The sequence below is a fragment of the Aythya ferina genome (assembly GCF_964211825.1).
Source record: "Aythya ferina genome assembly, chromosome: 2".
Classification (NCBI taxonomy): Eukaryota; Metazoa; Chordata; class Aves; order Anseriformes; family Anatidae; genus Aythya; species Aythya ferina.
The window spans coordinates 142,692,263-142,836,054 of record NC_140297.1 but is presented as its reverse complement, the minus strand read 5'-3'; the positions used below and the strand labels follow the sequence as shown (position 1 = coordinate 142,836,054).

Genomic DNA, 143,792 nt, shown 5'->3' with positions numbered 1-143,792 from the left:
AGGTTTTCAGAAATTCACTGGTTTCAGATCTGCTCACAAGCAAAGACATAAACATGTAATAATACCAAAAGATGAGTGATGCAAAACAAGTGAAAAATCTCTCATACCAAGAGAGAAATATTTTCAAGGACTTTCTATTAGCAAAAAGAAATGGACTGTATTTTTGTCACATAAGCAGTGTAAGGGAAACAGCAGAGAGATTTGCTAAGAACTTAATCAGATTGCTATGCATGATGTCAAAGAAGACAACTGGCCACATAATATATACATATCCTCTTGGAATAAAAGTGTTTGAAGAGGTAATTCACCTGATGATAGTGTACTTCAAGATTATAAATGCTTCTAGCATTTATAATAGCTTGAAGCTATCTGCTTCAGAGCTAGTTGTTTCTCATGGAATTATGATACTAAATATATTCATTTTATGGAAGAATTAATAATTAGTTTGCTTTAAGACCTGCTAAATACATATAAAGCTGAGCAATAAATAAATATCATGTTGTGTCATTTGTGTATGCCATGGATTCAGAAAATGACAAAAGAGATTATTTTCCTTTCATTTGCATCTGTGAAGATTTTGATTATTTTCAATGAATGATGTAAAATTACATCAATTAAAAATTAGCATAATAAAGGAAATTTGACTCAGACTGCACTAACTATCCATCAGCAGACCTTAAGTGCCTCTGTTAAACATTATGCCTCTGGACAATGGGACAAATTCTTCACTTCTGTGTTCACAAAAACATTTCAAACTTAATTTTTTTAATCTTCAAGAGAAAAAAATAGTTTGGAAAATCATTTTGGAAATTAGTATCCATTTGCTTGGGTAGGTATTTTTTTTTTCTGGTTCTAAATAATATTTTGATATTGACTGAATGGCTATGGCACATGTGCTTGGGTGAGCTCCAACCGAGAATTATCAGAGCCCAGAAGTGTTATCCTTTCCTTGGCTATAGGACAACCCCTCAACTGAGATAAAGGATATCCTGGCTAAGGTGCTCAATCTTCTAAGCTATTGGCTACGTGTAAGGAGACAGAGGGAGGACAATCTATCCCCAGAGCCAATGATCTAGACCATAGGTTACAAAACAGTTCCAGACTTTGTTTAGCAGCACGCTATGGAAACTCAGGTCTATGGATGCTTTCTTACTGAAAATTTCAGAAAATCTGGGAGAGCCGGTAGCTGAGGGTCTAAGGAACTCAATTTTTGACTGTTTCTCACAAATAAGCAACCAGTTACCTAAGGCCATCTCCATAAACTTCAAAGTCATGCTAGTGTCTAAGAAGGTTTAAACCTGCAATTCCCAGACGGATTTGTAAAACATAGGCAAAGAAGCAACACACATCATATTTTTATAACAATGTGTCATTTTCCATATTGCTGCTGCCCTTCCATAAGCACAACAGTCAAAGTCCAGCCATCACCTCACACTAGAAACTGAAGTTTTTCTACAGTTCTGTAGAATACTAAGATTTGGAAGGTCACTTATAATTAAATCTCAGTAAGAATAAAGACTGACAATATTGTTCATGAGATTGACTTTGAGCATAAGTAGTAATAGTTAATTCAGGTTATGAGAGCTACAGTGGTACTATGGTGACTGGGTCACTCAAATAGTGCTACTTCAGTGAATTTATTTCAAAACTGATAGCCTGAAATCTGCTATTATACCATTAGATTCTGTAAAATTGAGAGTAGCACTGCATTTTTTTCTGACCTATATTTCTGCACTATTTTTGAATGGCATTAATGCAATTGCTTTGGATGCATATGTGGGATTTGGAAGCAAAGTGTAGTACTTCTCATTATTAAAAATGTATAAATAAATAAATAAAGAGCCCAATATTTAATGCTTGATATTAACGCGATAAGATTACTACAATCTCCATGTACCTGTTGGACACGATGGAAGTAATTACCTTGTACCTCGATATGGAAGCTTTTGCAAAGGAATAATAACTATTGAAGGAATTTTGCAGAGCTCTAGCTTAGCATGTTAATTGCCACTGGCCATAGTTTGTTCTCCATGTAGATTTAATTATTACAATTAGTTTTATCATCAAAAATCTCTAGCAGTATTCATAGGAAAAATGCCTTTTACCCAATGAGAATCATTGGCTCAGGTAGGTCAGGATCCCTGATGAAGTGCACAGAGGCAGGTATGTTGGGCAGCTCTTGGCAGGGCGAGATTCTTCTTGTTGAGCTCTTCAGTTCAAGAGCCTTTGCCCCGCTTCTTATGTTGGGGTTGTTGTTGCCAGACTGATCCCTTGAGACTTCCCTGTTTGTAATGCATCGGAAAATTTCATTTGTCACCCTAATGTCTGAATAAGTGAATCTTTTAGGGACTTTTTCTTTTCCTGTACAATTACAAAAGTGTTATTTCTCTAAAAGAACTTAAAAATTGCTGGCAAAGAGAAGGCAAATTGAAAAAAAGATTGACAATGAATCTTTTATTTCTTTCATATAGGAACAGCTTCTCTAACAGTAGAGATATACGTACATTATGAAAAATCTCTTACTTCCCATTGCTCATACAGCACAAGGAATATGATTTAATGTCAAACTAATGTGTCTGAAGACATTGGTGTGTGACTACAATTACTCTGAGTGGAGGATAGATTTAATGATTTTGAAAAATGTTCATTTTCTTGCATCAGCTTGAATTATCTTTGTATTTGTATATTCACATTTAGATATAAATGTATGAGTAATAATTTGTGTGCCTTTATGTAATAATATGTGTGCTGCTATGACTTTCTATTTCTATTAAGATCTGATAAGTTACACAAATCATTGAAGAATACAGGGAAACGGATATTTTTACTTCAGTTTCAGCATTTACTTTCAGCAATTTTTTCCAAATTTACTATATCTGTATCAAGACAAAATGACTCCAGTGCTACCAACAGAATGACAAAACTGTAATTACAATTTATGCATGGCTCGTTTCAAAAACTCTTTCTCAGAAACATCATCTATATGTCTTCTGATCTGCCCTTCTTCTCCCGTTCTCCCATTGCACATAAAGGCCTTTTTCCAAAGTAAATTCTGTGCTTTAGGAGCATTGTAAAGGACTGAAAGTCTTCTATTTACAAAAGTCAACAACTGATTTAATTTTCTGTGCTAGACAATTTGGAGACTTCAGTAGCTAGAAGCTACACAGAAAGTAGAGGTACAAGCACAGGATCCCCCTACCCACTCCAAAAATCATTGAGGGACCTCTCCACATGGATACTGACATGCAGCATCTTGTCACCCTGGTTGCCATTACCTCTTCCTGAAGTTGAACAGGGCCGGAGCAAATATAACCAGGCCATGGGGCAAATATAACCATCATCATATGGAGTCAGAAGGAAAGAGGCGACTGTGATCCCTGCTTACCTGACATTTAGGCAGTCTTGGAGGAAGGACTGAAATATTTCCTCCCAGCTGAATGGGCCAATGGCCTAATGTCAGATAAGACACTTGCACCCACTTTGTTTTGCTCTCCAGAAAGCTCATATCCCCTCAAAGGAAAAGGACGATCCATCTCAAACCAAATTACAGAGTGTGGGAGAGGATAGTGTTGGCATGTCCCAGTGGGTAAAACTGTGGGAAACAATTAATTTTATGTAAGTGTCTAGGTTTGGGCTCTATAAGTCACATCCACATAGGCCACAGGAAGATACCTACACCCTGATCAGAAGAGGGCTTGGAGGTCACACATACATGTAGGACACTACATAAGCCCTTCAATGTTTGTTGTTGGTGAGTCAAGCAGCTCTCTAGCACCTCTGTGCCCTATGCATCATGTAGCAGATCTGTGCATTTAGTCTGTGGAAAAGGAATAACACATCTAAAAATCAAGTGCTGTAATCAAGGGTGTTACTAAACTGAGTACCTACATGTGAAACAGCTGAAATCCATGGAACAGAAAGTGATAAAACTATTTGTTTCAAGTAGCATTGCAGTAATAATTTAACAAGATTTAATTTACTACTGTTACAGTACATTGTCAATATAAGCTCAAGAGAAATAAGCTATTGTAATACATCTACTCTTTTATGCTTAATTTAAGACTTTTGTAGTTATGCATCTGCATATATCTGGTTATACCACACCTTGCAATAACAGCTGATTTGCTCAGCTGATGGCTGAAATCGCTAAATGTCACTGAAGTCTCATTGCAGTAAACAAAATACTTCCCTTTTTCAAGTGTTATTCTGCAGACCAAGATTTTGAGGAAGTAGTATATCCTATAATCAAAGATAATTCTTTTGATATCAGGCCTAATGCTTTACATCTGACTTATTCTTACCATTATGAGAAAATGATTGTTAAAGGGCTTGAAAATGTCTTTGTTACAATTTGTCAATATTCCTAATGTCTAAGAGTGAAATTACTCACTTCTTCATATTCATTTAATCTTATATTTTGTATACATTCTTCAGTATAAATATCCTCACAAAACACCTTGAAGTTATGAAAAAACATTTAAATTGTACTTCTCTGATATGTTATTACAATGTGTAATTTGTCAGCATTTTCTTAAAACAGCCTGACCTTAAGCCTTGCCTTTCATTTCATGACATCCTAACACCCATTTGCACCAAGTTAAATGAAAGAGGAATAAAATTGCTGTGTTTTAGGAGTATAGGTGGAACTGGAGTCGGTGGTGGCTTGATTAGGAGGTGTTCTTGCTCTCTCTACTGTACATACTTGTAGAAATATTTCGTGTTAGGCATGAGACCGATTTTGGCAGCACCTGTGGTTTCTTCCATCACTCTTCTCCTTCCCAAACTGCAGCTGAAAGCCCCATGCCATGCAGGGGAAGCACTGTGGGTAGTGCCTGAAGCTATGGCCCCAGTGCTGGAGCACACAGGGTCGGGTGGGCTGGTCTGTACCCAGCACCAGACCTGTGGCCCCATGGCATCCTGCAGGTCGCTTTCCGTGTCTGCGTCTGAGCTTGTGAAAATGCAATTTTACAATTTCCTTTCCTGGGCACGACCTTATCAACAAGCCCATTAATAACAATTTATGGCAAATTTAACCCCTCTCTGATCCTATAAATTGTCTCAGGGTCGCTGGGAAAGAGGAGAATTATTTCACTTCTCTCCTCCTCTTTCCCACTTTGACTTTCCATTCAAAGTGAAGGTGTAGTCGGTCCTCCACCAACACATCTGGCACTTTCTAAGGCTGCGCTGCCGCCCTGGAGCCAGCCAGGAGAGGGTGCTGGAGAACAAAGTCTCCAGAAAGACTCCCTGGGTAGGTCCCTTCCTGGAAATGCAAACCAAAGCCAAAAAGTAATTCTGCAGCAGGGGCGGAAGGCAGGGACTGAGGATGGTTTCTTGAGTTCTTCCATCCTAGATGGATCCGTGCAATTGAAGAACACAAAGTGAAAAAGCAGTGACAAGAGAGGGGAGTGCTGCTGCTGACAGAGTTGTTCAGGGCAAGATGTGGGTTCCTGAGCGCTGCTGCAGAGGTGGTTTGGCCACACCAGCATGGAAAAAATAAAGGGAAAGTAGTGACGTGTCCCCACATCTAACTAGGTTATGGGACTCCCTTCTGCAGGTGGTGGTGTATGTTGAGAGATGGCTGCAGAACACAACTGGGCAAAGTCATGGAGCAAAAGTCCTGTTGGAATTTTTTATAATATGTTAATAACATATAATACATTATAAAGTAAAATTTAAAATACATAAAGCTTGCTACAGAAAGCCTTTGACCGACAAATTTCCAGAGGCTGAGAAAACATTTTGCAAACATGCTCACTGCATAATTAACCCTGCCCTTATATTTTTTCTCATGCACCCACTGTTGGCCAATGGCAGATGGATGCTGCATCACACAGGTCTTTAGCCTCATCTAGTATGGCCTATTGTAGGCTTTCATTAGCTTAGGTGTTTGCATGATAATAAATACAAATTTGAAAAATAAAAGGGAAAGAAATTTTAGTCACAAAATTTCAAAAATACGTTTGGCAGCGTGGCATCATTTTTACACATTTAATTTTGGGGGCCTTCTGTCAATATGGTGTTTTAGCTTGTACCTTTTTCCCTTATATTCAAAAAAAAAAAAAAAAGTATTCAGTTTTATCACTGTTTACTGCACTTCTCATGTAGAATGAGTACCTGCCAGAAGACATTCCTTCTAAAGATGGGATATTTTCTGATACAGAAAAAGGATTTCCATACAAAGAAATTAATTCCATAGAATGGTCCATTTAGGTGGACCATTCTATGAGAGGATATGCTATGAGAGGACCATCATATGAGAGGATATAATTTATAATACTGTACAGGGAGGCCACAGTTATGATTTTTTTTTGTCTGTTCAAATATTGTTATATTTACTAATGAATACCAGAACTAATTTTCTCTTTTAAGGGGTAAAATCAAGTATATAACTAATCAGAGTCTAATCAGAGCTTAATCAGAGTGATTTTGATGAGTTTATTATTGAGAAATAAATAAATAAAATCATTTATTCCTAGAGAAATACGATTATACATATATGTAAATGTATGCATACACATATAGATTAGTTTATGGTATTTGTTATCTTCAAGATGCCCACTTTCTGAATTAAGTGTATCAGAGGTTGTTTCAAAACGGGGGTGACATGAACATACATTTTAAGCTGTCACATGCTTTACTGAAAATAAACACCTCTGCCTAATTCAGTGGCAACTTGCTTGGAAGGACTGTCAGATAACAAGTTGTAATTGCAAGACAAACATATTAGCTTCATAAAAGTGAAAAAATATATATGTGTAATGCAATTAACAATGGACATTAGGAGTACTTTAATAACAGGAGAAAAACACAAACTGCCATTGTACCACTCTGTGGCAACAAATGATGCTGCTATGTTCCATTTCACTAGAAAGATCACTTGCCAATGAAGTGGTTGCCAATGGTGACAACCGTGAAAGGTCTCAGCTTTGCGAAGGGATGAAGGAGGTGAAGAGTGCATTGAAGGTGCACCTGAAAGAGCAGATGAAACATGCCAGGAAGCAGTCCCTGGCACCAAGGCTGACCTGCATAGGAGGACCACATCCCTCTCATTAAACTCCTGGGCAGCAACAATCCCTGCTGCAGCTTGAAGAGCAACTGGGCTGACTAGCCTGGAGAGGCAGATTTTGTCCTGACAGTATCCACTGATGTTCACCTGGGAGCCCCCTCAAGTCCTTACCTAGATTGTCTTTTTTTTTTTTTTTTTTTTTTTTTTTTTTTTTTTTTTACTATCTGTAAGCATCCAAAGAAACAACAGATGACTAACAGCCAAAATGAATTAGCTAAGAATAAATTATGTCAAGATGATATAAAGTCTTTTGTGACAGGCTGACAGATCTGATGGGTAAGAGAGAAACAGTTTAAGTCATGTATTTTGATTTTAGTCCTTCTCACACTGTACTGACAGTTCATCCTCAAAGCAAACTAGGGATACAATAGAGGTGAAAATATCATTGACTGCCTGCAAAACTGGCTACAAAATCATATCAGGAGAAATACTACCAATAGTTCAGTGTAAAAAAAATGGCAGCATATATTTTGGTAAGGCCCTCGGGGATCTGCCTTGGGTCTGGCAAGCAGATTCATGAATAGCCTGGATAATGAAATAAGGAGTATATTATTAATGGGAAGACAATTCCAAGCTGAATGGGGCTGTCAATACGCTGTACAATGCTTAGAATTCAAAAGAATCCTAACAAATAGCATCATCTTAGTATAATAGGATGCTTTTCTAAAAAGGATAGGTGAAAATTATTGAAGGATCAATGTGCTGCGCAGGATGAGGAAGAAATTGTTAGGAAGCAGTTCTGCAATGAAGGACTGGGATCACTGTGAAACACAAGCTGACTCCACTGTCATATGAACAGGAAAATATGCCAAATGGTTTCTGGAGACACTAAAGTGCAAAGTAATTCTTCCGCTTGTAGAGGCTCAAATGGAGGAGTGTGTCCAGGTTTCAATGCCATGCAGGGCTGGTTCAATCAAAGGCAATCTAGAAGGTTGTTATAGGTGTGATGGGGGGACTGCAAAATGGCCTTCAAGCAAAAGTTTGCAGAAAATACAAGTATTAGGCCTAAAAATGATGATAAACAGATGAGATAAGTAGAGGACAGTATTCAAGCACATAAAAAGCTGCCACAAAGAGGAAATGGATATTTGTTCTTCATGGCTGTGAAGGACCCAAGAAGAAATGAATTTAGCACTAGAACAGAAAGTTCAGACCTGGACAATGTAATTAAAAGCAGAGGAATTTTTTAGCTGGGGAGGTTGAGCAGAGGAATTTTTTAGCTGGGGAGGTTAAAAATCAATCTAATTTTTTTCAATTAGAAGAGCATTCCTATTATTTAGAAATCTAGAAGCAAAGGAGATAAATTGATGTCAATTCCCTCTAATACAGTTCTTCATCAGAAAGGGCTTTGATAAGGATAATGTATATATTCAGAGTAAAACTTTGCCAATTCCTAAAGGATTTAAAAAATTAAAAAAACAAACAAAAAAAAAAAGTGGAAATGCTGACATTCCATCAAGCCAGTGGTACAGCTAGCTGTGTGTCTTCACAGTAGCTAGTCAAATGCTTCAAAAGAAGGTGTGAAGGAGCCCATACAAGGAAGGTATGAATAATTCACCCCCTAAGAGGTATCTCCTTTTACTTTAACAATCAGGGTACCTTCACTCCAAAACAGGGAATTCCTCATCCTCTCCCCATAGCTTGAATTATTTACTCTTACTGCTAGAATAATTACCATTTGCAGAGAACACTTTATGTGTAGAAGCCAAACCTGATCTGTATTCATGATCCAGCATTATTATTTGATACATTCAACAAAGGAGAGAATCAAAACACACACACAATGTTAGGAAGGAACCTGACTTGTTAGCTACAGCAACAGAAAGTTGCTGCACCTGCAGATGACCTTCTGCCTGCACCTTTGCACAGCCCCATGGAAATCATGTGCACACTGCTACCCACAGGGTCAGGGGTTATTCGCTCTCCTCCAACGTCCTACTGTAAGCAACAGGATAAGATGCCATCTGTACCACAATTTCATGTATTTGTAATTATTACAAAAACAGTGATTTTCACCAAGAACCAGAGCATTCAAGAGGATGATAAAAAGTCCCATTATTAGAAATATTTAATCAACTCCCGTGCAAACTTCCTTCATTTATTTTCTGTGTTACATAGAACAAAATGAATTCAGGTTTCTTTAATAACACTATAATTTTAGATATCAAATGAGGTCAGACTCTTTACTCTAAAAGCATTTTGTGAACGGGAAAAAATCCAAGTATGACTTCATATTGTCCATATTTTTTCTAGCCCTATTAGGAACAGAGCATCTTCTGACAAGGAACTGGGGAAAGCTTATGAGGGCTTTAATGAAAGCGGAAATAAGTGATCATAAAGAAAAGATAGAAAAGGCATCACATTACCTGAGAACCGTGAAAAATTCAGGGAGTGTGAACAGCATCTGTGAAGTACTGGAGTAAGAACAGAGTGAGAGATGTAATAACTTTTTCTATGTCTACAGAACATGAGATCCTAATTGTAGAAATAAGAAATACCAACACCTCTGCTGATGCTATTCATTGCCTGTCACTGAAACTGGACCTTACAAGTGGATGTTTCCACCCTACAAGGTACCACTAGCTTCTCAAATTCCTAAATGTTCTTATCTTAGGTTAAAATGAATGTCAGATATTTGAATTAATGCTTCTTAGACTTTGAAGTAGAGAGAAGACAGAATTCTACCAACTGCAGGATACTGTTCACATTAGAAAAAATGCAAATACCTCCTAAAACAAAATGAAAAGCCTGTCATGGCATGAATTTGGAGCATCACACATATAACTAGCATAAGAAATGAGAAGTTAACTAATATTATTAGTCAAGCTAAACAACTAGAAATGTCCTTTTTCATGCAACAGTTCCTGTAGCTTTGGTTCTTACTGTTGGCTGATATTTTAACATTCCAAAATCTAAAAAATGTTGCAGTATGAAATACACTTCTCAATGACTTCTTATAACTTGTTGAATAAAGAATAGAATAGAATAGAATAGAATAGAATAGAATAGAATAGAATAGAATAGAATAGAATAGAATAGAATAGAATAGTTCAGTTGGAAGGGTCCTTTCTTCTGGACAAAGTGTCCATCATACAACTAGATAAAAACATAATACAATGGGTGGACAATTGGCTGATGCATTGTGCTCAGAGGGTTATAGTAAATGGGGTTACATAAGGCTGGTGGCCAGTCACTATTTCCCCAGCATCCGTTCTAGGGTCAGTTTTCTTTAATGTTTCTACAAATGAGTTGGATGTAGAACTACAGCCTGCTCAAAGTGATCCTGCTCAGCAAGGGGGGTGGACTAGATGATCTTCAGCCTTTACAACCTTGGTCATTCTGTGATTCTGTGGTTCTGTGACTAGAAGGTGTTTTAAGTGAATTTGCAAACGATACTACATTGAGAGGAGCTGTTGACTCTGTTGAGGGCAGAAAGCTCTTGCAGAGAGATCTTGACAAATTAGATAGCTAAGCAATCACCAACCACTTGAAGTTTAATAGGAGCGGGTCCCACATTCTGTACCTGGGAAGGGGCAGCCCTGTCTATACAGGCTGGGGAATGAGAGGCTGGAGAGCAGCCCCATGGAAACGGATCTGGGGGTTTGGTCGACAGCAAGTTGAGTATGAGTCAACAGCATGCCTGGGCAGCCAGGAGGGCCAACCATACCCTGGGGTGCATCAAGTACGGCATTGCTTGCTGATTGAGGAAAGGGATTGTCCTGCTCTGCTCTGCACTGATGAGGCCTCACCTTGAGTGCTGTGTGCAGATCTGGGCACCACAGTACGAAAAGGACATTAAACCATTGGAGAGCATCCAAAGGCAGGCTACGAAGATGGCAAAGGGTCTAGAGGGCAATATATGAGGTGGGTCTGAGGTCCCTTGTTTTGTTGAGCCCAGAGCAGAGCAGGCTGAGGTCTCATGGTGGCCTGCAGCTCCCTCACGAGGGGAGCGGAGGGGCAGGCGCTGAGCTCTGCTCTCTGGGGACAGCGACAGGACCCGAGGGAACGGCATGGAGCTGGGACAGGGGAGGTCACGCCTTCTGACCAGCTGGCTGTGCTGTGTTTAAGGCACCCAAAAATGCAGTTTGCCCTCTTGGCTGCAGGGCACACTGCTGCCTCATGTTGAGCTGGTTATCAGCCAGCACCCCCATATCCCTTTCTGCAGTGCTGCTCTCCAGCCACTCATCTCCCAGTCTGTACCTGTGTCCAGCATTACTGCATCCCAAGTGAAAGACCTGGCATTATTCTTTGTTGAACTTCATGCCATTGCCGATTGACCAGTGCTCTAATGTATCTAGATCTTTCTGCAAGGTCTCTCTTCCATACAGAGAGCTAACAACACCTCCCAGTTTACTCTTTAGTATTCTGATAAGCTTGAAAAAAAATTATGGAAGATTGCAACAGCTTTAACCTGGAAAAAAAAAAAAATCTCCACACTTTTCAAGAACTGTATGTCATTAACAGTTTCAGTACACTGCCTCCAAAGTCACAGGGAGCTGGAAGATAAAAATACTGTTAAAAATGTATAGTTGTACCGTGAAGTCATTAAAATGATTAGATCATTTTATGGTTTATGCCAAAGTACCCATAAAAACTAGTGTGGTTTACAAGGTTAACTGAGGTCATGAAACTGTGGTTAAGGCTACCTTTAGAAAGCAAATGAACCAATATATATAAATATATATAACTAAAATCAGTTTTCTCTTACAGCTTGAAAATAGGATCAGTGATAAAGTAACAAAATATTGTTGATTAAGGCATGACTACAAGCTTGAATTCTGCATAGCAGTTATTACTAATAATGATAACACAACCCACTTTAAAAGCTGGAACTTCACCTTGTATTCTTCATATACATGTTCCTGATTTACTATATGCCACAACAGTAAGAAATTCTGCATAAACTGGGAAAAGATAAAGAAGGGAGCCCTGAAAATGAACTGAATGATTTGCTAGGTGATGCAAAAAGTTACCCAAATCCCGTTAACTTTTGGTGGAATTAGACTGGATTGGCTAAGTGCCTTGTGTGTAATGTTAACTGATGATAGACTGTGAAGAACAAGTTTAGTGAGGTACAATGGAAAGATACATTCCAGTACACAATAGTGGGGGCTACATATAAACCAATACACACACTTTGGAAGAATATAGATATAAAACCCTTGAGATATTTGTACTGCTGTTGAAGCATTGCTAACATTGAATATTTGTGAAGATTGCCAGTTGGCAAAACAAATTGAATATTTGTGAAGATTGCCAGTTGGCAAAAACAAAGGGTTCTTTAAAGAAAAAGTCTAACTCAGCTCTGAAAGCAAAACTGTTGGTAGAGTGCTCTGACAAACAGTAAAGATAAAATCCCCCATGTTATCAGACTCTGTATCCTCCAGTCGTGGCCAGTTTCGTCTGCTGCAGTGGAGAAGGGAGTTTCTCGCAGGAGGTTGAGGTCAGGTTACGGAAAATGAATGTTTGAAAAAGCACTGGAATATCTGATGAGAAATTGCACCAAGGGCCCTGAGCCAGGAGGCTGTGATCCTAGATCAGTTGTCAGCCTCATTTTTCTTAGACAAGCCTACAAAGCTTAGTGCCTTTTGGCAAGAGAATATCAGGAGCTCCTGTTTTTGACACATGTACACCACAGCTGATGTTTCAAGTACATATTACCTCACCACTTCAGAGGTGTCCATAGAAATCCATTTACATTTATAAATGTTATAATGTACTTGGCATGAAGTAAGCATTAATCCCACTTTTTGATGCTTTGCTGCAAATAGAAGATGCATTACACCATAGCTTTTCTAAATGAAAAGTAGAAAATGTGCCTGTATCTTACACTGGATCAGAGGAGCCAAAGAAAATTTAAAACATAATGAAAATGAAATTCTGAAATAAAAGCAGGGTCTCTAAATATTACTAAGTAGGATTAGGAAGCATATTTGATATTCACTTCTATTTTTTCCTCATAAAAAAAACAAGCCCCTGAAACTGTATTGATTAGATATTTAGATATTTAGATCTACTGTGTGTATTAGATATTTGCAGAGTATGGTTTAATGTTTGGTGTGGTTTTTTTTTTAGACACATGATCACCAACTTTCTTCATGGATGTACCATTTAAAGACAATGGTGATAGGAATATGCAAGTCCTTTCTTCTTATTTGGGCTTACTTTTACAGAGAAACTAATATAATGGGTTGGCATAGTTTGTGGTATTTGCTTACAGTAGGTTTCAGCAGGCTGTATTTCATTTTGTCACAAGTTCTCTCTAGAGTTTAGTTTAGAAGTATGTTTCTTTTAACTCTACTGATACCATAAAAAATAACACTGGGTATTATTTGGGTATTGTTTATGCAGATTTTTTAAAGTCATCTTCCAGTAGTGATGTAATTTTAATTCTGGACTGAGGCCAGATCCTGCAGAGTTGCCAGTGCATAACTGCTGATGAACTTGATGGCGGTCCTTCTTGCATCAGCCTCACGGATTTATGGGCTCATGTGTTGACATGGGTTAAATGTACATATCTTGAGGAGACAAGACTAATGCATCCAGCGGGTTGAGTGGGTGCTTTTTACTGCTATAAGCTCTTAATTCAAGGCGACAGTAAGCAACAATTATAGTCTCTCATGCTGATTTATAAAATAGCAATATTAAATATAGCCAAGAAAATGACAAAGATTGACAGGCATAAGGAATAAGAAAAAAAGAATCTATCAGTTACTACACTTTAGTGCATTTAATACACTTTTACAAAGGAAAAATTGACAGTTTTGAAACTAAGAGGTTGACTCTGCACTGATTCTCCCCCAAACCAGTTAGAAGGCTCAGTGATTGAGGTCTAGATGAACATAGCAAACTACAAGAATATCAAGAAAACAAATGTAGAAAATAGGTAGCTTTAATAACAGATGCTATTACTAATGAGGATTTTAAAGCTTCTGATATTCATATCACCAATGGGTGCACAAAGATTGGATTTATGAGTTACTCCTAGGATCGAGAATTCCCCTCTAGATGATTTTCAAAGATTAGCCTGGCAGGCACTGAAGGGCAAGGCCTAACCTTTCAGCTGTTCTGGTCATTATGGATATATGGGGACCACAGGACTGAATCATATTTCGGACTTACTTGGCCTTACCCATTAGTCTTTCCTGAAGTGAGGCAGGCCTTGCACCTGCTCTGCACTGCAGCTGGAGATGCTGGAAGCCAGCTCTGCCAGCTGTGCCCAGGGGCACTGCACCCCAGGAGGGAGCCTATCCTGTCCCCATGGGAGTTCCCACAGGGAACAGGACATTAAATCAGCTCAGACAGGCTTCCTGTTTGTCCCCATCCCCTATACAGATCCCTTCCCTGCCACTTTGTGTAACAAACCTTACAAGGCAGCTTATTTTTTTTTGCAAGTGAAAGCAAAACGGGACCAGGATCTGCTTCCCACTGCTTGTTTTAATACAGGGTATTTAGGGCCTGTAATCCAAGGGGACTCTGAGGCAATCCCCAGTCCACTGGAGCTTGCTGGCTGTGTGCCTCCAGCGAGTTCGGAACAACACCGCATGAGCCAAGGCCTATCTCAGCAGGAGTTTTGCCATTGCACTGGGCTGTAGCCTGGGGCCTCGCCCAGAGCAGGGCAACATCTGTGAAGCAGCTGAGTGTGAGCAAAGAGGTGAGCAAGCCTGGTGCAATCTTTCAATATCACGCACAATATAAATTCATGGCTCAAACTGGATCAATTTCTTCAACTAAATAACCAGACCATAAATCAACAATGTATGTGACATGGTTGATCATTCACGATCAGTAGGAAATATTTTCTTGCTTATCTTCTCTGCTTTTAGAGAAAATGCAAGTATGATCACAAACTAATAACATAAAATGATCAAATTAAATGCTAAATGAAGATTAAAAATCTCATTTTCTCTTCTTGGTATTTCCAAACCACAGTAAGAGTCTGGCAGCCCTACAAACACACAGCTTTTCCTGGAAGTGGAGAGCTGTACTTCTTCCCTTTGCATATTTATTCAGGGTTCTCAGAAACTTTCTAAGCCTTTGTATCAAAGCAGTTTCACTGCTGTTTACTGACAGTTATGCAAAATATAGTACCATTAGTTCTATAGTACCATAGAAAGTGGATAACTAAATCAAAACATGGCATTTGCTTTAGAAGTGTCCCAGATAGCACAATTATTCTATTGACAGGAAGTGTGAGGATCGTAACAACCAAACTCATTCATATTGGGGATGTTATCAACCAGAAATGCATCTGGCAAGAACCATCCACCCAAACAAACCACAAACACTCTTCTCCAAAATCTTTTCTCCAGTGATTTAAAATCTGCCAATGACTACAACAATCTGCTTAATAGCTTGAAGAATTTACAGTCTCACAGATGGCCTCACAGCTATCTTTATTACGTTGAAGGCATTGAGCTTTATCATTTACTCCCATTAATACTATCATCTGTTGTTAATACTGAAGTAGTATTTCAAGGCCCTGCTCAAGACCACATGGCAGTAGCTACTGGAAAAATTAGACCAAAAGGCCTTGTCCGTGCTTGCAGGCATAGCTCAGACTCTAATCCCACTCTGAGAGTGCCTCTGAGCAGGTCAGTGTTGGGCAAGTATCTAGCCAAGAACACCAATAAAAACAGAGGAAGAAGCGCAGAATAACTATGGTACTGTAAACTTGTTGGAAGAAAGGTCAGGCTTAGAAGGATAAGACTAAGATATATCATCAGCTGAATAAAGAGCTCATCGTGTTTCTGGTTCCTCTTTGGTGCTATTGATGTTTTCATGAACATAAATATGCATACATAAATTTCTAGTTGTTCAACACAGGACCTCAGTACTTAACAAATTCATTTATATCCTTAATTTTATTATTAAAGTAACCCCAGAAGGACTAATCCAGTACTTAACATGATAGTTAGGATAAAAGAATTTGTAAGATTCTTACTTCTTAAAATTTGGAGAGGGGAAGTATTGTGCATGTTTTTGTCATTTAAAAGGACATTATCAAGATAAAAGGCCTCAGTTTTAACAATCTTTCATTACCGTTACATGTGAAATGTGGTACAAATCCAATTCAGTTATCCTGAGCTCAAATTGTATGCTCTGCTAACACGATTTCAGCTCTTTCCTTAAGTTTAACAGAAACAGACATTGATAGCTGTATACCATTTATGTTGTTTTTCCTTATGTCAGTGGCAGTTCAGATGGATTTGTACTCCATACAGTGAGCATGGGAAATCATATTATTTTGTCCAGCAATGTCTTGGATCACATCTGCACCCTAGATAGGCTTTTCTCCATTTCCTTCCAGGCTGCCCCGCAGGGACTTTGTGCTGATCGTTACCTCCTATATATGCTGATACCTTGGCTACAGCACGTGCAACACTCAGAGGAGCCTGTGGGGAACTCCTAGACCTCATCTCTTTCTCTGCCATGATGGCCTCTCATTTTGCCTTTTGATCATGTGCAAGCATTCTGATAAATTGATGAAATTTGTCCTAGCTCAAACATTACATTTTGCCAGAAGCATGTGGCAATTGGCAAGGCATTAAGTTTGATTCAAAGCAGAGAGCTCATACGAACCATATTAGATTCCAGGTCACTGAGAGCTTATCCTCTTAACCGTATTGAATGTCATCAACCAATTTCATGCTCACCTAAAGACCTTTCTCTGCAAGAGTGTGCTTCAGTTCCTGGGAAACTTTGATATGCAGGTATCACTGCATGCTTTGTCTTTCCCACAGCGAAGAGCACTTGAAATCAGACTCCTCTCTACCCACAGGATAAGGACAGAATAAAAGTAGCTCTGAAATGAATCTTCTACTCATCAAAATGGAGACACACAAATAGATGTGCAAGGTGAATGAGCAGACACTTCTCGGACACCCATTTTGGGGTCAAAAACATTCTTTCACAAATGTTGTATTCATCAAGAGACATTTGTTTCCAGGTAGAACTAAAAGTATCAACTGTTCCTCTCCAAGTCACGCTTCAGTCCAAATTCCCAACCAAATGCTTTTTCCATCCACTGTACACTGGAAATGCAATATTCTATGTAAACATACACAAGGTATGTTTACATAGACAATGGAGCAAGATGCTTCATTAATTTCTTGATAACCCCAGGAGATGCAGCATGCAGAAATAATTAACCACTGAATACCACTTCTACTTACTTTCTCACTGATTCTAACTTCATATTAAAAATGTCTGTGTCCGATCCAATGTACTTGTATCCTCCAGTTTAAAAGCTGGTTGGCTGATATCCACTGAGCCAACACAGTGCAGTGAAGAACACTTGCCCCAAAGCAAATAAAGCTTTTAAAAGTAGGTAGGAGTCACTGTGTATGTGGCCATCTCAGAACAATCCATCTTCTGTGAGAGTTTGTACTTCAGCACTATCACACCAAACCCTAAACCAGTCAGGGTTATTGATTAAACCAGGGCTCATCTAAACAAAATAGCCTCATACCATCAGCATTTTCAGGACCTCACCACAGCCTCATCACAAGCCTCACTGCAAATCAGTATAGAGGGTAAATTACATGAAAAAGCCATATGGTGTAGTAAGCTACAGATATTCAGCTCAGCTGGTTGAATTTCAGGCATCACAACAAGGCTGCTCCTAAACTTTGACACCGGATCAAACCGTATCTTCACAGAGGTTATCAAAATACACGTCCTGCTGTACACAACCATTCTATAAACTAGATAAATTCCTGAAACGGTGGTTTCTAGGAAGATTTTTTATGAAGTTTATACTGTATTTCAAGAGCAGATCCAAACTGCATTTCAGCCCATACTTCCTGAACTGTTTGGATGCAGAACTGAGTCCCAAGTTTTGGCAGAGCTCTGGGAGCCCCTGGGGAAGGAAGCTTAAGCTCAGGCAGCCACTGGGCACAGGTCCTTCCTCACACCTCCGTCTCCAAGCTCAGACATGGGTGTGCCTGCTTGCCATGACTTTGCCCCTGCCTATCTCAATTTAACACAGTAACTCCAGATGCCTGAAGTCAGACCAGTCAACTCCAATTCCTAGGCACATGGGCTGCTACACAAACATCTGAGGGTGTGCAGAGCTTTAGGTTGCTTTCTGGCTTGCGTTACACTGAGTAGTACTGACGCTGATCTACTCAGTGCAAACAGATCATCCAGTTCTTATCAAAAGTCAGATTAAATAGATGTCTTGCAGAAAATAACATCTCCCTTGAACTCTTCCCCACTGGAACTGAACACACTGTTCCAGCAGACGTCTCGCTGACGCTGTGTACACAGGCAAGGTAGCTCCCCCATCTCAGTTATATATTCCCCTCCTTGGGCATTTGTTCTTTTACCCACAGATGTGGTTGAGGAATTCACATTGATGCATTTAAGTATTATGACTCCAAAACATTTCTCTGGTAATTGTTTTCCAAAACAGTTTCCTACCCTGTTGGAGGAGCTTTTTTCTTTGTCACAGATGTTTTTCTTTGAATTTGTGTCTTTTTTTTTTTTTTTTTTATCATTACTATTCACTCTATATAACAATGTTTTCTGACAAGATATACTTCCCGCAAAGACATCCTGATACTTATTAGTCATATTTTTAATCTCTGATCTGTGTTGCCAGAGTCCCAAATTAATTATTCTCTTATTTTGCCCAATACTGACATGGAACTCTGGTTCCCTATTTGTCTTTTCTGTATAGCATAATGCTATTCATAGCCTTCTCATCTGTGTCTTATTTCCAGTATTTCTTAAAGAAGATGAAAATTTTTTTCAGGTAATTCCCAGAAGACCTCTAGGTGTAGACTACTGATATGAAAATGGTTAGCTCCAGCTGATGTTCTTCTTAGCATTTGGGAAACGTTTGAGCAAGATCCATGTGAATGGAAAATCAGGACCAACACATTTGATAAGCAAATTAGAGTGTGTTATTCAGCTTGGGGAATTTGAACTGGTTGGAACTAAGATCAGTCAGAATAGAGATTTCACATTTGTTTCTAAAGCAGAAAAAGCATCTGTTTACCACCACAGAACAAAATTTAAAAGTGTAAAAATAGCATTTGTAAATATTAAAAACAAACATACTCAATGAATATTTATTTGCTTAATCTTTTGTTTTCCTCTTTTTACACTTACCTGATTGTACTTTATACTGATTTACCACCTAGAATCCATGCAAAAGCACTGTGATTCTGATGTTTTAAATATAGATTCATTTGAGATCTTCTAACACTTCAGTTCTAATTTCTTCATCATTTCTTTCTGTCCTATCCCTTACTAATATATTGAAACACATGATAGGAAATGAACAATCTTGTACAGTTAGCAATGTTTTTAATTGTGCTTTCTCACCCACATATTAAACACTTGGTTAGAAAGTAAATGTTTAAACAAGATCACCAAGTCAATTAATTATTTTTACTATTTACAATCTGCTGTGTTTCCTTCATTTTCCCCAGCTTTCTGTGCTTTCACAGTCTTTCACAATCAGGAAACCTAATTTCAGCATCATCCTCTTCTTTTGGGTGGGAAAAAAATAAAGGTCAAAATATCACAGGCCTCAGCTGGCAAAATTAAGATGCTCTGTAGGTCACAGACAGAAGCACTATCACCTATCTGCCTGCGTTAATGAAATTGTTCAGTATTGGGATTGTAGAGCCCAGCTCTGCCCTCTGCCCTATCTCCTTTGACCTCATAGGGGGATGTAATTCAAGAAAAAAATCTGGCTTGTGGACCTAAAGCAGTATAAGAAATGTCTGCATTTTGTTAACCTCTGAAAGCCCTAAACCTGAAGGAGAAATTCAACCACATGAAACTGAACTTAAACAAATTTAGACATGAAAACTTTCCAAATCAGTGATGCAAAATAATTTTGCAAGAAAGCCACCTAACCCCAGAGAACCTAATATCTCAAAGTGTTTGTTTTTTCATCATGAATGTCCACAAGTGCTGTCAGTTGTATAAAAACTTGAAACTGCCCTGGTCAGAGCAACAACACAGCACGGTATGGACCAGCTTCCTCGAAGTGATAAACTGAGGGCAGAAGCATGCCACTTCCTCACAAGGTCAAATTTTGCAAGTAGACGCAATGCAGCCAAATAATCAGAGCATAAAACACAGCAGTGATGCATGGGGATGAGTGCTTAGTGAGCAAACACGTAAGGCAGGAACCGTTGTTTAGCTTGCTAATTATTACACCAAAATAAATAAATAAATAAATAAATAAAACAGAAAGTACAGGTTCCACTCCTTTTGCCACTTGGGGAGACTATAGCCTCTGTTTTCTTAGGAGACCTGCTTTCTTCCACTGCACAAGGAACTGGCCAAAGGTAAAATAAATTAGGAGTGGAAACCTCCTTGCTGAAGCTGAACTCCTGTATAGAAAAGAAGGAAAATGCATGGCATCAGAGCAGCAGTGTATACAGCTGTGCCACAGGGATGGACTCAGTTGAGACCTGATCTCTGCTGGCAGCATGAATAAACCTCCTGTGCTGAAGGGTGTAAAGGGACCTTGTATGCACTGCTGAGCTCTACACGATCCTCTCCCGGCTACAGTATTTTTGTCTTGCTCTTCTGAAGTGCCTGATTCTGAGAAAAGGAGCCCTTCACTGGACTTACTTGTCTGCTGCTGCTATTCTGAAACCTCAAGAGCGAAAAAAATACATTACAAGAAGTCAAACTGGAAAACATAATTTGAGGATGTCTAGAGTCAACGTACCATCAGATAGAATAATCTCACAAAAAAAAAAAAAAAAAAAAAAAAAAAATTCACACAAAGCATTGTAAAAACATCAGGTGAAGCTTTTTTCTTCATAGTCGAGATGTGGAAGTAGCAACACACCCAGTTCCTTGTCTGTGTGCTAAGGGACACACGGAATTGCTGGCTAATAAAATCATGCTGAATTAGGAGCACATTCCCCCTTCCACTGCGATGGCTCAGAGAGCAAAGCAGCTGAAGGGGGACAGCAAACCGCCCTTGGTCTTCTTCCTGCAGAGCACCTCATCTGAGTGGAGATACTAGTAGCAAAGCCTGGAACAAAAGCTGCTTCACGTACCTTGCTCCCCGGCAGGAAAGCATAAGGTCTAACCAAAAGGCCTGGCCCAGTGCCCAGTTTTCCCTGGCAACTCCTCCTGCCCAGGCACTTCTGCTGAATTTGCAGCCTGCTGCAGCTTCCTGTGGGGCTGGTACTTGTCAGGAGGAGGTAGAGCAAGAAAAAGCCTGTGAAGATACCGTTCAGTGGGGTTTGTGATGCCCTCATGTTTTTTGTAATGTTTTTCCTTTCCACAGAAAATACAGTTTGGTTCAGAGTTACATATAAATTACAGAAATTGGTCTAATAGGTAATGCTGTAGTACTGGAAGTTTGTAAAAGACATCAAGAGAAGACTAAGAGCGGTACTATATGTCAGGTGTGTGTTCCTCCCAGTACTGCTGGTTTCCTAGTGCACAGCAATGATATTTTAATAAGCTGAAAAGTGTCGTAACTCCTCCATATTCATTAGATATACATGGACCATTATGGGAAAGAAAAAAAAAAAAAAGTTTGCTTGAAAGTTAATGATTGTTTTATGGTTTATGATAAAGGTAGAAATCTCTGTGCAAAAAGGACAGGAGATCAAAGGGAATCACATCCCATTATGACTCCTGAGACAGCTCGAAGACTTCACTTTTTGTGTCTTTCTCAGCAAGGCAAAAATTTGAGCTCCAAATGGAAGAAAGTAGAGCAGGATCCGACAATCGAATCATCATCAACTCTCTAGCAGAGTTACTATGGCAATGGCAGTGCTGCTGCACAGCATCTTCTGCTCTTCCCACCGATACAACAGCTTTCTAAACGGACAGGGGAAATTTCCACCGCACACGTGCCACGTGTGGCTCGCAGAAGGCTGCATGCTCAGGTGCCCTGTTTTCTACTGCATGAAACGGCAAATTTGGGGGATTAAAATACGTGATTTCCAATTTTCCATGGAAACGGTCTTGGAGTATTAGGGGAAGGTCCAGAATACATCCCCTCTTTTGAGCCTCAGGGAGGTGTATTCCAGTGTTTAGAAGGTATTTTGTAAGCACACAGCCTTTTTAACACGGGAATTTTAAGCATTTTTGCAAATATAACTATCTCACTCCTTTGAATTATAGATGTCTTGACAGTGCCAAGGGAAGGTGGTATCATTTTTTTGGCAGAGCATAGCTTGGAGCTCTACATAAGTAATGGATCTAATCCTAGCACCGGGTTAATAAATTAGTAATTGTAACTCGTTGTGTGTGTAACAATCAGTGTGACAGTGCTCACCAGTGTCCTCTTTCCTTTTGAGGGCTAGATGAATATGCATCACCTTTCCTATTATTGATGGCACATGCTCTGCACTGCACAAAAAGGACACATTTGCTCTTCATTATTTTTGAGACAGCATTTAATATGTACGCTCTAATAGCAACCAGAAGTTCCCTACAGGAATTGGGGCCCTTCATACAAAGCACACATGCAAAGGAAGTCTTTGCCCCAAAACACTCCTGATGAAAGTATTTTTGGCAGGTTCGCTAAATGCTTTAGGGAGATGTGTATATGGAACCTCGGGCGAACTCCACATTGAAAACTTCACCCTCCTTTTTTGTGGCCACGAGGTCCTAAACATGAGCTGACTGTGTTTGAACATGAGCCAGCAGTGTGCCCAGCTGTCCAAGAAGGCCAACGGCATCCTGGATTGTTTCAGGGCTAGTGTAGGCACCAGGACCAGGGAGGTGATCGTCCCCCTGTACTCGGCTCTGGTGAGGTCGCACCTCGAGTACTGTGTTCAGTTTTGGGCCCCTCCCTACAAGAAGGACATTGAGGTCCTGAAACCTGCCCAGAGAAGGGCTACGAAGCTGGTGAAGGGCCTGGAGCACAACTCCTATGAGGAGCGGCTGAGGGTACTGGGGTTGTTTAGTCTGGTGAAGGGGAGGCTCAGGGGAGACCTTATTGCTCTCTACAACTACCTGAAAGGAAGGTGTGGGGAGCTGGGGGTCGGCCTCTTCTCGCAGATAACTAGTGATAGGACTAGAGGGAATGGCCTCAAGTTGTGCTAGGGGAGGTTCAGGTAGGAAATGAGGAGACATTTCTTCTCAGAAAGAGCAGTCAGGCACTGGGATGGGTTGCCCAGGGAGGTGGTGGAGTCACCGTCCCTGGGGGTGCTCAAATAGAGGTTGGACCTGGTGCTCAGGGACATGGTTTAGTGGGTGACTGGTGGTAGGGTGATGGTTGGACCAGATGATCTTGGAGGTCTTTTCCAACCGTAATGATTGTGTGATTCCTTTCGGGCTATGCAGATGACACACACCCCTTGCATCCATTCCCAGCACTTTTTGGGGAGCAGATGCATGGAGTTCACACCTGCACACCGAGGGGCAGCAGGCTCAACCGCTGCCCTGCTGCCAGGCACGGAGGCAACACCCTCACACAGCAGCCACCTGCCCCGCCGCCTCAGCGCCTCCCCACGGCCCGCGGCCACCCAGCGCAGCCGCCCCGAGGGGCAGTCCCCGGCCCCAGCCCCACACCTGCCGCGGGTGCTCGGGGGGCTCGGCGGCGGCCTCGGGTCTTCCCCGAGCCCGGACCCGCCGTCCTCAGCCCCCCTGTGCGGCGGTGGCGGCGGCGGCACCACGTGTCGGGGCGGGGAGCGGCGGGGCCGGGCCGGGCTCCGCCACCCGCAGCGCAGCAGCGGCCGCGGGAGGAGCGGAGGCGGCGGCGGCGGCGGCTGAGCGCGTCCCTCTCGCCCATGCCAGGTGCCTTTCCCCGGCTGCGCGGTGACTGAAGGCGCCATGGGGCCCCTGCGGGAGAGCGGCAAGGTGAGAGCCGGGCGGGACGGGGCTGGGGCACGGGGAGGGGAAGGGGGTGAAGGAGAAGGTGGAGGGGGGGGGTAACGGGGCTGAGGGGCAGGGGGCGCCGCGGTCCTTGCCGGGGGGGAGCCGGGCTGCCCCCGCCGGGCTGCTCCCGCCGGGCTCCCCCCACCCCCGGGGGCGGAGGCCGCTGGCTGCCCGCCTCCGCGGGCGGCGGAGGGCCCTGACGGCCGGGGGGGGCTCTTCCTTGCCGAGAAAGGAGCAGAAGGCGCAGCCCGAGAAGGAGGCGTCCCGCAGCCGCATCCCCCGCCTCGTCCTCCGGCCGCAGTACCAGCAGCAGCACCAGCACCAGAAGGTGTCCCCCGCCTCCGAGTCGCCCTTCTCGGAGGAGGAGAGCCGGGAGTTCAACCCGCCCAGCTCCTCCGGAGGCTCCGCCAGGACCGTCAGCAGCAACAGCTTCTGCTCAGGTACCGGGGCTCCCGCTGCTGGTAGGGGGGAGCCGCCGCCCCCCCATTCCCTGCAGAAACCCGGTGGCTGTGCCTCGAGTACGCGAAGTGCCCGCAGAGGCACCAGGTGTAGCCCACCCGGGGTCTGAGGGCTCTGTTGTCCACTGCCAGTGGGTCTGCTGCCGCAGGGTGGTTGCCTAAAGAGGAAGATTTGCCTTAAAACCTGCAGCGGCTGGCTGAGGAATCCTGAAAAGCCCATAAACCAGAGAGCCTCCGCCTGTGAGATGGGGCTGCTGCTGGTAAAGGTATCAGGCGTGGGTCAGATGCTGTAACTCGGCGTGTTTTGGGACGCCGAGCTCCCAGCGTGGACACGGTGTGTCGGCGAGGTTTCCATCTGGAAGTTAACTTGGAGGATTGGGATCATTCAGGCTGCTCCTGGCCAGCGTGCAGCCAGCCGTGAGCTGGGCACGGTGCCCCCTCTGAGCAGGGGGCAGTGGCCGGGTGATGTATCAGGAGGAAGCTAGGGCTCCCTGGCTGTACACCACAAAAGTGTCATTTGCTGTCCCAAATGAGTGTCATTTGCTCTTCAAAATCCCTGTATGGCAGGGACTGTTTGATGTTCCACATTTGTCGTGTGTGGAGTTGAGCACAATTGAAGTCCCTCATCCAGCAGGGAGTGACTCAGATGCTTACTAGCCGTGAGTAATCTTTCAGCTCAGTGAAACGCTTCACCCTGTGTGAGGTTATGCACGTGGATAATGGCTTGGAGGGTCAGATCATGAAGTCCTCGGGTACTGGATGCATGTGGTAGGTCCAGAGATATTTTGGTGACTGAAAATTAGTTTTTAATTGTTGGTAGTTTGGAAAGTATAACATTCTCCATCTAGCTAAAACTCCCAAATTATAACAGACACTTTTTAATGCTTAATTTCAGAGCAAGTTTCTGAATTTGCCCTTTCTTAATGAATAAAGTGTTGAAGTTACCAGAGGTTTTCCTGAGGATGATCAGAAATACTCCCATTTATCATTATCTTCACATTTACTTCTTCTAACAAAAAGCAGTACCTCTAACACTGTGTACAGTGAATTTTCCTAGATGTGAAACACAATATCTGTGTCTGATTCCAATAATTCCTTCTCAGCTTGGATAGATTTTGCAATTCAGGCTCAGCAGAGTGGTCTGTTTGGTTATTGTTTACTGAACAATGCAGATTGTTAAACAAACAGCTACTTGGGTCAGGAGACCGCTAAAGAATTTTTCCCACGCCTTGTGGATCCCTCCACCTCACCTGTGTGAGTTTGCTTGTTCCCTCCTAAGAAATTAAGATGTGAAATTATTAGAAGCTTTCTAGAAATATATTATTTTTATGATCTCTTCCAAGTGGCTGATCTTTTTCCTGTGCGTTAACGAGGCTTTCATCTTGGTTGCTGACATTTTGATGTTCTTTTTTTTTTCTGATATCCTTTGGGTTTGCATCATGTTCAAATCCACTCAAGATAGTGCTGCCAAAGCAATATCCTTGCTTTCCCACAAGGCTATGTAGGCTCAATTTCTTGAGTCCCCACAGCAGCTCTGTATTTACCTTGGGTGTACCAGATCTCATGGATTGGCAGTGTTCGTGGAGGTGTTCGAATGCTATGCCATTCTCTTAGCCTTCCTCTTAAGTACAGCTGGTCACATTTTTATCTCTCTGTAATTCATCTTTCCTTTTTCAGTGGATACTTCATTGGTTTAGTTTGGTATTATTTTTTTTCCTATGCTAAGAGCTTTGTGCTCTCAAGCTACCTGCAGCACCCAGTTACATGCCACTCAGTTTGACTGCTGCGATTCTTTAAAACTTACTGAGCTGAGGATCAGTCATGATCAGATCACTGTCTTCCATCACAGGACATGTTTTTGTTGTTAATGCATTTGGTGGCTTTTTTTTTTTTTTTTTTTTACCATGTTGCAGGTATAATAAGTCACTTACTTAATTTCCTCATTCTCTGATGTCTCTTTGCTGTCCTTCACTTATGATCCTTCCTTATAATCATACAGCTAATTTAGATTGAAATTCCCCGGCAGCAGCAGCAGATGGCTGCTGGTTCCTGTTCCTGGGGAGGGGATGGAGAAGAGCTGTGTGGAGAGGTGAGTGGAGAGGCTGCAGCCTCCAGCCAGCATCTTCATCTTACTCAAAAGTGACATGCAGCAAGTGCTGCAATGAAATTGTCAGGTAATGTTTCTGGAGCAGGAAGGGTGAGCAGATGAATAATGTGTCGAATGTTAGCATGTGTATGTGAAGCTCAGGAGCATTTGGATAAATGCCTTTTTTATAAATTCTGTAGTGAGCATTGAATGCCAGAAGTTTCATGATAAGCAGCAGGTAGTGTATAATTCCTTACCTCTTTCCTCTTCTCTTGAGAAGTTGCTATCTACCTTTCTTCCCTTATTATTGACACTAAATGGTTATGATAAGTTGACTTCTTTTTTCCCCAGTAGAACTGATTTTTCATCCTCAGTCCGCATGAATATGTATTTCCTGCTTGATTCCCTAGAGCTTCTGGCATTGTCCATTTTCCTGGTGTGCTTACATTGGTCCCAGTCTATAAAAGAAGGCTTGGAGTTCTTTCTAAATGAGAGCAGTCTTGTAGTTACCAATAATGATGTTTTAGGTAGGCAAAGGACAGGAAAATAAAAGGGTTGAGAACTTTTGGGAATTGTCATGATTTTGCGAGTATAGTGGAAACAGCAAAAAGTACCACTCAGCAATAGGCAAAAGATACTTCATTTTTTTCTGCTTAATATCTTTTGAACAATTTGTTAGTTCTGGCTGAGATAAGTTTTAAATTTGCATGATCAGCTCCCTCTTAGTCTTATATGACCAGATCAGAGACTTGGTTGTTTGTGTTGGTCAGGTTTTTACAACTGACTTTGTGTCAGTTTTGCTTTGTAAGACTGCATGAACCATGGTAAGACCGTTAATCCATTTTGCCTCTGATATTCCCAATGAAATATATTTTCAGTATTCCTTGTTTATACCAAATGGCACTGGATGCTCTCTGAACATTTTGTGTGCAAACTGAGTCCCTGCATCGTTACTCACTGAGTGCAATCCATCTTTAAAATCTTAGCGCATCTGGGGTCCTGTTTGTCATCTGATACTGGAGCGTTTCTCTTCCTTCAACCTCTGCCCTCCTCTGGCTTGGCCGTCAGCCACAGAGCGCGCATGTTAAGTGATGAGAAAACATTCTCCCAGCAGCTTCATCTGGCTCAACTGCTACTGAGTATTTCCCCATGTCATGCATGTTTTCCTCATAACTTCTGGCTTTGGAGCTGCTGTGCACCCTTACCTTGTCAGTCGGAGGAGAGTGTGTTTTTAAACATCACAAACACACAATTCACTCAGAGGTCCCTGGCCTAGCAGCTGCTCTGAGACGGAATGAGGCTCCCTTTGGTACTTGCCGTTGCACTGTTTGCCTTACAAGAAATAGGATACTGAGGGTGGGGTGTTATCCTTGATTTTTGTGTACACATCCTTTTGATACCAAGCGAACCGCCTGTTGGTTGGACTGAAGGCAGCCTGGAAGTGCTAAGCTCAATGATAGCCTGCTTAGCTTTCAGTTCTAAAAGAAAGTTAGTTTGGGCTTTTCTTTTTTTCTAGTTTCTGCCTCTGAATAGCTTAGATTTTGAATTTCTTATTCAAAAGAGTTCTTAGAGGCGACCTTTTTAACGATGCTCAGCCTCCCCTTCAGCCTGTTCCCAGAAGCCAGCTGGCTGAGTTTCTGCAGATAATGCAGCAGTACTTCGTTAACTCAGATACAGCTTTGCAAGAAGCACTTGCATATTTAATAATCAGTCCAGAAAAGACTTCATGAGCCAGAGGAGCTGTGCTCTTCCAGTAGCAAACCCTTCCTCCTTTCTTAGGCTTACCTGCAGATCATCTCAGTAGTTAGACTATGTAGTGCTGCAGGCCATTGAAAAAATAGGGTTACTGTGTATGAGTGATTATGATTCACTCTACCAGAGCTTTCAAAAATTGGAATTTGGAGTTTAAGGTTCCTTTTTTTTTTCCCTTTTTTTCTTTCAAATTTCAAGATCCGGGTTCAGTGTTTATTTCATTTTTTTTTCTGGTATAAAGATCTTAAAAAATATATATATATTGCTCAAGTTTGTAGTGTGATAGGCATGTTCAGGTGATGTGCCAGCATTGTGTACCCTGCTTAGCGGCTCATACACATGTCCACTTGAACTTGGAGTTTATTTGCCAGTGGGCCCAACTGTTGAGGGATGCTGAGACTGAGTTCACGGTGCATATGTCAGAAAAAGCGTGTAGCTTAAGCCAACAGGCTTATTAAAATCAGTGTGGATGCACTACCCATGTTGCTAGCCACATGGCAGGGGAGCTGGGCATTTGTACAAGTGCACTGAACCTGTGTTGCTGGACAAACACCTGTGTACCTCCTGTGACTCTACTAAATCACTCCTTTGCTAGAGCACTGGAGTAGGGTGTACCATAAACCAGCCCTGGAGGCTGCAATACACCTGGAGGTGTATTTAAATATAGATTTCTGAATAGAAAGATAGAGGAAAATACATTTGCAGTATTTTAACAAGTCAATAGATTAAGGCATATACAGCACTGGGATAAATTACTTAAATAGTTACCGTACTATTGATATATATACATGTATGTGTGTATATATAAATAATTACCCCTGTTATTTATGTATATCTGAATGGATATATGTATTTATGTATTACTATGGAAACAGTGAACTGTCCCATTCTTTTTGTTTCTTGTTACATGAAGAAATATTCTGTTTAAATAATTCCTTATTGGCTTGTTTATTTGTTTTGTGTTCTTTTTACTTGGTGTTCCTGAATTGAAGAGAACACTTAGAAGTGCTCAAATGTCTGATACTGAAAGCTGGCTCCTCTTTTCTGCAGTCCTTTGTGCTACACTTTTGCACAGTGCTTTTGCCATTTTTTCAAACTTCTGAAGCAGAGCTGTTCTCCAGGGATTTTGATTGCAGCACTCTGTAAGGCAGTGTAGCAATCACTGTGATATTAATTTTCCAAAAACCATCAAAACAAAATCCACTTTTAAAAATGCACGCATGGCCTCTGCATAAGGGCAGTGCTGGTGACATGCCTCCTTTTCTCACTGCTGTTTCCCTGGAGATTTTCCCGCTGGGCCAACGTACGTGCAATAATTTATTATTGCTTCGTATTGTTAGCCACCATTTCTGTTTCTGTGCAGCAGAAATGGGTTCCAAACATGGAAGTGAGAAAAGTGTCTAGGTACTAAAAGCAAAGCCTGCCTGTTCCTCCATTTTTGGCTTTTCCTTTCGCCCCTTTCAACTTCCCTGTTTATTCCCTCTTACTAAGGAACTATCCTTTTGTGTCTGTGCCACACAACAACATCTGGAAGCCAAAATATTTGACCTTTTGAATGTTTGTTGTCACCTTTTTATGTATCTGTCAGCACTGTGAGCCATTAAATCCAGACCGAGAGCCTCCCGAAGTCAGCAGAAGCGTCCCCATTGTCCCTGGGACATTTTGGATTGTGTCCTGAGAACACTTTGTGCTGCACCCTTTCTGGTACCATTTGTCACAGTGTGCTGTGTACTATGATGACTATATTGACTTAATTCTAAGCTATATAGTATGTTTTCTTCACCACCAGTACATAATCTAATCTTTTTCCTTTAACATAGTTTTCACACAATTTTGTATTGAGTTGAGTGGTGCCATGCATATTGAAGAACACCACAACTTGAAGCAGAAATGAAACTTATATCAAATCACACATCTTTGATTTCTTCTTTATTAAAGGAGTCTTGATACTTCAAAAGAAATTCTACTTAATGCATTCTAACCGTGCATTTATAGGGTTAGTATATGTCCTTGAAATCTTGCAGCAGTGTTCTGACATGTCAGTGGGTCCTGGAGTGATGCTAGATGCCAGTCTGAGTTTGGTATCAGTTAAAAAAATAAATAAAAAATATGTAAAGTATATATACAATAACAATATATGTGGCTTCCAGGCACCACCAGAAGGTAAACAGTGCAACTGTATGAGGTGATGTTGAAGCTGCAAGGGGCACATTCATGAGCTGCCAGCCACGGAGGAGACAGAGCTATGTGAGAAGGAAGGAGTTTAACATTTCATGCTGTCTGAGGAACAGTTACAAATTTCTGTGTGGTCTGTTTAATACTTTTCTTTCCAAAATCAGTCCCTTCAAAACTGGATAGAATGTTTGTTGTTTCTTCCTTTGCTGCATAGTGGAAATAAACACACACACAAACCCATCTGTACATGTTGCACATGATGTTCATGTGAAATGGGCAATGTTACTTACATTTGGTGCAGTCAAGGCTCCCAGCAGTGGTTCCAACTATTGGCCTCACAAAAGGTTATTGAGGTCTACGAAACTGCTTAAAAAAACTACCAGACTGCCAAGACTCTTTTTTCTCTCTTTTTCAGGTTCTTTGCTTTCCTCATCTTTAAAATTTTTCTTAAAAATTTCCAGTCCTTTATCATGTTAAACACCTTGTCCAAATGTTTTCTGTGATGTGATACCAAAGCCCCAGGCGCTGTGCTATTGCTGACCACAGTGTTCTAGTAACAGTGCTATTTTTATTGATATTTTTACTAGTAGGCATCGATGCTTTTGTTCTCTAATACCGATGCCATTAGCTGTGCTATAAATGTAATGACAAAGTCCTCTTTTCAGGTGGTTTCCCAGAACTCACGTCAGTCCTGCTTATTAGAGAAATGTTCAAATATAATGAAGATTAGCAAAGGCATCGTTTGCTGCCATAGTCAATTAAAATTTGCTGCATGAGTATAACAGCTATTGTCAGTCAAATGTCAAGAGCTGATATCTTTAGGGACATGTTTATGGAAAATACTACATGGTAAAAGATGCCCAAGCTTTAGGAGCTCTAGGTCCATCTTCTTTCACCTTGGTCTCCCATCTCCTGCAGAATGTGAGCCTGTTAGCATTTGTGCCACGCGGTGAGCAAGCAGAGGGAGCCTCTTGCTGAAGGCAGTGGGCAGTTTGTGTGCCTCTGGGTGTGGTGGATGCAAGCACAAAGTGACTGGCAAAGAGCAGACGTCATGGTTGTCTGTATGCTGGTGATAGGAACATAAGCAACAGCGAAGAGGAGTTGGAGGTGTTTGGTCTTGATTTTACCTACTTCACTGCTGGGTTAGGTTTTGCAACTAGAACATTAAAACAGCTTGAAAGATGGACTGGGAAAAAAAAAAAAAAGGTTCCCAGCTGTGGAATATACACAAAATGTCAAGGAGAAGTATGATCCTGAGCATGTAGTTTGTCCAGGATCATTTAGCCCAACCTCTTCTCCAAGGCAGGGCTGTTGCCAGCACTACATCACACCAGCCACAGCGTTAAGTATCAGAACCTTGAAAACTTCCAAGGACGGGAGTTGGCACAACCTCGCCAGGTTGCCTGAGGGGGTGCTGGAGCTGTTAGCCTGCCTTCACACACGGGCGAAGTGCAGCACAGTTCATTCAAGTTTGTCTGCAGAGCCAGAGAGATTAGATGTGGAATTAATTTGCTTAGCAGGATTTCATGTAAGTAGGCCTTGTCAGATAAACCTCCTCTCTTTTTTTGAACAGGCCTATAGCTTTGGTTGCTCTTCTCTTCTGCTTTAGTATGCTTGATTTCTGGTAAGACATCTGCCTTAGAAGCACATGATATTAAAATTAATGTTATTAAATATAGATTTAATCCAGTAAATCTTAAAAATGTAAAATGAATTTAGGATTGATCAGAAGGACCAAAACTAACATTTGTAGGGTTCTACGACCAGGGAAGTTATTCAATACTTTTTTCAAGTCTGTGATATTGTAAAAATCTGCCCTGGTTTGCAGGTGACAAATTGTTAGCAGCAGATGACTAAACCTCAGTGATATATTCTTTAGTGTCTACCAGCAACTTTCATCACTGTATAAAATACTCCTGTGTTACAAGACCCATGAGAAGAGCAAAACAACCCTTAGGGGGTTAAAAAATTCAGGGCAGGCCGTCAGAATGGGAGGTTATCCTGAACAATTCTGAAATAGCCTCGGTGGCTCATTGGCACTGACCAGCTCACAGCACAGCGTGTTCGCAGAGCCACGGCTCCAAGGACCTACAGAGCCCCGGATGAGCAGAAAGGAAACTGTCAGGTGAAAGGCAGGGTACAGGTTGTGCCTCAGTGCACTGGTAAAAGTTCATTAGAGTCCTGTGTTTAATTCTGAAATGCACAGTGCTTGGTGGAAATGCGGAATGGGGAGAGTGTGAACATCGATCAAGGGAACCTAAAGAGAAGATGCACACATGAACAGGAGCAAAGAGGTCCGGTAGGGGTCAGACAGCATAAACTTGTAAAAGCACACAACTAGATCTGACAGCTAGGAGTGAAGTGAGGGGTTCCACAGAAAAAGTGAATTAATTAGCTGGAAGGATTAAATAAGGAGGTTGTGTATTGTTGCCACATATTTCTTGAACATCTTAGGAAAAGGCATTATTTTTCTAAAGGCTCTAAAGCACATTGCAATGGAAATCGTATATCCTCTGTGCCTAACAGATCAGAGAAAAATATAATGCATGGTGCTAAAGTCTGTGAGAACAATTTTTTTGTCAATTGTTAGAGTATTATTGCCAGTAACACTCTTGTTTATACTCTGACTTTAATATTTGAAAGTTAGTCAGTGCATGCAAATGTCAGAGCACGCTGAGTAACTTCCCCCATGTTTGTGTGAGGAGGCACTATCCCATGTTTGGCTTCGAAACTTGGCGAGTGCATCTGATCTGGGAGAGGGGTTAGACACTGCTTCAGTGATGAAATCCAGCTGATGGTCAAAGGGAAAAGCTACTTCCAGAACGCTCTTGGGAGGCCGCTGTGGAAAAAAAAAAAAAGACAGCATGAGTATCGCTAGGAAAGCAGTGCAAGTCATGTGTTATTTATGCGTTTTCCTTCTGTCTATCAAGTAAATAACACAGGCAGGATTACTGGTATTGACTTTCACAGCAGATTTCGCCAGCTTTCTCTCTGCTGACCCCAGTACTCATGCCTGAGAAAGGAAATCAAATGTATGTATGGTCCTGAGAGCTGAACCTGAAATCCTTTCTGGGGCAATACAAGTTATCAGACTGGATCTTTTGCTGATGTTGCTGAAAACTGTGTTCCCACCCTGCCTTCAGTAGAGGGTAAGCTCCACTGTGTGCTCGTCCGCTCCTGTTTCCCCATACCCAGATTTGGAAACAGGTTCCTGATCTCGGCCTGTTGCTTGGCAGGTTGGGGTTTTCACCTCCTCCCCTCTGAGCTGTCAACAGGGTTTTCGGAGGAGCCTAGAGGTATGGGGAAAGTCTTGGTTCCCCAGGACCTCCACTGCATCCTTCCTCTTGGGGAAGAAGGGGTGTGCGCTGTGGCAGTGGGCAGGGCAGGCTGTGTGGGACAGAGGGTGGCTGAATATAAATAAATAGCTCCTTAAGGCTTCACTAGCAGGAAGAAACAAAGGTAAGTGCAGGCGGTTTGCCCTGCACTGAGGAGCTGGGTGGCACCCCAAGGACTTTTCCTTGTAGCAGAATGACGAGGTGCAGGCTGGTGGGGAGGTGTAGCACAGCCTCTGCAACCCGGCCTTTGGTGGTGAGCTCCCGTGTTTCACAGGCAGCTTTTCCTTCCCGTGATAGTAAATGTTTTGATTCTTTAAAAAGCACTGCAAAAAGCTGACACAGAAAAATGTTTGTCAGCAGCATGGAAAAAAAAAATGGAAATATTATAATTTTGTTCATGTTTCTGGCTAATTCTGTGTTTGTATTTCTGTAGAAGGAGTAGAAGTTACACATTACATTAAAAATACCAAACTGTCAGGGAAAACAGAGTACAATAAAATCATTAATTTCCTTCAGTTGGAGTGGGAACGCTCACCTGGTTATCAGTGTGGCTAAAGGTCGCCAGCAGTACAAGTAGAGAAGACCTATTGTTCTTCATGCCATTTGTTCCTTTAATAAGTGCCCTGCTGCAACAAAAACTGTAGTCCGTAAGCATAAAATGAGGAGATGGCATCTGGCATTGTCTGCTCAATGCAACCAGTGTGATAGCAGCAGCAGTGGTAGAGAGGCTTGCAATTAAAATATTTATTTTTGTACGCTTTCTTTAGCCACCCTATTGTCTTATCTCAGAGATGGTTTTACATATTTGTCTTCTAATGCTGCAATTCTTAATGCTGCAGCTTAGGTTTTCATTGTTTTGAGGTTTTATCAGTTCTGAGGTTCTTCAGGTGAGATCTTTATATCTCCGGGTGTCATATGTACATGAGGTCTCCCATATAAAACACATCCATAAGGCCTGCAGAATCTGCTCAGTAATTGCAGTGATTTTTTTTTGGTGGCTGATGTAACTAGTTTCTTTCTCGGTCTTTTGTTTTTTAAACACAATCTTAGGAAAATAATGCTACAAAGAGAAGCATCTACGTGCTTCTTAAGGCTGTAAGGAAAAATAAACTCTGCGAACATGCACTTTATCATAAATATGTTTGATTATAAATATTTGTATGCTGCTGAAGAGAAGACACTTTGGGCCTAGCTAAAGGAACTGCTTAAATACAATTCAAAAGCTCACGGCCCCGCTGATTCACTCCCCTGCAGATAGCAGTCGTATGGCCTGCAGAAGAGACTCTGAACCCTTGTGAAAAGGAAAGGGGCACGGACCTGAGAGGAAACTGCTTTCTGTCTTCTGTGTGTTGAGTTATATCGTGGTGTTGATATGAATGGAAAGGATGAGAAGTAAACATGGGCCGTGCATTGGACAGCACTGCTTCAGTCAGTGTCAGCGTGGGCTGAAATGGGTGGGCAGGAAACCTTCCTTGAGTCTTCTCTCTGCCATTATTTCTCTAGGGCCTGGCTCTGAACCACAGATGTCAGTAGCAAGATGCCAAAAGGAGCTGCTTGCAGGCTTAACTGAGCTGGAGGAATGAAGTACAATTAAGCAGGATGAGGTGTTCTCACCGTTACTCACCTTTGTGCCTGGGGAGCTCATTCTCAGAATGGGCTTGGCTCCTCCTGTGGCTGGCATCTTTTGTGGCAGGTTGCATGGGTGTGGGCAGCAACACCTCCAAGTGCTGGCTGTTCTTCTGTGTTGCTTCGTGTTACAGGCACTGGACAGGCAGCACTTCTGGGTAACCTGCTTGGCGCTGGGGGCACAACGTGGAGAGAAGGGGGGCAGAACTTTTCAGCAGGTGAAGGTAGAGAGGTCAGACACCATGGAAACGCTTTCACATGGAAGGTTGCAGATGTTTTACTGTACTGAGGGAGCAATAGTTAATGGTAGGAAAAGCTTCTCTTTGCTAGGAAGGGGGCTGAAGGGGGTTAAACTTTTTTTTTTACCTGATAAACTTACAGTCATGGGCTGACTAAGCAGGCTACCCATGCAAAGCTCGTTGCAAGATCAGGCTTGACCTAAATTAGGAACAGGATGGAAGTGGTAGGTGCAATATGGTCATGCAAATCGCAGCTACTTCTTTGAGTTTCTTGTTAGACAAAGGTAATGCACTGGGAACTGCGTGCAATTGCATTAGTAAGATGGCAGCTTTCATTTTGTCCTGGGAAAGAACAAACAATTACATTGCTCCAGGAGAGTGAATATTCATGGCTTCCCAGTGTCAGGGTAGCGTGTTTGTTTTTGTTGTCTGTCTCTAAAACCACCGTGACTTTTACAAGAGAGGTGATTATTCAAGAGGGATTTAGGTGAAGGCCAGGGGGTGGGGGTTGATGTGTTGGTTTCATCTCGACTCTGACATTTTACTTTGCATTTCATTGTTAAGAGCTGCAGTGTTTGTATTTCTGGAGATCAGAAAAGCTGCTCTGTTCCAAACAGTGATTGCTGGTGTTCCCAGCATGGGTGTTCCCTCAGAAGAATTCTGCTTTAAACAAAAGCAGTCTGTGTGTAATGCACCCTTTTCAGAAAGAGGTAGCAACATACATCCACTCGTTAAGAATGAAGGAGCACGGTCATCACGCTCACTTTAAAAGAAATTAAAAAAAAAAAAAAAAAAAAAAGAAACATTTATTAATTCCAGTTAAATGAAAACCTTGACTTTGTACATACAGACAGATAGTTGTAGTTGTGTGGACCTATAGTTCTATCAGTAGATCTTTCTCTTGTTCAGATAGGAACATACCTCGAAGGAACATGTGTAGCCCGTGCTTGCTTGTCATCCAGTGTGCATGTAGTGGTACAAACCTTTCTCATGTCTTATGGACATTTCTTAATGTTCATGTCTCAGTATTCCATATCATCACCGAGTAAAAACAATTTATTATAGATACTAATTTTTATTGTGCAGCCCCTGATTTTATCAGGCTTGGTGAAACAAGCACCATTTCAGACCACCATAAGGTATCCAAACCTTTTAAACAAATGGCAGAAAATAATAGCTTCTCAGCAGGTTTCAGTGCCAAGGTTAGATATAACAAGACTGTAAATAGCTGTAGCTTTTTTTTTTTTTTTTTTTTTTTTTTCATTTTGCCAACTTCCTGTACTTGTTAGAAATTTTGTTGTTTCTCCTTTTCTCTTTAGATGACACTGGCTGTCCTAGTAGCCAGTCAGTATCTCCAGTTAAGACTCCTTCTGATGCTGGACACAGTCCAATCAGTTTTTGCACTGGTAGTGATGGAGACTTCTCCAGGAAGAAATTCAATGCAGGGACAATGAGTGAAGGAAACACACAGCTGGCTCGATGTAAGAAGGAAACAAAGACAAACCTTGTAAAGCCTGGTGAGTATAGCATAGTTCCTTTCACTTCTCTAATTACACTCTCTAATTGAATAGTACATCTACAGGTGTCCAGATGCTTTGTATTGTGCTGCCTGTGATCCAACTATTGCTGATAGTAAATAAAAAAGATAATTGGGTTCTTTCTTATGGAACCACCTGCAAGATTTGAAAATACTGTGGGTATTAGCTTCTTCATGGAAATAAAAATAATTGATGTCTTCACTTTCTTTTATGAGGGTGGATGATGATGTCAAATAACAACTGAAATGGATTTTATCCTGTTCCATGGTAATTGTACTCATATTTCATTGGCCAAAGATAAATTACTCTTTCTGTTGAAACAAAGAATTTTAGTCTTCTAATGTTGGTAGATTGATGGCTAGACCTTGCCTGAAGTTCATGCCATGAGGCTGTGATAACTCTCGGGATACAACATGTCAAATTGAGGCAGGATAATGGGCAGTATATATGTGGGGGTTATGCAGATGCAGCTCTGTAGTGTATTGTCTGAGTCAAGAGTGTGTCTCCCATTGCCTCAAGCTAATGGGCTACCTTAGACCACCAATTACATCAGCACCTGCTTGTCACACATCCAAGACTAAATATCCTGGTGTGTCACAGACGGCTGTAACTTTAACGAGTGGATATAAAATATTTTTGTGATTCATGTACAAGCAGCTCTGGATTACAAATGGCCAAGATATTTGAACTGTTATTTAATTAATCATGGAGACAGAGAGGGTGTTTTGACCCTGTGAAGAACCAGCTACAGAACTGACATGGTTTATGAGCTCAGGTACCTCATGGCTGTATTGTTTCCAGAGTTATTTTACCTCTGGAAGCAATTTAGACACTTTCAGGAGGAGTCATTCACATCTTCTAGCACCATTTTTCTGCAATTAGAAACAGTAGAGAATCTGTTGCAAAAACTCTTCGCTGGCTTAATCATTGAGAGGGGTGATTAAATCTGATTTATCACTATCCTTGCAAAGTTCTTCAAAGCATTTCGTAGCACCCATATTACTTGTGTGTTCTTGGTCTCCTATGATGGTAGATTATATTTCTTCAAGGTTTCTTTTCCACTAAAATAAAGGAACTTAATGCAAGTAGAATGTGGTGAATATTATATATGTCAGTCAAATCTGCAGCCATGGCTGTCACATCCATTTTATATGTGAATACAGATGCAGCTTGAGAAAATGCGGAAGAATTCTGAAAATTTATTCTACTGAGGAGTCCTATACACAGGGAAAAGTTATCCACTTGTTTCAGTAAATTACTTAATTATTTTCAATTATTACACTTAAACTGTAATAGCGAGTTAATAGCCTTTCCGTTAATAGTCAGAAGTCAGCTTTGTTTTGCTTGATGGTACTATTTGAAATCTCTGAACTGATTTAGTTTAGATATTTTGAAAAATACTCTTTTTAGACCGTTCCTGTTTCAAATACTAGGCTTATCATAGATTCATCTAGTTTGGAAAAGACGTTGAAGATCACCAAGTCCAACCATCAAACTGACCTAGTGAGTCCCATCACTAAAGCATGTCCCTTAGTGTCATGTGTCTCTTAAATACCTCCAGCAGTGGGGACTCCACCACTTCTCTGGGCAGCCCATTCCAGTGCTTGACCGCCCTCAACAGGAAGAAATTCTTTCTAATGTCTGATCTAAACCTTCTCTGGCATAATGTGGGACTATTTCCTTGTATCCTGTCACTTGTTACCTAAGGAAAGAAACTGACGCCGTCCTAGCTGCAACCTCCCTTGAGGTAGTTACAGAGAGCAATGAGGTCTGCCCTCAGCCTCCTCTTCAGACTGAACATCCCCAGTTCCCTCCGCCTCTCCTCCTAAGTCTTGTTTTCTAGTCCCTTCACCAGCTTTGGTTGTTCTTTTCTGCACATGTAGTCATGCTTGCCTCTCTTACCACCATCATCACTAAGTTGTTGTTGTTTTTAACTTCCTGAACAGACTTAGATAATTTTTTTGAAAAAGAGTAGAAGAATCAGTAAGGTTGTACAAATGTCTAAAAGACTGAAAGGGTGAAACAAAAGCGATCTGTTTAGAATTTTAATATGCCTATGGTTAAAAAAATAGCAAAGAGGAGTCAAAAACAACTTGCTTGGTTAGTTTACTGCTTGTGGATCTGTCTTTAGTGCTCCTTTGGGCACAGACGGATATACTGATGTCCTCATCCATTCACTTGAAGCTCATAACTTGTCATCTTTGTAGCTTCCTCTTAATTTGGCTGTTCTTGTAGGTAAACTATTCAGTAGGCATCAGTACCTTTGCACTGATCGATCTTGAAGTTTGGTAACTGATCTCTGGAATTCAGGCCTGTCATTCTTGGGGTCCATCAAAATCCTCTGAGCAGGAAGTGGGTCCCATCAATATCTCTTAGTTTCAAGTGGATCCAGTGCATTCCTGGTAACCGTTCTGTGCATGAATTTCATGTGCATGAGCCCACATGCAAAGAGAAGGCATTGTCTTGTAACAAAACACACGGGGAGTAATGGGAGCAGTAAAAGGGAAGTAGTAAGCTGTGGGAGGAGAATAACAGCAATATACCCATGACATGCACAACCTGGTTCTATATACAGCTAGATCCCTCAAAGTACAGTGCAAAAAGTCATGCATAATATCTTTCTCTCTACCTTGAGTCCTTACTGATTTATGAAGATAATCTCTATGTAGTATTTATCTGAAATGCCTTGTGATAATGAGTACATAGCAGGAGCCAGACGTAAGATACAAAAATCTGGTCTACTAATATCTTATGGATGATGTCGTCTGCTGCATTTCCATAAGCAAGTACATCAATCAGTGTGCACCTTCAAAATGCCTTGCCATTTTGCCGAAAATTTATCTGTTTCCAGGATTGTCTTCTTGGAACATGCTGAATCTCAGAAGCAACACTCACACAAATATTTAGATAATTCAGGAAATGTCAGAGTGGGATAGCACTGAGAATGAACCCTTGGGACTTTTTTTTGGCTGTTCCCAAGCTTCAGTGTTTTTCTTTTACACTAGCAGTATCACTTCATCTCTCTTTTCTACACTTCAGAATATGAAATACAACATAGCTTTCTTTTCTCTAACAGCCTCAGACATTGTTATATGGATCTAAGTCATACTCGGCTCTTGAAGTATTAACAAAGTAGGTTTGGATACCATTCATAATTTATGTTGTTCGCATAGTGAACCGTATTTAATCCTGGAATGCATTATCACTGCATCTTGCTAAACCTCTGAAAGATTTATAATCATAAAAATGTTGTTCATTTGGGATAGTTGGTAATGTTTTTAATGTGCATTAAAACTGAATCATAGCAGTGTTATAGGTGAATTTGGCTTAAAATCTGTGACTGCTTTCCCAGGAAAGGATGGAGAGGAGAGGTAAATTAAGGAACACATAAGTGGATACATAACATTCACTCCAGGAGGAAGTTACGAACCTTTTAATTTCAAGATTTTAGAAGTTTTTCCCAGTTTTGGATGTGATTCATTTTTGCAATACTAAATACTAATAAAATGCATTGCAGAAAGTGAACCAACAAAAGGACATGGTAAGATTAATTAACACTACACCTAGTTTGATGTCATGATGCTGCGCTGAAACCTGCCCCTTCTGTAATAGAATAAACAGCAGCATAAACATTTCTGCATGTCCATATTCTTGTTCTACTTACCCTGTGAAGATCCATCCTGAATTCCTGTACCTCACGTTCAGATCTTTTTAGGAATAGTGGGCAGTATTTTGTCTTCTTTGACAGTGTTTCTCGTTTCATCTCTTGACTTCCATATGATTGGTTAGTGCAAGGATTCAAAATCTAGACCTGCAAGCTGGAAAGTCATCATAAACTTCCAAGGACATGTGGATAAAGAAAGGAATCATGAGCAAGAGTTGTGTCAATAGCTTTTCCAAGCCTTCTATGTTTAAAGTAACACAAAGCTGTGCTTACTTGCATTTCAGTGTCCATGAGCATCATAATTCGAGAATGGCATTGGATCAGCTGACTGTGTTCAGTGTTTCTGGTGAAAGTTCTGATCTTCTCTTGCTTGCTTCTGGTGCCATGGGCAGCCTTGATCCAGTCTATTCAATGAGCTAAGATGGTTGTTGGAGCTGCCTCTGAGATCCCATTGAAGTGCTGAAGGTTCACATGAAATTTTTAGGTTTTAAGATAAAACATTAAGACTTTCCCACACCTGTGCCTTTTATACATTTAGGAGCCTACACAGATCTATGCACAGCTGCACGAAAGGGGTCCTGGGTGAGCAGCAGTTAGGGTCAGCTTCCGAATCTCGTAAAGGCTGGCTGTTCGTCATTCACAGCTCGGTTCAGTAATAACCACTCCAAGTAGCAGCAGACTATAGAAAAAGCTTTTCTCTTTCACTGCTGATAAAATATTTGGCCATCTATTACTGGCTTTGGCTAAAACAGCAGTATTTTGGACTATGCTGCAGTTGAACTGCAATGGATTGTATTTCAAGAAAGGTCGTCATTTCGAATTCAGGCATTAAAACTTCATTCTGTTCAAATCAACGGTTGAATCTCAGAGGCTTCTACCACTTAGAGCACCTACCTTGGCTGGACTATAGGCAATGAGCACACATTAAAAAAGGTAGAATTCCATCTGAGCACAAGGAAACAGTATTTTTACTGTGACACTCCAGAGATGTTGTGGAGTGTCCATTCATATAGATATTCAAAACTCAGCTGGACACAGTCCTGGGCAGCCAGTTCCAGCTAAACTTGTGTTTAGCTGGAACTAAACTGGGGGTTTTAGTTCCATCTGGGGGTCGGACTTCAAGAGTTGGATCTCAAGAGGTCTCTTCCAACCCCAGCAATTCTGTGTTGTGCAGACTTTTTTATCCCTTTAAATAGTGCATCACCCAGAACATTAGCTAAGTCATTGCAAGGCACAATTTGTGCTTTTCCTACCCTTCCACATCTGTGTACTACCATTCTGTTTATAATGAGTTCACAGAAATGAAAGAATACATAAAAGCAGTTTTAACGATCAAAATTCAATTACAATATCATTTAACTTTGAGCAATAGTAAGTAACGTCATACTCAGCATATGTTATCATTATGATCTTTCCTGCTTCTTCACAGTAAATTTGTCAAGTCACAAGTAAATGAGACTTGAGACAGAATGTCCTGGTCTGAACAGATTAATCTCAGAAGGTTTTAGGACTATTAGGATTTTCAGAAGGGACAGATGGAGTAGGCTATATTGGCCTTAAATTGGTTGTGAGTACTGAGTAGGTTTGCAGATGCTTTTTTAATCAGCATTAGAACTGATCAGAGTTAACAAATAGGAGACAAGGGGTATGACCCAGGGCATTTGGGAACATTACAGTTAGAGTTAAATAACCCAAACAGATGAGACAGGAAATGCAAGTTGTGCTGTTAAAGCATCATGCCCTTCCTGCTGATCTTTTTGTGTTGTCTGATGTGTGAGCATTAGATTCCCAGGATACTAAATGTCCAGCAACTTACTCTTGGGGTTCATCCTGTCCAAGAACAGCAAGCTAATCCAATAATGTAAAATTAACAGGTAAGTTTATCCATATTGCTGCTCTACTTCCATGTGTATTTGTATGCTAAAAGCAGTCACTTTGGTAGTTTTAAAAGCAAAACATAAAAGGTCTGATTAAGCTTAATGTTACTGAAATCTGGCTGTATGGTTTTCCAAATCTTTTGTCAGCTCTCTCCCTCACTTCAGTAATAAGGTGGAAATAATAATGTCTGACTCCAACATGTTATATGTGCTTTACATTGAAAACAGATTAGTTGGTGTATGAGTTCTGCAAGAATTTTTTCTTAGAGGCATTTCTGGAAATCAGCTTCATTCTGAAGCACTTTACATTTCTGATTGCAGAATATAATGATAGGACTTCTCCATGTTTTATCTTAGGAAGACTGATGAAATACTAGAAATACATGTTTTGCTGATGCATTTGTCCAACAACATTTTATTTTGTGTATGTGTGGCTATTGCACATTCTCTGTATCAAATTTGTGCAAGCAGTGGGAAAAATAATAGAACGGTTGTGCCCATTGTTCAGGAACAAAGGTACAGAATACAAAAACAAAGTTACAGAATGGGCTAACTCGAATAGATCCTATGTCATGCAGAGAGATTCATTGTTCTTTGTAACTGAGATCTACTTTCACCTCTCATGTAGAAATACTTTCTAAAATGCTGCTGGTCAACTGTACATTCTAAGACAAAGTCACCCTGTTAGGTTGTTTCAAAAATAAAATGACAAAAAAACCTGTATGTGGAGGTAGCAATTTGCCTTGACTGATTCCTCAAAATAAGTTGCTGTACTTCATTGTAAAAGCAGGATCACACAAAGGTGGGAGTGATGAGAAGACTGATGGCCTCACTATAATGTATATCTCTTTCTGTTGTGATTTATTTACCAGTATTTTATAACCACATTTCAGTACTGCACTTTTTCTAAAGGGGGAAATAAGTACGAACAAGAGGATGTCAAAGAACATTTAATTCAGTCACAAACACTGGATATGATCAGTGATTTGTGGCTGAATTTGTGACTGCGTACACCGTGCTACCATCCCGCAGTCAGTCAGAACTTTACTTGTGCAGCGAAGATGAGCAGAACCATTCTTCCATGCCTGGGAATATTCAAATAGTTCAATATGTGGCTGGTGTCAAGTGCATAAAATACTGAATCAGGAAATCATCTACACCTGATTCAATGTAATTTAAATAACTGGTTGTAGAACAAAAAAATGTTCTGAAGACAGGCTGAGTGAAGTAAGTTGATACCAAATGATGGAGCATCTTTCATATACTTGTTTCTTTTCTTACTCCATAAAGTATTTGGTTTAATAATAAACAGTCTCTTGATGTGGCCACGCTTATTTACATGTATAAAACATAAATTCTCTGAAGTGTGCAGAAGAGCTTCCAAGTGAGAAGAGGAAGAGCAAAAGCTCAGGTTCCTTGAGTCACGTAAACCTGATGAGGATGGCTCTCACATGAGCATTCGACTTCTAAGCAGCTCAATATTTGGCAAAGAACAGATACACAGTGGTCAATTACTTGCTTTTCTGGAGGGCTTTTCATCTGCTTTTTAAAACATGGCTTTGGCAATAAAATGAAGCAGGCAATTGAGCACATTTTGCCTTTCTCAGATATAAGTATGTGCTTCGATTAACTCACTTCTGTGCTGTACCTGAGAGCAGACAGCGTAACCTCACATTCAGACCTACCAGTGTGAAATGTTTATCTGCTGTAGAATTTTAATCTCGGCCTTCTCCCTTTTTTTGTATGTCAGTTTCATAATTTTATTTGGGACAATAAAGTTTCTGAGACATTTGCTGACACAGAGTCTGACAGAAACAGTTGTGGCAGGTTTTGGCCCAGTTCCTTTCCCTCATTTACTTTTGCTTTTCTTTGGTCTCTTAGCATCTTGCTTGGGCCTACGCGAAGCAGCTACCGCTGATTTCTTTAAACAAAGTGTTTCCAGCTAATAATTCTGTATGCACAGAGCCCTTCTGCATATTTTACTGATGGGATCCACTTTAATTTCACGTCTGTTGCTATGGAGCTGTGTAGATTTGCTTACTTGACCTGCTAGCACAGGGAGTTATTAAAGACAGTCTCCATGGATACAGCAGTACCCAAGTATACTTTGCAAGGAGATTAAAATACACATCTCTGCCTTCAAAAGCCTGCGCTAGCCTCATGTCCAGTGTCCCGGAGCTCAGCTTGGGGAGGCTTGGTGCCTCACACCATGGGCTGCAGGCGGCAGTTTCTCCTGGGGTCACACCGCCATGTCACCATCGCCTCACACCCACCCTGCCCATGTCACCATCGCATCGCCCCCCCACCCCTGTGTTTCAGAATCGTCGCCGTGGCGATTTCTGAACGGTCAGTTCAGTTGGATCAGCGGATCCAGCGGAGCCGGCAGATCCTGTTGGAGCTACTCTATCTTGCTTAAATCCCTGAATATTTGTGAGTCAGGAGAGGTGAGGAGTCAATGTGCGTGCCTCCCTTCGTTACTCGTAGACGCCCTGGGCTGTAGATGGGTACGGAGACTTCCACTGGTCCAGTTGTGTGTAGGAAGTGGAGCAGCTTTCTCAGCTTAAATTGTCATTTGCTCTCCTTCCTGTGGTTATAGAAGTGGTTTTGGAGGTGAGGGAGATGTGAATTCGTGGCCTTGAGCCAAATTGGATGGAGTGGTGGTGGGCTGCAATTTATCTGTAGTTGCGGCTGTAATCATCCCTGCCTACCCGAGTTGACAAAAGTCCTATTTTGTGTTAAAGGAGATATAATTAATAAAACGAGTGAATTTAGAGTGATGGCTTTCTGACCAGAAACAAGTACTTACTTTAGAATAAGCTAAACAGTGCTTTAAGCTCACCAATTATAATGACTAACTCTGCACGGACTGAAAATGGGACCTAAGCTGTCTCAGCCATAGGTGTCTACATTAGAGACATTTAGGTTTCTCCTATTCCAGATGAAGTCTCTTACAACTCTGCTGTTAGCCCTTACTGAAGCCAAGTGAAGTCTCTTTTCTCTTTCTTTTTTTGTTTAACAGAAAGCAAAGTCAGTCTTAGTCATATAGTTGCAGAAGAAGGTTTATAACTGAAGATCGTGCTTGGAAGCCAATGGCTACTCAACATAGGTCAGTAGGTCTAATTAGATGCCTTTTGCTCTTCTATTCATCCCTGATAAGCTTAGGCTGTTTGTCCTGTTTCTGAGGACCACTGCCTCAGGACCTTAGCATTATACAGGGAGATCATGTATGTTATCTTGCACTGCAAATTTCATTAGCCAGCAGGAATGAAGCATTTTGAGAACACAGGCTAACAAAATTGCACTAAAGTGAAAAAATGCTCTATAATTTCTGATAGATAATATTAGAATATAATTAGAGTGTACATTTTTGAGCAGAAGACTCTTAACAAGTTGGATAATTATTAGCATATCAGCTATTTTTAGTTTGCAACTATAACTTAAACAAACTTACTTGAATTAATGTGGAAAACACGTTCAAATAGCCAAGTAGTTCTTTCAAATGAGAATAAGGAAAGTAGTAGCTACAGAGTGTTTTGACTTTAAAGCGTTTCATATTTTTGAACCAAAATCTACAAGTTCCAATTAAAGTGTCCTAGAAAAACAGTCTTTTAATTCTGTATTATAAATTTTATGATCCCCATCTTCTTAAAACATAATTTAGAATTTGGTTAGTAGAGATGAAGGCAATTAGTGGTTGTGTTGTGGACTCTCAAGATGTGTATCTCTCACTGTTCAGAAGACTCTCAGGTTGTGCCAAAGCCCCAAATGCTGCGGTGAAAGTGGAGGATCCAAAGGAGAAGTTGACAAGACGCAGAGGAAGATACGGCAAGTAAAGGGCAAAGGCCCAAAATCCCACTTCTCAAAGATAATTATCTTCCCAGCTCTGGGCTGGCAGCACAGGCCAACAATTAAGGGTCCTGGGCACAATTTTTCTGCAGTTAGGTAGTTAAGTCTTTTCTCAGGAAAAAAAAGGAGGAGATCCCTGTTAAGTAGTCAAGTGAAGGGAAAAGCTTAGATCCCTGTGTACATCTTTGGAAGGATGGACTTGAGCACATATGAGAAGAGAGCCCTTGCAGCAGACTGCAAGGTAGGGTGAGGGGATTCAGAGTCTTCTCCCAGGGAAGCTGTTCTACTTCAGATAATTTAGTAACTGGGTATTTATTGGGTATTTGAAGCAGAGTTCCCAGCAGGCACACCATAACTCCTTTCTCTCTGGCCCATTAATTATCTCAGTATCACTCATGATTTAGGAAAACTGGGACATCCACCTTCAAACGGAGATTCTCTCTCTAGGATGCTCTGCAGGCTGGTACCTAAAGTTGCTCTCTGTCCATAAAAACTCTGGGCTGATGGACATGCAGGCCAGCCAGCCAGGTCATCTTTTAGCTCCAAATGCCTTTTGACAGGGGAGAGGAGGGACACATGCTTCTAATTTTACTCACATAAGAAAGTCACTGGGGTTTAGAAGTCAGAGTTCAGTAGGGTCTGGAAGATGACAGTAGCTGTAACCTTTTTTCAGACAGGTTTTCCATCTCTTCTGGTAATACAGAATAGAGTATGAGCCAAAAAAGAGAAACTGATGCTATACACACTGTACGCTCCTACGTATTTATTTTAAACTATGTGTGAGGTCAAGATAGAACATGATTTGCAATTTGTGAATTTACTGCAGCAAATTTTCTACTCCTTCTGGCTGTTTTCTGTGGATTCCAGCCTGCCTCACCTCCACAGAATAAAATACTGTGCATATGAAAGAGGCCATTATGAATCTTCCCTTTGTAGATTTTTTTTGTGCTCTGCTTTTAAATTACAATCTGTATTATTTATGTCAACTTTTAAAATAGCTTTCTGATTCCCCAGTTATAGTAAAATTATTCTGAGTCTACTCCAGCTAAATTTTACTATGCACAACTCCCACTAACCATCAGGTTTTGTTTCAAGTCATTATTTGTAAAATATCACGCATCACAGCCAGACTCCTGTGTTGCTGTGACATTGTCTTCTTTACAGTTTTCCAACTGTATTCCTCCTCCCCGTGATGAACCGTGTTGCCAGTATTTCTTTTTATCTTTGAATACACAAATTGCATTTCCTTAATCTCCCTTCATAAACAGTGCCCTGTAATCCTATTATCATTATTGTTGACCTTTTTTGGAATTCCTCCAGGTTATTAATGCCTTTCTAATGAGGATCCTGGGATTTAAACAGTTTTCTGAGCAATGTTTACTTAAAAAATGATAGATTATTTCCTTTTTTATTCTCCCCACTATTTTCTTTTTTGTCTGACATCTAACTGTGTTCAAAGTGGAACGATGCAAATAACTGGTTTGGAGTGTTGCTGCCAAATCAAAACATTAAACAAAACCTTTGTTTCATTCTGAACAAAGATGATATTCAATCTAAAATATGTAGAATATTTGGGGAGATGCTTTAATGTTTTTAACCCCTTTTAAAAAAAGAAAGAAATCTGATAATTTTCAAAATGTAAACATCATTTCAAACAGAAAATTGAAATTTCTGATTTTCCTTCTTTTGGCCATGTTTGTAAGTAGTTTCAGTGTTCTCTGAACTTTGTTTTTTGGTAAGTAAATTACTCCCTTAAAAGTTTTGTTTATATTTATATATGCCTTGTGTTTGTATATCTGTATTTATCCATAGGCATGGAAAGCTAAGGGAATGTCTTTATTTTAGTCCTGCAAATCTCACTTCTTGATTTCACTGTGGTGTAAAGACATCAGCTAAGTTGGTGATTACTGGGCTCAGAAGTGGAAGCTCAGCCATAAACAACGAAGCAAGTCTTTGCAGATAGCTGTGGCATTTTGAACACTTGGCCTGTTTAAGCACTGGTATTTTACTTCCTTTTATGTTCATAGATATCTAAATCGTGGTGAAGTTATGTTTTAGATGCCTACATCATGTTGTGGTTCTCATTGGAAGTTACTAGGCTGAGCTGAGGAAGAACCTAGGAGAAAGGGACATTTCCAGTCCCCTATTCCAACAAATAGACCATAAGTACATAAATAAAATAAAAGCATCTGGAAGAGCAACTATATAGTGGTTGCCCAACTTTGCTCAAAACTTCAGGTTGTAGAACTTAATTTTCTCAGGTCTGTTCCTCTGTGCAATGCCTCTGTGATATCCCACAGAAAGTTCAACAACTGTGATGGAAATCATAGAATTGTGGAATAATTAAGGTTGGAAAAGACCTTCAAGATCATCTGGTCCAACCATCACCCTACCACCAATGTCACCCACTAAACCATGTCCCTAAGCACCCCAGTCTCCCTAAGCCAGGCACAGGGAACCACGTGAGACATGAGCCAGGTTTTCAGCTGTTGAGTGCTTCTAAAGCTGACCCACTTGTTGGTTTACCCAGAAAGCGCTTCACACATCTGAGAAGCTTTAGTGACTGAAACAGAAAGATTGACTGGCAGGAGGTATTCCCAGGGTGAGTGGCAGGGAGAGCACTGTTTCTGAAATTCCCTCTTTGGAACTGGAGACCTGATGTTTCATCAGTCTCGTCTCCAGTTGCTGCAAGGTGGACATCACTTTCCCAAAAAGGTGTTACCACCTTCAGTGTGATGTAACTGGATATGGTGCTTAGGGACGTGGTTTAGTGGGAAATACTAGTTGTTGGTGAACGGTTGGACCAGATGATCCTGGAGGTCTCTTCCAGCCTTAATGATTCCATGATTCTATAACCAAAAAGGGAACCTACTTTATAACAGTGTGTCTATATAATTTCTGAAATTCTTCAGGTAATGCTGTGTTAGCTTTCTGAACCCAGGAACTCATCTGGCTGTGTCTGTTTGCTGGAACTGGCAGAACACAGTGTGACCACAAGCCCTCAAGCATTAATAAGCTGAAAAGCACAGGCTTCGTGTCTGTAATTAGTGCTTTTCAATAATAAATGCTGGGGGGGGGCTTGAACAGCAAGTGACAGCAGTCATAACTTGTAATGTATTGCCCTCAGAACTAGTGTAGCTTTATTACTATAAAAACAATAGTTTAGGCAACTAGTTGATATACGGGATAGGGTTTAAGTGTTCTTGTCAGTCAATGACACTTGAACTCAATTAGTTTTTGTAATGATTTCAGTGTGCGTGTTATGGTAATATTTTATTAGATTATGATGAATTTTGCTTTTCATCCTTGGGACCTCAGGGCTGTTTAGTAGGTTACCTCCCAGATATGTTTCTTGTTCCCGTGTTTTTCTCTTCCTGGTTGAAAACATGTCAAACTGATTTAAATTGTTTTGTTTACATTGTAATGAAAACCATATGTGTTATATTAAGGGAGACTGTGCAAAAACTTTCAGCTGAATCAAGTTCAGCATGTCAGCCTATACGTTTGCATATATACTGTGGACGCGTGCCTGTACAATTAATTGCCGTACACGAGGCAGCCTCTCTCTTCCTGGTGTATTGGAACCAGATTTAGCAGACGTGAAGGGGCCTCTGAAAGCCCTTTGTTAAACTTCTGCCACCAACGTGACAGGAGGGCTGGGATGTTTTCCCAGCCTGTGATGGAGTTCACTCCCTTTCTGTGTACTGCTAAGTCAGCCTGCCAAAGATGACATTTTCCAGCTCCTAAAAATACATCTGAGCAGCCTGTCTATTTCCCTTGAAACAGAACAAATAGCACTGCTAGGTACAGAGCAAAAAAATCTCGTGAGGTGACAGCACACACTTACTTGTAGAATATACTTGTGTATTGGTGCATTTGCACATACGTTGTATAAAACTGTCAAATGCAAGTTGAGTACCAGGTTATATCCCTATCAGTGTATTTTTCAGACATCCAGTCTCAGTGTTTCCAGTGAAGTTGGTGTAGCAAAGTGGCAATCTTCCACCTCTGATCCCAAGAGCCTGTTTGTCTGTCTGAACAGGAAGGTAGGCTCCCCAGACTCTTCCCTTCTGCCCTGTGAACATATTCCCCTGCCAAGGGGCTTTTCGGGCTGAGAAGAGAAAGTTTGTGGGAGCCACTTATAAGTTATTGTCAAAACTGCTCAAACTGCTTATAGCAGTACAAAAAATAATTAGGTCAGGCAGATTTCTGTGTGAAGGGTCTACTTAAGTTATATATAGCAGAAAAAAATAATTTACATGAAATGCCTTTTATCTGTTCCAACATCCACTTGTAGCTGCTCTGCAAGAGCATGAATTAAAAACAGTTAAGAAAAACAAGCTTAGATCATAGTGATATGCAGAATACACGATGGCTCTCTGCCAGCATCAGTAATTAGTTTGTAGTGACTGTGATTTTAGAGAGGAGCTTGATTGATTGTGGTTTCACAGCATACACAAGTCACATTCTGTATTCACTTTGAGATGTGCAGTGTTTAGAGTTTGCATTAGTATGGTTCAGATTACTACCAAAACCATAGTACTTAGATGAGATCAGAAAACTGCTTAATGAGATACATTTTGATTAGATTGTTTGATAACAAATCTTATTCCAAAGTCAGAGGAGTAAGCAAGCAAGATGAGCAAAAATCAAGAAGAATAAATAGTTCAGATCACACAACCAGCAGACTGAATGGAAGGGATCGTTTATAAAGTCCAGTTTAGATTCAAACACTGGGAAGTAGGATCTGCATTGCAGATCTTCCCAGAAGTCTGCTAGCTGATACTGAGCTGGAAGGCTCCTCACCCAGCAGTTCAGAACAGCATAGGGAGGCTCGCACTGACAGTTTGCCTCCACATCCCTTCCAGCTGCCCCTTTGCCAGTGGCCCAGGTTATACTGGCTGTGGCTGGAGCATGCCAGCAGCTGAGCTGGGGTTAACAGTGGCCACCACTATTATGCCACTATATGGCCACCACTAGTGTTAGCACCACGTTTAGTGCAGCAGTTACACCAAAACAGCTTCCTTGAGCAGCTGGAGCTCAGGCAAAAGATTTGATGTAGCACTCTCCTTAGACCAAAGGAATTCAAATCCACACCTCTCCTAAGAGATCCTGATCCACTGTGGTCTTTTGGGAGTCCTCATCTTCCTCCATTTACTGTGGAGATCATGCTGGAAAAGAGTATGAGCCACGGGCAGGAGAGCATGCAGGAGCAGCTTGTGTCACCCAGAAGTTAGAGCAGTCCACAGGGAGGAGAGCTTCACATCCTGTTCCTTGTGCACAGGAATATATCTGCTTTTACCTTGTTACTGTGTGGTGTAAAATAGAATAGCAAGTCCCAGATAGAACTCTCACATGTAGTAAGTCAAATAAGCAATAAGTTAAAGATCAGGCACTGCAAACAAAAACCACTGTCAGTTACAGGCCTGGCACTGAAAATCGAACACATTGTCCACTGGGCGATGTTGCCCTCAAAACAGGTGATTTTAAGGGTGCCACCTGAAGAAAAGCAAGACTTCATTGCCACTTTCCAGCTTCTTTTTCTTACTTCTGTCAGCGCATGAGGATAGTGGGCTGTTCTCCCCTAGGTTGTTTGTGGTGCATGAGGACAACCCTGCAGGAACATCCCCATGTTAAGCAGAAAGGACACAGCATTGGTATTGCCAGGGCACACACTGCTTGTGCCGTTAGAGAGCAGAGCTAGAGAGGTGAATTGAAGGCTTCAAGATAAAGGAAAGCAAATCTCTTAAAACCACAGATCCTTTCAAAAGCCTGCATTACAAGGCTGTCTGCTTTTCCAGCTGCTGCTAATAGCTCTGCTATTAGCAGCTCTGTTTTTGCACAGTCAGGCCCTATCTCTTCCCCTGGGGTCTCTAAATAAAGCTGTCTGCAGAGACAGCATTCCATTTATTTCTCTGTTTGCTGCTGGTGAACACGTATGCATACTTTGGTCCCATTGCCATATAACAGGATGCTTTTAAAGGCAAGGAAGCTCAGTGAATTTAAGTGCTTGACATCTTAAGGACAAGCTGTCTCTGTCAGCCCTGTTTTATTTACAGCTCTGTTTCACTGGGTGACTATATGCAAAATGTAGCATCAAGACTGATATATATAAAGAGACTGTGTTTATGGAGTCACAAGGTAGGTAAATTCTGTAGTTTACATATGTTGGCAGCTATGAAATAATAATAAAGTTGTAAATCTGACACACAAAAAGACTAAATTTTGATAAGCTCATTCATATGCCTCCTGAGTTTTGGGAAGCCAGTTCTGCCAATCAGTTATCAGTGTTCCTGATGCAAATGTTACTTGAACTTTTTCCATGTTTCCATACTTTTAATCTTATTTTTCATATAGAAAATGAACAATAGAATGCACACAAGAAAGTTGCATCTTTAATCTTTTGAAAGGAAAAAGATTAAGTGCTAAAGTACAAGTAAAATTTTAATGCTGAGGCCAGAAGATGGTACAGCGTGGTATTTGACCACCTGTAACAGCTAGAAGTAGCAGACTGTAACGTGGAATGCTGTCCTCCAGACATGTATGTGGGGTTATTTTGTGTCTGTCTGTGTAAGAAATGTACCTTCTACCACGTACATGATGTGATATTTTGGTGTTTGCATACCGTCCTGGTGGACCCAATGTACCTAATCTGTTCTGCCCGTAAAAGCTCTGAATGTAGTGTACTACGTGGTCACTGTACTGTGTCATTACCGTAATGCTGTGGCTGAGGCAATGAACAGAGCAAGGTTGAAGATGTGGCTTTTCTATAGCCACAAATGTAGGTGCAATGGCTGTAGTGCATGAACGGGACAAAGATATAGCAGTGCCCACTGCAGGATTACCTGGCCATGCACAGGCATCATTTCCTTCTCCTTAATGTTAGTTAAGTTTGCAATTGCATCACGTATGGGATGGGGAATTTGGCCATGAGTGATGAGTTGAGGCTGCCCAGCCACTTGCAGCGCTGCAGCAGGATGGCTGGTCGGGGCACAGATAAGCACCATCACCCACCCAGCAGTCTTCAGCCATCCTCTCTGCAGTTCTGTGTGGTCCTGCACCCATGTGCCACATGCCCCTACCACATGGGGCTGCACACCCTTCAGTCACATGGCTGGAAGCTCCTTTCTCCTCCCCTCTATGCTGGCCAGAGCTACGTGACTGTCACAGTGCTGTCAGGGCAGCAAGAATGCTAAAAGGCAGCAGTGAGCACGATGCTGGTGGCATCATGCTGTTAGCTCGGTGCCATTGCCTACCGAGCAGTGCAGGGGCAGTGCCAGACACTGCACAATTTTGCTCCTGCATCTCAGATACCCATTCAAGGCAAGAAGCAATTCTGTAAAATGTTACAGCAGAAGCTGGTGCTCTTCCCAGCTCATGGCCATGCTCTGCCCTGCCTGCAGCATGCGTGTGCTGCGGCTCGGGAGCCTGCTGCATGGCCGGCCGGAGTGACGGGCTGCGCCAGCACTTCTGTCAGAGCATATTCCTGTGTCAGCTCGCCTGCCAGCAGCCTATTGATGCTGTGGTGCCAGGCGGCTGCAGCGTGGAAGATTATATGAATGAATTTCAAAAGATCCCTCAAAAGCTGGCAGCTCAACCTGTGGAGTCTGTTGTGGGAAAGGGTGGGTGATACAGCTCTCTACAACAGGGGAGCCTCAGATCAGGGCAAAACAAGTGTTATGGCCATTTAGGATTAAAAAAAAAAAAATTTTTTTTGAGAGATGTTAGTTGCTGTCGTGGTTAATGCTGCTTCTGAGAGCTGTTCTGCTGCTTGCATTTGTGAGCTTTTGCAGTCACATTGTCACAGCAACAAATAGTCAACAGGCTTCCTTGGGCTGCTGTCAGTCACAAAATGGCTGTAGGAAGGGTGAGGAGCTGTGTTCTGCTTCTGTCTGTGCTCTTTGTAGAGCATTTGTAAGATAGAAGTAATACCCAGAATAGTATCTTGCAGTTTATATCATATGGGTTATTTTACGTAGAGGTACCTACCAAGTAGGAGAAAATATTTTTAGTTCTCCTAGTAACATTACTGTGGAGCTCTGTTACATGCAGAGCTGGCTTGATCATAACTAACACACTTAGAAACATTACAGACAACGACCCCTTTAATTTATAATGTTCTGGAAGATCCTATAAATATACATATGCTTCATTTTGAGCATGAGTATTCTTCTGTGCTCAGTGGTAAGCTTGTATATAGCTGTTATCAGAATTGGGGCCAGAAAGGTTAATTCTTGCTCTGCAGAAGCAGTTCCTCGTTTCAAATGCACTCCAGTCTTTCAGAAACCTCAGCATCTGAGGTGGTTGCATTTCCAGGCTCTGCTAAATCACATCTGCAGTACCTAGCTTGGCAGCCCTTCCCAGCACTATGCTGCAAGCCAAACAGGTCAGGGAGAGGCTATTATTAAGCCTTGCTTCCTTGAAATGCTTTCAATAACAAGATCTGATTATGATGTGGTCTGCTTAATCATAGATGAGCCCTGGCCAGGGCTCCTTTCTCTGTGTAGCAGCCAGTGCTGGGCTTTGGAAAGCTGCTGGCGTCTTGCAAGGGCACGAATGCTTTGGGGGCCTCAACATCGGAGGTATGAAATCTGTGTGACGTGTTTACCTGTTCGGGTCTTGTTTGTAAAAGTAGATTTGCATGGTTCCGAGGCAGTGTTGTTTGTACTGTAATCTCGTAGATGAGAGTGCTTTGTTTATCAGGAAAACTGCTGCAGCTTCAGATATTATGTCCCACGGTCATTTCACTTCCCCAAGGAGAGGGTCACTGACATCTGCATTTGTAGACACGATATAAATATTCTATGGAACAAAGCAGAGCTGTCGCTCTGCCTCCCCGCCCTTCCCTGCCTCTGCATGTGGTTTCGATTTACTTAGAGCTGTAGCAACTTGGGTCACCCCGGGTCTGGTTATCAGGGATGTCGAACTGGATGTGGGATTGGCTAGGGGCGATAAAACTGGGTCCCTGGGACAGCTTTTTTGAGAACTAAGCTATGAATTTCCATGCTTTGAAATCAAACCCTGGAGCGGGCCAGGCTGGGCTGAATGGGAAGCACAGAGAAATAGGGAGTGATGCCTACAGCCGCCTGCGAGCCCATGGAGGCCCTGGCTACCCTTACGCGCCTACTGCTGCGGCCCCGCGGCTTATGTCACCCTCCTGTGAGGGACACTTGGCACCGAGGGCCGCTGGCAGCCCTGGCACACACCATCCATCAGTGAGATGGTGGAGGCTGTTTCAGAACAAACGCCTCTTGTAAAACCCCTGCCCTCTACGATTTAGTGGTCCACAGGTTTTGTTAGTGAGGAGGCATGGTTACATCTCTGTCACAGACTTGTCGCTCAGTCCCTAGCGGAGTCAGGGCCAGCTGCACTGTTGCCCCCACCCCTGGCTGCCTGCACCCTCTTCCCACAGCTGTGGCTTGGAGCTGTTTTTTCTGTGGGGAGCAGAAGACATGTTCCTTGAATACTGCTTTTATTGGAGCTCTACAGTGTAAAAAGAGCCAAGACACTGAAATATATTTCCCCCGTGTGGTGGACTTCTGCCCTGTCTTCACAAGGGACCCCATTAAATGCTTGTGACTGGGCCAAGGTTGGTTTTGTGCCTGAGTTTGTGGCACTCCCTTGCTTCCACGTGTGTGACAGGTACCTAAGTTTGATCTATAGCTTGAGGCCTTGCAGCCTAAAAAAGAACAATGAAACCAGCTGGATCCTGCCGAGTCCTGCAGCGTCCAAGCAGGCGGCAAAAGGACGTCACAGGAAGGGCAGCGCTTTCCTTGCTGAAAAGCCAGCTGGTATTTGAGACTGGGTGGACGGGTCAGAGTCATGAGTCATGTGAATCCTGGCGCTCAGACTGTCCGAAATTGGGAAAATACTGTGTTAAATCAGAACACGTATGAACCTAAGGCCACTAGGAGTGGTTGCTAAATGCTTCATCCCATTTCAGCTTGTGTCTGCAAAGAGGTGCTCTGAGGGTGCCTTCTTCCAAGCACATTCAGGAGCATAAGATCTGCCTGTCAGCTTAGTTAAAGGTTGAAGGATCTATGAACTTAAAGGTTTATTTGCCATGGTGGGGATCACAGCAGCTGTAGTTGCATCTCCCCCTCGTGGAAACGTGGTTTATAGCAAAAATGAGTTCTCTGCTAAGACCTCAGCTGCTGAGTGGGGCAGGTGGCTGTGGTGGGGGCACCAAGGGCCAGTACCTGCAGGTCCCCGTCCTCAGCCCTCAGGAGGGCTCAGGCAGGAGGCTTCTCCTGAGCCTTGCCACCACTCAGCCATCCCAAAGCTCGTCTGGAGGGCAACAGGGCACCCACCGCCCTCTGCTCCATCCTGGGTGGTACGAGGAGGCAGCAGCTGCGAGGTGCCTACCAGTTCTCAGTGGTCAGGTGCTGGGTAATCACTGTGTGCCTTCCTGTTGAGCAGCTGTTCTTAAGGACCTCAAAAAGTTATTTCCATTCCCTCAAATAAAGCTATTATCTGTCATTGCGACCCTGCAGCGTTAGACTTGGAAATAGCTTGGTACAATGGCCATTTGAGTGACAAACAAATAAATCCTAACGACGGGGTTTTCTTCCACATGGTAAGACTGTGTTAGTACATTTATCTACTACTGACCTTAGCAATCTGCAAGCAGTTGTCTCATATTTAATAGCACCTGGGATATACAGGCTGTAATCTATCGAAAGTCAGTAATCAGATAGGTGGCTTAACACCCAAGAAGCACTTGAGAGCCAGGCATTATTATTATGGGATTATTTTAAAGCTATTAGAACTGCCTTACTACGCTTCTGTGCCACATGGAACCCTGCATATATATATGCAGATAAATATGTACATTGCCTATTAGCCTATATACATGTATACATACATATACACATACATCAGCTCAGAAACCAACCTAGAAGCAGCTTTCCTCCCAACAGATACAAATTTTGTATGGTTTGAAACAAGAGAAATGTAGTTACAGTTGGATGCGTTTAATCACCATGCTCTTGAAGGAGCCATGTGAGCACCTTCATTCATATACTGATAGCTGTGAGAGAGCAAACAGGTTGCCATAACAAGTGTTTCTAGCCTGGTTCCAAAATGGCTTCTGTAGAGTGAGGTGTATGGTGTCCAAATTTTTTTTTTGTGCTCTTATTGAAGTGCCAGTTCTGAAGAAGTGTTGAAAATCTGGAACATATCCAGTGCTTGTCCTCGGGGATGTTTGAAAATTCATCTAACTTCTAAGATTCACACAACGCAGACAAAGGAAGGATGCTTGTGATTCATTGTTATTTTGCAAACAGCCTTTGAGTTATAATTTCCATCATATCTTTACTCTTCCCTTTTCCTTTCCAGGGAGTGAAGCTGATTTTAGCTCCTCAAGCAGCACGGGCAGTATTTCAGTTCCTGAAGTCCGTATGTCTGCTGCTGGAAACAAAAGATTTTCTTTTTCTCGCAAGTAAGCAAACTAAATTTTCCTGTATATTTCAAGTGTACCTAGTGCAAAGACTGCAGTGTAAAATCTTGCAATTAATGTGTACAATATCACTTCTTCCAGGTTATGACCTTATTTTTTGTAGGAAGAATTGACAATATCGCCTTTAATGTTCTATTCTGAAACACCCTCATCCATTTATAACTAAAAGTATATGCAAATAAAAAAAGATGATCGTAGTTATCTACCTCAATGAACCTTTCATTGAAAGATTTCAGTAAGTTTTCTCCATATCATTTGTGAACTGCAGATCTAGACAGCTTGTGAATACTGGGGTGTTTGGATGAAGCAGTGCACATTGTGCTCTGCCCACGCAATCCCTGCTGGTACATTTTTTTGAGTAGGTGGAAAGAGTTCAAGTTGACAAGACTTGTTTCCTGCCCTTTGTGGAGTCATGAGAGAGGAGCTGGCAAGCAGACTGGGACCAGCAGCAGGATACCCATATGCTGAAGTCACACAGACTTCTCAAATGTGGCCCAGTGTACAGAGATCAGCAGAATGATGCTTAATGAACAATCTCCTATCTGTAGCATGAGACTGTTAGAAAAATAAGGATCAGTTAAGCTCTCTCTGGACTAAATCTAACAATATAAAGTTATTACTTGTGGAAAAAAAACAGGTGTAATATGAAGCCCTAAAATGATAAGAACGTGTAATTTCATTTATTATTGTGTATTTAAATATAAACATAAATATTAGAGTATACTAACCTACTTAATTGGATAGAAGTCCTCTATAATAATGCTCCTTCAAATGCATTGCTGTGTTATTACACAAAAGTTGATGCTGTACAGTACAAAGTGGAAAGAGATGTCTCCTTTGTAACATGTTCTTTTTTAACTGTTTGTCTTAACTCACTATGAAACATTTCAGTGTGTCACAAAACCACAGTCCTGCACTTTATTGTAGAATAATTATAAATTCACCCAAACCACAGCACTGTGATGAAGGCTTGCAGCATAGCCAGTCAGCCATCTGTTCCTGATAAACTGTTCCATTTTCAGAGAAGGGAGGAAACCAATTCAGACAATTTTAAGAAGAGATTGCTCTTCATAATTCTGTGGTATTTTAATTTTTATGTTTGAGCCTTCTCTTTTGCTGGCTAGATTTGCCTTTTTCCATATTTTTTGAAACCTGCCCTTTCATTAGTTTAGAAGAACAACTTCCAGTAGAGACCGAAGGTAGCAGCACAGTAGTGTAGGAAAGTGTGTCAACTGAACAAATGAAGAGTGCACCTCTAAAAGCTGTCCCCAGTGCCCTAGGTGCTCTTGGACAGTGCAGATATGAATTGCATTCAAGCATACGCAATGAATATGTTAGTTAATAAAGATAGGGAAAAGAAAGGTAGGTATGTACAAGAAAAACTGTAAGGAAGAAGAAACTGCTTTTCTTTGTCAATTTTAATACCATTTCAGCCTGCTCTCAAGGTTCAAACTATATCTAAGCAAATAAAGAGCTGACAGTGACAGCTGAAGCACCCAGTTTGCCAAAGGCACAAAAGAACAGTGGCTCAAACAAAATCTGTTTCCACTTCACACTGGGATCCCTCAGGCTGCTTGCTGAGGATCGTGATAGAGGTCTTCCAACAAGCCTCTGTCAGCCTCCAAAGCTGGGCATCTCTCTGCAGGCCTGGCAGGGGAAAGCTGAAATGTGGTTCTTTTGGAACTAGTCAAGTTTGTAGCCCTCTGATTACTTAATGGAGGCAGAGGTTCAGAGAACACGGATGATCTGATGGAGTCACTGGGAACTGTAATGTAAACAGAGAAATGTGCAAATGAATGCCAGAGGTTTCCTAGATCATATAGTTCAAACTAAGACCCTCACAGTTGATGAAAGAACTTGCAGTGGCTGATGACATCTAGGCTCTTTTTCCAGCTGCTCACAGTTACTTATCAGTTCCAGTGGTATCTCATGGGCAATTTTGGATGTAGAGTAAGACATAACGGGTTGTGTGACAAGGATAACCCAATGTGCTTTAACTATTTTGGTTCCTCTCCAGTCGTGGCCCTTACGGTCGGAATAGTGGATCATCAGCCTACAAGTCTGGAGCCAGCCCACCTGCTCTCCGTGAAAAGGACCTTTTGTCTGCGCTGTGCAGAAATCAGCAGAATCCTATTAGCCTCCAACAGCTTTATGGGGCTTCTCCCCCTAGCAGTAACTCGGGAAGTAACAAAGGAAGTGACAGCAGCCCAATAATGAGGCAAGTGCTTATTTCATCATCCCAGTGTTCAATGCTCTGCACTGGAATGTGGGAACAGCCAAGCAAGTCATCTTGCTCCTTAGCGTAGGTGTGACTCCTCATGCTGGTGGCTTGACAGTCAGCACGGTGCTCCAACCCATATTTTCCTACCACTGCAAAAGCTTTTTTGTTTCAGCACTGTAAAATTAAAGGTTACTCTCAGTCAAAGGCCTCTTGTAGTTGATTTTCACTTCAAGGCAGGCTCTTTCATGTGGTTTCATGCCATCAGTTCCCATGTGGATTTACTGGTTCTTTCACATAAGGGTCCTTTTGCTTTGGAGAGAATTGGGTGTGGTACTAGAGAAAATATTATACACTCAGGCAAAAATTCACCCTGCCTAGCCTTAGGCACCTACCCAAGGAGTGCAGTTTCCTGTAGAGGGAAGAACACAGATGCCTGCCAGAGGATGCAACACACAGTGCAGAGACGAAATTGCCACCATGCTGCTGCTGTTTCCCTATCTCCCTTTCTCTCTCAGACAGCTCAGCAGTCCAGTATGTCAGATACACACCTGAAACTAGACAGGGTGAATCTGGGTTTCAGTGTGCTCAACTACGTAATTCGTATGTGGAGCTAAACTCAGTTCTTACATTAACTTACTTAGCTGTGTCTATAGCCTGTCTGCTTTTGAATACTCCACCCGTTTTAGGTGAGGGGATGTCTTGTTATTTTAAAGATAAATGTCTTTTTTGGTGTAATTGCACTGAGACCAAGTGCTATAAATAGGAAATATTTCACTATAGCCACATATCAGCAGTTCCCTTAGGTATTTTGACTTACCAGAGTGAGTCACTTGTGCTGACACTGAGAAGCCCCAGATGAGTCAAGTGTAAATTCAGTTTTGTGTCAGTCAATATGGTATTTTTATTTTTGCCAAAGCTGAAGAACTGTAGGAGTGATGGTTTATTTGTCTTTTTTTCTTTTCAGGCGATCTGGGAGATACCTGTCTTGTGGTGAGAACCGTGGCATTAAGCCAGTAAATCCAGAGCAGTATTTGACTCCTCTACAGCAGAAAGAAGTCACAGTACGACATTTAAAAACAAAGCTGAAGGAATCTGAGAGCAAGCTTAAAGAAAGGTATATTTCATTTCAGAAATCCGAGTTGTAAAGGTTTTTTCAGGAACATTTAGGGTTAGGAATCCTGAATGTTTTACTAATTTCTTCACCTTGTAAAGTTGTAACTAAGAAATTTAAAATATAATCAGACTGGTTAAGTTGTTTTCAAGCTATTCAGGTTTTATCTGCTCAGTAAATACATACCATAGTTTATTTATGCATAAAGCTGGCTCTTTTCCCTTTGAACTTGCCTAATATTAGGCAATTTTATTAAAAATAAAGGATATTTCTTGTCAGTCTGATATAGCACCAAGAATTTTTATACATAAAACAGTTTTATCCCTGCAAACTTGTATTACTTTAGTCTTCTGTTCTACCTCTGTTGGTGAAATACGACTTCAAAATGTGCTCCTTATTCCCTAATGAAAGAAAAGCGGTTATGCAAACCAGCGAGTCCGCTTGTGTTTTTGTTCCTTATATTGAATTTTTCACAATAGCCCTCTGTATCGGTGCTGAGCAAAGAAGTGACAATGTGCATTACACAGTGACAGATGTCATTTCTTTGACTGAAAATGGGCTTTGAGAGCAGGGTCTCCAGCACACACAACCCGAGCAGGCATGAAGGGGCGTTTGAGTGTCCTCCCCAGGCAGAGTCCCGGGGACCCGAGGGTGCAGTTGAGGACAGCGCAGCCTCTGCAACTCTCAGGTCTGGAGCTCACCTGCCACATGAAAGCAGCGTTACCCTGGCTGCAGGCACAGAGCTTGCAGGCACAGACAATGTGTTGCATGCTTTCCAGGCAGACATTTCTCCATTCCTCCAGGGCAAGGCAGTAGGTGAGGTGCAAGTGCTGTACTGCTTGGATCCAACCTACAGGCCACCGCTTGCACCTCCAAATGTCAGGGATTGTGGCACAACCCTCAGAAGTACCACAAGACTGCTGACTGCGTGGTGAGGTCGGTGACTCTGGTTAGCGGTCAGCCAGCGTGTCTTGGCAGCCGCCTTACAGCTCTGCTGACTCTCTCAGCAGTGTCAGCAAGTGGCACGTGGAGGAATTTGCCTCCTCTGTGGAGCACCTCCTCTGCCTAGCCATCCCAGTGCAGTGGAGCCTTTTGTTGACTCTAGCTGGCCAGTCAGCACAAGTGTTACAACATTTTTCTTTTGCTACAGGGAGACGGAAATAGAAGAGCTGAAAACTCAGCTGGAACGCATGAGGGAAGACTGGATTGAAGAGGAGTGTTGCCGTGTGGAGGCACAGCTGGCCTTAAAGGAAGCAAAGAAGGAAATTAAACAACTCAAGCAGGTTATTGAAACCATGAAGAACAACTTGGCAGATAAAGACAAAGGCATTCAGAAATATTTCATAGACATAAACGTTCAAAACAAGAAACTGGAATCGTTGCTGCACAGCATGGAGATGGCTCACAGCGGCTCTCTGAGCGACGAGTACGTGTCTGACTCCCCAGGGAAGCCGTTAGCACTGTACGTCAAGACACCAGGCAGCCTCATCACAGAGGACCAGGCTTCGGAGGAGATGGGCGACAGTGAGGCGTGTAGGAGCGAGGACACTGAGGACACAAGCAACACAAGTAACGAGAGTTCAACCACCGCAAGTTCTGAAGGGAGCGATCCATCTTCCTCCAGTTCTGCTGTGGATCAAGAGACGCGTGAAACTGCTTCTGATGAAAAACTGTCTTCTTCTGAGAAAGACGAGGAAAGCAGCAACATGACGGTGGAACAGTCCGTTCAGACCGACGTGCCACGTGGCCTGAACATGGAGTGGTTCATTCAAAATGTCTTCGTATCTCAAGATTCCTCCCCTAGCCCACCTTCCTCAGTGAAGGAACCGAGTGAGTTTTCTTCTGGAACCTACACTGTGGATTCTGGTATGGTAGTGGACTTAACTCCAAACAGTCCAAACTCTGCCAAATTTTTGCCTTCTGTGGAGTCTCCACACAGAAACGTGGCTTGTGAAGTTAATGATAACCGGGTCATGAAAGAACTGGATTTTACAGAGCCACATGATGAAGAGTTTGGGTATGTGAATACTTGCTCTCAGACAGGAATAATGAAGAAGCACTGGAACAGCAGCCTCATGGTAGATATCCTGGCAGTAGCAGCCCCCATTGTGCCCACTGTCATGTGGGCTTTCAGCACGCAGAGAGGAGGAGTAGACCCCATGTACAATATCGGAACACTGCTGCGTGGGTGCTGCCTGGTGGCCCTGCACTCACTGCGTCGTACACCCTTCAACATCAAAACCTAATTTCTGCTCAGTCACGGGGCACCAGGGGCTGAAGCATTGGGGGGGGGGGGAGGGGGAGGGGTGGTAAGAGAGATACTGTATGTTCTGGCAGACTACATTGTTTTGCTCTTGACTATTTGATTTGCACTATAACTTGGTTCGAAAACATGTTCCTTGTTCCAAAATGGCAAAACTGAACCCTGCAGTTTCACAAAATGTTGGTAACTGGCGTAGCACTGTATTGCTGCCTGCAGAAATAGTCCTCCTGCACCCAGTCACCGGGTCCCTGCCCTCTGCTGGCATCTTTCTTGTGTCAGTGCACCTGCCCAGTGAACAGGATCAGGGGCAGCGAGCAGAATTACAGCTAGCGCCACTTCAGGTTCGCTTGCTGAGTTAGTTTAAGCTCAGTTTCCCTGCCTGGTTCACTGAGCAAACGCACAAACATTGTGCACTGGCTGAAGGGCAGCATGTGATGCATATGGGAACAAACGGCAAGAGGAAGGTGGGGTATTTCTCCAGGCAGCACTAACCTAAAGCATTTGTGAAACTGCAGCGTTAAGTAAGATGAAGGCTCGTTTCCCCTAAGTGTATCACACCTGTACTCTAGAAAGCATGCTAGCGCTTTCCATTTGTTGTCTGAAATGTCAATTCAATTAAAAAAAAAAAAAAAAAATCCATATTTCCCAGGCAGCTTCTAGCACATCGTTCATGCCTGTCTTGTGTAGTGCTCTTCCAAATCCTGCAGTTGCTCGAGCATTCCACTGGCCTTGTACGTATGAGGGGACTGTAACCAAAAATGTTAAGTGGGGGGGAGTCTTGAAATGTGTTACAATGGTAAATATAGGGGTGGATACACTCTGAATATTAATGTTGTTTTAAAGTCTTAATGTATTGGAACCTGATAGTCTTTCGAGCCATGTGAAATACCATCTATAAATGTATTGTGTTTTAACTTATTGTTTATTTAATAGCTTTATTATAAATTACCTTTATAATCACAAGTTCATTAAAGCATGTTAGAAAATTTACCACTGTACGAGTGTCTTATTGTGGCAAAGCTGTTAAAAATGCTCCGTTTCAGATGAGGTATCACATACATACATGTGAGGGCATAAGGAACCATCAGGACCCTGAGAAGAGAGTTAGGGTGAGGAACAACTAATCACAGCTCCAAGAGGAAGCACTCTGCAGGAGGAGGCTCCGCTTGGTCTGTGGCCGCACCCACGCTGTACTAACAGAAGCAGGTAGCCTCATTTTTACCCCACCATTCCTAAATGTCTCCTGTTATGAATGAAAAAAGCATCATGGAGAATGCCTTATTCCTATTTTAAAATGTCTGTTCAAGTCAAATGGACTGAATTAGCGCCACTGTTAGTGTCCTTATTACAATTCTGGGTTGCTCTGTTACATCTGCTGTTGTTTAAGTGCTCTTCACTTTGAGTGGTGGGGAAATGCAGCATAGCTTAGAGCAGAAAGTGATCTCCAGTTCCAGGAGAGACATTCACCTGTGACTACCCAGGTTTCTTCTGTAGCAAGCAGGAAACAAAGCAGCACAAACCTCCCCACGCTTACGTTTAAAATTTCAACAGGCTCAACTCACTTCACACCCTGCTTTGGGCAGGCTCCATGTAGCAGCAGTGGTTGTAAACAGGTTGTTTAAAAGGTAGGAGGAACGAACATTAGAATAATGGCAAAGTTGCTTCCTGCCCTTAAAAAATCTTTGCTCAGCTCTCAGGAAGCATTCAGCTATGCTCAGCAAGGAGCTGCAGAGCTCCCATCACCTACCTGAAGAAAATCCTTGCTGCGATCTCCACCCAAAATTCAGCTCACTTCTGCCTTCTGCCGTACTGCCAGGAGATGGACAGCTCGCGGTGCCTTGTGTAAGAGGCCTGAAATACCAAGATAAGTGGTGTAATCCCAGACCGGGGAAATGGCCATTGTTACCCTATCCACAGAGGACACAGCAGCTGAGCTGCAGACATGCCATCTTCATTTGCTTTCCCCTCTAATACTCAGCTTTGATCTTTGACACGGCTCAGCTGCATTCCCCTGGTGCTGCACGGAGCAGCTAGGAGGACCATCAGCCTGCAGACAGCTCACTGCAAACTCCTTTTATTCTCCTATTTTAGAAATAATTCATGTCCATACCAGTACAGCACTGGAGATCTTTGCCTCAAAACATGCAGCTGGGGAGGACGAGCAGCTCACCAGCGAGGGGTGAAGCAGCAGGGGGCTGCCCAAGTTGAGGCTTCCAGGATAGCATGGGAATGGCAGCTCCTTCCCAGGCTGCAGGGACAGCTGCTGCTAACCCCATCACACACTTCTCTTCCTAACCCCACTTTCTTTAGTGCTCAGCCAAGAGGCACCTGCCCTGCCCCAAGCTGTACTCTTACCGTGCCCGCACTCACGAGGCTGATCTTAGCTCCTGACCACTCAGTTGTTTCTTTCCTCCGCCCCAGCAGCTACCTCTTCCACATCCCAGACTGCAGCCACACACTCAAACGAAAGTCCGGCTTTAGTTGTGTCGTGTCCTACATGAGGAGAGCAAATGAGTATTTTGTTCCAAAACCCTTCAGACAAACAAACACGCGTCATTTCATACATGAACACTGCAGCAGAGCCAAGGACAGGAGGATTTTCCAGCCCTCCCAGCAGGCCAGTCCTCCAGAGTCAGCAGTAACAGGGAAGGTTTGGCTCCCAGCAAAGGGAAAATAAAGGGCACAGCCAGGAGGCTGGGTGGAGGGGAAGGAGGAGCCTGCAGCAGCAGGAGGGAAAGAAATCAAGCACATCCTGAGGGTGTCTCAGCTCCGTATTGGGAGGTGTAAGAAAGTTAGGACACATAGGGCCTCGCTTCACCAGTGTGGTTAAAAGTACAGACACCTATTTTTATTAAATCTTATTCCCAGCCGTTCCCTTATCTCCCATTCGTCTCACCAGTCAGGTATTTTACCAGTGTTCCCTGTAAGATTTACTTGCCACGCAGCTGTTCAGTCTGCAGAGCATGTAGCCATCTGTTCTGCTCCAGCCAGAGCACTTGTACAGAAAAAATAAGGATGAAAGTGAATATTGTTGCCTTCTAAAATGCATTCTGAAATTGAACAGTTCTCAAGGACATCACATTTGAGATTTCTGTCAAATCAGTCGAATTGTGCAAGACTTTAAGGAACACAACAAGCAGAACAAACATTTTTGCTAAGAACTTTCCAGTCACTAAGACCTTACCACCTTGCTATCTTAATTATCTTTCAAGCAAAACCCATGTCAGAACCTGCAACTTAGTTAGAAATTCTGTTTTTCTGGGCACACACCATAGGCAAGCTCCCACCCAGCCACACTCTTTCACAACTTTATAGTTCCCTGTATGCATGGGGAACAAGTCTCAGGCACAGAAGTGAAAATTCACTTACCTGTCACAAGATACAAACCCACACACCTGAATCATGAGTTCAGAGATAACAGCGTAGTTTGGTTTGGGTTGGAAGGGACCTTAAAGCCCTTCCAGTTCCAACCCCCTGGCATGGGCAGGGACACCTCCCACCAGCCCAGGTTGCCCAAAGCCCCATCCAACCTGGCCTTGAGCACCTGCAGGGATGGGGCATCCACAGCTTCTCTGGGCAGCCTGTGCCAGTGCCACCTACCACTGAAGTCTACCTCTACATAAAGGGAATCCAAGGAGTGCTGGTAACTGAACTGAGAATTTCCAAACTATACTACCTATGCAATGGCTGGGAGATGTCAGGATTTTTTTCCTAACTGCAGGAAGTAACAATTTGTGCAAGAAATACAAATCTACCAATACAAAGAAACAATTAAATCACTCCCCTGCACTCATGGAGCAGAACACGCCCTTGTTGTGCAGCCATACCATTGCCTGTAGCCACCTCAGTGTTGTAAGTGGGTGCAGTAACACAGGAAGCTGCAAGTGCCGAAGTGATGAGAAACCCAGTGAAGCATTCAGCTGTAACCTCTCCTCTACCACAGCACACCAGGAGTACACGTAGAGCCGCAGGTCACCCATAACAGGTCATCATCTTCTGCATGATGTTGTGCTGGGTCTGGCTGGGATGGAGCTAACTTTTCCCTGCAGCAGCCCATGCAGTGCTGTGCTCCGCACATGTAGCTAGAACAGCAGTGCTATCACACCAGGGTTGTGTCTGCTGCTGCACAATACTGGCACTGCATCAGGACTTCCTCCAAAACCTCTCCAGCATAAAACTGAGGTATTTATACATACTTTTATAAAAGGCAAAAGCAGACATTTTGATATCAAGTAGGAAGCAAAGGGTTATTTAAAACTGTTTAATTACATGTTTCAGGTAAGCACAGACAATACAGTAGGTTCCCCACCACTGAATATTTACATTCTTTTCTCTAGGCTTGAGCTGTTCATTAGGAGTCTCTCTCAATCAACATCCTTGCTCAATCAATTTTGCTGCAAAGAAGGGTATTGGAATAGAACTATTGTAGGAAACTTCATTTCACCAAGGCATGATTTTGTGTGTGTGTTTTGTTTTTTGTGATTTTGTTTTCCTCCTTAAAGAATCATCTACTAGCAGTTCAAGATACTTTGGGAGAATTCTGGCTTCCAAGAATGACCTGAAGAATGCATTGAAACCGAGCAGTGTGTTGAAGTCCTGGAAATACTTATATCAATACCAATACGCATGTTGTAGAGCTGGAATTCTCTTTTCCCACTGGCACTGCCACCGATGTGTCGTTTCTGTTAGGACAGTTTTACACCAATTTTGTTTTGTTCTTTTTTCATTAGCCTTTGGGCCTCTTTCTCCATCTTCTTTCGCTGTTGTTCTGCTGCTCGTTTTTCCCTTTCTGCTATCTTCTGTTGCCTGTAATTAGAGAAAAATGAACTGCTAAAAAAAACAGGAGTCCAATTTACAGCATAGTCAATAACTAGCTTATTATAACTAATAGAAAACAGAGCCTCAGTCGACTATAGTTAGTCTCAGAACAGTTACTCTTTTGTCATACTAAAGGTCTTTTCTCAGATTAATATGGTCTTAGGCAGTAATATTCCTTCAAATATCACAGATTCATAAGGGTTGGAAAAGACTGCCAGGATCATCTGGCCCAGCTATCCCCCCTAACATTTAGAATCTGAAAGCCACTCAGTTCTCAAAGATTCAGAATAATTAGTTCAAGTAGTGGACAATTAAAAGGCCTAATGCTAATTAGAACATAATTAATCTAGTGCTACAATAGCAAGATGACCTGTCTTTTCAAATTCAGACCAACACAATTTGACTTGTCTTGAACATGAAGTTCTGCCCCTCCTTTTCCTCAGCACAGGCATCAGTAGCTGTGCTCTTCATAATGCAAGTGCTACGAACATTTTCCATGTAACCAAGTGAGATGATAACTTTTAACATTCCCTTTCACTTGCTCAGGATCCGTGCTGTACTCTATTTCTCAGGGACACGTTATAGCGCTCATATTCCAAGTGACACATTGCAGCTTGCTCCTGTACTTCACCATCAGCAATAGAACAGTGTTCACAGGTCACTCCTGCTTTGCATTTGGCTTATTAGATATTAAAAAAAAAAAAAAAAAAAAAAAAAAAAAAAACAACACTGCCATGCTGCTTGCAAGATGACTTAAAAATAAAAAACGGAGCTTCATTAATTTGAGGAGGAGAAATTTATCAGATTTGGTAAGAATAAAGAATAGCTCATTAAAAGAGAATAAAGAAGTCTAATTGGTAGAGCGTAAGGAGTTAACTTTCAACATATTAATGTTATCTGTGTATGTCTGTAAAACGTTCAGAATTAAAAACCATCTTCAACCGAGGCAACCTTCTTTGGTAAATTGTCAACTATGGGCAAGCTGGGCACACAAAACAAAATACTTGAGGTATAAAGACTACACATTATCTTTGTACTTGACAGTGGTAGGAGAGGAATTGTACTTAATACCTTCACGGTTTCATTTGATTGATTATTAATGGCTAGAAGTTTTCCTATCCCCTAATAAACTGCTCTGCTGTCTTGAAAGAATGAAATTAATCATTTACATCAGAATCTACCTCTCATTCCTAGTGGGGTTAAGGGAAGCCCAAACTTTTATTTTTTATTTTTCACACCTCTGAACTGATGCAAAAGAGGGCAGGACGCACATAGAGGCAGTGCAGTTCCAAAAAGAGACAGTGGAGTTAGTTTAAAAAAGAAAAAAAAAAAAGGAAAGAAAAAAGACGCAAAAGGTGTTAAGCAATTTTGCTATTCACTTGCTGTTGTGAAATAAGGAAAGTTATAGCAGATCAGGTTTCTTTCCCCGTGTAAACTACAACACAGAACACTGCACAGTAAAGATTCCTGTAAGGGGTTTCCATGCCCTCTACTGGCTGAGTGATTTTATTGGACTTGAGTTAAGTCCAAATGAGAAGTGATCTTTGTATCATCTCAGAGGTACTGAAGTCACCAGAAAATACATACAAGTAGCTTACCAGGAAAGCAATTGCCTTTTACTGCTCTTTTACTTGGTCACTGTTCAAAACACTGGTATCTATTCCAAACATTTTACTTGTTTTCAGTATGAAGTTACTACAACCTTTTGAGCTCAGAAAGGTTCAATTTCTCAACAAAGAGCCTACGACAAACTACAGCCACATCTGACTCACTTATTCTGAGCTCCAGCACAAGGAGTTCAGCACAGTTTGGATGGAATGATACCAGTCATTTAAACCAGAAAAGTATTCATTATTGATGCCAGCCTTGCTTTGCACTGCTAACACTAGTTATGTCCAAAAAAACTAAACCTCTTTCACTGGTTAGCAGAACACTAATTATAACCAGAACAGTTAGCAGACATTCCAGTGGTTGTGTTTGTTTTTTTCTTACTGTATGCATTCTGAAAAACTAAGAAGAATGATTTCATTTCATCATCATTTTCATTTCTTTCAATACAAAGAGTACAAAAAATATTCTCACACATTGGACCTTTTACACAAAACTACTTATTAAACCAAGGACCATTTATGTTAACTGTTTCCACTGGGGAAAATAAAAAAAGAACAATTCATTGGTATTAGAAAGTCTAAAGGTACATACAGGTATCTACAATCTGCAGCAGCGAAGTTCTATCTAACTTCAATTAATTGCAAAGAAAAATGAAAATCCAGCTTTCATCCACCACACTGCTTTGCCACTGACTGGAAGATTTCAGTGCTACCAGCCCAGAACTTGCTGGGGAATGGGCAAGAAAACAGACTCCAGGAACTGCTCAGACAACAACTGCAGATTACTCCTCAGCACTGTCTTCCAGCACGCTTGGATTTCCAGGAAGCATCTGGCTTACTACACATGCTTGCTTCAACTGTTGCTGTGTGCATTAAGTCACCAGGGAGAAGGCCGCAGGATACAGTCTGCCCTGCTATTAAGAGGCCACAGACCATTTTAGCATGATTGAGCACTAAGAACAGACTCCAGATTGCTCCCTTACTACACACGCCTGAAAAACAGAGCCAGGCCTATCAAGTACTATACTCAAGTTTTGTGTCAAAAGTTAGATGTTAATTCCACCACAGATACCTACTGCAAGAGAGACTGTAAGCCCGGAAGGCATTTCCTACCAATCTTGCTAAATATCAGCCAGCATTTTCCACAATTAAAGAAAACCACTGTAATCTGATGTGTCCTGAATAAAACAAAGGTTTTACTTCACACAGCTGGGGTACAACTCAGACAATGATCAGTTGTACTGAAGTGGCCATTCATAGTAGGCCAAGAGATATGTAATACAGACAGTTACAGTTCTAGTTGTGCTCCGTTCACTTGAAATATTTGGACACATACACATAAATCCCTACTAAAACAAGTAAAGTTCAATACTTTTAGTGGGGCAGAGGAGGAAGCCTCTCAAAATTAACTACTCGAGCTGAAGCCTTTCCATAGTAAAAATATGTCAGGCCAAAAGCTTCCGAACAGCTTCTACCAAATAAGAAAATTTGAGAAACTCCACTGCTATTCCCATGCAAGCAATCCCTCTCACTAAGCATTCTAAAGCACAAACCTGACAACTGGCAGAAAATATACCTTCAACCATACCAGGAAAAATCCACTACACAGACAATTTCACACTCCAGAAACAAACACACATGCACTCACTGGATTATTACTGTCTAACTTCTGTAAAACAAGTCCACGCTCGGGAAAGCTTGAGTACTTGTTTTTATAGTCTTAAAACCAAGATCTTTAATGGAATGTGGTAAGGGCTCAGTAAAACACACTGCTTTTGCTAACTGCAGAGGCTGCAGTGTCATTCCCCAATTCCAAATAAACAGGATTTTTCATTGTCTTTCATTTTCTTTGTCTGGTGCATCACAGGTTGAGTCTCAATAGATTGCACATCTGAGATTAAAGATCTTACCGAGCCTATTGATGTTCTTTAAAGGCACTATCCTTGGAACAAAAACAACCCGAAGAAACAACATTCGGATATATCATATAGCTTCTGCAATACAGTCTTGAAACAGTTTCAGTAATAATGTTAAAAAACAACTAACTAAATATTAACCAGAATGTCAATGTATGTTTGACAGCGTTAGAATTGGTTGAATTTATCATCCACCACTAACGCATCAAAAGCATGCTTCTTATGTATGACTTCACTCTTGTACTCTTGAACAAGAGAGTAAGACATCTTCCCAAATAATGGCACAATAAATAGCTCTACAGAATCTTCTTTCTGAAAAAAATACCCTTTTTCTTTAAAAAATTCACAGGTTTAGAATTATTTTTAAATATATCACGTCTTTATTTCCCATTGTCACTATTGTCTCACCGAAGCCGTAGATTTGTGATTTTCTGAGTAGAATAAGAACAGGTTAGGAAGCTGGAGTGATCTGAGGCAGGTTATCTGATCATGTATCAAGCTCCTAAAGTTTGATAAAACTTTGAAATTAAACAGGTTAACATAAGTCATTGCGAATTCAGATCATTGTGTGCAATTAGCTTCAACTCAACCTGCATCTCACTACCATTTGTACTTCAACTTCTTAAAATGGAAAAGAAGAACAAAAGAGATGAGGTATTCACACTAATTTTGTGAAGCACTGAGAATGAGAGAAGTGCTACAGAAAACAAACCTGCACTTGATTATTTTGCATATAAAAGTTTTTGTAGTGCTATGCTATTTTCATTTACCTAAGAACTTCTTCTGCCTGCCAGGCAGCATCTTCTTCTTCTTCCCAGGCATTTGTATTTTCTTGCCAAGTATCCAAGTCTCCCAGTTCAGGCTGGAACAAAACAAGAAAAAAACTCTAAGCACGTGGAAAAAATAAAGATAAAATCACTTATTTTTAACCCTGATGCTTCAGGCTTCCAGAAATATCTAAGATATGACAGTACTTCTCAGTTTACTGTTCACGTTCTAATACTGACTTTTTGCCTTTATATTGTTAGTGTAGATTTTTAGATTCTGTTGCTGGGGAACAAAGGAAAGAAGGAAGTACTAGAATGCATTTTTAGGAAGAAGACAAGTTGAGCAGGTGAACTGAGTAGATGGTATTAAAAATTTCTGGAAGTTGCATGGACAGACCAACATTATTCCCTGAATGCTGTTTTTACTCACCAGAGCCCTTTCCTGAATTATTTTCATTATGACAGTCTAAGGAAGTGTTATGACCATTCTGTACTGCTTTCTGCCTAGACCACTTTGTGTACTACATTAAACAAAGCACTGTTAAAGAAGGCAAAAATTAAGAAAAAAAATGGGTATCTCCCTCTAACAGCCAGGCTATTGCATAGCCAGGCTATTTAGCAAAATAAGAGCAAAAGTTAGGAGACTCTTAGAAGACAAGCTCTATATAAAGAGGAGGGAGAAGCAGAAAGTTAAATATGGGTTCAAGATTACAAAGCAAATAAAACCCACACTTCCTAGAAAAAAAAAATAATAAAAACTCTTGTTAGAAACTTACTGTGTAGAGTCCAAAAAACATGTAAGTCATTGGCTTACAAGATTTGCTGGTATAAAGGTGCTTGGAAGCTCCCTACCTTTTAACCACTGGTCTGTTAAGCTTCACAGTAGAGTAAATAAATTAGAATTAGATCAATTACTTCATTACTTTGAACCACATACTCGATTTTAAAATAATTTATGTTATTCCACAACTATTCCTCTTGCTCTTCACAATACAGAAGGCAGATTATTCCTTCTCCTAAGGAAGTCATTTACCTGTCAAATAAGAGATCAATACTTAGAGCATACTTACAGACTGGTGAATAAAAGGAATATCTTGCGTAGCTGCTAGTCTGCTAGAGAATCCTGTGTTTCCCTCTGGAATCCCAAAATTTAAAGGTTCTCGTTTTTTAATAACTATCTGAAAATATTCAAAAAAGGAACAAAAAGAGAGGTCAAAGCACTCTGACAACCTATGACTGTATCAAAACACAAAAAGGGCACAAAAAAAGGAGAGATCTAACAGCCACATCTCCCAGTATTCACCTGAGCTACCAATTACATGAGATATTCCTTGGAGAAACCCTGCTTTGGAACACAAGCTATTCCAGGTACTTCAACAGCACCGCTGTGCAGACAGCCTAAGCTTCAGTAGTTGAAATGCAACTCCATATCACATCAACTGATAAAGCTCTGTGCTAATTTGGCTGAAAAACGTGCACTAATGCTTCTCCTGAAAGGCAAGTTAACAAGTTTAACACAGTAGCTAAGATCCTGTATCCCTTATCTGTCTTGACCTCAAGACATGAGCTTACTCACTTGCTTTGTTTAGCCTATTTTAAGCCCCTGCTGCTTCCAAAAGATCCCCAATTTCACTGACTGTACAAACACAAGGAGCAATGCAAGAAAGCAAACAGGACTAGACAATCTCATTTCGCAATGGCAGATGTGGTTATCCGACTGAAATTCCATTTCCACACCGTCGATATGAGCAGGAACACAAAAGGATTCCACCTCAGATCTTGGGGTTCCATATTGAGCCCCAACACTGTGGAACTGCAAATACAAATTTGTACTTACAGGTTGGTAACAGGGCCAAGTTAGCAGCAATGGTCTATATGGTGCCTGCAGTCAACCCTAGAGATGTGTTTAAACTGAACCAGTATAGCAGTACTTAAGCAGCATGGACTCTTCCTGAGTTTTATGCTACACCAGAAGCTTAATTCATTAAGAAAAAACATCATGAGAAACAAAGGAGAAATCCACCTCTCCCCCAGTCCTCCTCTGCCCCCCAGATTTTCTAAGACCAGAATCCTCAGAAGACTCTAGTCCACACAGTCTTGCAGATCCCAAATATACACAAGAACAACCCCACTATCATCTCCAGTTCATAGGAGCACCAGAGAATTAAGGTTTGAAAGGGCCTAGGGGGTCTCCAGATGAACCTCCTGCTCAAAGCATGGTCAGCTCTGAGGCTGACAAAGGTACACAGGGTTTATGCAGTTGGGTCTTGATGGAGACTGGACCACTCTGGGCAACCTGTTCCAGTCCTTGACTGCCTTCATGATGCAAAAGGTTTTCCAATCGACTCAAAGCCCTGTAGGTATCCAACTGGAATATTTCCACATGGAAACAAACCTTGCAATTTACCAGAACTTTAATTAGAAAAAGTTCGTGGTGTTAATATTAGTGTGAAGATACCCATCTCTCTATTCTTCAAAAATCTGACCTTTGAAGAGCAAGCTATTTCGAAATATCAGCTCCCTAACAACACTCGCTCCAACACGGCTTGGTAAGACAGGAACCCACTGCTTTCTGAAGCAGCAACGTTGCTACATCAAACATCAGTAAGGGCAGGACATCAAGTGTCTCTGTTCAAATACCAAAGAGGTATGAGCACAAGTGTCTTAGTGCAACTGTGCTGTTTTTAGAATTAAAAGCGAGGTGAGAGTTCTCACATTTATACTTCCTAGAACAGTTAGACTATGAAACTCATCGTAAGTTTCCAAGAATTATAAGACTAGCAATGTAAACACTAACCAGAATCACATTTGGTAAGGTCTGAAAGTCAGCATTTTAATCAGCCAGGTTAGACTAGACATCAGCATCTATTCTCCTTTCAACAGGACAACATACTTTTGCCTGAAGCACTGTCTATAGGTTGCCAATTTACTTATAACCTATATTAAAACATGGAAAGCCCTCAGTAAGTATAGTTGAAAACTCAATACCTACTTTTTGAGTTTTTCTTATAGTTGGTGTCATATCTTTGAAATAATCAGGTTCCATTTGTTCCAAAGGGTTTTGCTGAGCTGCCACATTACCATTGCCACCTTCAATCTTCACACTGGTGGGTGCATCCTCATCCCATGAAGACCAGTCTTCTACTTCTGGCTGTAAAAGTAAATGATACAAATTAATATCTGAAAGTAAAAATGTGTCTTAATGTATCTTGCTAAGACAACAGAACTGGTACAATCACTCTGTTAAGTAATTATTAAATTACCTACCACTGAAGCAATTACCTGTTTGGGAACAGATGAATAATCCACTGTGGTTGGCAAAGTTATTTGGTCTCCACTTAATTTTCGCCCTCTTCCAGACCTGAAAGAAAAATGTAGGATTCCTCCAAGCTCTGAAAACATGAGCACTACGTTTTAAAAAAAAAAAAAAAAAAAAAAAAAAAAAAAAAAAAAAAAAAAAGGAGGTCTGAGAACAGCACTGCTGAAAGTAGCCTTGGCTAAAACATTAAGTGCCTAAACTACCTCAGTATTGTCTACTGCTAGTAAGACTTCCATCGTGAATTTAAAGTGGGGCTCACACAAATTTCAAGTGCCATTTACTCTTCACATTTCTTAAAGAGTTGCTCCTCCTCTGTTTCTATGCCAGTTTGAAAAGAGATGAATTAAATCAGTTATTTGCATATAGTCAGTTACAGTTTTTAGATTCCCAATGCTAAAGAAGCAAACACTACAGATCTGTATTAGCTCAAAGATAACCATTTCCACTGGAAACTGAGAAATTCTTCTATTGTCCTGAAGCGTTAAGCTGCATTTAACAAATCGTTTGTTGAGCTGCTCGATTTGAAAGCCCCTCTAAAGCACTTTTCCCTTTGAAGTCTAAAGATAGGTAGCAAAATGTAATGCAAGTCAACAGCTTCTGCTCAATACATGCTTCTATTTAATAATGTCGCAGCGAAAGTGTTTCAGCAACTGTAGCAATTTTAATTGAAGACAAACACTAGTGCATTGCTAATAAACAATGCAAATATTTACTTCATGACATTAAAAAAAAAATCACATTAACAAAATATTTTTAGCTGACATTTGCTGTATCTTAAAACCTTTTAACACAAGAGAATTAATTTGACACTGACACTCGTGTTCTCCCCAGGTGTCACCTCCTATATCAAGACAGTCACCTAACTGACCTTGGACCTCGATAGCTTTGAAGAGCAAAGATCTGTTTATTGATGCTGATGAGAATGCCACAGGGAACTGGCACTTGGAGTTCACGTCCATTATTGTTATTATTATAGAACATTCCACCATCACATCAGAGCAGCTGAATTGCTTGTAACACAAGGTCCACTGCACACCAGTGAGTGACTAGATTATTTTTTCCTACTTTTGACCAAATTATACCTCCTTAGGAAAGATCAGGTGCTATCATCAAATTTTCGCTTCATATAATTAACTCTAGCCCATTCAGAAACTGCTCCTTTATGCTGAAAAACAACAGTTTAGTTCCCGTGCAAGAAGTCTTCAAGACAAGAAAATCTTAATTGTTTCAGGTTTTTAAGAATGAAACTTACAGCTGTCTAAGTCTTGAAGTCTTTACAGTGTTAAGAAATTAAAATAAATGTAGCTCAGAAAAAGCTATTACTAAGTATAAGGCAACCAAGATAGGGACAAAATTCTAAATTCTATCTTATGTAGTATATATGCATAGGTTCAATCTTTGAGCAGGTTCTGTTGTAAAAAAATATTACTTAGGCAACCAAATTTAAACACAATTTCCGGATTATATCCTTGGAAAAAATTAAGTCTTCATACAAAAGGTCATCTACTACTGTGGTGTCAACAACGATAAAAATGTCATTGTTGTAGGCCTGTTTGACTTACATACGCAGTTATATGAGACCTGTTTTAATCTTCTCTTCACATGAAAATATTTGTATGTACTTGATGCTAGATTCTGTAACAAACAAAAATAAAACCAAAGCTCCCTCAAACATATTAGGAACATCTGATACTTGGGCTGACTGGATTTGTTGATGTCTCTAACAGAAACCTAAGCCTGGAAACAGCTGCTTCCCAACCATCATTAGACTGATCACTGCTCTGAAGACCAAATGTCTCTTGGTTTTGTTTATCTACAATAATTAGCAGCATCCAGATTTGTTAGCAAAATGAAGATTTTAAACAGAATGAAATTTCACCTTATTTTGTAATTATACCTGTTGTTTGCTGGAAACAGTGGTATCAAGGAGGCTGCCGTTCATCAAAAAGTTAACTAAAAAGATGCCAAGTGCTATGCACAGGCTTTATGCTGACTAGAGAGATGCACAGTCTCTGCAGGCACTTGTTTAAATTAAAAACTAAGATACGTAATCCAAATAAGTACTAGCTCATATCCATCAAATTAAAATGCACATTTAATTAAATCACATTTGTTGGTTACCAAGCTTACTCATATGCAGGGGTGCGTTATAAGAAAACAAAATTTATCAAACTACGCTTTGCAGCTGACATTAAAATGAAGAACTATCCGTGGTTAATGGACTGAACCAGCTTGATCAACTCACTTGCTTATGTGAAAGTTTTAACTAACAGTTATTAAGAGAAGAAAAGTTCTCCTATTTTTTGCTCCCAATCAGTTCCTCACCTGTTCACTGCAATGATTAAGTTCATTCAGAAATTGAAAAAGAAGAAAATTGTTTATTACATTCAGTGATAGTACTATCTCTTTCTAAGAGATATCTTAACACCTAGATTAAGGGTCCACACGTTACAGAAACATATATAAAATATATGTTACAGAAATTATGCCAACTTGGTGTTTTGACTTCTCAAAGAACTTGAATGGCAAGTATTCTTAATTTAATTTAGAATTCAAATCACAAAACTAAAGCTGACAATAAAGCTATCAAGTTGTACGCAGCATTAAAATGTGCCTCTTAAAACTTCAGTAGATGTGGAATGAATTTACCAACAACTAGTTAAAAGCTTCTTCTTATTTATACAATGAGTAAAGGTAAACAGGACAAAAAACAATTCAGATACTATTTTGTGTGTACCACATGCTCTGCATATGCTTTAATCTCAGTGGCAAGGTAGTAGTTATCATACACAAAAGAATAATACATTTCTTCAGACTGCTAATTGTTTAAATAAAACAACATCCTGTAAGGGTGATGAGAAGGAAAAGTAGTCCAGAAGATGGCACAGTATCCGAGAAGATCAGCATCAGGTACTGTTGAACCCTACTAATATATAACCATAAATCTGTATATATAACACATGTGTTAGAGATAAAAACACACACACGTGTGTTTTTATATTTTTTTGTAATGCTTCTAGATACTGCACTGCTGCGTTCACAAATTTACAACTCAAAAGAACATTAAGTGTTTTTGCTTTTTCTTGCAAGTTTTAAGATGTTCATTTTTAAAAAAGGAAAAAAAAAAGTGGTTCTCTGAAACTAATCACTGTCCTCTAAACATTTGAATTAACCTTTAGCAGGCAGAAGAACCTGAAGTCTCAAGCATCTCAAGCAACTGTTTCTTGACCAAGCAGGATGAGAATTAGTTATATTTACAATGAAAGCCTACTGACTGATGACTGGGTGGATGCTGCCATTAACTGAACCTCTTAAAAAAGAGAATATCACTTGCCAAATCCTTTTTAAAAAAATTGTGAATGGTTTTTAGTCATTTGACAGAGGATAACGCTAAAAGGCAATTTTTAAACCCTGTCATAGCTGTTCAGAAAACAATCCCCATTAGAGCTATCATAACACAAAAATTCACAGACTCACAACTGTATTACATAGACTTTTGAACTCCACAGGAATGTGCAGACTGAAGAATGGATTTGACTTGTTTTGTATCCTTCTTGATTGTTTTGCAATTGGTAGCAAAACCAGAATTAGGAAAAGAGGTGGGTATGTGTTGGGGAGAAGGAAAGACGAGAAAGAACTTGCAATTAAACCAGAAAAGGTAACCAAATTAAGTACGTGTTTACCTGCATATTAACTTTTTAATAAAAGAAAGCACAGCTGCCAGGCAAGTACAGATTTTAAAGAGCCGAAACTGTGTTATGGCCATGATGAGAAACCCTTCCTGCAAAAGAAAAAAAAAAGTTAGATGTAGAGCATTATATATCTTTATAGCCCTTAAAGCCAATTTCCTTAGTTGCTCATAAACAGGGAACATTCTGTGAAGCTACACTCATGCAAGAAAAGAAAAGAAAGGAGGTACCTGGAGCAGAGGAGTCTACCTGCCTACTACCTGGACATTTCACTGATGTAAAAAATGCAAGCACCTTATGTGTACAGCCTTTAAAAAAACAGCACATAATTATAGATAAAGTGACAATTAAAGACACTTTTGAAGTGGAAGTGCTGGCAATCAGCTGTGGTGACTGTACGCCTTAGACACTAACAATGCAAGGAGAAAAGAATTATGACCAAGAAGCTCGCACCTCCTTAAGCAAGTCTTGCAAATGCAAATTATAAATGTACATTAAATCAGCACTAAGTCAAAACCCAAAAGTGGCTGTTTAAAGTTTCCAGTGATTTTAATTGGAAACGTGTGATGAGAACAAACATTTTATTTTAGTGACCAATGTCACTGAAAGATCACCAGGGAAGAAGGATCCTGTCCACACTACGTGCGCTACAGCACAAGTTAATCCCCTGGATACATCAATGCTCCTGTGACAGCTCAGATTATGCTAACAGACCCAGATGAGCAAAAATTGATCTTTAGCTGAAACCAACAATGCTGGCTGCTATTTTTCAGCGTCAATTAGAGACTTTAGTAATTGATATTCAGTGTATCTATACTTATTCCAATAGGTCCCCTCAAATAGGTGTAGACCCAATTAGAATAATAAGCTGTAATTCAAGGATCCCTTTTCTTTTTTCTACAGGTGAACATCTCAGAGTAAGGAAGAAGAGGTTAGGCTTCACAAACAGCTTTTAATTATATGCAGCTACACTTGTAACAACATTTTCTGTTGCCAGTTTAACATACCTCCTGGTGAGAAGAGAAGGCAGCCCTGTGACATCTTCCTCAGGCCATGAGTATTCCATGGAAGGACAGCTTGATTTCAGATACGCTATGGCATTTAAATCACTTTTTATATTCCAGGCTTTAAGTTAGGAAGAGTCAGGAAGGTGGGTCATTAGGTAGGCTGCTCCAATACTGCCCTGAGGATTTTATTAAAAAGTACATCGTGGGATTTGTGAGCTTCACGGAGCTTAGATTTACTTTATCGGTGCTCATTTGCAAGATAACTAGTATTAAACCTAGTAATACAGCGCTAGAAATACTACTTCACATACAATCCAGAAAATATATTTGAAAATTTTGTGTAGGGTTGCCACTAAGCAAGTAGGTCCTTTTACTGAAAAAAAAAAAAAAAAAAAAAAAAAGGCTTAAGCCTTTGTATAAGCACCAAAATTACACCAAATATATAACATAACCACCAAATTACAGGCCATGCTACAAAGCTGTAGCTCAGGAGAAAGGCCTTGCAGGACACATTTCACCTCTACCTCGACACTAGCCTTGTCTTAGTCTTATTTCATGGGAGACTCCTTATAGAAGAGTGGGTATTAAATGGACTTTTTACCTAACAGGAACTGGAAACAGTCAAACTTCCCACAAAAAAAGTAGTAACATCAGACACCAGCCAACACACTCAGCTTTCCAATTTAAAAACAGAACTATTATTTGGTATTGTACTCCTGAACTTCCTTACCTTCTGGCATAAGTGATTTGGACAATATCTAGGTGACAGGATAATGCATCAGTCAAAAATTTGAAGGATTTAGGAACAGTAGAAGCTAGTGAAAGAAAAAGCAGATGGCAACTGGATGGATAGCTCTCTATTCTAAAGGTAAAGATTACTGCACAGGAGCACTTAATTGGCAAAAGAAATTGTTACTTTAAAGAGATGCAGCTAAAAGCCATCTACCTGGGATTTCAGGAATGAAGAGCAGGTGACCTGCTGAAATAAGAATAAAGGTATGTCTTTTCTGAAAGGAAGGTTATTTAGAAGCTCATTCCATTCTTCTTCATCAGAATTCACTCTTTTATTGGCTCGGGGGTCAGAGGGAGTTAATAGAAAGATACTCTACAGTACAAAGAGTAAAGCAACTTTCCTACTGTTTAGCCTACTGAACTGCCACGCTAGACAGTCCAGGCAGACCCTAAATTTAAAAACAAAACAGAACAGCCCACTGATTGAAATGATTGTTTTAGGAAGCACTATTACTCAAAAATATCTAGACTCAATATTATTTTTGCCTAAATTCAAACAAATAAACAAACAAACAAACAGAACCCTCAAGGACAGTCTAGCTCACAAGTTCTTGAAGCTCACCGCTGACAAGTGTTTGTTAGTCACCAGAAATTAATGCATTTTTTCCCAGGGCATTCCTATACACGTCTGCACACACTTCAATATCACCCACACGCCTGTTCAGCAGGGTTCAACAGCTACCTTCATTCTCCACACCGCTCAGGTGACTCCTTGCTCTGCTTCCTATGTGCCACGCAGAAACTACAGCATTATACTGAAGGAAAGCGAGACACAGCCATGTGCTGTACGTGTGTGTTTGAGCCATGCTCCCCTTTAACTATGGCAGTATCAAGCCTTTCAAGACAGCAAGTAGCATTTTGCTTTCCTCTGCTCTAAGCTTTGATTGTAACCTCCCCAGTTAAGTTAAGCCCTGTGATCGAAGTTGTCAGATCCGCAGCCAGAGTTTCAGCAACAGCAAGGAATCACTAGGCACAGTACTACCAGCAGTCACACAGCTTTAAAAGGTACTTTTATCAGTGTATCTAGTTTTTCTACAGCTAATTAAGATGTGAAGCAGCACATATGCATTAATTTTGGCAGTATGTTAAAAGTTAGGTAAAAAGAATCCTAAACCAAGTACTTGGTTCAAGATCAGGACACATCAAGCATTCCCTACCAGGCATCTAAAACGGCATTTGAAGTGTTTGTGTTATTGCATTTTTTGAGTTTAGTGCAAACTGAATTCACCTGATAACATTACATGAGACTTGTTAGGTAAAACAAGGTGTTCCTTGTATTTCTGTTTCTTCTCCAGCCTGGCAAAGAAGAGATGCACAGCCATGTACAGCACTGGGACAGAACACGGAGTGGCAACACTCCAGGAAGAGTCCTCAAACATTTCTTAACAGATGGAGGCAGAGGTGAAACACCGGACTAGAATTCAAAAAATCTGATAATCTGTCAGCCTGACACAGTTTGCATGTATCACGCCCCGTGCCTCAGCTTCCCATTTGTAACATGGGATGGAGCTTTCCTTCTCCCATTAACATTCCTTCTAATGTATAACATTTATCAGACTTACTGTCAACTGAACTTTTAAGCTCCATTGCAACAGATATAAATAAGTAAATCAGGACATGAATCCTAATTCATCTAATTTTAGCAGTCAGTGCAACAATTTTGTAAAAGTTAACAAATTTAGCCAGAGTTTGATTCACGTATCTCAAGCCGCCTTCTACTGGAAAGAAGTTACAGCAATTGCTCAGGTGGAAGTTGTGCACCACAAAGATTAGAGCATGGTAGCAGCGAGATTTTAAACACATTAGAGACGAGTGAGAAGCCCAAGGCAACTTAGCCCTGGAAACATTTTATGGATCAATAAAGGAAATATAGGGAAGGGAGGGAAAGTCCAGAAATGTACTGAAACGGTTTTACGCTGCGCTCAGCTTGCAGCAGCGTTAGAGCTCCTGGCAACTCGGACCTCGCAGGCATCAGCCTGAGGCACACACCATCCAGCTGAGCATGTGAACTAAGGTCCCAGAGACAAGATGCTCACTGACCATCACCATGCAACAAGCACCTTGTTGTCTGCAGGAGCACTTCCTCTTTTATACCTAATTGCACACACAAACACTAATTAAGCAATATCTCAAGAGACAGAACCAATTCTAAAACAAAGTCACTTTCTGGCACTCAAACTGTTTTAAAGACTTAAGGTTTTTGTTTTGTTTTGTTTTCCTCTTACTGAACTCATCTCCTTCCATCAATTGAAAAGATGACAGAAGATTAATATAGAGGGCACCTATCCTCTCCTCTGCTGCTCCTATGTTCTACTTGTAATGCTGACTGATGCATGCCGTGTTGCTTTCTTGAGATATCATCATCTTCTGAATGGAATTTCTGCCTTGAATTACCACTGCTTTGTGAGTTGATTGCACTTTCTTTCACATCAGCTCATCTGGGACTCTGCAATGAATACATGAAGACATCTTGGAAACAGTGGCTTTTACTTGCATTAAATACAGCTAATTAAATAGCCAAGGGAAGAAGTCTATATCAAAATTAAAAATAACTTGACTGAAACTGAACGTTTCCCCACCAACTACATATTTACATGAGTAACCACAAAAAACCTCCTAAGGCAAAATGAGACGTCTGTTTCCTGGTACAGAAGACTAACATGCCCTTGGGTACTCACACGTGTCAGCCCCAAAACTCCACAAGAGCACCAGTGAACCAGCATGTCTGCACTAGAACAAACAGCTGATAAAAAAAAAAAAAAAAAAAAATCAAGAAAGCACCATGTGATTAGTCCAAAGTTTAAGCAGCAAGAATAAGGTCTCTTAGAAGTTCAATTTGTATAAAAATTTTAAACAAGCAGTGCTACCACATCAGTCTGAAGAATGACCAAGTCGGTTTACAGGGAGATGGAACCTTACAAAGATTAGTAAAAAGACCTTAAAAAAAATAAATGGTTCTTTACAAGCACAAAACTCCTCCTCCAAATCATGTACATTAAAAGATGTACAAAGACATTGACTTTTTAAAACAGCAATGTAATGATTCAGGAGCAGCATTCAGCCAGGTACTGGAAGCAAAAACCAGCATCTCCTGCACTTCAGAGAGTAACCGTGATCCTGTAACCTAGTGAAGATGCTCCACTCCCTTCTTCCTGGATGATTTGATCCTTTTTTTTTTCCTAATCACTTTATGTAGAAACATAATATTGGGAGTGCTGAGGCAGGAGGGAAAAAAAAAAAAAAAAAAAAAAAAAAAAAAAAACACACAACTAGGCCAACATCTTTATCATTGATTTTGATAAATGGATAGATGAAATGGAAATGTGGCTGAATCTCATAGCCATGCTACTACAGCATGATAAGTGTAGCATCTGTCTACATGCGGGTGGTTACAGGGAACTGTAGTTTCAACACTGATGTTCTCAGTTTCAGCGTAAGCACCCTAAATAGGAAGTTACAAGGTAGCTGGGAGAAAAGACTGCTTCTTTGCCTATGACTTACTGGAGTGAGACAAGGCATCCAAGGTGCTCAAATCCAAAATCCAAGAAGATATTTCACGATAATTTTTTGCAGAAGATGCCAACATTTAAGAAAGAATGAGTTTGTCTCACTAACTAAACACGAAAACTAGCCATATCTAAGTCTTTCCTAGACACCTAACTGTTTACAGACTGGAGCTTAAACTTTTTATTTTTTAAATCTACTTTCCTATAGTCATTAAACTTCTAGGCTACTACCACCTCAACTCACCCCTTCCTCTTGAAGAAAAAGAGCATAGTTCCAATCTTGTTAATGCAAGTTCTTGAAACTTTCTATTCTGAATTAGAATTAGTCCTGTTTTTTGGGGTAATGTTAGTTAAAACAGAAAATATAAGTCCATTAACTAGGCACAGTCATTCTTTAATAATTCGTTATCTATATGTGCTACTATCTTCTGAAAAACAGATGCAGAATATAAAGATGGAAGCCTTACAATCCCATGATACTACACTGTAACTTTGGTCGTACAGTTAATCTTTGACACAATGAACTACTTCATATAACTCCCTGCACAGCACTGGAGTTCCCAGACTCCTACACAGCTCACGATACCCCAGTTGTACCACAGTCTTTACTGGTCACCCTGGACTTAAATTATCTGTATCCACACTGAAAGCCATAGACATAAATTAACGCACTCTTGCTACTACCACAAAATCATCTTGCAACATCCGCTGTCCAAACAAGCAGCAATAATTCACCGCCGTGATACACCATGGGGCGTGCTGTACGGGATGACTTGAAGAAGCCCCTCCACAGCCCAGCAGCATATCCAGAGCAGCCAGCAGGACCATAAAGCAGCAAGCTGCGCTATTTTCCATCAGACGTGCCACGGAGGCACCACGAACAGTGACCACGAAGCAATGACCACGGAGCAGCGCCCCACCGCCGGCCCAGGGCTGAGTTTCCGAGGGCAGCAGACACCGCAGGACGCCGTCCACCTTTGCTCTCCAGGATCCGAGCCCCTCAGGGGCGCACCGCCCACCTCCCCCACGGCTCCCAACCGGCGGCCGCCTCCCGCTCACCTGCCCCGGCCGGGAGGCCGCCGGGCGCCGAGGCGGCCAAAGCGCAGCCTCCGGCCGCCCCTCATTCAAAGCCTGGCGCTCGCCACCGCCTCCCGCGCCGCCATCTCGGCCTCCTGTCACCGGGGCGACTGGGCCGCCCCTTCCGGCCGCGCCGCTTCCCCCGGCCCCGCCAACCAGCGCCGCCCGGGCCGCCCGGCTCACGCCGCCCGCGGCTGTAGGAGCGGGGCGGGGAGGGGCGGGTTGACGTGGCCGCCCTGCGGCGCGGAGGTGTGGGGTTGGTCCGGTAGTCCCCCCCCCCCAGGAGTTTTAGCGGGGTTTTTGTCGCGTCAGGAAGTGTGATAAATCGCCCTTATCTGTGTGCCGCCCGTGTGGTCCTAGAGATAGTCCTAGGCGGCTGGCTAGGATGCTGTAAATGTGGGAAACGTGCTGAAAATTTGGCTGAAGTGGCTTCCCGCTGGGCGTTCCTTCAGCTGGCGTTAGCTCAGCTGGGTTGCTTCACCTAGAGCTTCAATAAACGCTGTGTGTCTGCCAGCCTGACCCAGATGCAGTTAGTGGTTCGATATCGATGTGCAGGATTTGGGTGGAGGAAGATGTCGAGTAACCTAATGGGAGGTTTTTCAGAGCTCTGTGTGCACCTCTGGTTGAGTTATATTTGGTAGGACCAGCAGACCAGGGAAGGCTTTGACCCTTCTCACCAGTACAGTGTCCTGGGAACACAATAATACAAAGCACCTCCAGCCCTGAACCACCCCACCCACTTCCTTCTGCTCCCATTAAATGTCTTTCCTCATAGCCTTCCTGTTCTGCAAATAGACATGACCTGCATTTTTGCCTTTCCTTACAGCATAGGAAACACTTCAGTGATCTCTAACTCTGCATCACTTCAGATTATGTATCTAGGCATACACAGTCCAGGAGTCCTCCTGGCTATTGATGACAACTGGTTGATGGAGGTGGTGGGTGAGCCACTGAGGAGAGGTGTGCTGCTGGGCCTTGTATGGACAAACAAATAAGGACTGGTTGGAGATGTAAAGGTTGGGGGCAGCACTGGCTGTAGTGACTGTGAGGTGGTGGAGTTCAGGATCCTGTGTGAATGAAGCGGGGTAATAGGTAGGATTTCAACCCTGGACTTCAACTTCTTCAAGAACCTACTTGGAGCAATCCCATGGGTTATGGTTCTAGAAAGAAGGCGGGTGGGTGGGGGTCAAGAGAGCTGGTGATTCAAGTAACACTTCCTTCAAGATCAAGATCAGTACATCCCTATGAGTAAGAAGTCAAGCAAAGGTGTCAAGATGAGCAAGGAGCCCCTGGGAAAACTGAAGCAGAAGGAAGTACACAGTATGTGTACTTCTGAAAAAGGCACAGGCCACTTGGGAAGAATATGGGAATGTTGTCAGAGTATGCAGGGATGTGACAAGGAAGACTAAGGCCCATGTGGAATTAAATCTGGCAAGGAATGCCAAGGACAACAAGAAAGGCTTCTTCAAATACATCAGTAGCAAGACGAAGACTTGTGAAAATGTGGGCCCACTGCTCAGTGGAGTGGATGCTCTTGTGGTGAAGGATACAGAGAAGGAAGGGTTACTGAATGCCTTCTTTGCTTCAGTCTTTACTAAGGCCAGCTCTCAGGAATCCTAGATGCTGGAGACAAGAGAAAGTCTGGAGAAAGAAAGACTTTCCTTGAATTGAGGAGGATTGTCTTAGAGATAATTTATGCCAACTCACATATCCATAAGCCCACATGGGATGCACCCATGAGTGCTGAGGAAGCAGGTGGGTGATATTGCTAAGCCACTCTACATCATCTTTGAAAGATCATGAAGAGGTGAGGTGCCTGAGGACTGGAAGAAAGCCAATGTCACTCCAGTCTTCAAAAAGGGCGAGAAGGAGGACCCAGGAAACTACAGGCCAGTCAGCCTCACCTCCATCCTTGTAAAGGTGATGAAACAGCTCATACTGGAAATCATGCATAACTATTCTGGTAGCCTTCTATGATGGAATGACTGGATGGATAAGTGAAGGGAGAGCAGTAGATGTTGTTTACCTGCACTTCAGCAAGGCTTTTGACACTCTGCCACAACATCCTCATAGCTAATCTCAGGAATTGTGAGTTAGATGACTGGACAGTGAGGTGGATTGAGAACTGTCTGAATGGCAGAACTCAGAGGGTTGTGATCAGCGGCGCAGTCTATGTGGAAGCCTTTAGCTAACGGTGTCCCTCAGGGGTCAGTACTAAGCCCAATCTTGTTTGATTTATTCATCAGTGACCTGGATGAAGGGACAGAGTGCACCCTCCACAAGTCTGCTGGTGACCAGAAAGCTGTGCTGTCATTCAGAGAGACCTGGACAGGCTGGGGAGTTGGGCTGAGAAGAACCTCATGAAGTTGAACAAGGGCAAGTGCAGGGTCCTGCAGCTAGGGAGGAATAACCCCAAGCACAGGTACAGGCTGGGGTCTGACCTGCTGGAGAGCAGCTCTGCGGAGAGGGACCTGGGAGTCCTGGTGGACAACAAGTTAACCATGAGCCAGCAATGTGCCCTTGTGGCCAAGAATGCCAATGGGATCCTGGGGTGCATTAGGGAGCATTTCCAGCAGGTTGAGGGAGGTGATCCTGCCGCTCTACTCAGCCCTGGTGAGATCTTACCTGCAGTGCTGTATCCAGGTCTGGGCTCTGCAGTACAGGAGAGACCTGGAGCTCCTGGAGTGAGTCCAGTGGAGGGCTACGAAGATGATCAGGGGACTGGAGTGTCTCTTTTTGTGAGCAGAGGCTGAGAGGGCTGAGCGTGTTTAGCGTGGAAAAGAGAAGGCTGAGAGGAGATGTTACCATTGCATATACATGTATAAGTATCTTAAGAGAGGGTGTCAAGATGATGGGGCTGGATTTTTTTTTTTTTGGTGGTGCCCAGTGATAGAACAAGAAGCAACAAAGCAACAGCCACAAACTGAAACAGAGGTATTTCCATTTGAATATGAGGAAAAATTTCTTTACTGTGTGGGTGACAGAGCACTGGAACGTGTTGCCCAGAGAGGTTGTGGAGATTCCTTCTCTGGAGATATTCAAAACCCACCTGGAAGTGATCCTGTGCAACATGCTCTAAGTGACCCTGCTTGAGCAGGGCAGTTGGACTAGATGATCTCTAGAAGTCTCTTCCAATCACTGTGATTCTGTGATCTGATGCCTAACGTAGCTGACCCCGGTCAACATGCTCATCATATCACAGAATCACAGAATCACAGAATTTCTAGGTTTGAAGAGACCTCAAGATCATCGAGTCCAACCTCTGACCTAACACTAGCAGTCCCCACTAAACCATATCCCTAAGCTCTACATCTAAACATCTTTTAAAGACCTCCAGGGATGGTGACTCCACCACTTCCCTGGGCAGCCTGTTCCAATGTCTAACAACCCTTTCGGTAAAGAAGTTCTTCCTAACATCTAACCTAAAACTCCCCTGGCACAACTTTAGCCCATTCTCCCTCGTCCTGTCATCAGGCACGTGGGAGAACAGGCCAACTCCCACCTCACTACAGCCTCCTTTAAGGTACCTGTAGAGAGCAATAAGGTCGCCCCTGAGCCTCCTTTTCTCCAGGCTGAACAAGCCCAGCTCCCTCAGCCGTTCCTCGTAGGACTTGTTCTCCAGGCCCCTCACCAGCCTCGCCGCCCTTCTCTGGACCCACTCAAGCACCTCGATGTCCTTCTTGTAGCCAGGGGCCCAAAACTGAACACAGTACTTGAGGTGCGGCCTCACCAGAGCTGAGTACAGGGGGACGATCACCTCCCTAGCCCTGCTGGTCACACTGTTTCTGATACAGGCCAGGAAATATGCAGAGATTCAGGGATTTATCTGTCACAACCACCAAGATACCCGGCTTACCAATGGTAACAGTGGTTTTCAGTCTTTGGCAAAGTTATTAGATTTTCAAATACCCTTTTTTCAGGCACGTGTGACTAACATTTACATCACTTATCATTCTAAGCTTTTTTACCAACTCACTGTTCTCATTTGTTTACCTGAGCTCACATTTTATTTTGAAATTCTGTAGTCCAGAAGAATGTACCAAAATTCTTCTGACTCCATTCTTGCAATTTTTTAGTTCCAAGAACTGAATAAATGTTCTTTTGAATGGAAAAGGTAAACTTTAAAGTTAAGAAACACTTTTATGAATCCCTGAAGTGGAGCTTGCATGAGATTGCAGAAAGGCCATTCCATCAAGAAGGCTAGTTGCTGTTGCATTGAATGTGATAACGTTTAGTTGCTATCTAATCAAATCACAGCTATTACACAGTTCTGGTGAAAATTCGGGTACTAAAGAACAGGATCTTTAAAATCCAGCTAAATGTGGAATATATCAGGAAACATTGAAGCATAGTGCACTTAGAGGAAGCATTGCATCTCTTCACATTTCTTGGTCCTTTGGAAGATACTGCTTTTAAAGGTAAATGGGTTCGGTTCCTCATTCTGCTTGAATTTGTGTTTCCTACTTTCTGGCTAATAGCTGCAAGGCTTCAAAACATGTTCAGACCCATCTCCATGTTCTCCATATTTTCCTTTGCATGGTGTAGATCAAGACTTAGGCCAAAGAAAAAGAATGGCAGAGTATCCTAGTGTATTACTGGGGATCAGGGAGATGTGGTATTTAGTTCTTGCTGCAATCTATTTTAAACTACTCCGTAGAACTATAAAGTTATTTTCACTCACGTCCTTCACCAGTAAATGTTAAACTTTTATATTCAGAGAGGAACAGCTTCAACAGAAGTACTTGACAAGTACTTAGTGATCAGAGAGGGAGCTACCATTTTGCTGCTGCTAGGCAAAGGACAAAATTAAGTGCTCCTCTGCTGTGTACTGAGTAAGTTCTCTGGCAACAGAGGTCCTCAGCAAACATGCAGCATCTCCTTTTAGTTGTTTTGTGCATTGAAGGAGGAGTTATTTGCTAATCTATGATGAGGGAGGCATTGACCCACATATTGCTTGGGGAGGAGTGGGTGCGTGCCCTGCTCGTTGCTGTTTTCTATGCCATTGCTTCAGGAAGTGAAGAGCTGGATGCAAGGGGGATGAAAGGGGATGGCCTTTGGTAGGCTCCTTCATCTCCCTCCTCCTACATCGTGGCAGACACTGAAACTCCGTTTCCCCAACCTTTCATCAGGCAGCTGCTCCCTGGGGGCTGAGAAGCCAAGCACAACATGGCTGGGCAAGGCCAGACAGGGCCAGAGCAGGGCAGGCCGGGGCCAGGACCCAGTCCGGCCTGCCAGGCAGTGTCCTGCTGATGAGACAGACCTGAGGACAATCTGGGGAGTCAGTCCACTGGTCCAGGATCCATAGAGCCTGTAGCAAGGCCTGGCACAGTGGTAGCCAAGCTGAAGAGCAGCGCTTCTGTGATAGGGACTGGGAGTCATGGACAGGGAGCTGGTGGAGCACCCAGGTGAGGCTGGTCAGGGCCACTAAGGCCCTTTGGTGCCCTTAGGGGCACATCACCCTTATGCCTGTAGCACCTGCATTCAGTAAAAGGTACTTAATATATGCAACGCTGTTTTTAATTTAAGCACCGTTTCAAAACCATTTATGTGGCAAAGATTGCATCTTTCAGTATAAATTTCTGTCTAAAGAAGTAGAAGTTGGAAAGCAATCATCACCTGTGTTTACAGATAAAAGCAAACCCACCAGCATGGCACACTGGGAGAGGCCAGGTTATGAAAATAGCCAAAGACATTTCCTTAGAGAATAGGTTCAATTTTTGAGCATTACAATCTATATACTCAATCGTGAATAAGTCACACTGAGAATGAAACATTTTGAAATATGCATATAAACACCCACACTTAATATTAAACTGCCAGAATGGCTCACCCACACTATTCTCCTAAATGCACAACAGACCTATGTGCGACTGTTGCATTAATGGGAAAAAAAAATCCCAGAAATTGGCAGACTGCTAACGAAGAATAGCTGTCTTCATAAAAACATAATTATGCAACTTCAAATTCAAGAAAAATATAAACAAAACTTCATTTCTAGAATAAATGTTTGCCAGGATTAATACTTCTCAGTTCAGAAATGTCATTCTTTAAGTATTTAACTAAGAAAATTCATTTTGTTCCATTATTTTTCCCAGAGAGATCTTGAATTTTACATATTTCATTGTCACAGCAATGTAGTATGGCTGCAGTAAACATGAAATTTGTAAGGTAATTTAAATTAATGCTTTTCTTTTATTTTTTTAGATACTAGAGATTAAACGTACCAATCACATCACCTGACAGTTTGCAAGATTGCTAGTGTCTCTTCTTTACATCTAAAAAGATTTCCATCACTTCACGGATGGTCGTTCCACAGCCTCTTGATAGATGCCATCATGATACTCACAGTCATATTTACATCTAGTAGGTTCATTCTGTCCATAAAATGGATATAGCCTCTCTTTCAGTATGAATTCTCCTTTGTATGCTGTATGTGCTTCATGTACTTGTGTGCCCTCTCTCGCTCTTCAGTCATTTATTAAAGCTATGAATAGCTAGCTTTTTTTATCTCACTGCACCTTTCCACAGTTACAGTACTGTTCAACTATGCAATAACTCAAGTTTTACATTCGTGGAAGAGATTTTACCCTCAACAAATGCTTGATTTTAATGAGAGTTTTTATAGTTTCAAACACAGAAAAGTGCAGATTTTTACTATCAAATTCAGAAGTAAATCTCTGTGCTGCTGCTATAGAATTCTATTCTACTCTTTGAAAATTCATCATTAACTGTCTTGAAACTCTAGATGAGAGGAGGCAGTTCCATCGTTACATACATTTTCCATTCCTTTCTACTACTCCTGAGCATATATTTTTGGTAAAATCCAAGTACTGTCCAAAGATTTTGCCTATGTTTAGGCAAGGGCATATTCTACTGTATTTGAAAATCTGTCCCTTTTCCAAGACAAGTAGGCAAGCAATCATGAAAGCCTCTTTTCTTTTCTAGAGCTGAACTCTTCACTCTCTCTGCCAGCATACCTTAAATTCCTTCCCTTGTGCCCATTAAAGCTTGATATGCCTTGGAAAGGAAATTTCTATCTTGGTAAGAGGCCTTGTTGGGAAAATTCAACAAACTTTTAACAAGCATGTAGTGTATATAAAATCATAGTTAAAACTGTAAAAAGGCACACGCACCCAAAGCTTTATTTGGAAGCAGTGGGCAAGATAGGCCAAAGAGACGCAGTGGCTGCCCAGGTCTTCCTGAGGTTAGAGCAGGCAGAAGATTAGTCTTCTGCTGAACTGGGCAGTTTTATTTGCTCTCCTGAGAATGATCCAAGTGTTTGACTCCTTTTGGCATCTCTCTTCTTGGCACTGACCTTCAAACTGGAGCCTGACCTGCCAACAGGACCTTCCTGGTTTTAAAGGAATATGCCTCTCAGGTTGAAAACGGTTGCTTGGTTTGTTCAGTGCTGCAAAGATATTAAAAGTTCTTTACAGGTAAAGAATGTGTGACTTTAGCCTGATGCTTAGAAATTTCCTGGAAAAAAGATCCTGTGTTTTCCCTGTGGGTGGCATGAGCTCCTTCTTTCTTAGGATAAGTCATACTTGCTGCTGATGGTTGAATATACAGAATAAATTCTGGGAGTAGGTACCAGAATCCAGTTCTCTCTCTCCCTGCCAGGCAAGTGAGATAATCACTAGGCTTCAGAGCCAGGCTTCCTCTTGCTCTTTCAATTACTTTTTTTTTTTTTTTAATGTTAGTGCAGGTGAACACAAGTAATAGAGTTCCCCTTCTCCTTCTCATGAGTTTTGACAGAAAAGACTGTAGCCTGTTGATAAGACCGTTCTGCCAGGAGTTAGATTTAAAGTGAGGGATTACTCACATTTTGGAGTGTCAGGAAGGGGTTGATCAATCAACCCATCTCTTCTCTTTCTCAAATAACAAATCTACCTGTTATATAGACCTTGACTGTCATCTAACTATTAGACTCCCTGTACAAGTTATCTCAGAGGGACATTATTTACTCTTCATTCTGACACATCCTAAAGGAAGCAGTGGCTGCTGCTGCTCTTTTGGCAGGAAGCAAATCTCATCAATAAATACTCGTCGTGCTGTGCTTGGGATTCAGATCTCGTGGGGATTTAAGCATTCTGTTCTGTCATCTAGGTGCCAGCTACCTCTAGGTGCCAGTTGGATGCTTCTGCATACATTTAGCTGCACACAATGGGGTAGCTCCAGCATATACAGAGACAAAATTGGGAATTGATTTAATTTTAGAATCCATAAATGTATCTACAGTCACAACACCTAAGAAGTTCTGTAACAGCCATTTGGCTGCAGTTGAGCAGCTTTTAAATACCAAATGTGGATATTGGTGCTTAAAGTCCACTGAAAATGTACTGTAGATGATTATGCTCTATATTGGCTCTGGCTTTTACTGCTGGTTTTAACAGAGAAAACAGGTGCATAGACCAAACTAGAAAAGAATATTAGAATTGTCAAGAAAAAAAAATCACTAGCTTTTTTATATTGAAAGAAATCTTATGCTTTGTGTTCTTTATGGTTCTCATATTCAACAACTGCAGATTAGGTAGAGGTTAATAGGATCTTTATACAACCAATATATCACTTCAGTACTAAATTGAAACACTTTCTTTCTGTCCTGTAGTATTTAGGCATTAAGTAACCTTGCCTGACTTACATGCACAGCTTGTCTTGTGTTTCTTGTTAGGGAAAAAATAATTCTGTGCACTATACTCAAGTTATTTGAAGATGGATCCTAGGCAAAGTGTTTGCATTTGAATTCAAATCATCTAAAAACTTAATAGCTAGCAAGTTGCTTTATAAAATTAGTTACATACATGGGTACATGGGTGTGCAGGCCTGCATGAGTATGTATGTTTCACTGATTTGCGTGTAGGGAAACAGAAGAGATATTGTATAGCATGGAAAGTCAAGACTGCAAAGCTTTCTTGGGGAAAGCAGTTAGGAAAGCAAAATATTTTAATTCCAGGGTTTGGGTTTGGAGTGGGGGGGATCATGAAGCTGTTCTTTTTTTCTTCATACTTCAACATTTGGTATTTCTGTTCATAGATCAGAAACTTCAAAACTCAGGTTCTTACCTGACCACATGCATGCCAAACCTAAGCAGCTGTTGGAAGTGTTGAGATCCCAAAATCTGGCTAAGATCAAGGTGATCTTTTTTTTTTTCAGAAAAACTTCACTGTGCCAGTTAAATTTGAGTTAACTAGTTTGCAGTTTTGGTGGTGGTAGGGAAACAACAACTGGTTTGAATATAACTGTAATCTCATAGAGGTAGGCATGGGGAGGTAGCAAAGAAATGAAAATAGGAAATGAAATAAATACATTTTTCAGTTTTTATCAAGTTTTTCTGTTTACCTCATGACAGTGAGGAAGTATTTTAAGCCTGCTGTATCATTGCAGCAGTCAACAGCCAAAAACTAGGCATAGATAATACTCCTTCTCTTTCTGATCTTTACTCATTGGAGGGAGAAGAGGACTCTTCCGTCCACTGACTATTTGCTGAACAACCTCTTGCAAAAAAATATTTCAACTGGTATTTTGAAACCTAATCTGAACTACTCAAATATTAGCAATCTGATCTAGGATTGGGCCAGAAATTTATCTCAGAATGAAATGCACATGAAAAAGTTAACAAACAGGTTAGCTAGATGAGAGAATATTTCAGTCTGAGTTATCAGAAAGATTTTGCAATTCCTAACTGCTACTGACATTTCCACTGTAGATTCCTAGTTAGATTCCTAGGTAATGTAGATTCCATTCTATCCCATAACACCTGCACTGTGACTAACTAATTCTGCTTGTGTTCAGCTAGAGCAGTATTTTTCTTTATGGAAATCCTTAGGATTCATTTAAAGTTTGATCCTAGAAAATAGCATTCAAGGTCAGCTTTTCCAGCACAGAAGAGTTAAAAAGTGAAGACAAGTGAGTCTTGTCTACAAGTGAGTGAACTGCTCTGGTCCTTAACTTTTTGGGGATACCTCTGTTTCTTTTGCAGGGGAGAATGAGTGTAAACGTGGAATATTTCATCTGAAAACATGGAATATTTCATCTGAAACTGAACTGCTGCTGGTAGCTCCAGGGAACACTCCTAGGTGAGTCCTGAACTTGCAGAAAGTTTGAGTGGGCTCAAGCAAGTGGGCTAAAGCAGCTCTTCCAGAAAGGCATTGAGTATTCAGGAAAGCACTGAAAAATGAAAGCCCCACCATATTTCTTCATAGTTTGTTCCAGTGATTAAGCAGCTGTAATTTTGCATTTACCATCTTCTTATTTTAAATTGGAATTTGTCTGACTTCTATTTCCTTTTACTACCTTCTCTGTGAGATTAAAGGACCCTTTGTTTCGTATTTTCTCCCCAAGGAGGTTCTGATACACCACAATGGTATTTTCTATTGGTTTTCTTTTCAATAAACTAATACTGGAAGATTTAAAAAGCTTAACTAGCAGTGCATGCCCTCAATAATTCCCCTTTCCCTTTTCAGCACTCAATTTTTTCTACTTCCTTTCAAAAATGAGAATCGTACATCATGAGTGTCAGTCTCACCCATACAGCACACAAAGATAATATGATGCAATGCTCATCTTTGCTCAAACGCCTTGAAAGATCACACAGAAGCAGATGATGAGTTTTTCACTGTGATTTTCAGTATCATTGCTTTCCAGGGAATAAGTGCTGCTTTCGCCCTCTGCAGCTAGGCATAAAAACACAGCACTGAGCCGAATTTGTATGCAGATACTCGAGCAGAGCCAGCCAGCAGAACAGGACAGGGTGCTCTGCCCTTGTCAGCACTCCCTGATAGGTGTGCCAACCACAGATTTTATCAGCAGCAGCTTGATACTTTACCTCCAAATCAATAATTGAAAGAATGAATAACCTCCCTCCTAGTAACTCCAACAAACAGAAATCAGCAGGGATTTCCTACAGGGACTTGTTTTTTATCATCTACTAGTAAATCACTTAATTACTTATAAAGTAAGCGTGAAGAACATTTTGAGAATACTGTTCAGATGCAAAGTGCCACAGTAAATGTGAAATACACTAAACCAAGCCTAGACCTTTTCTTATCCCAGGCAGAATGTTGATTAACCTATTCATTACACTAAAGCAGTGAACTATAAATTATTTATGAGGAAAGGAATTTTTTTTCTTCCTCATTTTGGGCTCCAATCATTACAGATTTTTCTCTGTAGCCACAGCTGTTTCTTTCAGAAACTGAATAGCTGAGAAAAACAGGCCAAGTAGAAAACAATTCTGATTTCAATTGCAAATGTTTAGAAATTTAGAGAGCCAACAGGTAAAAGCATTATGTTCCTCATTGCTGCAGTGAAAACTCAATCACTAAAGAAGTTAGAGCCAGGCTGTAAGGTGCCACAATCACTGCAATTAAACACATTCAGCCATGTGAAAGAAAGGATGAAGGCACAGGTTAAGAAGAGTGGAGCTGTTGCCCCAAAGGATATGCTGGAATGATCATTCTTAGCTATCCAGTTTTGGGTGCTGCCAAAAACTTTGGTAAGGAAAAGATAGGTTTCCTGACATTGGAAATGCAGAAATTTGGGGGTAAACAAGTTAACATATCTGTCTGTATATGTTATAGGTATGGAATCTTCGGCAGCGCGGGACGTCTGAGTTTTCAGTGAGTAAAAAACAAAACCAAATCATCAGGACAATAATTGTCTGTCTGAACCTTGGATGTTACCAATTGTTTTCAATACTCAGCCAAGTGAGTAGAAACAGATTGTGCAGACAACAGTTTGCAAAACAAAGGCGTCCTATGCATCTGAGAATGAAACCTGCAATTAAACCAAAAATACGAGATCACTAAGGGGAGCTATTTAGTTCTCAAGAAACCATCTCCCATTGCCAATAGCAACCTAAACCTAACCTCATTCTTTGAGGGTCTATCAGGGTATCTGACCAGTCCACGCTGGTGTGTTTTGGATCTGTCTGTGCAGTCAAACATGCTTTTTACCTAGGTAATGTATAGAGGCTGTACTGTCCTGATGAGCAGACCTCACTGCTGCTCTCAGTTTTGGCATCCGACAGCAGCCTGGGCCACCCCGAGACGAGCTGCTGACATGTGTCTGGTCGGCAGCAGTTCTCTCCTCTTCCTTCTGAATGCTCTTACATTTAAAGCCAGTCTGGGCAACACATTACAACTTATTTTTGGAAGTATGTGAAAGAGTTATTTTTCCAGCTTTTAAGCTCAGACTGGTCAGCACAATTTTCTGAAAATTCATAGGGCATTCAGTTTTATTTTCTGCCAAGTGTGAGCTGCTTACAGAAGAGAACTACAGAGCACTTACAGCAGCCTACTGGTGTATTTACAGAACTGACATGTTCTAGATGAAATCTCAAATGGTTATTAATCAGACAACAAGCCTTACACAGTTAGGTAGATGAATACTTTAAGACTGTCTCTCTCCCACTGCTGTAGATGTAAAATGAAGGAAATCAGTGGAAGCTCTGGAGCAAGTTCTAGACACACTGCAGCCATTCATCAAGCAAAGACTTGTAAAGTCATGCGGAAAATATTGCAGAGCACCAGGGAAGACCTCCAAGAACAAAAGAGTAAGAATATGGAAGATATTTTACAGCCTTGCCATATATTAAACAGACACGTAGGTAGCCTGCATTCTGCTGGATTATGTAGAGAAACATTCTGTATTCTACCAGTTACTCTTGGGTAAATCAAGCCTAGAACGAAAAGCTCAGAATGAATATCCATATATGCAATTTAAAGAGAACATACTAATTGCAAATAAACTTTTTACCAAATAAGTCCATGGACCTTTAAATAGAAGAAAGAATTTTCTTCTTTCCAGCATCTGCCATTGTTTAATAGTGTAGAGACAAAAACCTGCAGGAAGCATGCTCAAGCTGGCATGATTTAAAACAGCACAGCCCAGGGGCTTGAAAGGAGCATCTGTATCACACAGCAGATCCCTGATCTTGGCTCATGCCATGCTCCAGTCTTGGCAGGAACGTGGTTTCAGATGGAGAAAAGGTGTTTGTGCTCAGATAGATCTTGTCTCACTGAGCATCAGTATTGCCTAGCTCATACTGATTTGTGTCTAGTGCCGTACTTAACCTGCAGTACCTGGTAGATCCTGCTCTCCTGCTCACCAGTTGGGGCAGGTAAATTTCACACAGCGCTTGCACTCTGGCACTGGCTGTGCTCAAACTGGGGACGCGGGTGCCACCTCCTGGGCTTCTCCTGCAACCTCTCCTCGGCAATCAGCAAGGCAAAAACCCCGCTGCAACAGGCACACTCGTCTAAGCAACTGCATGTCGCAACAGCTCTGAGTGGTAGCTTTTCGAGTATTCTTCTAATTAGGAGTATCAAGATTTAGGTTCAGTCAATTCATTATTCATCGCAGCCAAGTCAGTAGCATACAATTGCTCAGTTTCTGCTTATGCTTTCTACAATTCATAACCTATTAAGACACTTACCTCATGTTGAGGTTCCCTAAAACTAAGTATTCTCACTTCAAAGCCAGTTTCCATATCCTCTGTTCATCATTATTCTCTGCATTATTTATAAACTTGGCTGATACTGCTGTTAAAGATGCAAGTTTAAAATCTATCATCTTGAAACTTATGTTGCCATATTACTGAATCACACTTAAATTTCAAAAGGCCCAAACATCCACAAAATTAAAAATTACCAGTGATGTGGCAAAGCTAGAAAACACATTTTCATGGATCAGAATAGTGAGTCTTTGTAATTAAAGTAAATGGGAGACGAATTACTGATGAAAGATAAAAATGCCTTTGTTTGAATAATTCAACCTTTGACCAGTTACTGAGGATGTGCAACACAAGTTAGAGACTTCTAACCACTCGTTCCCCAGCAACAAAGCACTAAAGAGGAAGGGCACCGGGAGCTTCATACAGGCTTTTACAGAATCACAGAATCACAGAATTTTCTAGGTTGGAAGAGACCTCAAGGTCATCGAGTCCAACCTCTGACCTAACGCTAACAGTCCCCACTAAACCATTTCCCTAAGCTCTACATCTAAACGTCTTTTAAAGACCTCCAGGGATGGTGACTCCACCACTTCCCTGGGCAGCCTGTTCCAGTGCCTCACAACCCTTTCAGTGAAGAAGTTCTTCCTAACATCTAACCTAAAACTCCCCTGGCTCAACTTAAGCCCATTCCCCCTCGTCCTGTCACCAGGCACATGGGAGAACAGGCCAACCCCCACCTCGCTACAGCCTCCCTTGAGGTACCTATAAAGAGCGATAAGGTCGCCCCTGAGCCTCCTCTTCTCCAGGCTGAACAAGCCCAGCTCCCTCAGCCGCTCCTCGTAGGACTTGTTCTCCAGGCTCCTCACCAGCTTCGTCGCCCTTCTCTGCACCCGCTCAAGCACCTCGATGTCCTTCTTGTAGCGAGGGGCCCAAAACTGAACACAGTACTCGAGGTGCAGCCTCACCAGAGCTGAGTACAGGGGGACGATCACCTCCCTAGCCCTGCTGGCCACACTGTTTCTTATGCAAGCCAGGATGCCATTGGCCTTCTTGGCCACCTGAGCACACTGCTGGCTCATATTCAGCCGACTATCCACCATCACTCCCAGGTCCTTCTCTGCCTGGCAGCTCTCCAACCATTCCTCTCCCAGTCTGTAGCTCTGCTTGGGGTTATTGTGCCCCAGGTGCAGGACCCAGCACTTGGCCTTGTTGAACTTCATGCAGTTGACCTCAGCCCATCGGTGCAGCCTATCCAGATCCTCCTGCAGAGCTTTCCTACCCTCAAGCAGATCGACACACGCACCTAAATTGGTGTCATCTGCAAACTTACTGAGGGTGCACTCGATGCCCTCGTCCAGGGCATCCTTTTAATTTCTTCATGCTATCAGGGTACTTAGGGAAAATGAGAAAGACTGTGCTCACTAGCACGTCATATCCCATCTTCCACCAAATTCTTTCCCCTTCCGCATTTTTCGTTAAACATGTTTTTTTTGTTGTGTTTTTGCTGTGTGTGTGTGTGAGGAGAACCTGAACAGCTCTACACAACTGTACAGTACTGGATTATTAAAAACTAAAAAGTGAAATAGATGATACTGTGTTACAGTATATTGATCAGGAGCCATAGAACCACAAGTCCACTTTTTTTTTTTTTTATTAAAATAACACCAAGAAATTGATTCAGTGCAAGGAAATTTCAACTCATACAAAAAAAAAGAAACGAATTTCGATCATTAAGCATGGAAACTGAGTTCCAATCCTGACACAACTGACATAATGCAGAAACAGTAATACTGTATCCAAGACGACTGCTGTAGTTAAAGGTTGGCATGCTGAGCGAGGAAGGTTCTTATTCTTTGTAAGAGTTCTTTCTTCACACTGTCTGGTACCAAGGCTGAAATACATAAGAAAGCAAGAAATTAAAAAGACAAAAGGGAAAATATGCTAATACCAAGCAGGTTTCTGTATGACCATAGTCAAGAAAATTTGAGAATTTGAGGAAAAGGATTATTCAACAGTAGCAAGGACATAATGACCAGAAACTGCTTTTATCATCCTGGATACTTCTTTCATTCAGAAATTTAAGAGCAAAGATCTCAGCCATGACCACTGAGTGAAGGTATTAAGCACATTATCTTGAATATCTACTTTTTAAGACTGAATGAAGTTTCACCCATTAAAACCAAAGCTTATTAGAGAGTCCAAGAAAAACTATATAAAGAAATATGTTTCCTGGATCTATGTCCCAGTGGAGGCTGGTAATGACTATTTGCTGGTGTCCCTCAGGGGTCTGTCCTGGGACCAATACTGTTTAATGTCATCATCAATGACGCAGACAGTGGGATTGAGTGCACCCTCAGCAAGTTTGCAGACAACACCAAGCTGAGTGGTGCAGCTGATACACCCGAAGGAAGGGATGCCATCCAAAGGGACCTGGGCAAGCTGGAGAATTGGCCCTATGAGAGCCTAACGAGGTTCAGCAAGGCCAAATGCAAGGTGCTGCACCTGGCTCAGGGCAATCCCAGAGAGCAGCGCAGACTGGGAAAACTCATTGAGAGTTCTCATTGCAGCCTTTCAGAACTTAAAGGAGGCTTATGGAAAAGATGGAGAGTGACTTACATTTACATAGGCAGATAATGATAGGACAAGGGGGAATGGTTTTAAACTAAAAGAGGGGAGATTTAGATTAGATGATAGGAGGAAATTCTTTACTATGAGGGTGGTGAGGCGTTGGAACAGATTGCCCTTGGAAGTTGTGGATCCCTTATCTCTGGGGGTGTTCAAGGTCAAGATGGATGGGGCTTTGGGAAACAGAAGACATCTTTATAAGACATTTTAATACATCTTTACCTCATACCCAAAATTTTGTTGGGAGCATCAAATCAATCATCAAGTTGAATACAGACTCATGACTAAATAACATAATCTGCAGAAGTAAACACACAGCTCATTACAACTTTTGAATGGCTGTTACACAACACCCATTTACATGTCTTATTCATAATTAAAATCAAGGTATTAACGTTTTTCCTTGCATCCAACACAGACAAGTTCATAGTTTCCATATATAATACATTAATGAACATACCTACCTGTATTGCAAGAATAACACCCATTCTTGTGTTTTCTTACCTCTGCCTTTTGGAGTGATTTCTGCCACCAGGTCGTCAACAGTGACATGCTCTAATCCTTTTTCTTTGATGACATCTGGGGAAGACCAAGACAGACATTTGAAGTCTTAATTCATTCAGTAGAAGACAAAACCTCTGTCAATGATTAAGATATAAAGCCTGCAGGTATCAGAGCAGCCTAGAGATTCTGACCTAGATGTAGGTTATTAACTCACTACCTACTACATTGCTCAGTGGATTTAGTCTCCAATTTGTGCCATAGGCTTCAGGATGGAAGCTTACTACTACTGATGTATCTCAGCCAGCTCATAGTTTAAAATCAAATATTGGAAGGTTTAAGTTTATCTGAGCATTACCAGATGATGTGCACATTACTAGAGCATTTTGGAGTTTGCAAGCTAGCCTAAACATCTCTTCAAAATCATTATTTACATTACAGTGAGAAAGATGCAACTGGAAAAAGTTTTTTACTGCACAGAGGCAGTAAACACGTACAACTCTTCCTAAATAGATTATAGAGCTATGTTGCTTAAACTTCAGGACAGTAAAAAAAAACAAGTTTGAAAGGTATAAATCTGCCACAAAATAAAAGCAATGCTTAAGACATCCCATATACACATACCTGCATTTTAACAAATTGCCTACTTATACTACCTAGAGGGCTACTGAAAAAAATGCAGAAGTCAATGCTGAAAAGCCTCAATTCAGAAGCACAAACCCAACACATTTTGTTTAAACATGCACGTTTTAACTGTATGTCAGTATTTTTGAGAAATGGAGAATCCTAGTCTCCAAGGTACCAAATATATTTTCTGAACTGACATCATGATTTGTCAACTATTTTGGGGCGTTAAATTCCTAAAGAAATTTATTTTGGATTGCTCAATTATTGGCCCTTATCCACACAGGTGAGAAGTTGTGGATGCCCCTCCTGGAAAGTGTTCTAAGCCAGGCTGGATGGGACTTAGCAACCTGGTCTGGTGGGAGGTGTCCCTGCTCATGGCAGGGGGGTTGGAACTGGATCGTCTTTAAGGTCCCTTCCAACCCAAACCATTCCATGATATAGATCAAGCTACTGAAAACAAACAAACAAAACCCCTCTGTTTTCTACTGGAGGTTATTATGCCCTTAGTAAGGACAACTGAACTTACATCTGCCTTCTCAGCAGCTGCAGTTACAGTTCAAAATACAAACATAAATTCAGTAATTCCAAATAACTTTACTACAGCAGATTACAAAACGTATAGTTGAAAAGGCATATATACGTTCCCTTTATTATCCGTACTATTGAAATGAGTAATCTGTGGCACTGGCATCAGGCAGACAGCCATTTCAGCCTTCTCTGCAACTTCACCTATGAAAACAATTTGTCATACACAGCCCCATAAAAATTTCGGCTGATAGACCAAATCAGAATTAAAACGAAAGCTCAAAGGATATGTTATTTACACTAAGCAAATTTGACCATGTAGTAATACTTCTGGAGGCTGAAATACTATTTATAAAATAACAGTTTCATACAAGTCAGTAAACTGTAAAAATGATAGTTAATTCAACGCTGAAATTGTGGGTATGCAGAAGTTCATCAGCTTGTTTTCTCTCAGTTAGGCAGATGATCTTACTTTCATGAATTGTATTCAGAAGTAGTAAAAATGCACATTTTTCACTCCTGTATGCAAATGACACAATTCTTTTATATTTTTAAGTTGTGTAAGAAATTGTCTTTCTCAAAAGAAAATGCTGTATGGTCATGAAAATTTAGGGAACTGATTTCATTTTTTTTTTTTTTCCTCAGGCACTTATTGAATTTCAGATCAGAGAAGAGTTTCAAGATTTTTTTTGGCAAAGATGGCAAGATGCTTTCTTGCACATGAAAACAACTGCCAGGGGTATTTTGCTTCCCTAAATACAATTTAAATCGACTGTTAGACAGTAAAAGTTTTCACATGGGACCTTTATTTGACCACAACCTCAGTTGACTACAAAGGATTATTTATTTGACCACCAATTACCTTTGCAATGTGCCTTCAACTGATCCTTCCAGCCACATTCAATTAACTTGGCTCTCAGCAAATCTTTAAGGCTATTAAGACAATAAACAAAATTATTAGGAACAGCACACATTCCCAGCAAGCTCAAATATGCTTCAGCATGAAAAGTAAGCCCACAGTTACTACTCATAGTAGAATTTCCAGACCAGCAGCAGAAATGGTTGAATGGCATGTGAATCCCACCCTGAACGGGTACCAATTTCAGTGTACAATGTTTGGACTATGAGAAGGAGTTGGTTCAGAAGCTATCTTAACTCAATCTTTCTTAAGGTAGCACTGATGCTGCAACCCCAGAGAAGAGGTAGAAGCTCACAAATCACGTGAACTACCTGAGACTACTCTGTTGCAAATATATGCTGACATTCAAAGCTGGAACATTTAGTTTAAACAAGGCTTTCAACATAAATAAAGCCTTCTCCCATCCTTTCTGAAACAACAATTTTGTGCTACTTTTGTCTTCAGCTGTCTCCCCAAATTGGAGCTGAGAAACCTGACCAATTAAACAACAGAAATCTACTTGTTATATATAAGGAATCTTTTCTACTTAATTTTATCAATTAAACTGAAACAAGTTTTGCATGAGCCAGGAGTTCCCCAACACAACCTACCAGACAAATCACAGAATCACAGAATCACAGAATTTTCTAGGTTGGAAGAGACCTCAAGGTCATCGAGTCCAACCTCCAACCTAACGCTAACAGCCCTCCACTAAACCATATCCCTAAGCTCTACATCTAAGCGTCTTTTGAAGACTTCCAGGGATGGTGACTCCACCACTTCCCTGGGCAGCCTGTTCCAATGCCTCACAACCCTTTCTGTAAAGAAGTTCTTCCTAACATCTAACCTAAAACTCCCCTGGCTCAACTTAAGCCCATTCCCCCTCGTCCTGTCACCAGGCACGTGGGAGAACAGGCCAACCCCCACCTCTCTACAGCCTCCTTTAAGGTATCTGTAAAGAGCAAGATGCTTTGGAGTTCTCAGGCCAACCACCCCATCCTTTATTTGAAGGGTAAAATCAGAAAAGCGGTCAGACGATAATATTTTTATTCAGCCATTTAAAATTTCGGTGTTTTCGTGGTGTTCTGACCAAGGCACCACTCCCATCTGGCAGCAGCGCCCAACGCCCACTTACCGCTCCCGCTCCCCCGTTTCGATCAGCTTCTGGTTAATGGTGGCTCTCATCTGGGCGTCCTTATTCATGGTGCAAAGCTGACCTAGGCGGGGAAGCAGAAAGTTACGAGGCTACCGACACCGACAGGGCTGCGAGAAGACAACAGGGGGGACACGGGCGGGGGCTGCCCCGAGGAGCTGTGGCTGCCCCATCCCTGATGGGAGGGCAGGCTGGATGGGGCTGTGGGCACCCTGGGCAGGCAGGAGGTGTCCCTGCCCACGGCAGGGCTGGAGTTAGGGCTCAGGTCCCTTCCCACCAGGCCATTTTGTGGCTCCACGCCCGCCCCCTGCCACCGCTCACCCGCAGCCCCCCCCTCCCAGCGCCCCGGCCCCCTCAGCCCCTACCCCGCCCCCCCCACGGCCGGACCGAACCGAGCCGGGCCGGGCGCTCACCACCCGCTCCCTCCTCGCAGGGCCCGCTGGGAAATGTAGTTAGCGCGGCCACGCCGAGCTGGGCGCCCACAGCTCCCGGCGTGCTCCAGGGCTGAGGGCTCCTCCCGGCAGCAGCCTTCGGGGCGGAACTACAGCTCCCAGCGTGCCCCGCGGCGGCGTTGGAGTTGGCGGGCGGTGCTGAGGGGCCCCGCGCAGCCCCGGCATGGCGGCCGCCACCAGCTGCTCGCTGCGCGCCAAGCGGCTGCTGCTGGAGCCCCGCTTCGAGGGCTACAAGCTGTCCCTGGAGCCGCTGGCCTGCTACCGCCTCGGGCTGGCCGACGGTGAGCGGCGGCGCTGCGGGCGGGCGGCCCCTGCCCTCCCCTGGCCTGCCCGGCCCTCCCCTCCGCGCTGTGACAGGGCCCCGGCATGGCGGTCGGCCCCGTCCCGCTCGCTTGGCGGACACAGAGCCGCCCGGACCCGCTGGGGGCTTTGGGGAGGGCCGGGGCCGGGGGTGGGTCGGAGGGATCTGGGGTGTTGTGCCCGGTTCTGGCTCAAAAAGGACGGGGAGATGCTGGAGAGCCCAGGGCAGAGCCACGAGGGGGATGAAGGGAGTGGGGCATCTCCTTTACGAGGAGAGGCTGAGGGAGCTGGGTCTGTTCAGCCTGGGGAAGAGGAGACCGAGGGGAGGCCTTATTAACGTTTATAACATGTGAAGGGTGAGCGTTAGGAGAGCAGAGGCAGGCTCTTCTCAGTGACATCTAATGATAGGACAAGGGGCAATGGGTGCATGCTGGACCATAAGGAGGTTCCACTTAAATGTGAGAAGAAACTTTTCACAGTGAGGGTGATGGAGCACTGGAGCAGGCTGCCCAGGGGGGCTGTGGAGTCTCCTTCTCTGGAGACATTCAAAACCCGCCTGCACGTGTTCTTGCGTGAGCTGATCTACATGCTCCTGCTGCAGCAGGGGGATTGGACTAGGTGATCTTTCGAGGTCCCTTCCAACACCTAACATTCTGTGATTCAGTTAGCGTAGTCTTACACAGTCTTTTGCAAACTGCCATTTTCCTTTGCTTGTTGTTCACAGGTGGATGGTCAGGCTCTTCACTCCATGCTCTGTTTCTTCTACTAAGCAATATCAGTGTTTAAGGTGCTGCTCTGCCAGTGGGTTAATTACCGCAGTCCTCAATTTGCTGAGCCATATGGGGTATGGGCCCACATACATACCTATGCCCCCCTGAAATTGCTCAGCATTCTAGCTTTATTGATGTGTGAAATTTGAGTCTGTTGTAAGGTACATGAAGTATCTACTTTTCTTCTTTTTATTTCCTTTCTTTTTTTTTTTAAGGACCAGACAGTAACGTACTATTTGGGCAAGCTGACCTTGTCTGTACATGTACCAGGCAATACACCAGTCTTCCGAGTTATCCGTTAAGAATTGCTTTTACTTTTGTCTTAAGTACTTTATTTTAATAGCGGGGCAAAAGATGTGTTGTATGTGAATTGTGTATCAAAGGATGAGTGAATGAAAGTTAGACAATACTATATGTAGATGTATGATAGGACTGAAAAACTTAATGACAGTGCCATTTTTGTTATGTAGTTTAACATTTCCACTCTAAGACTTTACTCTAAGGTGTAGGTGCTGCCTTTTAAAATACCATCCAAATGTAAGACTGTGTGTGTGTGTTAGGAGCATGTGTGGGTCAGAAGTAGCAACAACTCATGTAATGTAAGTACAGCTTCTTAGCTCTGTGTCTTGGTTTCGAGATTAAAGTTTTACAAAGCTGGTTTTTAAGATATTTTTGGACCGTCTTGCTAAAATACGAATGTTCTTTTTGAACAAGTGAGGTGTTTCATGTAGAAATTAAGTTGTCCATTTTAATTATATACACATATATATAAGTATATATAGTTTTATCCTTACTATGATGTTCTGTCTGTAAAAAGATCAAACAAGCTGTGTGGTTCTCAGATAAGTCTACTGCATACCTGCACTAAACAGATGTCATAGAACATGTGACTGATGGGAGTTCCTAATGGATCTCTCCATTGAGATGTTTTCCATAATAGTTGCAGTAACCTGTGTGATAGAAGTCGGTGTGTTCTTTTCTTTATCTGCTTCCCACAGCACAAAGACCCTGACTTATTTTCAGTCCAACTTACATGGCTGTCCTACTAAATCATTAATACTAAATTGCTGTCATTAATCATTAATACTACATTCTGGTGTGTTTGTGTGTGTGTATAGCTCAGTCTACTGGAGAATAGAAACCCATTCTCTTTTTTTCTTTTCCCCCTTTTAATTAGTAATCTGAAATCTAAACCAATTTAGGCTCTATATGTGTCTTCTAGATGTTTTGTTTGTCTCTTTCAGCCTGTCGTTGGGCCATGCAGCTGGCTCTTTCTCCCTTTTTTTTTTTCTGCTTACTTCAAGGCAGTTTCCTTATACTACAGAGATGGTCTGTACCTGGACTTTTTATTTCCTGCTCTCTGTGGTCTCCATTTGTGTTATACTGAGGGCATCTTCCTATAGCTGGGCTTGTGTGTTGGGCAGAAGTAATGGGGTGAGTTGTAAAGACCAGTTGTGGCCTGTAGGCCCTGGCTTTTTCGAATCACATCACGAATCAATTAACACACAAATTGACATTGTATGACAGGGAGTTTGCTTTTATTTCCTTGAATTGGGAGTGAATAATAAAAGATAATAGCTGAAGAAAATGTCAAATAAATAAGAATGCTGTCAGCATGACTAATTTATGATTTTATTTACAATTGTGCGCAGAGATGTGATGGTAGAATCTGGAAGATTAATGGAAAATGGATGCTGAATTTTGTTTTTGTTTTCCAGGAAAGTGCTTCAGCTTGCCTCAAATGACCAGGGATTTGGACTTCTGCCTCTGTGGCATCCCAAATTTCATGGCAGTGAGATGAGCATGTAGGTTTTGGAGCTATTTGGAATATGTGACAATAAATAGGTCTTGTTCTTAAGCAGAACTGAATTACCCCTTCTGTAGCTGACATATGTGCAGTCTTATGACAAACTTGAGCATTAACCATTACCTTCTTTGCTCATTAAAAGAAGTATTTTTTTATTTCTTTGCTCATAAAAAGAATGTCACATTTGCTGTTTTTAAGTTGATCCGTCTTATGAATTTAACTGCCACCTTTACAATCAAATGAGAAAAAACCTTGTTGTATGGAATCAGTGCAGATTTGTACTCATGGAGCAGGTGGCCAGCAGCATGTGGTGTTGCTGGGCACCTTATAGTGTTGTGCTCGTGGCTACAGCAATTTTCAGTATCTGACCATCGTGTCAAACTGAGTTGCAGGTAGACTAGCAGTGAATACTGTCAGGCTCTGGTTGCCATGAATTTGCTGGTCAGATGTGCAGCTGAAGCTGAAAGAAATGTAAAACCTTAGTTTATTCATTGGATCTAATGGGAGAGCGAAATTTAATTGTGAATTTCTTAAATATATGCTCACAGTGGAAAAGAATGGTGAAATTTCGTTACAAGACATTCCCCTTTAAATACTCTGATGAGTGTGTTCTTTGTCTTCGTTACTGGCCACCCTTCTGTCTAGTTCATCTCAACTTTCACTGGCTGTTGTCTTTCCTCACCTCACCCTGATAATATGTTTCAACTAGGAATGAGTCACACAGTGGTATGCCTTTAATGCCCAACTCTTCATGCTAAATTTTGTGTATTTTTCTCCTTATTCTCTCTAGTTTGTGTCCATAACTTTTATTCAGGTGCTACCCTTGCACTGAGTTTTGTAATGGCCTTTTGCATTCTTGAACAATGGTGTTAATAAGGTACTGCTCTGCTTGCAGTCTGCTTAGACTAGAAGTTCTGTGCTTCAGTGAAAAGTAGTTCCCCATTCACTGAATTTCACTGGAAAGTACCTGCCCCTTAGCAATGCTACAAGGCAAAATGCATTTGTGTCTTATGGAGACAAGGAAACTGATGGTTTCAAACTTTTATGGAGGTTTCCTTTTGTAGTATACTAGAAAACTGAAAAATTACATGTAGAAAAAAGAACATCTTTAAAGTCATGTTTGGGAAGTAAAGTGCGAAGAAGAAAGTGCGAGGCATGGTTTCCCCGGGCTTTTTACAACTGTAGATCAGAAATCTAGGTTTAGATCTCAGGGATGTGTGACTGTTCTTATGTTTTACTTTAATTTGTTGAGAAAGAAAAAGATAACTACAGGTGAGTTCTGCTGTACAGCTGCTGTTAATGGAAATGGTTCTCACAATTGGCACGAGTCAGCTTATAAATGAAGGTGTGTTGCCAAAGTGACACTTTGACAAGTGCCTTGCTAGTTTTTGCAGCTTCTTCAGTTTTTATGTTCATTTGAGTGTGCAGTAGAGCACATACATTCCATACCTGTGCAAGTAATTTGATCTGATGAAAATACCTCCTGACAATGACCTATAATGAAAACATGCATGTTTTCAGCGAGCTGTATGCTTGTTAAACAGTAAGCTTGTGTGTTCTGACTATTAACATTTACTACAGTAGACAAAGTAAGCTTTTTACTCAGCAACAACACAATGATGCTGCCATTAACAATAAAAACAGTTTTGTTAATGTTAAAAGAAAAATAACTGATGATGGGTTAGAAAGATCTCTGATAGATCTCTGAAAGATCACTGATACTAGAAAATAAATGAATATTTTCCATCGGTATGAAGTGTATATGAAATACTAAATTGCTTCCACTGGGTGGCACTGCAAAACAAAGAATGACATGGAAGCATGTATGTAGTATTTGATGCCCCAAATGATATGTTAGTATAATTATTTTACAGATTTTCCAGTATTTTAAAGTCATTGTGATGTATTCAACAATGAACAGTGTGGATTTCACACATTTTCTTCACTTTGTTTTTTCAAATTTGCTTTATGGTGTTTAATGACAGATGCAAGACTCAAGTATTCAGACAAAGTATGATAGTGTTGATATCCTTGATAGTGTTTTTTATTCAGAGGAGATATTTTGCGGTACAGAGGAATAATTATAAGGTGATCTCATTAGGATAGGAAAATCTTGCTGCTTTTGACTCTTATGAGTTGCTTTGTGTTAGTGCTTCTGCTTTTAGGTAAATTAGATATTAGTGATAATCTTGGCTTAATTAGTTTGGACATATTTTGAGTCAAATTACTTTTTTTAAACATTGTGTTAGAAACATACAGTTCTAGACGAGTGGTGTAATTTTCTTCAAGCCAGCCTGAACTGTGACACCTCACTGCAGTTGTATAATAATATTGAAAGCTGAGATTTAACGTATACATTCTGTACATTCTTTCTCATTACTGATGTGACAGTTTGAATTGATGTTCTTGGGTTTCAGCAGTGCAGATTTGGCTATCAGAAACTTAAGTAAGACTGTGTATCATTCTGTGGGAATAGCTGTCATAAACTGCTGCTTGGCAATTGGACCTCAAAGGTTGGTGCTATTGAATCAGTCCATGTTCTTGATCCAGTTCCTTAAGGCTCTTTTTCCTATGTAACTGAATCAGATGATGATCCAATTGAAATAATTATTTTCCCTTTATATTAGCTTCTATTTTGCTGGATTTTTATTTATTTTTTAATTCTTATTTTTTTTCATCTTGTACTTTACTTTTGCACTCTGCTCTGCTGGCTTTCTCCTCATTTTTTCCAAGGACCATCAGGAAAGTTGAACTTGGAAGGCCCTAGAAAGGAAAGAATGTAACTTCATCCTAGTATGAAATCTATAAACTGCCTGAGCACGTGGTATGTGATAGCAGATGGCATTTGTGTGCAGGTTTCACTTGATCACAGAATGAGTTTCAATTAATTAAGGCCAGAATAGTTGCTCTAATTATTTCTTCTTGGCACAGGGATGTATACACAGGGTACATTCTGTGAGCATTTGATAACTGTATTTGAAGCGTTATGTGACAGGACAGTACACACTTGCTTGATTTCCTGGTTTAAAATCACACATTGTATAGTTTCTGACTTGTATTTATGAAGAATTAATTACATAAGGCATCTTAAGGGATTTGGATCTCCTTTAACTGATGTCTTTATTCAGGGCTTGTCAAAACTGCAGCTGGAAAACTTCATCTTCTTTCAGCTTTTGCAAAGCTTATAGCCTCACAATCAGCTAATCAATGGTACATTGTTCCAAAGTTTCTTTTGAAAGTTATAAATTTGTTTAGGAAGCTTTTGATTTGGACTATTTTCAACATGTGTGTATATTTTAGTTAAAATTATGCCCATAACAATGTGCTTGGGGGGTAGAGGGGAGAAGCGGAGAAACACTTTTTGTAAAGTTCTTTACAAAATGAGCCAGTTTTAGCTTTTCTGTGCTGAAAACGCTTTACATGCTTCAGTGTGTGAGTCGTAATTTCAGAAGATCAGGGAATGGATCTACATAGAAAGTAGGTGATAACTACTTGGTTTTGCTGAAAATAATTGTCTTGAGTTAGGTTTGTTTTTGTCTTTGTTTACAGAATATTCATGTCACCTCTTGTCGTGCTGGGAAATATATCTCTGTGATAAAGCTTGATTGTCCAAATGACTTTAAAAGGCATTTTCACAACGCAGCCTTTTAATTTCTTTTACAGTGTCATTTATGGTGAAACATTCAAATTAGTTAAAGCAGAAATCAGAATGGGTAGCATCTTCCCCATTATGAGGTTTTCTTCCTGCTCCTTTTTTTTTTTTTTTTTTTTTTTTGCTATTCCAGCTCTTTGTGGAGGGCCGTGCTTCATAGAACAGCAAGCTATGAATTGCAGAGGTGCTGAAATCTCTCCAGTGTGGTGGATGTGAATAATGATGTGAGCTGAGTGGAATTAATGCTGTCGGTTTGCAAATATCAGCGGTGATTAGGAAACTAATTGTACCGTCATTTTACAAACGTTTTCTATTCTGTGACTGGATTTTTTTTTTTTTTTTTAATCAGGCAGGATATGTTGCATAGTTTCCTATGGAAAAAAATAACTGCTGCTTCAGTAGGCTTTAAATAGATGCTAACGAAAAGTGTAAGAAATCTTGGTTTAAAAAGTGTAAGGTGAGGACTGCTGGATGGAGTTGTGAATGGTCCTTGCTCTGGTAAAGACAGAAGTGAAACTGGCAATTACTTCACTCTTTTTTTTTTGAGCTGAAAAGAGAAGAAAGTGTGGAAACTGGAGAAGTAGAAACTAGAATAACTATTGGGATGGGTTCACTTTGTTAGCCTTGAGGTGCTCTTCCCGTGCTGGAGATTTGAAGCCTTTTCATCATGGGCTGACAGAGTTCCCATCTCCTAACTTTCTGAAGGACTTTTCTTGGCATATGAAGGGTGAGAGAGACTTCCCGCAGGGAAATGGAGGATCCTGGGCTGACTGTGGGGGCGGCTGAGCAGTTGCAATCTGTCTGAGACTATTTGGGAAGGATGGGCTAGACGCTTGCTCACGTCTTTGCTAGAACTTGAAGATTTTCTGCACTTGGATACATTGGGAGCAGAGCTGTTCAATCTCCATATAGACGTGGGATAGCAGGAAGGAGCTGCAGCTAGGTTAAACTAGGTTAGTCTTGCAAAGATAATTCCAGCTGAGATTACTGGTAGCTGAGGGGAGGTTTCTAGTTGGAAACATGTTGCTCAAGGATGCTTTTAAGTAGCACAATTCCTGTCCTCAAGGAGGCATCATTATTAGTGAGCAGCTGTTCTTTGCAGCCTCCTTCAGACAAAACTTACACTGTAATTTTGATGGTGGTATCCTGGAGATTTCTGAAGATTTCTTCAACCTCAGTGGAAGTGCTAGGAACATATTGTTTCAGTAATGACCATGTGCTAATTCTGCTCTGTACTGTATTAATCTTTTGCTTTGCAAGTGTTGGTAGTTTGGTTCAGAATTTGAGATTATAAAATTCATATAGTTGGATGTTTTTTTTTTGTTGTTGTTTGTTGTTTTCTTTGAGTTACAGTAGAGCAGGATTGTTTTCCTTTACTGTAATACCATGTGTTTATCAAGAATGATTTTTCCTCTTTACAAGTAGACTTAAAAGTGAGTTTTACTCGGTGGTTTCTTGGGTATTTCCGTGTTGTGAGGATTATTGACAAACTGGAGAGATCCAACACATGTTGGAATAGGCAGTGTGGGACACCTTTAGTGGTGGTAGTTGATCCATTATCACAGTGAGTGATTGTGGTGACCTTTGGCACGGATGGCTTGCTTTCCAAATTTATGGTGAAATTTTAAACTATACATAATGTATTTTTCTTCAAATAAACCAAGGCTGTGGGCTAAGGATGGACAAATTATTTTTAAATTCTTAATTGGAACTTTAAATTATTCAATTTTCAATTTTAAAACGTTGTTCTTTTTTCACAGCTGTAGCAGAAGTGAAACTCCGTGACGATCAATATACCCTTGACCACATGCGTGCTTTTGGCATGTATAATTACCTTCACCTTGACTCCTGGTCCCAGGATAATGTCTACTATGTTGATCAGTCTGGAAGGGTTATGAATTTGTCAGTGACTCTGGTAAGAACAAACTTATTTTTAAAATAACTGAATTTGAAATGGTAGGGGTAGAAAAATCAAGTAGAAAATACTTGTCAAGGAGAATCTGGATGCAAAATCAGAGGGAAAGCTAATGCCAGATAGAGAGGTAGATCAGACAAGAATGGTGTTTACCAGGAAGGATGAAGGGGGTTAAGTGAAATTTCTGACATCTTTCATTAAAGGTACTTTACTAGCACTGCGCTGCGTTGGTATTGCAGTCGTACGGCATCGTACTCCGTGATGGGGAAGGCAGACATATGGTGACAAGCTGAAGAAGAGAGCAGACGCTGCTTTTCCAGTTGCCAGCTGTTCCTCCTCTATTTTTTTTGGATGTTTGTCTGTCTACTAATGTGAAAATCCAGTCCTTGTAGATATAATTCTAAACTGCACAGCTTCTTTCTCCCTTTATAAATAAAAGCGTGCATAGGCTAATAACTTGATCTGGGCATCACTCATTGCAGGCAAAAAGATGCCAGTGGCCTGGGGCAAACATGAAACAGTGTAAGCTAGACCAAGTCTGGAAAACAGGACAGTTCTTTGTTGTTATATTGATGTTCTTACACAGTTGTAAATTGTTTTCCATTTTTTTGAGGCATTTTGATGCATAGATATGCTAATTCTACTGCAAAGACATTCTTTATTCTGAAGGGACATATGGACACTAGGTTTCTGGTATGTGCAGTGGTAGTACTTGTTTATTAAGGGATAAGAGACTTACTGGTGGTGACTTTGGAGCTATCACAATGTCTTGGAGTGTATAATTTAGAGTAAGATTGTATCTCTGACGATTATGACTTGTACCCTGTTAAAGGTGTGCTTACAGTTTTTCATTAGAAAGTAGGGTTTTGTTTGTTTTTGTGACGATTTTGACTCAATCCTTCTGACTCACCAAGTATAGCTTCTTAAATAATCATCTATGCAGAAAGGAAAGTAAAAAGTCCATAATTGTAGACACTTGTTAGCTAATTTGAATAACAATATTTCATTCATCACCAGTTATTTGGTTAACATTTTATGTTGAGAAAGGTCATAACGTGTGGGTACTTCCATTCTCATCCTAAGATGTGTTCTGGCACTAATTGATTCAGAGCTGCTGTTTGATTTTTTATGTTTAAAAAAACTAATTTTATATAACAAGTCAGTTGAGATCTGCTATGGGTTTAATATAATTCTAGAAAATACAGCGTGCATCACATTAGTACTTCCCTCCTTCATAAAGCTGTTCCTGTTTCATTCATGTATGTTGGTGGGGCAGCCTCTTCCAGTTTCTGGATTCTGACTTTTGGAATCATGTTGGTTGACATAAAAATTAAATAGATTGTGAGAGTGTGAAATAGAAGGTATCTTTACATCAGTTAGGAGGAGGAGAACATATTTAACCTCTTGTTAATTCACAGTAGTGGTATACTGCTGTGTTGTTTAAGTTTGTGGAGTCTGTTCATGTGGTTCTCTCTAGACTCCACAGAACAGTTTGCTTTGTGTCGTGGCCTAAGCTTACTTCCTTGCTGTAGTTGGCTATATGTAATTTTCACATTTGGAAAGGAAAATATCCATTGTCATGCTACCCAGGAGTTTGAGTGTAACTCTGTGGGACAAAAGAAAACCCACGATACTGCCTGGTTTTTAAGAGAACGTGGCTTGTTCTGTGCAGGGCCCTAGGGGAAGAATGACAAGGTCAAGGCTAAGCTGAAAGAAATCCTGAGATGGTGGTTGTAGAGTTGGTGGGAAATACAGGTTTTCAGAGTATGGTGGGCTGAGAACTGGAGCTGCAAAATAGCTCCTTCACTTTTCAGAGAATGTACAAGCAGTCTGTGTGTTTGGCAGACTCTCATTGAGATAAAATAATAGAGGACTTCTTCCAAATCTTTGGAAATCATCTGGATTCCCAGCAGAACATCCAAAAGAAAGAAGTTTATCAGGGAAAACCTCCTGTGATCAGTGCCTTGTCACAATCTCATTTTTCGTGCTTTTTTCCCCATGGTTGGCTAACCCCACCTGGCTGCCATGTGCCCACTGCACTACCCTCTCACTTCTCAGCAGGCCAGGGGAAGAAAGTAAGATGGAAAAGCTCATCGGGTGATGGGCTTCGTGGGCTGCAGGGGGAGAGCCTGCTTCACCATGGTCTCCTCCCCGAGCTGTGTGGGCATCTGTGCTCTGGTGCCTGGAGCACCTCCTCTGCCTTCTTCACTGACCTGCAGGGCTGTTTCACAATGTTCTCACCTCCTCTCTGTCACTGTGCAACACCTTTTTACCACTTCCCAAGTATGTTTTCCCAGAGGTGCCACCAGCCTGAGTGATGGGCTCAGCTGTGTCCTGTGGGGGTTTGTTACACAGCCAGCTGGAACCCGCTGTCCCTGACATGGGGCACCCCTGGCCTTTTCTCACAGAGACCACCCCACCTGCTGCCAACACCTGCATGTATAAACCCAGCACATCCCGTTACTAGGAGGGAGCTGCATCTGTGCATTTCATTCATAGCAGATAAACCCAGGTAAAGGATTTTACAACAGGCAGCAACTTGCATTTATATGTGCGATACCTTTAAATAGATATTCTTGAAGCTAAAAATCCCTTGGACTGGTGTGTCCCTTGAAGTCTTCAAGGAAATGGCATTTTATTAATATAGTACAGTAGGTTTTAGTTATAGCAGACTGTCAAATTGCCACTGTCTTTTGTCCTAATATGCAGCGAAGTGCTGTTTTGCAGAGCCTATGTATTTGCATATGTATAAAGAGGAACTTGTGTTCAGAAACATCAACAAGGTCTCTCATTACAAATGTGCCTGCCCATATATTAGTCAAATGTATATCATAAATCTCATTACAGCCAAGCGTAGCTTACAAGTTAGCAAAGGCCACAATTGAACTGAATTTCAGTATTTTCTTTAACAGAAGATTCACCGTGTTAGCATGCTTATCCTAAATTCTTACCCAAAGAACGTGTGGGCTTTTTAACAAGTAATTATTTATAGTTCTGATTCCTATTTCTGTTGCAACTTCAGTTTTTGTTTGGAGGCGTGTTGCACTTACCCTTAGATGACAAATTATCCCTGCAACTGAAGTGTTTAGAAAGATGTCATCGCTCAATGCAGGAGGTACAGATAAGACTGTCACTTGCTCAAAATCAAACATAAATTGAAAAAAAAAAAAAGTGAGGAACATGAGCAGATTTTGTAAGTTGATGAATGAGTATTCAGATGTTATTTATACCAAGTTGAGAAAGTTGTTACCCTAACTCAGCTAGAAATGTATTTTTGGCATTAACACTCATCTGTTGCAGCTATCAAGACTGTCACTCAGTAAGCCAGTATCGATGCTTTGATTTAAAGACCTAATGGCTAGTGCAGTGACAGAATTAGTGAGCTTGGGGAGGTTTGTTTGTTTTTGTTGGCTTTTTGTTTGTTTTTGCATCTGACTTTGCAAACATCACACAACTTAAAAACTGGAATTGAGCTGGAAAATAGTTCAGAGTTTTCTCCTATAGCAGGTAAATGTTTGGAGTTGTTTTCTTGACTGTCAGCTCTTCTTCCAAGGGAGACTTTTTATGTCAATAGAATGGAATTGAGATACTGTAGCAACAGTAACTCCTAATGGCACTCCTAAATCATGGAATGGTTTGGATTGGAGGATACCTTAAAGTCCATCCAGCTCCACCCCCCTGCCATGGGCAAGGACACCTCCCACCAGCCCAGGTTGCCCAAAGCCCCATCCAGCCTGGCCTTGAGCACCTGCAGGTATGGGGCATCCACAGCTTCTCTGGGCAGCCTGTGCCAGTGCATCACCACCCTTTGAGCAAAGAATTTCCTCCTAACATCTAATCTAAACCTACTCTCTTTTATTTTAAAGCAATTTCCCCTCGCCCTACCACTATACCCCCTGACCAAGAGTCCCTCCCCAGCTTTCCTGTAGGCCCCTTTAGGCACTGGAAGGCCACTAAAAGGTCTACCTGGAGCCTTCTCTTCTCCAGGCTGAACAGCCCCAGCTCCCTCAGCCTGTAGGAGAGGTGCTCCAGCCCCTTATTCATCTTCATGGCCTCCTCTGGACTGACTCCAACAGGTCCATGTACTTTTTGTGCTGGGGGCTCCAGAGCTGAACGCAGCACGCCAGGTGGGGTCTCACAAGAGCAGACTAGAGGGGGAGAATCACAGTATAACTCAGGGCTGATTTTTGTCACTTCTTTTTGTTATGTTTTATGCAATATTGTTTATTTTTACATTATGGGAATTGTTGATAACAATGTGACTTCTTCATAAAACTTACAGAATTTAAATCTTACAGGCATGCTGACAACCCTACGTACAATTTCACTGCGTGACTGTATGAGCTGGCATATGCTCATTTAAGTGGAGCCTGGGTGGGGAGGCGTCAGGAAGAGTAGAGGGAATTTTTTAGCTTGTATTTTATAGTTCTTTCTTAAAGGAACTGTTTGTTGATGTTTAAACCTAATTCCAGTGAGTACATCTGACTAGTATCTCAGCATCCCCTCCTACTTCTGAAGCAGGGAATCTAATACATTCCTAAATTTAAATTGCTGAACAGCAAATGAAGAAAATTATAAGAGCATTTCCTTTCTTGACTTCTGAGGGGAGGCTTTGTGATTTAAAGATATATATTTTTTTTAAATTTTCCAGATATATTGAGTCCTGACATCCTTCCTTAGTGCTGATAACCTAATGTGAGCTTTAGAGAATTAAATGGCTGATAGCTGATAGTTTTTAAAAACAGAATTGCATCCAGGACTATTTGAAGCTTATTGTCATGATTCGCTTGAAGGCTGACAAAAGCATGGTCCTCTGTAGTGTTACATAGTACAGCCCTGTAAATCACTATTCCAGCGCTGATGCTTTTTGTCTGTGATTTAGTTTCTTTTTCCTAGATGCAATGCTCATACAACTTGTTAGTTACAGTGGAACACCTCTATTGCAGAAAATACTGCCTTTCAGTAAAGCCTTTAAGAAATTGAGTAAAAGATGAGGATGCCTAGAGGCTTTGTTCCTAGTGTTTTGGTTTGGGGTAGCTTTTGTTTGTTTGTTTTTAATTTTCATCCTCTCCTCCTGAATGTGTTCTAAATTAGTCGAATAGTTGAAGGAGTATTGTGATACAACTGAATCTAGAGAGTGAACCTGAATGCTTCTGGTAATTAAAAATCTAATTTGCATCTTTTCCATTGCAGGTTTCATAATTGCCCTTGTGCCTTCTTGTAGTGCAACTGTAATCTCTGATATGAATTCAAGTAGGCGCAGGAGGCAAGCAGGCTCTCTGTTTGTCATCTGCTCTTTTTTGCTCTTGCTTATTAAAGTGGTACTTACCCAAATCCAATTTATCTTGCCTGCTTTTGAACATGTTCTAAATACACATCTGATTTTAATAACATCTGGAAAAATATGAAGGATTCAAGATTGTCTTAAATACAGTATTATTAAAAAATGAGGCTTGTTTGTACTGCAAATGTGCACTTTCTGTGTTACATATACATGCACAAGTGCAAAGAACTATTCTAAAGATGTTGCTTTGTATTTTTCAGTGCCTTATTTCATGTACAAGAAGGAGTGGGTTTCTTTTGCTAGAAGTAGACATGTACATGCATGATCTCCCCCCTGCCTCTGTTGTGTGCTGCCCATTGCTTAAGTGAAGGCAGAGGGACAGCAGATGCTTAGAACATTTTGTGGCTGAAATTCCAGAGTCTGTAACGAGATGCTGTTTTAATCTGATGTTTTTCCACTGCTGTTTCTTAGTCCTTTTCTCACACTGTAACAGAAGGTGCGTTTGGTATGGCACATAATAGGTAGGTAGTTGGTTCCCTTCCCAGGTTTTCAATATTGGCATAAAAGAAAAAAATAAAGTTGCAGTGTGCCGCTGACATGGTATGCTAAATAAATGTATCTATCCTGATGCACAGTGTAATCATAATGTGATAGAAAAGTTATTTGCAAATATGACGTGAATACAGTTTTTTTTTTCTAACTGATCACAATCATTACTTCTCTAATTTTCCGAGTGAGCTAACCACTCTAGGAAAGCTGAGAAATGTTTTATCGACTCAAATGTGCCAGTTGAGTAAGAGTGGGGTAAAATTTGTTTTAATTTGGAGTGAGTGCAAGTGAACAATTCTCTGGTTTTCATTTCACATACAGTCTTGAGGATTTTATTGGGGCTGGAATTATTTGAGGGAAATGTTTGATTATACAGGAATGCTTGGGGAAAAGAAGTGAAAATCTTTTTTTAATGCAAAACATAACTAGTGCTATAAAAGCAAAGAAAAAAATGGAATGCTGAAATACCAATTACAAGACACTTCTGTTTTCAGTAAACAAACTCAATCTGTACTGAAATTCCTTCACCTTTTCCACGTATGTGGAAGTGATTCTTGCTACCCACTTATTTCGGAATATGCTCAACTGCAACAAACAGGGGAATTGCCATTGAGATTTGTTATTCTTAATTTGTCTGTAATACTTACTTGAATTGATAAGTACTTCCTAAAGTCTTGATCCATGACTTTGCTTACAGGACACTTCTCTACAAAAGCCAAGAGAAGTTTTCAGGCTCCCTGCAGACTTGATAGCTTGTGATAATCGCCTTTGTGCCTCTATATACTTCCCATCTTCCACATGGGTTACCCTTTCTGATGGAACAGGAAGACTCTATTTAATCAAAACAGGCAAGCGTGGAGACAGTGCATCAGAAAAGTGGGAGGTAAGTCGTACAGAATCATAGAATATCCTGAGTTGGAAGGGACCCATGAGGATCATCAAGTCCAACTCCTGGCACCGCACAGGTCTACCCAAAAGTTTAGACCATGTGACTAAGTGCACAGTCCAATTGCTTTTTAAATTCAGAAAGGCTCGGTGCAGTGACTCCATCCCTGGGGAGTCTGTTCTAGTGTGCAACCACCCTCTCGACGAAGAACCTCTTCCTATGTCCAGCCTAAACTTCCCCTGCCTCAGCTTAACACCATTCCCGTGGGTCCCATCACTGGTGTTTACAGAGAATAGGTCACCTGCCTCTCCACTCCCCCTCGCGAGGAAGTTGTAGACTGCGATGAGGTCCCCCCTCCGCCTCCTCTTCTCCAGGCTGAACAGGCCCAGTGCCCTCAGCCACTCCTCATATGTCTTCCCCTCTAGGCCTTTCACCAACTTCATCGCCCTCCTCTGGACACTCTCCAACAGTTTAATGTCCTTTTTCTACTCTGGTGCCCAGAACTGCACACAGTGCTCGAGGTGAGGCCACACCAGAGCAGAGCAGGACAATCACCTCCCTCGACTGACTAGCGATGCCGTGCCTGATGCATCCCAGGATACGGTTGGTCCTCCTGGCTGCCAGGGCACACTGCTGGCTCACATTCAACTTGCAGTCGACCACAACCCCCAGATCCCTCTCTGTGGGGCTGCTCTCCAGCGTCTCATCGCCCAGCCTGTATGTAAAGCCAGGGTTGCCCTGTCCCAGGTGCAGAACCCTGCACTTGCCTTTGTTAACATTGTGGTACAATATGGTAACAATGTGGTAACATTGTTGTACAGTAACATTTTATGAATTTTACATATACAAAGTAATTCTTATTCTTACCTTTCTTATAATTATTAAAAATTAATCTTTAAATCTGAACTCTATACTGTTGATAAATGGTTGTGTCCAAGCATAAAAATCATTCTACTGATTTTTTTATATGCAAAATATTTATAAAATTAAAATGGTTGAATGGGAACAGCTTCTTGACGGAAAAAGAATCTGTCTAAATAAAAGTGAGTGTTTCTAAATGGGTGGCTTAGTGCTTGTCAAGCTGAACTTCCAAGAACCATTTCCCCTTTGCAATTCATATGGATCTGCCTAGGTTTTTTTCCCACCATCATTTATTGTTTGTTTTTTCAACTGACCTGTGGAATAATAAATATTTTTTTAAGTCCAAAATTACCATCAGTCAAGCTAATAGCTGCTTTTGTTTTTAAGTTAAGAGACTTCTGAATTGCTTGTGCTGATGTAATTCTGCTTGAAATATTCACCATTTAATTTGCCCCATCATAAAAGTGTGTCCATGGAGACTAGAATAAAACTTATACAAAATTGCTCATTAAAAAGCTTTGATAAGTAGCCCTGTGGGTTACCTGCAGAGTAGATACAGTGCAAACAGTAATGTTTCCACATCTCTGGTAGAGAAAAACTTCACATTGTGCACTTAGCTCTGGCAAATATTGGTGCTTAATATTTTTTACTTTAAATTGTTGGTTGTAACTGAAGTTTGTTTTTGTGTTTCTCATGATGAAATAGTTTACAAAATGGATTATTTTAAGAAGCCTTGATAAGGTGCATTTTTTGTATCCACATCAATGTGGTGTTACAATACTAATACTCGTATCAGTTATCTTGCTTGGACACCATGAATGTAGTTGTTACTTTTCTACCTCAGCTGCTGTGAGCTCATTAGTTTGTCTTCTCTTAGTGTGAGAATATTGATCCATAAATAAGTTGCATCAGAGTTGTACTAAAACATCAAATTTTTATGCTGTCACCATTTAAATTCACCTTTTGAGTGTTTAGAACACCCAGTGGTTTACAGTGACTTTAACATCTCAACCTCACAAATCCTTAAACATTATCAGGTTTCAGTAACAACTAGATTGAGCCTATGCTCATTTATCCACTGCAGCTTAAATTCATTTTCCTTTATTCTCTGTGGCTGGCTGAATGGCAGAGCTCAGAGGGCTATGATCAGCGGCACAGTCTGTTTGGAAGCCTTTAGCTAGTGGTGTCCCTTGGGGTCAATACTGGGCCCAGTCTTGTTCAACTTACTCATCAGTGACCTGGTTGAAGGGACACAGCGCACTCTCAGCAAGTCTGCAGGTGACACAAAATGGGGAGGAGTGGCTGATCCACCAGAAAGCTGTGCTGTCATTCAGAGAGATCTGGACAGGCTGGAGAGTTGGGCTGAGAGGAATCTCATGAAGTTCAACAAGGGCAAGTGCAGGGTCCTGCAGCTAGGGAGGAATAACCCCAAACACCAGTACAGGCTGAGTGGTGACCTGCTGGAGAGCAGCTCTGCGGAGAGGGAACATGGGGGTCCTGGTGGACAACAGGCTGACCATGAGCCAGCAGTGTGCCCTTGTGGCCAAGAAGGCCAGTGGGATCTTGGGGTGCATTATGGAGAGCATTTCCAGCAGGTCAAGGGAGGTGATCCTGCCGCTCTACTCAGCCCTGGTGAGATCTTACCTGCAGTGCAATGTCCAGGTCTGGGCTCCCCATTACAGGAGAGACCTGGAGCTCCTGGAGTGAGTCCAGTGTAGGGCTGCAAAGATGATCGGAGGACTGGAGCATCTCTTTTGTGAGAAAAGGCTGAGAGGGCTGGGCATGTTTAGGTGATCCTCCTGGAGTAGGGCAGTTGGACTAGATGATCTTTAGAGGTCTCTTCCAACATCAACCACTCTGTGTCTGTGACTTTGATTTTAATGTATTAATGTTCTAGAAAATAAAGGATGTTTTATTTCTTATTTGCTCTTTGGATTTATTTTGTTTTTCAGCTTCTTGTGATTTATGCTGAATAAGCACCTTTTAAGAAAAAAAGCTGAAACACATGGTCTCTAGAATTAAAACTTCTTGCTGTAGGTAGTTACTTCTAAATGTCTCAAGGTTCGAGATATGCAGGCCTTCGGTATGACATTATTTCATGATTACAGTGATCCTGCCTAGTCACATAAAAATATAGATGGACTTTGCCAAACCCTATAAATAAAAAGTCAGAAAGTTCTGACTTAAACCCCTAATAAATGTGAATATTATACTTCATTTAATGGTAGGTTCTCTGTTTCTTATTCTTATTAGAGAATATTCCTATTAGCAAATAAGAAGTAAATCTCTTATAGTAATCAAATGAAGAGAGCCGCCTCTCTCAGCTTTGGTTGATGATGAAACACTGATAGCAATGTACTGGATCTTTTATCTTCTTGTTTGCATGTGCCAAGGTCCACGATGATTTTTGGGATCTTGGATTGCTTAGGAGAGCAGTGAGGGTATTGGTGAAATGCCTGCATTTTCATCTTGTATGAGACTTTCTTCCCCAGTTGGTATGCCGTGCTTATGGATCCTGTTCTGTATGCTTATTTACTTTAGTACTAAACAGCTGCGATGTAGACACTTTTGTAGATCTTTGTGCTTTGTCTAATGGGCCATTTCAGTGATTCTGTAATAGAAACAACAATAACAAAAAACATTTCAGAACAGTTTATTGATAGCCAAAGAAGGAAGAGCCAGAAATAGAACAGAATAGAATAGTTCAGTTGGAAGGGACCTTTAGGGATCATCTAGTCCAACTGCCTGACCGCTTCAGGGCTATCCAAAAGTTAAAGCAGTTTGTGGCAAGCAAAAATTAACTGATGTTCGATGAAGCCTTTCACTGCTTTCTGAGGCTGGGTTTTAACTGACTGACTTTTTGCCAATATTGTGTCTTCTAGATTGTGTTTAATGAAGAACTAGGCAGTCCATTTATTGTAGCACACAGTGTTTCATTTGTAAAATCTGGTACTCATTCAGTAGCTGTGCTGCTGCTTAGGGTAGAAAAAGATGAATTGGACACAAAAGGAAGTGGATTTCATGTTACCTTGGAATGGGTTACAATTGCAGAGATGAGCAAAGAGGGTAAGTGTTTTACATTTATGTTACTAGTGGTTAAGGAGAACTAAAACAAACAAAAACTGAAAACAAACAAAAAAAAAAACAGCTGTCATGCTTTCATTCTTTGTTTTAGAAGTTTATTTTTCTTCCGTTTCTGATATGTCCTTCCCACAAAAGCTCTACTCAGATAGGTAATTTTCTTTTGTTTTCAGATGAAGGTCTCAGTTTTAGACCTTAATTATGACAAATATTTGGAAGATAGGAAGAAGTAGACTTATACATGTGTGGCTAAAGTGATTAGAAAACAAACTAAGAACTTTACTTTGTGACATTATGAAATGAAGTTCCTTTAGCTTGGTCCAGTAAAATCAAGGTTCAAGATACCTATTTCTAATAAATATCTGTTGTACTTCTCATAATGTTGTATGAGTTATTACCTTCCCAGTACAGCACTCCTATTTGTCATCTGTATAGTCTGAGGTGATCTGTTTAAGGATGCTCCCTTGTTGCCTGGGGTTTTCTGAATGCATAGGTCTCTGACTCTGTTTCTGTTTAAAATGGCTATGTCTAGTCCATTAATACCCCTCTGCCCACACTCAAAAAAGGAGGGAGGGGGGCTTTAATTAACACCCCCAAGTACCAGAATTACATTGTAGTCTGGTTATTGTTTTTTATTCCACTTCTGAACTAACTTTTAGCAAGTACAAGTATGATAACTAGTTAAACCAGATCTAATTTGGGTCCCCTTATCTGTTATTCTCTGTATTCTGTGACTGTGATGTTTCCCTAAATGTAGCACTGATGTCAACCTGTCAACCAGGAACACATTAGACTGGAGTGGTATGGATGATTTTTACCTTCATGATGTGGTCTTGTCTAACGTCTCTGCTAATAAGTTCCTTTTTTTTTTTTTTTTTTTTTTTTTTTTGCTGTTGTTGGTTTTCAAGTACAACAATTTCTTATAAAGAAGAGTTGAAGCATAGATGTGAAAAATCAAACAATTCTTGAGGATAATTTTAGCACCTGTGAGAATTTTATGAAGTTATTGGTTAATTCCTAAAAATCCGCTTGCACTATCTGTTATTATTCAGAAGTCAGTCAAATACTTAGGCATCTGAATCCAGGTAAATTTAAATGGAGGAAGAACACTAGAATGTATCGCCTTACCTGTGTTTTAAGTCATCGTTAGTCATGTGTTTGGGAGCACAGTAGGGAATGGTGTGGTCCTTGGTGCCAGTAGTTAACAATTAGGACCTCCTCAACTCTTGTAAAACACTAGTCATCAACAGGGAAGGTAGGCATTTTCCATCATGAATTGTTGTCACAAGCTATTTCGTTGTTACTCAATTTTTTTTAGCACCTCAAAAATGTTTAGAAGAATTATTTGTGCAGAGACTGAGAGTGGTTTTCTGAATTGCCAGGCTAGCTGTGATCAAAGAAGTCATCATAAGGAAAAAAGAGCGATGTTAGATTAATTTTAGGATCTATATGTGTAATAAAATCATTGAAAAACAAAAGAGAAATTTCCTTTGAATCCATAGTACTGTTATTTAACCAGTAGAATTATGTAATGTTTTTAGGTGTAATGAGGTTCTTGAATGAGATTTTGCACTGTAGAAAAATAGTACTGCTCAGATTTTTTTTTCTTCATTTTACAGGTGATCATCAATATGAAATCTGCAGAAAGAGAGTTTTACAAGGCAAATCAGTCCCCCATTATGCAGCAATAGAGCCAAGTGGGGATGGTCTAATGATTCTTTCCTACAAACCATTCAAATCTATACAACAAGAAGAAGAAAAGTTAGTAGAAAATGATGATGCAAAAACAGCAAATGAAAAGACAGGTAAAACTTAACTGTCAGGTTATGACAGACTGCTCTTTGTTTTGTCAAAGAAAAGAGCTTGTCAGTTTAGAATCTGTTTGGAAACTCCAGCAGTAAATGTTTGTCTTTAATATCTGCCTTCCAGGTTGTTTTTTTTTTTTTTTTTGTAAAGACAGATAGGCTTTTTTTAACGTATTTGTTTTCTTCCTAGGAAGTTGTGTTGGGTATAAGCCTATATGAGAAGTCTTTTTGGATAGGAAGCACTTAAAGAATTTCCTTGTCTCAAGAAAAAGAATATTCTGCAAACAACTGTACTCATTATTTGCTAACAGTTAAGACAACAGTTAAGTTACCTAAATGCAGGTATCTAGCTGAAGTGTTCAAATCCAGAAGCTAGATTTAGGTGAGAGAATGGAGCATGACACCCAAACAGTTGTTCAGCAGAAAGGTATCTCTGATATGGAAATCACTCCCGCCTTTCAAACAACAAAAAAAGTTTTTTTTTTTTGTTTGTTTGTTTGTTTTTTTTGTTTGTTTTTTGTTTTTTTTTTAAGATGAAAATCTAGTAAAAGACTCCAGTAAGAAAGTAGTTTAGAGGAAAAAAGAATCAACTTCATCAAAATACACTCATACTTTTCTACTTCTAGGAGATCAAAGCAAAATGAAGTATATGAACCCCTACTAAGTATTAATCCTAAATGTCACAGAGTTCACAATATGTATATTTATGTAGCTATATTGTGTTATTTAAGATTTGATTTTTGCTTCTGAATATGAGAGAGAGGCTAATGAACCTATCTTAACTGAATGATACTAGCACAATTTTTTCAGCAGTGCAGAAATCTATTAGCCTAACCTGGGCTATAATTTTGGTTCCATGGCTATATGAAATTGCAGGCATAGCAGATACCAAATAACGAAACAAGATGTGCTGGCAATAATGCTCTAATTTTTATATGAGATTACAACAATACATGAGGAAACATTAAGGTGGTTATGTTGCTTATTGGTATTTTGGCTTTTTCTTTGTCCTTTCAGATTCTACTCCATACATACTTGACAACTAATAAGGTAGCCTAGAAGATAGTGTAGAAAAGAAGGGCCGAAGGTATTTTTGGGTCTCATTCTGTTGTCTTACAAATTAGGACTTTAATATCAGATACAGTCTGTGTCACAATTTAGAATTTTGATGGCTGTTGCATCTCATATAATAATAGTTCTTGGGAAGTGTATTTGTAGCATCTGTGACTGATCCTGTAGCAAACAGGAAACTCACAGTACCAGGCAACAGTGTAAGAGTCCTTCCAGAGTTACAGTTGGTGAGATGATCAGCTAAATCTTGTACTATGACACCTTGAGAGCTTTCAAACCGTTCCAGAGAATGAGCCTGTCCATGCTTTGCTTTCCATCTAACTAGGAAGGTAACATGTAAAAGAAAATGAATACATCTGTGGTTACATTTTCTGTGACCAGCTGTGCGCTACCCAGTCATGCTGTCATAGCCTTTAGATTTTTTTAGATTTAGATTCTCTCCTTGTAGAATAACTTAGCTTCAGTTGTGAGGGAAATACAAAGATCAAGTCCAACTGTCAAGACTACCCTGGGGCCGATGCAAAGCTAGAACATATAGTAAAGAGCATTATCCAAATGCCTCCTAAAAATTGACAGACGTGGGCCATCAACATCCTCTAGGAAGCTGTGGTGGTTTTACCCTGCATGGCAACCAAACTCCGCCACAACCATTCTCTCACTCACCCTCTTCAAAGGAAAGAGGGGAGAAAATATGATGAAAAGGGCTCAAGGGTTGAGATGTGGACAGGGAGATAACAATTATTGTCATGGGCAAAACAGACTCAGCATATGGAGATTAAAATTAAATTATTGCTTGTCACTAGCAGACTAGACTACTGAAAAACTAAAAGCAAAACAAAAACAGCTCCCCCCCCCATCTACCCTCTTCTGTGTCCTCCCACTGAGCAGGACAGGGGAATGGGGGCTGCGGTCAGACCCTGACGCTTCATCTCTACCTCTCCTTCACAGTCCCTCTCTGCCCCTGCTCCCCATGGGGTCCCTCCCACGGGATGCCATCCTTCCTGAACTGAGCCTGCAGTGGCTGCCCACAGGCAGCAGCACTTCAAGCACTGTTCCCACACGGCTCCATCCCATGGGGTCCATCCTCCAGGAGCAAACTGCTCCAGCACGGGTCCCCCACGGGTGCTGGCAGCTCCCCCCAGCCCCCCTGCTCCTGCATGGGCTCATCTCCACAGGCTGCAGCTCCTGTCTGAGGCCTGCTCCTGCGGGGGCTCTCCATGGGCCGCAGCCTCCTCCAGGCCACATCCACCTGCTCCACCGGGGGCTCCTCCACTCATGGGGGGGCTGCAGCGTGGAGATCTGCTCCATGTGGGACCCATGGGCTGCAGGGGGACAGCCTGCTCCACCAGGGGCCTCTCCCTTAACAGGCCGCAGGGGAACTGCTGCTGCGTGCCTGGAGCACCTCCTGCCCTCCTGCTGCACTGACCTTGGGGTCTGCAGGACTGGTTCTCACTCCTCTCTCTCCCAGCTGCTGCTGCACAGCGGTTTTCCCTTTCTTAACTCCGCTCTCCCAGAGGCCCAACCAGCATCACTCACTGGCTCAGCTCTGGCCAGCAACAGGTCCCTTTGGAGCCATCTGGAGCTGGCTCTGCTCTGATGTAGGGCAGCTGCTGGGCTCTGCTCACAGAGTCCTCAACTGTAGCCCCTGCTACCAAAACCTTTCCATGTAAACCCACTACAGAAGCTTATCCAGAGGACTAACTACTGTCTCAGTAATAAGCTTTTTCTTATGTCCAGTCTGAACTTACCCTGTCACAGATTTGAGCCATTCCTGCATGTCCTGTCACAAGAAGAACACCTCGCTCCCAGCTTGTCCTTCTCAGAAAGCTTATAGGGAGCAATAAGGTCACCCTCCTCCTTTTCTCCAAGTTTAACAATCTTAGTGTCCTCATCTGCTCCTTACAGTGCATGCCTTCTAGCCCTTTAACCAGCTTTGTTGCCATCCTGTGTACAAGTATTTCTTATAGAAGTACAGTTCTTCTAGCAGTATAATACAGATAGGTATGAGGCAGATTCTAGGCCCAGGAGCAAAGGTCAAACATTACCCCTTGGCAGGCAGTTTTATTTCATCTCTGTCTTCTGAGGCAGATGAAGACTACTTGGTGTTTTAAAACCATTTCTGTTGAATAGTCAGTGTAACTTCTAGCAAAGTAGATTAGAGGAAAACGTTCACATTTCTGAACGGCATATACTTCAGAGTATGGAGTAGCTTATCATAACCACTGCACCTGGTGTCTTTTTAACCAAGTTACTGATCATTAATGCTTCAGTGCATTTGAATGTTCTGGAGCATGTCTGGAGAAGGGCTACGAAGCTGGGGAAGGACACAAGTCCTATGAGGAGTGGCTGAGGGAGCTGGGGTTGTTTAGTCTGGAGAAGAGGAGGCTCAGGGGAAACCTTATTGCTGTCTACAGCTACCTGAAAGGAAGTTGTGGGGAGCTGGGGGTCAGCCTCTTCTCGCAGATAACTAGTGATAGGACTAGAGGGAATGGCCTCAAGTTGTGCCAGGGGAGGTTCAGGTTGGAAATGAGAAGACATTTCTTCTCAGAAAGAGCAGTCAGGCACTGGGACGGGTTGCCCAGGGAGGCGGTGGAGTTACCATCCCTGGGGGTGTTTAAGGAAAAGTCAGATGTGGTGCTCAGGGACAGGGTTTAGTGGGTGACATTGGTGGTAGGGTGATGGTTGGACCAGAAGATATTGGAGGTCTTTTCTAACCTTTATGATTCTACGATACATTTTGGCTATCCATTCTGTAATATCTTTCACAATAAGTTTCCCAATTAACTTTAGAGTAATATTTAATGCCCATTGGATAACTCTGTCAGCATATTTGAGTATAGTTATGAATACAAGATGTTTTCCAACCGAGGGACTCGAAATGAACTTGATTGCTTTAAAAAAAAGTTTTTCTATTTTATAATCAGAATATATTTTAAGGAAGTTGTTCAGATTAGAAGCTTATTTCTGCCCTTCCCCAACCATGGCTCCCAGCAGCATTGCATGCTGTGGAAACCAGGACAGCATTTTTTAATCTGGTTGACGTTTTTCTGTACGTTTTCAATTGTAGACCCTCTCTATTACTGGCAGCAGACTGAAGATGATGTGACAATAACAATTCACATTCCTCAAGACATCACTAAGGATGACATAAAAGTACACTTTTCCCCTGAGAACATACGTGTTACACTGAAAGACCAGCCTCCTTTGATGGAAGGAAAACTACATTCTTCTGTGGACCATGAAAGCTGCACATGGATAATTAAAGAGAATAAAAGGTGTTGTATATGGTTTTTAGATTTACTACTGCTGGGAATTGATTTCAGAGTGTGTATCATATCTGACTTCTGGGCCCTCTGGGAATGGACTCATTTAATGCTAGACCCTGAACTCCTCCTTACAAGGTTGTATCTCCTCTGCTGAAAGTAGCTCACTGGCTTCTGCAATTCTGTCTTACAGTACTGTTTCTTTAACTAATTGTGAAAGTAGTTCCCTCTTCTTACAGTTACTTGCTTATGAGGTTATATGACAAGCTATTTTTTACAATGACACAGAACAGCCTTTTCAAGCTAAAAATTTATTTTTCACACAAAAAAATGTATATGGTACTGACAGCTATCCTCGTGTCAGACCAGGAAATTCGTTTTCCACTACTGAGCTGTGAAGCAGAATTCTTCACAGTGTTGGGATACATCAATGCTCATGCCTTTTCACTATTTTCGTATGCTTTGCCTGTGCTTATTGGCAACCAGAGATAATGTGATGTTTTAAAACCTTTGGTTGTCTTTCTATAACAGTATTCGGTGGTGTGCTCTACTGAAACTTAACCCATACGTGTCTGTGTTTTTTTTATTCTCTTTGAGAATATCTTGTCCATTCACTTCTAGTTGGTCACAGTGCAAAAGTGAAAAGGCTAAACTGTTAAATGATTCTCACAAAGACTGTTTATCATAAAATCGGGAAACTTTTGGTGATAAATTCAGTAAGGAAATTTAGTAATATTTTGAAGTACTAAAAATGTCCAGGGGAAAAAAAAAAAGGTATACAAACATAAAAAAAAAAAAAAAGCTTTGTATCAAAGTAAGGTTAATCGATTATTTTTTTCCTTTTTTTGTTATTTTTTTTCTTCTCATGACAATTCAGGATTGATTAACTGGACTTTCACCCTGTTTTTCACAGACACTTATTTTTTTTTTAATAACAAGAAATTTGATAGAATAGATGGAATTTGTCTTGGATCTTCAACAAGTATAAGAAAAGTAACAAACTGACAGTATATCATATATATTTGAACATTTACTACTTTTGCTCTTAGGATAAAGTAATGAGCCACTATGCATTGAAACAAGCACGTTTGGTTTAATGGTTTCTTAAAGAGTAATTTCCATGTATGGTATCATCAGGTGAAAAAAAAAAAAAAAAGAAGAAAGTTGTTTTGAAGTAAAGAGTTTTTTTTTTTTTTTTCCTTTAAAGAAGGTAAAATGAAGTTTTTTCTCTGGAACAGTTTTGGAAGTAAGGTTCCCAGACCTGATGGTGCAGAAATTAAGGACTAATGTTTGGGAAGACTGAATTCTTGCCATTATAATGCTTTAAAATACTAAATGAAAGAAGATATGCTAGGAATGATGACTTTGAGGTGTTTGGGCAAGCTTGACGTTAATCTTGATGCACTGTGTGGACTTGCACGTGTAGTATGTGAAGTACAGTGAAGCCTGTACTTTGTGAGAATTGGTTGTAGTAGGAAAACAACAATTGAAATTGAAAACTACTGGAAAGACATTCCCAGTTAAAGTTTTTTTTTTTTTTCTAAATTTAATTTGATAAGTTTGTTTTCCTTGAGTTTTCTTTCATAAAAATCTTTGCTTTTTCCCAAAAGGTAGCTAATGAAAGTTTATGTAATTCCTCTGGAGAATAGCTAAAAGACTAATATTTATATGCAGATTATGCTAATGCTGTATACTGAAATGTGAGTGCGTAGTAGTTGATCATTAGACAAATAGCTAAATGATTCAAGTTTGAGCTAATTATCAAGTGGTTAATACTGCATGACTCTCAGGTGTCTGTTTTAATATGAAATAGTATTTACGCATTTGAATGTTGTAAGTAGTACTTGATTTTTAATAGTGACACTGCAATTCCACTTTAAATTTTTTGATTAAAAAAACTTGCTCCAAATTATCTTCTATAAAATAATTGTATTTCTGATAACCAATGTAGTGGTTTCAGTTATAAAATTAAGGTAATTCAGAGGTCACCAAATACTCTGATGCAGTACTTAGTAACTTAGAAAGTTTTCTTGTTGTGTCAGGTAAACAACTGATGTTCTAGACCTTGTAGGTGTGTCTAAAAAGCATGTCTATTGAAACTGTATTTGTTGTTCTACCCATGTGTAATTAAATAGAATTACACTGCTGACACATCCGGTTTTCTTCATTATTTACTTATGTATTTATTTATTCCTTATACCAAGTTCTTAAGTGTTTTTTTTTTCCTCACAAGTTAAAGTAATTGTACATTTTTATGTAGAATTTTATGTAGACAGTGTAGGTAACAGTTGTACTATTTCTGAGGCTTATAAAATACAAATATTTTTGTTCTACACATTATACAAAGGTAGCGTGCGCTTGAGGGGTGGCATTTAGTACCTGTTAGGTTTCAAATAAACTTCTGCAGTGAAATTTTCTCTCTCTGAATTGATTTACTTATAGGTGATCTCCTGCAGTATTTAAAAACTAACAAAACTACTTCAGAGGAAACCACAGTTGAATTGAAAACTCTGAGGGCACTTCCATGAATACATTTTATTCATTATTAAACTTTTAGAAATCACTTGTCTTTCATCTTATTTTCTTTGGGATATTTTGGGATATTTTCCATTAGAATAGTTTATTTTATAAGTTGGTTCCTTGTGTTTTCTGTTACGAGGTTTGCATTATCAGTTTGTAGAGGAGAAGCTCTCAAATCTATATTCAGAGCTTTCTGACTGTCATCTGAAAAAAGGATGCAGTGTGTTCATCTACTACTCATTGTCTTCTATTTGCATTTTAGCTTGGAAATTTCTCTAATTAAGAAAAATGAGGGTCTCCGGTGGCCAGAGCTAATAATTGGCGACACAAATGGGGAATTCATTATGGACACTGAAATGAGTGAATGTCTGATGCATCTGACCTCCGAAGAAATGGTAAGAAGTTGAAAAATAAAATATTTAAAATTCTTGCACATTTGTATGTTGTCTTTTCTTGATACCCTAATTCGCACATCATTGATAGACCTTCAGTTCATTTACTATTCAGAATCCTAACACCAGATTCATTGTTATCTGAAATTGGTAACAAACTAATGGCACTAGAGCTCTGAACATGTTTAGAACTGTACTGTTTTCATCTGGGACTGAATTTAGCTTACATTATAGTGTCTGTGCAACAAAACAAGTCTGATTAATTCAAAAAATAGATTTTGTTCCCATGATGGGCCAATTTTAAAGCAGTTGATTGAATTAAATTTTAAGTATGTCCATTCCTTGTTTATCAGTAGGTTAGCAACAACTGTATGCTGTCTTTTTAGGGTTGCTGTACTTGGCTTATATTGACTGTGAGTGTTAATGAAATGGTTTCCTAGGCTTGCCTTTTAAAATAAGCATGACTCACAAACTTTCTGGCATTGTTATACAGGGAGTCTTTACTTGAAATGTAATTTTAAAGTACTGTTTGTTTGATACTTCACCTTTTGGTTTGATTAGAAAGTGGTATCTCATCTAAAACTTGTGAAATATGACTCCCTGTGGATCTTAATATATTAGTTGTGGATTACTGCTTTTTTGAAGAGGGCTGAAAAAAGTTATACTACAATAAATTCTGGTTAGTGCTTAAAATTGATTTCACTCCTCTCTCCCCCACTGTTCATGGGCAAGATACTGTAGCACATCTAAACATATTTTCATTGGGAACTTCAAATGTCTTTGCTTTTGCAACTCATACTGAGGATAAGGGGATTTTTTTGTCACAAGTTTTCAGTTCTTGTGCAGTAATTACCATGATGAGGGTAATTAGGGCTACTTAGACAATAAATCAATCCAATTTTTTTTGTAGCATTTTCAGTAGCAATCTGAAAGAATTTTACAGTGATGTAAATTTACTTTTACCTACTTAGGTTGTTTTCAGGATCATATACTCTTGCTACTTATGGGGGAGAAATATTGTCCATGTTTTGCTGGTATATGTTCCTTTCCTTAAGCTGAAATACATTTTGTTGTACCTGCCACCCATGCTATCTTCCACAACAGAAATGGTGGCTTTCATTTTGGTTAAGTACATCGTAATTTGATCTTTAAGTATAAAGGGATATGCAAATGATTCTTATAGTTCCATGGATTGTTTTTGTTTTAGAAAGGGATTGATACATATACAGCTGTATTTAAAGCTCAGTTTTTCAGAGTTTTCATTGTCTTTCTGTTTCAGAATCCAAACCCCGAAAAGGAAAACCCACCTTGTAATGCACAAGAATTAGAAGAATGTGATGCTTTTCTTGAAGACAGTGCAACTTTATGCAGATTTGATGGTGATACCCTAAAGGTCACTCATGTAGTAAGTACTGTAGATTATTACAGAAATATTTTTAAATATTGTTTTTCTGATATGAACATTAAATTCTGTTATCAGAACAAAAATCTGTGCAAGTCCTTGAAACCACATACATTTCTTCCATAACATAAAATCACAGCAACAATAAAAAATTATCTACCCATGTGTCCTTCAGTAGCACTTTGATGTAAAAGTAAGGCTGCTCTTATCTCGTTTTTACAATATGTATGTGTATGTATATATGCATTTAAATCTGTGTATATCTGTATAGATATATCTACATAGGCACACTTTCACTCAAAGTGAGTCAATTGAAAAAGCAAAGGTATGTCAGAATAATGACATGAATGGAGTCTTCTTCAGGGACAAATTTTTTGTAGGTTCCATAGCTTTTATTTTTTTCACTAACTTTTCAGATAGCCTGGTAGGAAGCTGCACCTTTTTTACTACAAAAATAAAGCATAGATCCATTTTTTTTTGTGATCACTGTTGGTCAGTCACATTGGAAATAGCAGTGAGCAAAATGCTTAATCTAGATTTTGAGCAATGTCCCCCACTATCAGTAAGTTAGAACTTGGTCTGGTTTATTCCCTAAAGGAACAAACAAAATAATCATCTGAGAGCATCACAGATTGTGGTTGTCATTATTATTATTATTATTATACTTTTTTTTTTTTCAAGATACCTCTACTAAGCTTGTAATAAATGTTGGTGTTCTACTCAAAGCACATTTAGAACAACCTTTGTTCTGCAGAACACGTCATGGTTACAGAGTAAGATCCTGAATCCTAATTTCCCATTTCCTTAGAAAAGCTCTAGAAAAAGTCTTGAGGATATATTTTTCAGCTTGTGGTTTACTGTCTGTTTAGGTAGTGTTCATCCATTTCTAGATCTCAAAAATATATGTGCTTGCTACTTTATTATGTATGAGAATATATAAAGTTCAACACTAGCACATTGTAGTAGACCTTTTATTTTCACTTACAAAACCAGTTATTGCAGCAAGCTCAGTATCTTTCAAAACTAGTTTTACTCTTTTATGATAGCAAATTCCAAAATTTCTACGTGCTTGGAAATAAAATTATTTTTATTAATTAATAACATTAATAATAAATACAAGAGCTGTTTTTTTGTTGTTGTTGTTTTTTAATAATTTGCATCTGTACATGTAAGAGATTTTGAATTGTAGGCTGGGAAGGCAGAATATCATGGTATTCAGGCTGAACATGGGGTCTCCCAAATCTGCTTTTTGGAAAGCAGTTGACTATAAAGGTCATCAGTGTCACAGAGAAGGAACTTTTGTTTCCTTGATCATTCACTGAAAGAAGTTTTTATTTATTTTGGAGGTAATCGGGATTGGCAGGATATGCCTGTCTCACTTTTCTTATGATCATTCCTGATGTATAGAAGTAGTTGTTGAATGGTTTTGGTCATCTAGACACTTGATGAACAGAGTGCTAGTCTGGAACTTAGTAATTACTTCATTGTGAGAAAATACAAAACTGTTGACATTTCATCATTTTAGTATTCTAACTAATCCTTTTTCCAGTGCTCACCAACTTTTATTTTTGCATAGGGACAGTATTTCCTTCCCTATTGGCATGGCAGAAAAACAGCACTAATTTTTTAAGTAGAGAGAATCTTTTCCTAACATCAGGTGTTGTAGATTAGGATCCTCCATCCTAGAAAATCATTTCTATACAAAAGCATTTATTCCTGTGTGCTCGTGTAATGGGCATAATCCTTCCCTAAATATTATCCCAAGAAACTACATTGCACGTGTTTGAAATGTGTTAGCCACCTGTTGTGTACTGAGATCAGTTTGAACACATCATCATAATGTGTTCAAACATTTTATCAACTAACAAACATTAATCTGTTAAACATCCAACTGTGGCAGCATGTGACAGAATCCGTTATTCGTGCTTTGTATCAGTATTTTGTATTTCTTTTTGTTTTCAGATTAATCTTGGAAGCAACCAGTATCTTTTCTCAGCTGTTGTGGATCCCAGAGAAATGCCTTGCTTCTGCCTGAGGCACGATGTTGATGCTCTTCTTTGGCAGCCCCACCCTGACCAGCCAGAAAACATGTGGGAACACATTGCAACTTTTAATGCTTTAGGTAGGATATTGACTCTGTGTCACATTTCTGAGGCATTCCTGCCTGAATTCTCTCAGTATGGCTTCTGTTGATATTTCACTTAATTAAATTTGAATTGAAAGGCACTGTAATTCTGTAGGTAACAGAATGCTAGCTTAATTCTAGAAATACCAGAACGTGAGAGATAAGATGTTTATGCCTTGAGAAAAATGAACCTATTCAGACTATATACATGACGCAAGCGCAGTACTGCACAGCAAAAAGGAGAGTTCATTGGATAAGTGAACTTGATTTAAAGACTTCTAAAAGCACAGTAAACACCTTAAAAGACAGAAAAAAACCAGGGCAACAGTTGAGGTTCGCTGATGATGTTCATGTCTAATTTTGTATGTGCTTATGGTAAGGTATTTTAGTAAGAGACCATTAAACTTTTCCTATCTCGTTGTCCCAGGTGGCAGGTCTGAGGAACTGGAAATGATTGTTCAATGTTTATTCTGTTACAAGAGCTAGCAACATCAAATTATGTTGGTACATAGTAGGTTCAAAAGAAACTAAAATAAATACTTAGCAAAGGCATATTTATGCTGTGGAACTTTCTTCCATAAAACCTTGTGGATGGGAAAAGTTTTAATGAATTTAAAATAAACAAACATGACAGGAAAAATAAAGAGCATAACTGTGCCAGCTATGGCTACAGAAACCACTTTACCTCTGAGATTAGACTGCCAGAAATGTAGGAAAATGTGACTGTGAAAACCCTTAGTTATTGCTGTATTCTTGCACTCAAGTGTAGGATTTTTTTTTAGTGAAAGCTGGAAGCAGAATTCATAAGCTAAGAAGCAGAAAATACTTAAAATAAATAGATAAAAGAGTAAGTAAGAATTGATGTATCAGGTAAAGCGGAATGGTCTACATAGCACAGTGTTGTACCTATAACTTAATAAATATAAATCAGGTTTCGTTTAATCTAGTGCACCATTTACTATTTATTTATTATAGTGTTCATGTTCTCTAAGTGTAGTCTGGACCTACTCCTTTAACAGTGCCATGTGACAATTTATTCCCTCTGTCCCCTCAAAATGTATTTTTATCAAAAAATACATTTGTTTGACCACTCCACTCTGTCTGCATATAAAATGAAACGGAAGGCATGAGCTGTTTTATAGAGCTCATGTAGGTTTCCATAATGCATAATTGATTTTGGTCTGGATTTTTGCAGTTTATTTGGTTTTGTATATGAATGCTCTTTTTTTATAGCCTGTTATTTTCACTTATGGTCATATTAAGCGGTAAGTATCTTAAAAGTTCTCTAACAAAAGAGATTAATTCCACAATTTGTTCTTTGCTCGTTTCAAATTTCATTATACTAGGAAAAAAAGGGATGATAAGGATTAAGGTGATTTTTTTTTTTCAAATTATTGCTAGTTTCAATTTCTATGCTGACTTTGTAGTACTCTTTTTATAATGTGTTTCAATTGATTTGAAAATAACAGGAAGGAAATCAGGATATCTTTGATGTTTTTATACCTATGGTGATAAAACAAAATGTTTCTCCAATTCTTTCTCCCTATAGTCCTATAATTTTACAATACTATATTGAAGTTTGTACATCTGTACTAACCTAGTACACCTTTTTTGTGCCATGTATGATATAAGACCTCAACTTGTTCATCTGTAGCCAAATCTTGAAGTACTGTAGAAGAGCTAGAAATAAAAATGAGTATTTTATTGGTTAACAAACTAAATTTCTAAAACTTGTTACATTGGACAAAACTGTGCTATTAGTGCTAATTCCATCTTTATTTGCTTGAACTTTTGGGATTACTTTTTAACAAGCAATACAATGATGAAGATTGCAAAATTGTTACTTTTCAGTCCAAGTTTTAGACTGAAACCTAAGGAAGGAATCGAAGGGCAACTGAAGTGACCAAGAGTTTTCTTGCTCTGTGTATCTTTCCTAACAGCTTTCTCTTGAAAAGGGGGATAATTTTGAATAAACACTGGTCAGATTACAAGTAAATTCTAATGTTTTGCTGCTGGTTAAAGGAGCAATACTTGATCTTGCCCCTTCTTACTGCAGTTTTCTGAAGGAGCCTCTCCATCCCTCTGATGAGTTTGGTCAGCTGTCTCCTCCCAAGTTCTTGAGCATTCTAAACCTATTGGCTGTGTGGGGCAAAGAGTTGGAAAAAGAGGAAGCCTTAACACTGTGCAAGTCTGGCCATAGACAAACTATTCATGTTTTATCAACCCTGTTTTAGTCACAGATTCAAAATTTTGTTAGTAATTGCTTATTATTTTTGAAGCTAAGCTTGATTTTGACTTAGCCGTTTAAAGTGCTCTTGAAGCTAATATATTGCATCTTCTTCCTATATATCTTTTTGGGCTGTGCAGGTTACGTACAAGCATCAAAACAAGACAAGAAGTTCATGGCTTGTGCCCCAGACTACTCCTATTCTGCTCTTTGTGAGTGCTTGCGGCGAGTTTTCATCTACCGCCAGCCAGCTCCTCTGTCCACAGTTCTCTACAACAGGAAGGAAGGAAGACAAGTAGGACAGGTTGCCAAGCAGCTGGTAGCAACCCTGGAAGCCAATGATCCCATCCTAGGCTTTCAAGCTACAAATGAGAGATTATTTGTTCTCACAGCAAAGACCTTGTTTTTAATAAAGGTGAACACTGGAAATTAATTACTGAGTATATTCTGCTGCAGTTATGTTTATGTTTGAGGAATTGGTAGGTAAAGGATCTGAAGAGTTCAGTATGTTTTGCTGAAACTTAAAGGGATTTTACAGGGGAATCATTATTTTTGTTAGAACTTGTCTGTAAGTCAGTGGGAAAGTTTTTCAACTTTGCTGTCACTGAACTAAGCTTTTTCAGAGACACAGAAAAATACCTTTTGTGCTAGCAGCTTACTCAAAGCAATCTTCAGAGGCTGCTGTTTACATAGGTGAAACAGATTTATGCATTGGTTTTTCCAAATGACTCTTTGCCGCACTTCTAAAATTTGAGAATTCACTTCTGTTTTTAATCGACACTGTTTACCTCTGAAAGAAGTAATCAGGTATAGAAAATAAAGCCTTGAGTTACAAATGTATGGTGTGCGAAATAAAGAAGTGTGTATCATAAAGAAAAAACTAGAAATTCAAATAGTATTGGCCAAAAAATGATTGAATATTATGATATTCAATAACATTGAATGGAATGTGAGTGGAATGAATGGAGTATTGTTTCTTATACAGTTATTTAATCCAAGTGGAATGATTTCATTGTATATCCAATATGTAAAGTCTGTGACTTACTCATGCTTGCAGTGGAATCTAGTCACATTTTAAGAGATGTTGGATAGCTTCTGGTAGATTTTTCTTGAAAGAGAATCAGGATGACTGCATAGCTGGTGACAACGTAGTGAAAGGTACAAGGCAAACTCTCATACTCTCAATTGTTATTTTAATTGGAAGAACTTAAGTGACTAATTTGCAATTAGAAAACTGCTAACAGGAAATGTACCTGTATTGTAAAATGAGATGGGAAACTCAAAGGTTCTGCTTCTGCCTTAAATAATGTCATACCACCCTAAATAATGTGTTACTTGATAACTATTTTGTCCCTGATGTACAAGTCCAAAAGTGGTGTGTTTCCAATGTGAGGGTATGAATATGGATGCTTTAAAGATGCTGTTTACCAAACAGGCATGGTTAATTTTGTTGAAAAGCTGTATTTAAAGATTTTATTTTTTTTTTAATTTAAAGTGACCATGTCAATACAGTTAAACCAAAAAGGGTCAGTTGTGTAAGTCCTGCTCCCCACCTTTTTTTTTTTTTTTTCTCCATAATTTGCTTATAACTCCATAGGAATGAATGCCTACTGAATACATTGTGTACTAAAGCTGCCATGGCCTGTGCTACTGGAGTACTGAGACAAACAGTGTGTGTCCCCTGGTAGTCTGCATCTCTGTCAATATTATTTCGGACCTCTGTAAGAATCTATTGAGAAGAAAATGTGTTCCTTTTTTATGGACTATCAAGTTTTTGGCTGTGGTTCTTTTGACTATTCCATAAATTCTGCAGACTCGTATCAGTGAAATGATTAAATGATATGGTGGCAATTTAAGAGGGAGACAAGCAGTTGTCTTGGGAAAAAAAATAAATCCAAATTTAGCAGCTTTTCCTCAAAAGCAAATTCAGCCTGATTTTCCTTCTCTTTACTGCAAACCTTCACTTCTTTTATTTTTTAAACTGGCTTGAAAATACTTTTTAATAAGTCTCAGTGAATGTATTACTGTTTCATGACTTTGCTTCTAAATTTCTGTATTGGGCAATAATGCCAGTAGCGTGGTGGAAATCATGTAGTGGCCCATGCAGTCAATTACTTTGCAGCATAAAGTAAGTGCATTGAGATTTATTTGAATATTACTTAGTAACCTGAATATAGATGAGACTTTCAGCTCTTTTTCAAATTCCCCCTTGCTGTGGCGTGCACATCTGGGAACATACTTCTGTTGTTTTCTGGAACAGATAAAAAACAAAGTCAAGTAAAATGGTCCCCTTTTCAGAGACTGTATTATCATATGTAGTGACTTAAAATATTCTGCTCCAATGTGTGTCTGTTTCAAGGGAGTTATTGTTTTCTCATGGGAACAACTGAACATGGTGAAGAGGTTCATTCATGTTCTCTGTTACTTGTCTATCTGCAATCATGGGGTTCTCAGAAAAGATGTCAGTTTCTTTTATTTTGCTTTCCCTGTGAATTAAGGACACTATTATTTAAAATATTTGCTGCCTTCAGGAACCTTGCATGCTGTCGCACAGCAAGCTATTATAATTAAATGGCTGCAAGCCGCAGGGAGGCACTTACTAGCAGCATTTCCAATTCTGTGTTCAGTTAATTGTAAGGCTTATTTGTTTAGTGTATTATTGCGGGCTTATACAAAGTATTGGGTGTATTTAAGAGGTGGTTTTCTGAGAACCACACTTCAATTTTTCTAGAATTTTACTTCTTGAAATCTAACATTTTAAGACAGTACTTCCTGAAAAGTCCCAATCACAGTCTGTTTACAGAATTTCTGAGAAACTACTTGGCTATTACAGACTTGCATTATTTATTTCAAATATTCTCATTAGTGTTTCCCTTGGTTGGCTGCACATTTGGAATGTATCATGTATTCTTCTACAAGTTTAAATAAATGGAAACAAAATGTTACATTTATTAATAAAGTTTTTAAAATTATTTTAATGGATTTTTATTCCTTTCAAATGTACATCCGTCCTACGTTACTGAAACAAAATAAAGAAATAGAAACAAGCAGTTTCTTAAAATAAGAGTGGTTATGTTAAGGACTGTTCTGTTGGGGCAAAGTTCTGATGGTTGTCAGCACAGCAAGGTCATGTCTTGGTCAAGGACATACGCCGTATGTCAAAGACTGGCTCTTCATTAATGAAACAGCAGACGCTGAGAGAGTAACAGGTAATATTGAAGGTTATATTTCATTTCAGTTTGCTGTGCTTTGTTTCAATAATAGTCATTATTCCCACTAACTTTTGAATTTCCTTGCTTTCTGTTAGTTTATAAATTCTGTTCTCATCATGCAGATTAGATGGACTTAAAACCTGCAGCCAATTGCACATTAGCAAGTAATAAGAATCTTATTATATACTGGAATTATTGCTGTCTGATTCTGCCACACAAAATATTTTGGGTGTAGTACTCAGTACTGTTTTGCTTGGAGAAGTAGCAAAGTATTTTTTTTGGCCTTTAAAAGTAGCTTAAATCACTTAAAAATAAATAAATAAATAAATAAAATATTTACCATGATGTGGTAGTTGGATATTAATATATGAAAATATAATGATAAATTAACAAGTTTGGATT

General features: G+C 40.8%; 4 protein-coding genes and 2 long non-coding RNA genes across 14 annotated transcripts; 3 read left to right on the top strand and 3 right to left on the bottom strand.

The window, feature by feature from the left end:
- Positions 1–23,623: 23,623 nt before the first annotated feature.
- SYBU (syntabulin) lies at positions 23,624–64,523 on the top strand. 2 transcript variants are annotated; one of them, XM_084509724.1, is made up of 8 exons: positions 23,624–23,866; positions 36,875–37,072; positions 45,654–45,740; positions 46,371–46,459; positions 57,818–57,920; positions 59,956–60,156; positions 61,124–61,273; positions 62,421–64,523. In XM_084509724.1, exons 3-8 carry the CDS (start codon positions 45,724–45,726, stop codon positions 63,514–63,516), a joined length of 1,656 nt encoding a protein of 551 aa, XP_084365850.1. In that variant the 5' UTR covers positions 23,624–23,866; positions 36,875–37,072; positions 45,654–45,723; the 3' UTR covers positions 63,517–64,523. The 2 variants fall into 2 exon arrangements, with proteins under 2 accessions (XP_084365850.1, XP_084365849.1); XM_084509723.1 differs by lacking the exons at positions 45,654–45,740; positions 46,371–46,459 and adding an exon at positions 24,117–24,324 and having other exon boundaries at positions 23,625–23,866.
- LOC311431835 lies at positions 26,357–33,220 on the top strand. Its single transcript, XR_014689664.1, has 2 exons — positions 26,357–26,431; positions 27,415–33,220. It is a non-coding gene; the product is annotated as an uncharacterized lncRNA (long non-coding RNA).
- On the bottom strand, positions 57,443–66,308 carry LOC311431834. The gene is made up of 4 exons (XR_014689663.1): positions 66,098–66,308; positions 65,889–66,026; positions 65,281–65,384; positions 57,443–57,886 (listed from the first exon to the last, which is right to left on the bottom strand). It is a non-coding gene; the product is annotated as an uncharacterized lncRNA (long non-coding RNA).
- Positions 66,309–67,780: 1,472 nt separating this feature from the next.
- Positions 67,781–86,173, bottom strand: EBAG9 (estrogen receptor binding site associated antigen 9). Of its 5 annotated transcripts, none has more exons than XM_084509743.1 (8): positions 86,017–86,173; positions 80,660–80,835; positions 79,647–79,744; positions 75,927–76,051; positions 75,637–75,795; positions 73,715–73,822; positions 72,648–72,739; positions 67,781–68,339 (listed from the first exon to the last, which is right to left on the bottom strand). In XM_084509743.1, the coding sequence occupies exons 4-8, from the start codon at positions 76,044–76,046 to the stop codon at positions 68,219–68,221; spliced, it is 600 nt and encodes a 199-aa protein (XP_084365869.1). In that variant the 5' UTR covers positions 76,047–76,051; positions 79,647–79,744; positions 80,660–80,835; positions 86,017–86,173; the 3' UTR covers positions 67,781–68,218. The 5 variants fall into 5 exon arrangements, with proteins under 5 accessions (XP_084365869.1, XP_084365866.1, XP_084365867.1 ...); XM_084509740.1 differs by having other exon boundaries at positions 75,927–76,005; positions 86,017–86,172; XM_084509741.1 differs by lacking the exon at positions 86,017–86,173 and adding an exon at positions 83,846–83,892 and having other exon boundaries at positions 75,927–76,005.
- Positions 86,174–101,120: 14,947 nt separating this feature from the next.
- On the bottom strand, positions 101,121–106,358 carry ENY2 (ENY2 transcription and export complex 2 subunit). Of its 4 annotated transcripts, none has more exons than XM_084509746.1 (5): positions 106,230–106,358; positions 105,799–105,880; positions 104,628–104,698; positions 102,617–102,691; positions 101,121–101,378 (listed from the first exon to the last, which is right to left on the bottom strand). In XM_084509746.1, the coding sequence occupies exons 2-5, from the start codon at positions 105,864–105,866 to the stop codon at positions 101,302–101,304; spliced, it is 291 nt and encodes a 96-aa protein (XP_084365872.1). In that variant the 5' UTR covers positions 105,867–105,880; positions 106,230–106,358; the 3' UTR covers positions 101,121–101,301. The 4 variants fall into 4 exon arrangements, with proteins under 4 accessions (XP_084365872.1, XP_084365870.1, XP_084365871.1 ...); XM_084509744.1 differs by having other exon boundaries at positions 106,204–106,331; XM_084509745.1 differs by having other exon boundaries at positions 106,209–106,320.
- Positions 106,359–106,405: 47 nt separating this feature from the next.
- Positions 106,406–143,150, top strand: NUDCD1 (NudC domain containing 1). The gene is made up of 10 exons (XM_084509725.1): positions 106,406–106,549; positions 114,558–114,712; positions 121,243–121,428; positions 125,175–125,358; positions 126,993–127,178; positions 131,317–131,524; positions 134,295–134,427; positions 135,704–135,829; positions 137,789–137,948; positions 140,319–143,150. Exons 1-10 carry the CDS (start codon positions 106,432–106,434, stop codon positions 140,609–140,611), a joined length of 1,749 nt encoding a protein of 582 aa, XP_084365851.1. The 5' UTR covers positions 106,406–106,431; the 3' UTR covers positions 140,612–143,150.
- Positions 143,151–143,792: the final 642 nt, after the last annotated feature.

Coding starts and splice junctions, on each gene's coding strand:
- SYBU (XM_084509723.1), top strand. CDS start 23,840: ATGGGGCCCCTGCGGGAGAGCGGCAAG. Junction 24,325..36,874: donor CAGCAACAGCTTCTGCTCAG/GTACCGGGGCTC, acceptor TTTTCTCTTTAG/ATGACACTGGCTGTCCTAGT. Junction 37,073..57,817: donor GACAAACCTTGTAAAGCCTG/GTGAGTATAGCA, acceptor TTTCCTTTCCAG/GGAGTGAAGCTGATTTTAGC.
- EBAG9 (XM_084509740.1), bottom strand. CDS start 79,729: ATGGCCATAACACAGTTTCGGCTCTTTAAAATCTGTACTTGCCTGGCA. Junction 76,006..79,646: donor ATTAAAAAGTTAATATGCAG/GTAAACACGTAC, acceptor TTTTTCTTTCAG/GTCTGGAAGAGGGCGAAAAT. Junction 73,823..75,636: donor CTATAAGAAAAACTCAAAAA/GTAGGTATTGAG, acceptor GAATATTTTCAG/ATAGTTATTAAAAAACGAGA.
- ENY2 (XM_084509746.1), bottom strand. CDS start 105,866: ATGAATAAGGACGCCCAGATGAGAGCCACCATTAACCAGAAGCTGATC. Junction 102,692..104,627: donor GTTGAAGGCACATTGCAAAG/GTAATTGGTGGT, acceptor GGTCTTCCCCAG/ATGTCATCAAAGAAAAAGGA. Junction 101,379..102,616: donor AATCACTCCAAAAGGCAGAG/GTAAGAAAACAC, acceptor TATGTATTTCAG/CCTTGGTACCAGACAGTGTG.
- NUDCD1 (XM_084509725.1), top strand. CDS start 106,432: ATGGCGGCCGCCACCAGCTGCTCGCTGCGCGCCAAGCGGCTGCTGCTG. Junction 106,550..114,557: donor CCGCCTCGGGCTGGCCGACG/GTGAGCGGCGGC, acceptor CTTTTTTCACAG/CTGTAGCAGAAGTGAAACTC. Junction 114,713..121,242: donor TGAATTTGTCAGTGACTCTG/GTAAGAACAAAC, acceptor CTTTGCTTACAG/GACACTTCTCTACAAAAGCC.